This window comes from Amblyomma mixtum, chromosome 3 (genome assembly GCF_055824585.1).
Source record: "Amblyomma mixtum isolate Tamu chromosome 3, ASM5582458v1, whole genome shotgun sequence".
Classification (NCBI taxonomy): Eukaryota; Metazoa; Arthropoda; class Arachnida; order Ixodida; family Ixodidae; genus Amblyomma; species Amblyomma mixtum.
This window is the reverse complement of record NC_143014.1, coordinates 109915358-110058615: the sequence shown is the minus strand read 5'-3', so window position 1 is coordinate 110058615 and position 143258 is coordinate 109915358. Positions and strand designations below refer to the sequence as shown.

At 45.9% G+C, this 143258-nt stretch overlaps 2 protein-coding genes, 1 long non-coding RNA gene and 1 pseudogene across 7 annotated transcripts; all 4 read right to left on the bottom strand.

Annotated features, from left to right (window-relative positions):
• Positions 1 to 7703: 7703 nt before the first annotated feature.
• LOC149351357 (uncharacterized) lies at positions 7704 to 8687 on the bottom strand. The gene is made up of 2 exons (XR_016289496.1): positions 8462 to 8687; positions 7704 to 7847 (listed from the first exon to the last, which is right to left on the bottom strand). It is a non-coding gene; the product is annotated as an uncharacterized LOC149351357 (long non-coding RNA).
• An 18846-nt stretch (positions 8688 to 27533) lies between these two features.
• LOC149351356 (uncharacterized) lies at positions 27534 to 51234 on the bottom strand. Of its 5 annotated transcripts, none has more exons than XM_089580709.1 (4): positions 51137 to 51234; positions 37881 to 38075; positions 30939 to 31073; positions 27534 to 28393 (listed from the first exon to the last, which is right to left on the bottom strand). In XM_089580709.1, exons 2-4 carry the CDS (start codon positions 37935 to 37937, stop codon positions 28256 to 28258), a joined length of 330 nt encoding a protein of 109 aa, XP_089436835.1. In that variant the 5' UTR covers positions 37938 to 38075; positions 51137 to 51234; the 3' UTR covers positions 27534 to 28255. The 5 variants fall into 5 exon arrangements, with proteins under 5 accessions (XP_089436835.1, XP_089436830.1, XP_089436833.1 ...); XM_089580704.1 differs by lacking the exon at positions 51137 to 51234 and adding an exon at positions 38971 to 39512 and having other exon boundaries at positions 37881 to 38090; XM_089580707.1 differs by lacking the exon at positions 51137 to 51234 and adding an exon at positions 38971 to 39512 and having other exon boundaries at positions 31005 to 31073; positions 37881 to 38090.
• A 14629-nt stretch (positions 51235 to 65863) lies between these two features.
• Positions 65864 to 130189, bottom strand: LOC149351354 (uncharacterized). Its single transcript, XM_089580703.1, has 5 exons — positions 130056 to 130189; positions 75291 to 75409; positions 74783 to 74971; positions 72780 to 72890; positions 65864 to 68874 (listed from the first exon to the last, which is right to left on the bottom strand). Exons 2-5 carry the CDS (start codon positions 75357 to 75359, stop codon positions 68737 to 68739), a joined length of 507 nt encoding a protein of 168 aa, XP_089436829.1. The 5' UTR covers positions 75360 to 75409; positions 130056 to 130189; the 3' UTR covers positions 65864 to 68736.
• Positions 117826 to 118308, bottom strand: LOC149351355 (protein GVQW3-like; annotated as a pseudogene).
• Positions 130190 to 143258: the final 13069 nt, after the last annotated feature.

Sequence of the window (143258 nt, the reverse complement as noted above, 5' to 3'; positions counted from 1 at the left end):
AGCGAAACGGCGAGACTGCGGGTAATGTACGTAGCTATCGCTACAAAAACGGCAGTTTGAGGTGGCCAAAATATAGAACCTCGATGTATGCGCCACCGTACAGGGTGGAGACATCGCCTTCATGGCCGCCATCTTGGGGCCAGCGGAGTGACAGCAGGCTGAGATGTATTTTTTGTATATACAACGTGATGCGCAAATAAACGCGCGCCGTAGCATGCTTCCCCCAGCTAAACGAGTGCATTGTTAGAGCTAAAATTTCGCACAGAAATGGCATTTCGTTGGCAGAACTGTTTTATACCAGTTTGTTTGGGGTACTTACCTGATTCGATCAGAAGTTGGATATTCACATAGCGGCGGCGGCGCGCGCCGCCGCCGCAGTAGCTCTGCCCACATTCAGGACCGCTGCGCAGAAAAAGTAGTCTGTTGTTAAAACTTCTCGTGTCACCTAAAAAAGAAGATAACCACAAGAAAAAAAGTTATATGCTCTCGAATTTTGATGCTTGTTTAATAACGTCAAAAACATAGGTCAAAAACTAAAAGCTGATTTCGCTTTCTTTTGTGACTGGCAAGCAGACTAATACAGTACGCCACAAGCCATGGCCCAGTGTTAACATGCTGTTTTCAACTACGCATGAATCACACCGTGGTTTTCGCTTACGACCGCTAAATAATTTATAATTTAATTTTTCTGTATCGCGTGTTTTCAAGAGTATGAATCAAATCGTATAGTGAGGTCGATGGGTTCAGAAACCCACCCAACTCCCACTCTTTACATTCATCAGCTCAATTCTCTTGCAGCGGGGCTTGCCGGCTCTTGGCATGGCGCGCGCCCACTTCGAGAACTTATCCGGGCAAGACGGCGTACGGAAAGGAGAGACTTTTTCCGAACATGATCGCGCTCAGGAACAGAACACCACCTCTGAGTTTTTTTTTCTTTGGCGTAGGCGGCATTTCTTTCAGCACGCAGCAAGGGTATTCATCAAACAGCACACGCAGGAGATCGCACCGAAACACACTATGACGACGGGTCAAACCACGCGCGGTGACAACCTTCACCCTGCCGCCTCCTCCGGAATACTGAGTCGGAGCTCCCGACCGCAGCGCTCGTTTTGGCCCTGGCGGCGAACGCGCAGGGGGCCACCCCTCTCCATGGTGTTGGGTTTGGGATGCCCCCCCCCCCCACCCCCCTCTTGCCTGGGTGGATTAAGGCAGCTCGCGGTCCCCTCCTGCCTAAGTGGATTAAAGCAGCGGACCCTGACCGGCGAAGGCCGAAGATGCGGCGGCGGGCTGGCAAAGACGGCAGCAGCGACAGAAGCAGCGGGACCATGGTGGTAGCGGCGAAGGTCAAAGAGGGGTGCTGTAGCGCCTGTGATTCCTCCCCTCCTGCCTAAGTGAATTAAGGCAGCGAACTTCCAGGACCGTGGGACCATGGTGGCAGCGGCGAAGGTCAAAGACCGCCGAAGGCCGAAGATGCGGCGACGATGGCGGCGTCCCGTGGCCGAGTCGACCCTCGGGTCAACGGACAGAGTGGTGGTGTGCTGAGTGAAAGACAGCAGTGTTTAATTACTGAGACTCTACCCTCTCCCATCAACCGAGCTGCGAGAGAGCCCCACGGCCCAGCGCCGCCCCTGCCGTGGGCGGTATCAACAGTGGACTCTGCCCATGCGATTGGACGTCATTCTTCGGACTATATTCCCCAGACAGGGATCTGGGGAATCCGTGCGTTATTTAACGGGGTGTTGTTTTGAGACTCGAGGGCACTCCTGTTGACTCCCGGAGAAGTCCTCCCTTCTTCACTGAGAATCCCTCTCAGTTACCATTTGTTGTAAATAATGTAAATATTCCTGCATAAACTTCTCCTCTTCCTTGTTATCTCTTCGTAATCCCGTCTCCCACCTTCCTCGTCCCTTCTCCGGCCCGACCACGCTTCCCCGATCCTAATAATGGGCAGCGCGCCGCGTTCTTGACACCTCCCTGTAGCAGGGGTGCGTTTCGCCTCGCAATGTGTGACTACACGGGGAAGAAAATGCATTCGGAACGAACTTTTGTATTGTGCATGCTTCCTCGCGACCGCTTTCGCAAGGTCACGCCGCTGCCCCTGCCAGTTCACGACAGAACTTTCCTCGCAACTACTTAAACTGCGTGCCATCATCATCACCATCATCAGCCTGACTACGCCCACTGCAGGTCAAAGGCCTCTCCCATGTCTCTCCAATTAACCCTGTCCTTCCCCACAAGCTTCTTAATCACATACACCCATTTAAGTTTCTGCCGCCCCCGGCCACACTTCGCATTTCCTTCGCATTACATATGCCCTGCCCAAGCCCATTTTCACGTTTGGTCCCTCACCCACTCCGCCCGCTTCAGTCTCTTAACGTTACACCTACCATTTTTCTTTCCATATGTGGATAGCTGCGTTGTCCTTAACTTGAGGTGAACCCTTATCGTTAGCCTCCAGTCTCTACCCCATAGGTGAGTACAGGTAAGATACGTGTTGTGGACTTTTCTATTGGGATATGGTAAACTGCCATGATCTGAGAGAACCTGTCATATGCCCTCCACCCATTCTTATTCTTCTAGTTTTCATGATCCAGGTCAGCGGTCACTACCTAGCTTGACATATTCCCTTACCACTTCCAGCACCTCGCTACCAGTTGTGAACTGCTGTTCCCTTTCTAGACTATTGAACATTACTTTGGTTTTCTGCATGTTAATCTTTAGACTCATCATTCTGCTCTGTCTGCCTAATTCATTACTCATGTTTTGCAATTCATCGCCTGTGTGAATCAGCAAGGCGATGTCATCATGCAGCTAACCACAGATTATTTAGGTATTCTCCATTAACTCTTTTCCCAACTGTTCCCAATACAGGCCTCGGAACACCTTCTGTAAACAGGAGGCGAATAGCATTGGCGAGATAGTTTCTTCCTGTCTGACACCCTTCCTTACTGGAATTTTATTGCTGACTTTATGGAGAACTATATGGTAGCTGTCTTCCAGTATTTGCACATACACCCAGTTCTGCAATGCCTGCACGACTGCTGAGGTTTCCACTGAGTCAAATGCTTTTTCGTAATCTATGAAGGCGTTGGTTACATTGGAGACATTTCTCTATCACCTGATTGATAGTGTGATTATGGTCTATTGTCGAATATCCTTTACGAAAGCGCCTGCCTGATCATTTGGTTGATTGAAGTCTAAGGTTGCCCTGACTCTAATAGCGATTACCTTAGTAAATATCTTGTAGGCAACGGATAGTAAGTTGATCGGTCTGTAATCTTTCAAGTCCTTGGCGTCCCCTTTCTTATGATATAAGATAATTTTAGCATTCCTCCAAGCTTCTGGTACGCTCGAGGTCATAAGGCATTGAGTACAGGGTGAGTTTTTGTAGCACAATCTCCCCTCAGTCCTTCAACAGATCTGCTGTTACCTGATCCTCACCAGCTGCTTTTCTCCTTTGCATTGCTCCGAAGGCTTTCTTTACTTCGTCTTTCATTGCTGACGGATGACGCATTGCTATGCACTATATTGTATCTCTCATTAAGTTCTGATTACATTGGCTACTGTAAACATTTGTGTAGAACTCAGCTACTTGAACTATCTAATCCATATTGCTAATGACATTGCCCTCCTTGTCCCTTGACGCATACATCTGGTTTTTATACCTATGCCTAGTTTCCTCTTCACCACTTTTAAGCTACCTGCATTATTTCCGTGATATATATACAGACTGTTCCACAATTAAACATGCGCTGTAGAATGCCTCACAGCTAAACTAATGAATTGTTCGAGCTCTAGTTTCATACAGAAATGACATTTGGTCAGCAGAATTCTTTTTTACCACATTTATTCACGGTACTTGCTTGAATCAATAAGAAGTCGGCCATTCACATCGTCTGCGGCGACGATGAAACAAAACAGGCCGCTCTCTCAGCGATTGCATTGGTGGCGCCATCTCATCGGTCGACCGTGGAGATTAGGCAAAGGAGGCGGTTCTTTTGCGGGAGGTTTGAAGACTCTTCAGCAATTGCTTTTTCAATAATCACAGAAAGCTTAGTTAGGCCAAAACTGCTCCAAGTTTGAAGTCTTTCGTGGTAGGGTATCTTTAAGCCTTCTGCAAAACACTCCCCAACCTTTGCCTAATCTCTACGGCCAACAAACGAGGTGCCGCCACCGGTGCAATCGCTGAGAAAGCGACCGGTTTTGTTTCGTCGCTGCCGCAGACGGTGAGAATAGCCACTTTTTCTTATTGATTCAGGCAAGTAACCCAAACGTCAACAATTCTGCCGACTAGATGCCACATCTGTGCGAAATTTAAGCTTGAACAATTTACCGGTTTAGCTGTGATGTGCATTCTATGGAGCGCGCTTAATTGCTGAACATGCTGCATACACTGGAAACGACTTAATTTTCGCGAGGCTTTCGCGTTCTTCGCAAATCACAAACACTTCGTGAATAATTTGAGAAAAGGTAGCTCTTTGCAACCTTTCAACTGTGCTTCGTGAAATTTAGCACTCAGAAAAGACTTGCTAAATTCCTGGATGGCTGACTTCCAGGAAGGTTTTTTGCAACCAAAAATCCTAGTTCACAGACTCCACTTTCACTTCCAACTCTGCCCACGAAAGGAGCTAGCGCAAGGAAGATGCGTCCACCTCGACTGTATGTATTCTTTTTCGAAAAGGAGAGAGGCGAATGCCCCTTAATACCTGAAGCCTGTATGGTAGCCACCAGCTTTAAAGATCGAATGTAAAGGGCAGTTGTGGAAAGAGTACAATATGGTGTATTCTTTTGACAAATACCATGGCTTTACTTGCTTCATGAGTTCGCACCACAGCTTCAAACCCAAAAGGGGAAAGGGCAAGTCACTAAAGATCATCCTGTGGCACTCCACGAATTATACTAAAATGGAGTGCCACTCATTGAGAGTGACACTGAAATTTGCCATGTGTCAAAGATATAGCAGATGTACTTATTCATATATACGCAATGCCTTCACCCACCTATGAATTCAAATGTTACACCTTAAAAACACAGTGTGCTGCTCCTGATGCCAAGGAATTCGATGTAACGCGCGTGATATTGCTACGACGAAGAGGAAGTCGAAGTCGAAGTGGCCTCCCGCGTGAAAGGGTCGCACGAAGAAGAAGAGGTTGATGGTGCTTCCTGCTGGCGTTGGTGCTTCCTGCTGCTCGCCGCTAGGAACTATTCACCTACCGCTTGTAAATAAATGTAAATAGTATTTCCCCGTAACATCTTGGTGGAGGTACGGAGTAAGACGGAACTACGCAGCGGACGCTACCTTCCACCCCCGACGTACCTTTCACGCCGCCGCTACCTTCCACGGCTTACAATGACGGAAGCCGCTCCTCCAAATTCGGCAGCATCAGTGTCCTCGGTGGTCCTCACTCACCCTCGTGATCCTGGACCCTTCTCTGGGGACGACGACGCTGACGTCGAGACCTGGCTTCGCAAGTATGAACGGTGCAGCGCTAACAACCGGTGGGACCAAACTTTCATGCTTGCGAACGTCGTTTTACCTTTACAGGAAGTCGAAAAGATGCTCGCTAAGGACATAATCGAACCGTCGTCCAGTCCTTGGGCCTCTCCAGTCGTCCTTGTTAAAAAGAAAGACGGCAGTTGGCGTTTCTGCGTCGACTACCGCCACCTGAACCGCATCACAAGAGACGTCTACCCACTCCCTAGGATCGATGACGCTCTCGACTGTCTCCACGGATCTCAATACTTTTCTTACATTGACCTTCGTTCCGGTTATTGGCAAATCGCCGTTGACGAGCAAGACCGCGAAAAGACAGCTTTCGTCACACCTGACAGTATTATACCAGTTCAAAGTGATGCCGTTCGGACTTTGTAATGCATCAGCTACTTTCGAACGGATGATGGACTCACTCCTTCGCGGATTTAAGTGGACTACGTGTCTATGCTACCTTGACGATGTTGTTGTCTTCTCGCCCACATTTGACTCGCACCTTGAACGTCTCAGGAGTATCCTGACTGTCTTTCGTACGGCTGGGCTCCAGTTCAACTCGTCCAAGTGCCAATTCGGCCGCCGGCAACTCACCATTCTGGGACATCTCGTCGACGCCTCCGGTGTACGTCCTGATCCAGCTAAAATTGCAGCGGTGCAACAGTTCCCTCGCCCAAATTCTCAGAAAGACGTGCGGAGTTTTCTTGGGCTGTGCTTTCGCCGTTTTATTCAAGATTTTGCCCTTATCGCTCGTCCACTCACTGACCTCCTGAAGACGGACACAGACTTTACCTGGGGCTCTGATCAACAAAATGCGTTTTCCACGCTTGTCCGCCTGCTGACATCATCCCCGATTCTGGCACATTTTGATCCCGCGGCCCCTACTGAACTCCGCACGGACGCCTGTGGCTACGGGATCGGAGCCGTGCTGGCTCAACGCTCCCGGGGCCCACACCACGTGGTTGCGTATGCTAGCCACCTGCTTTCACCTGCCGAGCGAAATTACTTCATTATGGAACGTGAGTGCCTCGCTCTGGTTTGGGCTGTAGCTAAATTCTGGCCATACTTGTTCGGGCGTGTTTTTTCTGTTGTCACGGACCACCACGCCCTATGCTGGCTGTCCTCGCTGATTGCCTGTCTCGGTACCCTGTCGAGCCACCTGCTCTCAGTGACACTGACGATATCCCTTCCCTGTTTGGCATTTCTGATCTACACAACATCGCCGAGGAGCAGCGCAAAGACCCATATTTGCAAACCATCATCGAGGGCCTCAGCTCTGGAAGCTTGAAGCGCTCCCTACAGCTCTTCGTTACTAAAAATGACATTCTAAATCGCCGCAACTTCCGTCCTGACGGGCCCTCACTCCTTCTAGTCATTCCCCAGCAGCTGCGGTCTTCTCTAATTGCAGAACTCCATGACCTGCCTGCAGCTGGCCACCTTGGTGTGGCACGAACTTACGACCGTATACGGCGCCGTTTCTTTTGGCCTGGATTATACCGTACAGTCCGGCATTACGACACCAATTCCGACCTTTGTCAGCGCAGAAAGAAGCCTTCGGCACCACCTCCTGGTCTTCTGCATCCTATAGACGTGCCTGTGGAGCCGTTCCACCGTGTAGGGCTCGATCTCCTCGGACCATTCCCGACCTCGGATTCCGGAAATAGGTGGATCGCAGTAGCCACAGACTATGCCACTCGGTATGCGATCACCCGTGCACCTACGATCTGCGCGACCGATGTCGCTGACTTTCTTTTGCACAGTCTTATATTCTACAACATGGTGCCCCTCGTCAATTACTCACAGACCGCGGACGCTATTTCCTGTCCAGAGTTGTCGACGACATCCTGCGTTCGTGTTCTCAAGCATAAGATTGCCACAGCATACCACCCACAGACAAACGGGCTAACCGAGCGTTTGAATCGAACATTAACAGACACGTTCCAAGTAAACCATAAAACGTCACATATACCCAAGCAACCACCGATATCCTTCGGACGGCCGACAGACGTCTGTTTCGGATGTTCTGTACGTCCGCTGAACATCCGCAAACAGCCGGTAGACGTCCGTCGGCCGTCCGAAAGGTGGCCAAAGGTATACGGTTCGCCCGACGACGGACGTCCAGTTGAGTACGTCCATTGGCGGATCTTTCTCGAATATTCGCATGTATGGTGCATGCGTGCTTTATTCACTCCGCGCGATGCAATAAAACCAAAAACAATTTGATGCATAGCACGCATATTTTATTGTGGTTGATGATACATCAGCAGAGCAATGGGTTATATTAGGAAAATTTCTTAAATGTGACTCTTCAAATGTGGCAAGCTTGGGACACACATCCGTAATCTTCCCACCCACAGGATTTCTGAAATAAAAAAGAACGCGGCAAACATCAGTCATGTGAAACAAATGGCACAATGCAGCAGCCCAAGTTACATTGGAACCAATAGAAGTGCTGCACGTATAACAGACAATGCACTTTAACAAACACCTCAATAAGTATAAGGCAATAACAGCTCTCACTTTTCCACACCACATTTGACAATGTATCTGCTCTTTATTTATTCTCATGGGCCTCATGGGCCTTAGGGCACTAACCTGCGCAGCAGTGTACGCGACTGCGCACAGAAAGCCGCAAAGCTTCCGTTGCGAACCACTGCGAACTACACGTGCTTCCTATGGTCTGCCTTGCGCGCGTTGTCACTCTTTATACAGGCACAGTGAAACTAGCGATGCCTTAAAAATTAACAAGATGCGATAATACTCAGTCCCACAACTTTGAAGAGGAGTGGGAATTAGCCGCGCGAGTTGAGGGCTCCCGCAGCTGTGTGATGTAGGCTCCCGAAAGTGTGAGAACAGCACACACTTGTGGAAGCCATCTCCTCGCGCTTACTGCTCCCACTGTCCTGTGAACGAATGTTATATGAGCATGCTGCATTGTCCTAGAAGCAAGTTCCAAGAAGTGTACTGGATACATACCTTTGTAGGCAATCACACGTGCACTAAGCCTTCTTTAAACCAAGGTCGACGCAGTACGGGATTCCGGTGTTCCAGAAGACCTTCAGGCGCTCCTCGTATCTTTCGAATTGCTTAAGTTACATACTACTTTCGTCCACAGACCGAACAAAGCCACACATTATAATAACAGAGCTATAAAGCTCTGCGCGACAACACTACGCGACAAATAAACAGCGCTACGGAGCTAGCCGTACTGATGGATTGGATTGGACTGACCGCGAACTGACATCTATGATGATGGTGATAGCAGAATGCACGGGATTTTGATTCTTACGAATGGTTTCAATGGCAAGTTTAGCTGTCTCACAACTCCACTAATTTGGAGAAGTTTTACAAATATAAAACTAGTCATTGAGTTCTTGCAAAATTCTGCTACACCTCCTTCTCCTCTTAGATAAATTTAGCTCGTTGGCGGCTCTTGCACTGCAGGTAGGAGTGGAATCGCACCAATTTACAAACATCTTCGCGTCAAACTCTCCAACTGATGCAAATAAAACAGTACGAAAGACGCGAATTTTCTGTGAAATAAAAAACGTCCATACTCATGGCCTGGGAAAATACTCGGCCTTATATCCTTCGGACGTACACCTCTCTCATGCGAATATACAAAAGTGGACACTGTCCGTACGTCCGGCGGATGTACGAATACGGATATCCGAAATAGGATTGTGTTCGTGCGTCCGATGGACGTCCGATCTCGGCAAAGGACGTTCGGATCTAGCTCGTACGTCCGACGGATATCTGTGGTTGCTTGGGTACATCGGCGAGATATTTACGCTGGACATTAGACACCTCCATTAGACATCCATTTTGGTACCGTTTACAATCTACGTACCTACAGCATGAAAATTGGGGTCCAGTTCACGTTGTAAGTATACGTACTGCAGACATCGCGCTCGACATTTATCAGATATTTGTGAACATGTAAGTACGCCCAGTCTACGTAGTCTAGACGTCTATATAAAGAGAATATGACTATACATAGATCAATACCCAGGTGAAAATTTCTAACTGGTTCCAGTCCAACTCTTTTAAGGGACACATTTCCAGTTGTTGCAACTGGAAATTTGTTCCTTAAACCAGTTGCGACTGGAACCAGCTGCAATACGAGATGCAGCTGACACATGTTACAATTCCAGATGGAACGGAGACCTATACTGCATCCCAGCCACTGACTTCCCTGTGGAGTCGTCGGGACGTCCAAGCACTCCAGCTAGCTCAAATACAGTTAAGTAAGCGAGTACATGGCCGTCACGGGAGCCCAAAATACTGCAGATGACTTCCTAGTGCGTCAGTATTTTATTGCGCTCGGCGCTTTCACTGAATCTTCTCGTTGAGCATAATCGTCAGGTTTACAGCTGCGGTGGCATCAATACTCTTCTGCCGAGCCCAAAAGAAAGCATAATTGTTCACTTTTATAGGTGACAAGAGCAAGGGCGTCCGCAGAACTTTTTCCAGGGGGGTGCACCCGATGTCCGGGGATGGGGGAGGCGGTAGGTTTGTAGTTGTTTTCTACTAGGGCATAAATAATGTCCGTAATTCCAAGGGGGGGGCAACCGCCCCCCCTTGCCCCCCCTTCCGGACGCCCATGGACAAGAGAATAGCACAGCAACCACAAGAAACAAACCCAGTAATTTACGCCACTTTTACCGACGCAAGTCTATGAAGCGTCAAAGCTATAGGTTGCCCTTGCAGCACTAAAAGGCAGTCGTGCTGAGCGGAGTGTGCTTGCACACGCACTTCGGCACACCATCCGAACGCATGACCACATTTCGGTAGTAGAGGCCAGTTGCACAGCGAGTTTGGCAAAACAGCCAAACGAGTGAGCGTAAAAATATAACGTGCCGATAAATGCGTTAGAATTTTTTCATTACGAACGCAAAAATAGCATAAAATACACTTCAATGAGTGAACTGAGACTGAGTACGCACCAGGAAAGGTCATGATTCCAGCCGGTGAAAACGACTTGTAGTCCGAATTCGTACTGACGGGTCCACTTCGCCGAGTAGTAAAACCAAGCAAACTGTCTTCCTTCAGCTCCATCAAGGAAAGAACGGTTGAACAATCCCGCCAACAATAATAAGGGAATAATTAATTCTATGTCGAGGTTCTTCAAACACAATTAACGTTCCCACGAAACACGATGAGAAATCGCACACGCCGTGCGCTCTACTACTGCCGCCATGGCTGACCTAGCGTCGTGCGGAATGTGCGAAACTGACACATATTTTGTATCGTCTCTTTTTTGTACTTAGCAAGCTTGCTGTGGCACAAAAAATAAGTTAATAATTTTTAAATTGTAGCATATTACTTTTTTCACAGCTGCAATCGCCATGCGCAGTTTGAGCTATTATTGATAAAATACGATACGGACTACAACGCGATGGCGGCGTAGACAATTCACCGCGCTTTCCCCGCCGCCGCCTGTCCGCGGCACAGAACAGGCATATGGGCAGCGCATGTAGCATGAAGGCAAGATAACATCATTAGGGTAACGGGCTGGATTCAGAGAGAATGCAAGCACAGCAGAGAGGATCAGGGCAGGTGGGCAGATGAGGTTCGGAAGTTTGCTGGGATAAGGGGGCCGCCGCTGGCACAGGGTTAACTGGAGAAATTTTTTGCCTGCAGTGGACATGATTACAGTGTTGACATGATGATAAAAAGCGGGACTCAAGAAGTTTATTCTCAAGAAATATGAGGTCACACATTCAGCTACACAAATGCCTAAGCTTTCCTCAGTTCAACATTCCAATAGTTAGTTATCATTGGTAGCACGATTAGCGGATTTAACACATTTTTGAGAAACAATAACTCCCAAAAATTGAACTGAACCAATTTTTGTACTTTAAATAGTTGGATATGTTGAATAAAACATGCTTAATCAGAAAAAATGGTTATTATATAGTCCTGGCTGCTAAATAACAAAGTTTTTTAGTGTGTCCTCACTTTTCAGTGTGGTTGAGATAGCTTGCAGGGTATAAATTGAATGTAAGAATAGTAATGAAATAACAATGCAAATCCTGACCAAAGTGACTGGTATTTCAAACCAACTGCGTACAGTTGAGTCAGAAACCTGATGCGTGTGCATTCAGATTTGTCTTTACTACTTCCCGTATTTTTCTTCTTTCTAGGATAATGTTGCCGTGAAGCGAGCACGAAAAAACAAAAAAACACAGGCAGCGCTGGTCATGCCTCCAATTTGTAGTCAACAGCGATTTCCAACTTTAAATGCAGTAAGGCAACACGAAATATGGAACGATTGAAAAATATGAAATTCTTAAATTATATATCTCACTTACATACCCAGGACGTGACAAGTAATATCTACAAAGAGTCTAGGTTAAGGCAGATATAATGTCGTGGGTACGTCTCCAGCTTTTCCGCGAAAAATGGTTGGTAGATAAGACGTCTGAGAGATTTTGCTTTGGTACATAGACGTTCAGACTTAATCTGGACATCTACGGGAGGTTTGTGGTTTGCTGGGTTGTCTATGTACGCGTCTCCCCCGACCACAAAGACTGGGATCTCGCCTTGCCCTATGTGACGTTCGCTTACAACACCTCCAGGCATGACACAACTGGTTACTCTCCATTCTATCTCTTATACGGCAGACACGCCGTCCTGCCATTGGACACACTCGTGCCATCCGCTGACCGTTCCGTCACCGCCTTCGCCCGGGACGCCATTGCTCAAGCTGAAGACGCTCGCCAAATCGCCCGAACTCGGCTCCAAGCGTCCCAACAAGCGCAGAAGTCATTGTACGATAATCGCCATCGTCATGTCACCTACGAACCGGGTTCGCTCGTTCTTCTGTGGTCCCCTTCCTGTCGCGTCGGTCTCTCTGAAAAACTTTTGTCTCCCTACCATGGTCCTTATCGTGTTGTGCGTCAGGTCACCGATGTCACGTATGAAGTTGCTCCTCATACACCTGCATTCTCTTCATGTACACCACCCACCGACATTGTTCACGTTATGCGCCTCAAGCCCTACCACGCCGCTCCTCTATCACCGGCCTAACGCCGGGACGGTGCTCATGCCGCCGGCGGTCATGCTACGACGAAGAGGAAGTCGAAGTGGCCTCCCACGTGAAAGGGTCGCACGAAGAAGAAGAGGTTGATGGTGCTTCCTGCTGGCGTTGGTGCTTCCTGCTGCTCGCCGCTAGGAACTATTCACCTACCGCTTGTAAATAAATGTAAATGGCATTTCCCCATAACAATATGATTGTAACGATGCTTCGAGCTGCTTCAACGTTGAAGAAGGCACATCAAAATCTGTCCTGCACAGTACAAGATTGGTGAGCAAATGAGATTTTATTAAAGCCGCAAAAAGTTAGTGCACACAAGGGGAAGGGTGAAGCGCCGTGGAATAATGTTGGTGTACCGGAAGAGCATAATTCCGTGCAACATGTATAAAAAGCAGCATAGGTATTGTGGCTTATACTGCACAGATCATAGCGTTGTCATTCACTTTCCAGTCTTCCTGCTTCATTTTTGCCTCCCATTCATGCCTCATCCCGAGCATAATGAAAACATCGAGCAAGCACACAATGGAACAAAACAACCTGGTGTGCTAGTTTTTGCGCCTGAAGACAGTTCAGTCCCCCAGTATACCTGGCGGACAACACAACTTCAGACACGTGCGCCATAGTAACGGCACGAAAAGCGACTTGCCCCAAGATGGCTACCGCAGAGATGGAGGAGGTGGGGCGCATGCAAAAGGTTGTCACCACCCTGTAAGGCGGCAATAGCATTGAGGCACCCTAGGTGTTTACGGATTGCCACGCCGCACATAGTGATTAATGTAAACTGTGCTCAAGTTGCAAACTTAGACTATTGATGAATGTACAACTGCTTGCCAAAAAAATCAATGAAACAGATGCATTAAAAAAAGAAAGAAACAATGCTTACATGTAGCGCCATCTATGAAGAAGCCCCATAAATTCATCAATCTTGTAGGGTAAATTTTACACAACTGATGGCGCGCATGTTTCCACATCCGAGTACCTAGCTTCGTTTTGGTTTCAGCACAGCAGCCATGTGAGGCAGTACTCGTCCGCGCTTTTACGGACGAAGAAATTCAAAATTGCTTAAGAATTCAGAGTTCAATGATAATGAGAACGAGGAAGGAGCCCACCTAAGTGCCTTGTCGAGTGATGACAGCGATGAAGACCCCCTGCCACCGAAAAATACGCGTAAGAGGAAATCCGACAGGCCATATTGGTGCTGGAAGATTTGATTCAGTAAAACTAATATCTATAAGATTATCCTGAATAAACATGTCTACATGTCCTGCAGAGCATTTTAGTGCGTTACTAGCAAAATACTTCCAGGAAACTGACCTGCAAAAAAAAACCCGGCAGGGTGTGTGCAGCTAGCTGTGAGTAAAAAAACCTGGCAGTGAAAGGGTTAACAAAAATTTATAAATATAACAGTCTGACAGAAACAAAAAAAAAATAAAAGCTTTCTAGAAGACAACAGCGCCATAGGGCAAGAGCTTTTATTTGCCGCTTCGAGATGGTGCTGCCATCCGTAAGCACCCAGAAAGTGGTTACTGAAACTAGTCACTTTTTGAAGCGCCGTTTCACGTCCTTCTCCAGCTGCACAGGGATGTAATACGACCCACAACTATGCAACACAATGACAAAGCCATCCTCGCCCTTGATCTGAAAGGGGCTTTCGACAATGTTAAACACGGAATCATCCTGGCCAACTTGAGCTCTACCGATTGTGGGACTAAGGCCTACGCGTATGTAAGAGATTTCTTGACTAATCGCCAGGCCTTTCTTTGGATTGAGGGCGAGGAATATGGCCCTTACATGATGGGAACACGGGGTACCCCTCAGGGAGCGGTGTTATCACCGCTCCTGTTCAGCATAGCTATGATGCGCCTCCCAAGCCAACTGGCCCGGGTGGAAGGCATTCAACATGCGTTATATGCAGATGGCATTACAATTTGGACCACTGAGGGGAGCCTTGGGGACATGGAGGACCGCCTTCAGCAGGCCGCTTCCATAGTCGATGTGTATGCTATTGACTGTGGGCTCCAATGTGCTCCAGCGAAATCAGCTTCTGCATGTCAGAGCGAACCCAAAGGATAGGACAGCAATTCCCATCTCTCTGTCAGGAGGTCCTATTAGAGAGGTGGAGGAGCACCGTATTCTGGGCCTTTTCATTCACCACGGACTCAAACCGGACTCCACCATTGTGAAACTCAAGAGAGTAGGCGAACAGGTAGGGCGCATGATCCGCCGCGTTTCCAACAAGCGGGGCGGTCTGCGGGGCAGGGACGCGCTTCGGCTCGTCTATGCCTTCGTGACTAGCCGGATCCTCTACGCCGTGCCATATCTCCGCACTACTAAGCAAGACGAGGCCCGAATAGATGCCATCATCCGCAAGGCAACTAAGCGAGCCCTGGATCTCCCGGTGGCTACCTCTAATGCCAAACTCAAGGCATTGGGGGTGCTAAACTCCTACCAAGAGCTGCGGGAGGCCCACCTCATGAACCAATACACGCGGCTCATGCAGACGGCCCCTGAGCGCCGCCTGCTAAACCGCTTACACATCCAACACGACTGCACTCCAGAGGAGGCGGAGCGTATACCAGTACTGTGGCGCCATATGCTCTGGGTCTCCCCGCTCCCCCGTAACATGGACACCGACATACACGAAAACAGACGACAAGCGCGGGCTCGGGCTCTTGAGAGACAACACGGCTCCTGATCTAGTGTATATTATGTAGACAAAGCAGGGCCATCGCCCACGGGATTTTACATGGCCGCTGTCGTTCACCAGGAAATGCACGTTGATGGACTCTCCTTTCGAGCCCCGAATTCAATGCGAGCCGAGGAAGTAGTGATAGCGCTTGCTGCCGCCCACGCCAATTCGAGAATCATTATCACGGACTCCCGAAAAGCATGTGATCATTACTTTGCAGGGGAGATCTTCTCCCTTAGCCTTAGCTGCTTGCATTCTAAGACAGACTGCCACTGATCCAACACCAAAAAGAATCATCTGGGCTCCTGGCCACCAGGGCTTACGAGGTAATGAGGCCGCTGACGCGGCTGCCCGAGCGCTTATTCACCTCCTCATCCCAGCTCTTCTGGCTCGGAGACTAACCAGCCGCTGCTGCGATTCAAGGAAATAATACCGCATTATAGCGACAACCACCGCCTTTTCCCGGCCCCTGCAAAGGGGCTGAGTAAGACGGAGGAGCGAACTTTAAAGCGCCTGCAGACAGGTACTCTATTCTGTCCTGCAATCATAAAACATTACGATCCGAACACGGATGGGCGATGCCCGCACTGTGGGGAGACCTGTGATATCTTCCACATGGTGTGGGCATGTACTCAAAATCCCCACCTCCCCCCTTCCCCTACCCCTTCCAGAGAGGCATGGGAGACTGCCCTCCTCAATTGCTCCTCGCTTGAGTCCGAAAGGGTTGTGGTGAAATGGGCGAGAGACGGGGCCTTGTCATGCGGTGTCCCGGACTAGGGACGCCGACCATGCAGTGGGGCCACTCTGTGGCTCCCAAACTCTATTTCACGAAATAAAAGTTTCACCACCACAACCAGCTGGTATGATCTAAGAGCTCTGCCTAGGCCATACTAAATTCACCAGATAAATTGTGAATTCTGGCGGCACTGCACTACATCCACTAAAGAGAGGCGCAGGAATGCCGGGAAGGCGAGGTTTTTTACTTGGCTTGGCTATTGTTGGGCATAAGATTCGGCTGTGAAATTATGACTCTTCTCGAGGCAAACTTAGAAGAAATGCTGCGAAAGTTCATACCAGACTAACACTGAACTTTCACTTCCGTTAAATCTATCGAAGTGAAAAAAGCAGTATTGATCCGCTCACAGAAGAGAGCATTGCGATGCAGTTGCCAATTTCAAGGTACAGTCTACGCTTTCAGCCTAACACTAGCCAAGCTAAACACGAAACTTCGTTTTCCCAGCATTCCCACGGCGGATGAAATGCTCTTTAAGAAACTCGCATAGACGGAGGTGCCAGCTCTCTAGGCAAAATTTAGAAACTCTATGGGTATAGTGCCTAGAATATACTACGCTATTGGCCACACAGCTCCAAGGGCCCCTCTACAGCAATTTTTTGTTTTGCACTACTTTTTCTCACCCATCATGAACGTCCAACTTGCTTATCTTGCTGAACCAAGGCGTCAATGAGAAATTCGCCATCGGATTAAGAAAAAAAGTGTTTTTGCTAAACTAGTCATTAAAGAGAAATCGAATCTGCTTTTCTATAGTAGAATAAAACTTCATAACAGCAGTTAACAATAAGCCACGGTCCACGGCGTCCTATATTACTCCACTAGCCAATCACAACAGTAAACTAAATCAGCTTAACGTTTAACTGTATTAAACAAGCCAGATATCAAAATTCTAGAGCTTAATTTTTTTCTTGTGATTACTTCTTGTTTAGGGTAAGAAGAAAAGTTTTAATGGACTACTTTTTTGCAGAGCAGGATTTATGTGCAGCAGCCCTGATAGTGGGTGGAGCTTCAGTGCAGACTTGTTGTATCAGACTACAGCTTCAGTGGGCACCACAACAATTTTAGCAACAAGGAAGAGGTATGAGCCACAAGCAGTGAAGAGACCGTTGCCAATATCAAAGTAGCAAAATCGATATAGCATCTTGAAGTGCGGCCCCTATTCTAACTATCGCTAATATCAAAGCAGCTAAAACAAATTTGAGTAACTGAAATGCAGCAACAGAAAGTACAGTACCTATTAATTTTTACAACAAAATGTGGAATGGCATGCAGTATTCAGAAGCAAGACATTTTGTAAACAATTTTATTTGGCAAAACACATGTCTAGTACACATAAAATGCCCACTGCAATTCCTGAGGAAATGCCACTGCACAACAAGCCAGACATCACAATAAGTTTTTAACAATTTTGTTCAACCTGCAGAGGGTTGCGTTAAGATCTTTCTCTTTACGCCTGTGTGCTAGCAAGCACGGATAACATGAACAGAACTCTTGAGACATGTCAATACAAAGCCTGCTCAAAACAGTCATACACTGACAGTGCAAAATGCATGAGACAAGAGCACTTTTACAGACTCATGAGAGCCAGAAACTTTGTTTCTTAAGCAAGCCATTCGAAGAAAAATATTCTGAAGCCACATATAATAGGTGCCTAATGCCATGGTTTGATCTGAAATGCAAGCACCTTACACAGAAAAATTTGAAAAACCGCATACTACACATAACAGGTGGCTTTCTGAGTTGTGTTCCTAGTGTAAGAAATCAAAACATGATGTGAGAACATATACTTTGTTGCCTGTGAGCCATAATGTCATCTATGCTGAAAATAATGCCAAGAAAAACTCTAGAAAACAATAATAATATACTGTTAGCATATACATGCCTGTTTAACTTCAATACCGAAACAAACTGCAGCGGTCTATAAATAAGTAAAAGACAAAAAAAAATCATTACAGCTTTTTTGACTAGAGTACAACATTATTTTACAGCCACACAGAGTGTAGCAGCTAATTTTGAGTATTCTCAAAAATGCACAACGACATGCCATCAACAACTCATGGGAACCTTGCTGTGAAACACCACCACTACTGCCCTGGTGGTGTACAGAGCCTACAGGCAAGTTCACGAACACTCCCCAAGTTGCACCACTGGCTCACCACATAAGTATAATTTTGAGTATTCACAGAAACGTACAAAACACGCTTTTGACAACTCATGGGAACCCTGCTGTGAAGTACCAGAGACATCATTACTGCCCTAGTGGAGTAGAGGACCTGCAGGCAAGTTCACAAATGTTAAAAAACTGGCTGACAACATAGAAAGTGCAGCTCATGACAAAATATTTATTGATACATGAAACATCGCTGATATGAAGTGTGCCAACTGTTAACGGACACAGTGTCATTGTATGCTATTTTGCCGCACATTACCAGCCAGATGAGGAATCAATTATTGCACCAATGTCTACCCTCAGCCAATGCCCCTGAAAAAGCTTTTTTAGAAACAGATGAGTTGATGTAAAACCATGTACTTAATACTGTTTTTAATCATAGTACGGTCCAATAGTTTTGGTATCTAACTCTTTGTGCAACCAAAATGAAAAATTTTGCAGCAGTGTCAGACAAGGTTGCACTTGAAAATAATTACAGTAGGTACTAAGTCTGCATTTTAAAAGTGATGATGCCTGTTTTATAAAATATGCAGCCTAATAATCTCCAAATGAAACATTAGAGAAGACACACTGGACCCTCTTTTTTTTTTACATACAATCAACATTTCTGCAATAAGATGCATTACAAAAAGCAACATAAAATACAGAACAGCAGCCATTTTTACCTTTCCCATGTTTACTTTTATTTTCACATACTACTAGCAGCCTTGCAGAATTACTTATTGCAGCATATGTCCATAACACACTACTGAAGAAACAATGCTAAAACAATGTAGGAAGAGCATACCATCATTAGAATATTAGGCATAATAATGCAAAGCTATTAGGCTACCGAATTTTTTCACCTGGGCTTAGAGGCATGCTGTAATGGGGGGCTCCCTTTCCCCGCTACACTAAACAATGCCACATCCAATGCCAGGCCTACACAGCAAATTTGCCCACAGCTTGTACAGTATGAATGGTAATACCTTGATTTAGCCAGGTTTAGATTTATCTCCACTGCATACCTGTAAGCAAAACCCTTTAATGTAGTTCGAAAGACTAGCATATTAATGCTTTGCAAAATTCACACCATGACAAGTCTAGTTAGAGGAATGTTTTCCTTAGATTGTTCTTCAGCACATTCAACAAGCAGCATGGCTGTGATCCCTCCCACCGAACACATTTTTTTTTTTTTTGTGCCGACAATGCAACAAGCAATAACCTACAAAGCTTCAAAACTCTTTCAAACTACCACGACAAAAATGGGTTAAATGCAATTCTGTTAAGCGTTTTAAGTGCAGCTGCTGGTTGTTGCCTTGATGGCTAACCACAAAGTAATTGGGACAACATGAAAATGAAAATAGAAGTCTCAGAAGTCTTCAGAACATTACAGTAGACAATACAATAGTATTCATTTTTGTATAACACAGACTGGAACTTATCAGCCACACACAGAATCCAAACCACATAATCTAGAGTGCACCAGTTTAACAGTTACTCACAAAGTGTTTGACATTTCTTTGGGACGCTGCTATATAACGTGCTGATGACACTGCATTTGGCAGCAACAAAGCACAATTACTAAAACAAGAAGTCCACAGGCAAAGCAGGCTTTGCAATGCCTGTAAAGTGGTGACCTGGAAAAAAAAAAAAGGAACATGCACGTATTCCATTGCTTTAAACACGCAGTTTTTTCTGTTAGGTCTATGAGCCCACGACTATCAAAAAGACATTCAATGTAAACTCATTTTTCACGTGCTTTATAAAATAAAAGCAGGTATAATGCATTATTCTTATTTAAAGCAAGCCTTGTAGAATCCACCACTAAGGCATACACCAAAGCCTTATTAGAGAAAAACTAATCCCCTCACTACAACTGTTGTTCTACAAAAACGGTATTAATGGCACCAGGGGTTTACAGGGTGCAGCCCCCCACCCCCCCCCCCCGCCAAAAAAAAAAAATTATTTCCCCACGGCATAGAATTTAACGGCCTCCTCTTATGAGTGCAACCAACATCGATCACCTTTTACATGCAAGCTGTGAGGCCATGAATAATGACAATTCAGATTTTTTTTCTTGTGGACCTCACATTGTGCAAACATGGTACCTGCAGTAAATGATAACAGCCATGAAGTTTTAAAGGGTAACCAATGCTTTCTTTGTGCCCATTATTTCATTATCTCTTACCTCGTTGTGGTATGAGATGCGTGATTACACCACATTTAAAATTTCACCACGCTAAACCACACTATCTCATGAGGCTACTGATGTGACACATTATCGCTTGGTGCAAAATTTTCACAACCAAATATAAACTTACATAAAGAGAAATGCAACATTTTTATTTGGCACGAAAGCGCTTAGTACCATGCAAACCTGACACCAAAAGCAAACGACTTTCTCAGTTGTAACTTTACTTGCATCACAAATAATAAAGCTGTTAATATTTTTGCTGCTTATGAAGTAATGAAGTTTCAAAATGAAACATTAAATAACAACAAACAATAGCTGAACTGTCACCTGAGGTGCAAGCAGAGTTCAACATCCCTTTACGGTGCTAATTACCATAGAGTGGAGAGAAAATTTAGAAATTTTCAGATCTAAGTAAGAAGCACTACAAGACATAGCAGAAAAAATTTCCACCTTCCTCTTTCAATAGCTCTGCAATTTTTGTTGAGTCGTCACATCTATGTCATGACTAAGCAATGTTTTCAAGGTCTCAATCATGCTTCTTTTGACTTAATCCTGCCAAATGAAATCATTATGTAAGCAAATCAGCACAATTAAGACACTTTAAAGTATTAAAGGAGTACAGACATTTGTTTGCGTTTTCTTGTTTCAAATGATGTGTTAGGCATTATAGTCTGATACAACTCAAGAATGAAACAGCTTTTCCCCATCAAAGGACCCCTTTCCAGCCAATGGCGTCGGCTGATTCTCGCTAGCATGACAATGCAGGGAGTGGTGCGACAATGCAGGGAGGGGGACTACCCCCTTTCATCTGCCACTCCCTGCATTGTCACACTAGCAGGGTCATAATAATCGGCCGATGCCACTGGCTGGAAGGGGAGGGGGAGGGGGGGGGGGGGGGGGGTCCGCTGAGGGGGAAAAGCCGCTGCGTTCTTGAGTTGTATCCGACCATAGTATACATATATCACCCTGTGGTATTTCCCTACAACCGCTAAATGATATATAATTGAATTTCTTAAGGCTATTTTGGTTTCATCAACTGAACGATGGCTGTGACACGCAAGAAGTGTTTAGGGCACGCAAGGCATGAAAAGAACTGCAATACAATCGCTGATACATAGTGTTAATTCACTACAACATTTAAACCAGCCTGCTTCAAGAACTGGAATAAGAAAAAACAACATATCAGTGATCATACTGCAGTTTTTTCCATGCTTCACATGACTTAAACACTTCTTACATGTCACAGCCATTGTTTGGTTTCATCAAACGAAACTAAAACAGCATGAAAGAAGAAATTAACTCTAAATTATTCAGCAATTGTAGGCTAGTACCACATGGTGATCATGTATTCTACAGTTTTGTGCATCACTACAGAGCAGAACAGAGGCAACTAAAATCATGTGTCTCTAGTTGTTTAATGCTAGTAAAACAAGTAAAAGAAAATGCACACTCTCTGGAATCATACAGGCGCTGCTATAAACATGAAGGAGTCCACTTCAAAAATGATTTTTTGTGCTCACTTAACATGCCTAGCTTGATATGTTTCTACAAGATTTTTTTCAGATTTCAGCACCTTTTCATGCACCCACATTTGTGGCCACTGCGCCTTGTATATGAGGATTTGATTATATTCAGGTCCCATCCACAAATGTGGATGCAGCGCCATTTGGCAGTATGAGAAAAAGTAATCTTGCTTTTACTGCTTTTGGTATATTTTATCAAGCTGCAGCAATAAATTAAGAAACTGTCTGCTATAAATTAAAACACCTCCACAGCAAGTAACGTACGCATACTGAGTTAAATAAAATACAATGCACAAATTTCGAGTCTCAAGTGAGTCAGCGAAGTTCAGTAGACTTCTGATACAAAACAAAGAATAAAATGTGTAAAGTATCTTGTAGACTTATTTCAAAGTATTAACTAAGCTTCAAACTAATTTTAATGAGGTTTGCCTGTACTATAAATCCGTACATTAACGTCAGTAGCTGTAATGAAAATCGAAGAAGGGCTTGCACTGTAGCATCAATTCAGGGCGTCAAGGAAAGCTCAATAAGAGTAGAAATGATTTATAGTACATGTACACAGACATAGCACATATATGAAATTCCATCTTCTTTTCGCGAAAATTAGCTGCAATGGATCACTCTCACACTGTATAGTGTTTAGGTACAAAAACAGCAGCTTCTATTCCACTCTGCTTTAGTGGCAGTAACACCCATGTTAAGCTGACATCACTACTGAATTCTATATTTGAGCGCAATCATGTCCAGAAGAATTGGTGTGCGCACATTTCATTAGATATGGATTAAGCAGAAGGACCAATAAATGCATAGCTTCATAGTATGTACCTTAAGCAATTCAGGAGAAGGCTTTGTGTAGGTGTATATAGTAGCAATGCAGACAGAGACAACAATTAGCACTGCCATCCAACAATGCAAAGACGAATCCAGAAAACTCGGTCAGCACTTTAACATTCACAGGAAATTTCATAACTGATGGTTAATCAATTTTATATAACACATTACAGTATTTATGCATTCAGTGGGCACTCGCTCAGGCAGAAATGAAGTTCCTATTCCAGTCCCCTTCATAAGTTTGCTTAAAATAAGCAAGAATCATGCATAAAACAATGCGCTAAAGCATGCCATATTGCCAAGACTTAAACAACTAATTTGCACTCTGTTGTCATACACTCAGATGCTGCACTCATTGCAAACATTTTGGAGCCCTCACATGCACCAAAGTGCCTAATGGCGCATTATTTTTAGCAGGGGCTATATACCTCAGTGCAGAGTACAGGGCAGGCATGGTGGCTGTGCCAGTAATAACTCAGCCAATCCACTAGTTCATGCCATGGACATGTCCATGGCCTCCCCCTGTAAATTGCTTCCTGCTCTAATGGTCATTCTGCCAATCATCAGAATAGAAGGAGAGCACCCTTGCTGTTTCGACAATGTGAAGCCATGGAATGATCACTGCCGCATCACCAGTCTGCTTTTATGAAATGGAATTTTCCACATCTTCTCCGGACGTCCATCAAACACCATTCTCCTTGCCCACAAGTCTCACCATACACCCCATTCATTCTAGGTTGCCTGTCTATGCACTCAAACTGCTAGTTTTGCTGCCCCCCTTTTTTTTACCTTCTGCACAGCTCCTAGTTGGAATGGCCTTCTGCAAAACTTCACCTCAGCAACCTGCCTGTCAATATTAAAAAAAAACTACAGCAAATTTTTCAAAATGAAAATATTGTTACCCACATCGCATGATGCATCCTCTAAACTGGAGCCTTTAAAAAATAGTGACACGATACATATTGCACATATAACGGATGCTTTCATCAACATGCACTTAACCATTCACAATGTTCCATATAATTATTTGCATGAACACTACACCTAATATAGGTTTTGCGTTCAGGTTTAATAAAATGAAGTAATAATAAAAGCTCGCTAAGGTAGCATGCTTAATGCCATCAAACATATCTGTCAAAGGTAACACTATATCCCAATGGCCCTCACAGGCTATTTTCACAACATAAAATCAAATCTGTATTTATGTATTATTCAATGCTTGTAACGAACGTCCTCTGTTGTCTTTTCTTTCATTCATTGGTTGCATATGCTTGCTTCAGTTGATTGTAGTTTTGTGTAACATCTTCTATTCATATAAAATGTACATCTTCATTTCTTATGTTGACGCCTGGGTACGCTATCTTGTGCACTTATTGCATGGGCCCGAACTAGCAGTTTGCTAAGGGCCCAGATGCTTTTATCACCCTGTCTGTATAACCTTCATTCAAAGTGAATAAACTGAAACTGAAACTGAAATGCCAAACAAATGGCAATTGTCACTGCCATGTGGATGCGCACCACAACCCAGGAGTTAGAAGTTTTAAGCCAGTTCTTGATTTGGCCAAGCAGACATATGCAATATGTACTTCCCTTTATCTGAGGTGCTTTTGCGATGCCTTGAGCATAACGTACAGCCTTTGTAAAAAATATACAGCCCACGGGGTTTGCTTTCAAAGCTGTGGAGTGAGGCTGTACAGCCTTTGTAAAAAGTTTGTAGACCAGGGGGTTTGCTAAGCTGTGTAGCAGGGCTCCTGTAGCATTAGTGGAAGTCCTACCCAATGGAGTGGATAGGACTAGAAATTCTTACCCTCTGGCGATTCGGAACACTGGGGATGCATTACGCGCCACATAATGCGGCTCAGAAGCAAAACCCCTGAGCTCGAGACTTTTGACAAATGGTGTACGTTTAGACAAAAGCTGTACATTCAAATAGCCCTGCATATCACTCAAGAGGTCGATAAGGATGAGAAGCAACCAAAAAATGAGAAGGAATTCAGAATCCAGAATTCATAACCATGTATTATGCCCCACTGCCTAGACCCCGAGGCAGCCTTGTGCAAAGCAGAAAAATGTATATTTAGCAGTAAGTCTACAGACAAAACAAATACTTCCTTACTTCACATAAACAGCCAGTCTTACGTGCACAATCAGAAGATACAGAGAAGAAATGACAGTCACCAAAATCGAGATTAGCTCATGTCACTGCCCTTGACGTCTGCTTATTAGAGACACACACACAGCAACTTCTCATGTCAAATATTAATTTTTGTCAGAGTTTTTCAATTCCGGCAAATTTTTACGGCAAATATGAGAGAGCAAAAAATCGAGACAGAAACAGAACAAGCTGTTCTGGATGGCAGGCTAAGCTCGTGGTTCTCTTCAAAATTTGAGCATAAGAGTTGTGCTCGCGCCAGAATCGGGAGCGTTTCAGAACAGGGTAAACATACCTTTGCAGTTTAAAGAAACCAAAAGAGTGCTGCTGAATAATGAAGCTCCTCCCAGTTACAAAACTTGGTCTCTCTGCCGGAGCAGTCAAGTACATGATTTTGAGTGTAACATCAAAGGACTGTGTACCACAGCGGGGCAAGCCACTTGTGGCGACACCTCTGCAGCTTTTTTGTTTTGATTCTTTTTGTGCTTTTCACATCATTAATCATGCATCACTCCGATGCAACTTGCAAGGAACAGCCAATAAACTTTATAATCTCAATCACAGGGTAAAGAAGCTTACGGAGAGTTGGCATAAGCACTCTTACATCAGGCATTGCCATAAACCAGTTACACTGTTTTCTCTCTTAAAATTTTGGTGAAATTACATATCTGACATCCTTGAGAGGCTGCTTGTCTACCTTTATTTATTTTATATATGCATAACAATTACTTTAAGGTCTTTAAATCAACTTTTCCTTCGAGAAATATTATAAATCATCATTATTGGCACCAGCACTGTTGTGCGCATTTATGCCTGAGCTATTTCAAAAGTAACCACGGAAGGCAAATGCTGCGCGTTAGCCAGGCAGAAAAAGGAAGCACATCAAGATTCCATTCTAGGCATATAACGAGAATGGGGGTGAGTATGAGGAGAAGGACCTCATACATTATGGTACAGTCCTTGTTACAAACCTGAATTTCACAACTTGAGTGAGAGTTTTAGTGTCTGTTTCGTAACAAGAAATGCGTTCAGTACTCTTGAACTCCAAAATCTTTGAACACTGTTAAAGTTGATAAACACTCTTATTCATCTTTAAGCGTGAACCAATAATACATTATATGATCTGGCATCTGAAACGCTAAAATATTCATACAACTCCAATGCCAAGGAGAACATTTTCTCCAATATTGTAAACACATAACAAAATGTCTTTTAGTCTGCATTACCTCACTTTTTAGAATTGTGCTGTTATCCTTCTAACATATAGTAACTGAATACCTGCTTTCAGAGACTGTAAAGTTAGCAAGTGTTTAAAGGGGTCGGCTTCACTTTGTAAAATATGTTATTCAATAATAGCAAGAGAAACGTCATTATGAATAACAACCATAAGTTCAGTACAACTTAATGTAAAGGCACACACATTAAAAAGAAATTAAATAGGATTTCACTCACTCATGTGCACTACAGAATCACCTCAAGAGGTTCTATTTACCTTTTCAGAAGAACTCATAAAACTCAGAAATAAAGAAGACATCAAGCAATGCAAGTGATCCAAGTCAGGCACTGCGTGAACTAGGGTTGTAAACATGCAATAACATGCATGCCATTAACTAACACCTTGACGCTTTTTACTCACTGCACCTCGCTCCAGTACACCTGCTTTTAACGATAGTTTTCCTCAAAAATTGTTATCATAACATTTTCATACATATCTCATTTAAAGATGTTGTTTTTTGTTATGAAAAACGAGCTGCAGCATTACTTTTCTGAAGCAGATTTAACCTTGTCTCTAAGTGTGAGGTGGTACTACGATGTATGAACAACATCAATGACTGGTTCAAAATTATGGGAAGCAGAAACAAAATATTTTAAACTACTTTCTTAAAAAAAAAAAAAGAGCGCATTAAAACTTGTGTACACTGCACTGAAAAATGGCTAGAGGTACTGACCTTCAAGTTATCAGAGCAAATATATGATACATGAAATTTTTTCTCATGTCCTCTTAAGTTGGCATTTTGCGCTAATGGGTTGAGGTGGGTTTGGTTTATGGAGTTTTAACGTCCCAAAGCGACTAAGGCTATGAGAGACGCCGTAGTGGAGGGCTCCGGAAATTTCGACCACCTGGGGTTCTTTAACGTGCACTGACAACGCACAGTACACAGGACTCTAGAATTTCTCCTCCAAAGAAATTCTAGCCGCCGCAGCCGGGATCGAACCCGCGTCTTTCGGGTCAGCGGCTGAGCACCATAACCGCTGAGCCACCGCGGCAGCCTCTAATGGGTTGAGTACACTCACGTCTTTTAATCAAGACATGAGCATACATTTTGTCACCTAGTCACCCAAGAGCCACTTCCAATGTAGTTTGCAAAATCGCAAAGAGGCAATAAGCCAAAGCTATGCCTACAAAATACACATTCAGTTTCTCCAGTTTACCTGTTAACCCTGCAAAGGTCAGTAAATCATGCATGGCAGAAAGAGTACTAATATGTTACAAAAAATGCACTGCTAGAATGGTAACCATTTTATAATTTTATAATTTTATAACCTGCAGCCGCTAGCAAATTATGCATGGTTGGGCACAGTAAAGCTGAGCTGCTAGATAAAGTGGGCACAGCAGCACGGCACAAATTGTACACCTGAATACCAGCAAAAAATGCTGAAATGTGAAACATGAATGCTTCCCATTTGAGTGCAATTTATCACACGAGTGTAGCACAACACCAACAGGTCTTCTGTTATCACAGAAGGAACAGGTTTCAGTGGTATGAAAAAGCAAGCACTACTTTCTCCTAAGAATAAAACTGTTCATTATGGCATTTCCCGAGAGCAAGGCAACTAGTCTTAAGAAAATCTGATGATAAGTTTGGAGCTTAGTGATTACCGAGTAGTACACATTTCCACAGCTAACAAGTTGCCACATGACTATAGCCATACCTCGAAAGAAAGAGTGGCCAAATTTACTGATAAATACATTGAAATATATACTGAATATAGCGTAAACCATGCAAAACATATACAATCTAAGCTCATCTTCAGAATCTTGACCAGAGAGGGCAAACAGTGACGGGTGCAGATGAGGTTGGCGAAAGGGCATCACCTCAAAATTGTTCCAACTTCTAGGCTTGTGCGTGGCCTAGATCCTTTGCACCTATCTTTCACGACTGAATGATGCCACACCTCAACCTTAATATAATCTCAAGCCTGCAGTGATTCTTGTCAATGTTACAGTATCTTTGAACTTGAACCTTTTTGCTATATTAAAGGTCACAGTTGAATGAAAAGATCAGATTTATGCACTAAGCATGGTGACGTACACAGGGCGGGTAAATGCAAGTATGAAGCAGACATCCAGAACAGCAATGTGAATATGTGAAATGAACTCAGTGCTGCAGTGGCATCAACTGGCTGTTATAGGTGACATCATAATGTCCTGACTGGCTGCTGCAGGGGACAAGCATTGCAGAGGTGACTTTGGACGAAGGAAGCGCACAATTCCCAGTGCCAGGCAGGAGCACATGCAGCCCAGGCCAAATATCTGTGGGGAAACAGGCAATCAGTAGGGTCAAAGTAATATTAAACCACTAATGTCCATCTCCTCTGCTATGATGTTCGACCAATCTGTTGTCTTTTTGAAGGTAACCTCGCAGATTTTATTTCAAAACACTGGTACAGCTTACTACTCACTAATATAGTAGATCAAACCACTGATGTCCAATCACAACACTTGAGGATATTCTACATACCCAGTCATGCTCACAGTAGAAAAATACAAAAAGAAAGTATGGCTACACTTATTGAAAATAGTAATGAAATTTCTACAAAACTTTCTGGAAAAGTCCTTTTATGAATGACATACAACCAAGCAAAAAATATTTTGCTCATGATTATGTCACGAGGTCTCTTGGAAGATGCTTTATCTTTGTTTGATAACCGTGGTCCTGGGCTCCTTGACGACAGGTTGGCATAAATCTAACTTTGCGCAACAGGTTTGATTTCCACAGTGTGCGACTGACTGCAGTATATAAAAAAATTAAACGTTGTTTAACTACTGCTGAACCTGGTTAGAGAGCAAAAGCTATGGCATAACGGGCAACTATACGCGGCTTGGCGTCTGTAACATTGAGTGCATTCCGGACACTGGACAGGCAGTGCGTCCACCCTGCCACCCTGGCAGGTGGCAGTTAATGGTTGCTCGCAAGAGTTTTCTCACCCAATGAACGCTGCGGCCTATTGCTGTAGTGCTGCGTGTCTGCCACAACGTTGTCAGCGTTAACGCATGCAGTCTACATCTCTCTCTCACCACCCCACGTACCTCAAAGCGCGATTCAGGTGTCCACTGAGCCAGGGAGCCAGTTATGCGCACTTCCTTTCCTTCAAATCATCGGACTCTAAAACGTGGTCAACGCTGACGGCCTATGGTTTCAGTGCCGCGCTTCTGGCACAGCGTTGCCAATGCCAATGCATGCAGCGCACACCTGTCTCTACAGCCACGTAGCTTAAAGCACGACTGAGGTGTCCACTGTCCCAGGGGGCCAGTTGTGCGCCTTTCCTTTGCTTTCAAAGCTGCCGCAGCTGCCGCTCTTCATCGATCTCGTAGCTTAAAGTGCGACTAAGGTGTCCACTGCCCCAGGGGGACAGTTATGCACCTTTCCTTTCCTTTATCTGAAGGTCAAATGAAGGTAAAATCCGCAAGCACGGTGGCATTGGCTTTGCCTAGTGTAGTGAAGCATCTGCTTCAAAAGTGTTGTTAGTGTTATCAATAAGGATGAGCACAGGATTACCAGTGTAACTGATGTCAGAGCTTCAATTGACATAACACAAGTCATAAGAGGCTGTGAGGCTATTGGACGTCAAGCGTTCACCATCTGTTGATGCGACAGGAAAGCTTTTTTCTATGCAATGAAAAAAAAAAAAAAATCACGACTTCATCCCAACAAACCGAAAACCTCTCGGAGACGTCTAGCTAGACGTCTCTGAGAGGTTTTTGGTTTGCTGGGACGCTGAAGCACTTGCAGTGTAAGTAGCCTGCAAAATCTAACAGTCTTCTCATTGCCTGTGCAGCAATAAAGCATGGTATTAAAATTTTATAGAAATTACAAAGGCTATTCAAATCTTGCTTCCTGATATGAGCTTTTATTAAATGACTGAACTGGAAGATGTTACTTTCAAAACCAAACCTTGGAATGTCCTCTTTCCCAGCAGCACATCACTTCCTAATGTAGACACCACCAACAGAGCAATGTGCTTCTGCCCCCATTGCGCCAGACTCGGCATGCAGTCTAAGAAGAGTGAGGGCAGCTGTTGACAATACTAATGGCACATTCCATTAGTGACCTTTTACTTGGACACAAAGCATGCAGCCTTCAGGCGTCCTTTCTTTTTAGGAAACAGTCAGCATTCGGATGGCACAAGGTCCCGCCTAGCTGCAAAGTGGATGAGGCAACACAGCCATCCTCATTATTGTAACACAGCATGCAGAGAGTAGTGTATCACCATTGGTAGGAACTGCATTCAAAAGAGATGTGCTTCTGGGAAGAGAACGTCAGAAACTTTCACATGAGCTGAACACCTTTCAATTACTACAGACCACAAAAAAGCTACACCCGAGGAAGCAAACCATACTAAACACCCTCATAAATGCAGCACTTAACATGACATCCTAAATTTCATTGCTTTCATGAAGTGCACTTGCTTGCACTATCATGCAAAAGGTATTGCCATCTTATTGCACTACACGTCATAACAATAGATGAAGTCACTGAAAAATCAATGACCAGATAAAAATGGAATAGGTTACAATACTGTTCTGCACATAATGTTACACTAGTATTTAAGTAAAAAAGGGCCCCGCAAATCAAAGGAAGCCATAGAAGTGAAAAGACTCAATACAGAGAAAACAAGCAGATAAAAGAGATACAGATAAAAGAGACATGTGAATGGACACAAAAAGCATGACTGCTTTTTAGGATTTGCATGTGTTCATGTCCTCAATCATCACATACTATAATCTTACAAAAGAAGCTACTACTCTATGCTATCCCACGTCCTTAAGAAGAACAGGAATAGACGTCTCTACTAACCCCAGATACAACAAAAAGGCTGCAGGTCCAGTCAACAATGGTGAAATAAGTTCGTCGATAAAGCACCTTGCTGTGCATCAGCAGAGAAGATGAGACCAGAAACAGCAAGGCCAACACTTCCCACAGCACAGTGTCCTGAAAAATAATTTAACATACATGCTGCAAACATTACACATTCACATATGATTTATGGGGTATAACATCCCAAAGCCACTCAGGCTACTAGGGATGCCGTAGTGGAGGTCTCCGGATAATTTCGGCCACCTGGGGTTCTCTTAACGTGCACTGACATCACACAGCACACGGGCCTCTAGAATTTCGCCTCCATCGAAACTGGACCGCCGCGGCCGGGATCGGACCCGTGTCTTTTGGGTCAGCAGTCGAGCACCATGGCGGCTACACATTCACATATATTGCCAACCGCTGAATATCAAGAATGACCTTTCATCCTTTATCCTTACTGGAATGTAGCAAAACTCAAACCTGAAAAATCACTCAATACCAGCAAAATCTTTACTGCACATTTATTACAATGCATGGTGGTATTCTGAATCTTAGATGTATATTTTAAAAATTTCCCATATACTTTAAGGTGACTTTTTTTTCCTTATTCAAGCCTTCAGTTCTAACATGTACTCATGTGTGCTACAAGTACAGTTGTTAGTCATAAGTCATGCACATACCTTTGACCACCATTTAGGATTATTTACATTATTACGCTATAAATTCTATCAGCTAGTCTAACTGTCCATCTTTAGTGCTCTTTGATATGACACCTATGCTTTGTATTGTGCTACTCAATTCCCAATAGCCCAGTTCCTCACAATTTTTCAGACCACAGAGAACACAAAAAATTTGAAGTTTTTCGAGCCTTTGGCAGGTCAAAAAGACGCAGTGATATCTATACTCCTACTCTGCAATCCATCTAGTCCAAAATAACACTACTTTAATATTCTAAGCATTCAGGACAAATGGATGTCAACAGAGTGGACGAACATATCAGCCCTTCAGCTATCTCACAGATGTTCTGAAGAGTTCGATAGGATTCATCACGAAACTCTTCTTCTGAAACTTTCTGCATACGGTGTCCGGAACAAGGCACTATCTCTTATCACCAGCTATTTAACTGACCGATATCAGTACATTTCTATAGATAATCATCGCTCTACTTATAATAAAATAAAGCATGGTGTACCTCAAGGAAGTATCCTTGGTCCCTTATTATTTAATGTATATATTAATGATTTAGTACAGATTGACTCCGAAACAGAATACGTAATTTACGCTGACGACACTACTTTATTTCTGTCCGGCACCAATGCAAATGATATAGTAGAAAAGGCTAACAGCGTGTTGGGTAAACTTAACTCATGGTCTGAAAAAAATTCCCTACTAATAAACACACGTAAAACAAAGGCAATATTTTTAGAGCTAAAAATGCCAAATGGGCTGTACATACAGATTTAGTATTGGGTGGTAATATGATAGAAATAATTAATGTTGTAAAAACACTTGGCGTTCACTTCAATGAATTTATGTTACGGGACTACCACATCGAGCAAATGGAGAGTAAGCTAGCTCGCGTTGTCGGCATCCTCAGAAGGTTAAAGTGCATGATACCTACTAGGACAAAACTTGTTATTTATCATGCCCTCTTTGACTCTCATGTTAAATATTGTCATTTGGTCTGGGGTACAACGACGCAAACTAATATTCAAAAGGTTTTAACATTACAAAAAAATGCAGTCAGAGCAATTGCGGGTGCTACATACTTAGCACATTTGCAAAATACCGCATTATGGATGCAAGGGTTATTCATCAGTACCGTGTAATTCAGCAGTACAAATCTCAGGTACATAGTGACACCACATTTTTTGCTGACCTTGCGAAAAATACCACTGTTCACAACACACGACACTACGAATATTGGTATGTACCTTGTCCACGCACAAATTACGTTTTTCAAACTCTCAGGTATGTGTTACCGTCTTTCCTCAATAGAACCACTTTCACTAATCTATAGACCTTTGCATCGGGCGAGGGAGTTGTCGAAACTCCTCCTCTCTGGACTGTCGGAAACCGGTTCCACCGCCGTTTCCACCGTGCTAGCGCGAGGTGCTCACGACAGTCCAGTGAACAATATGGCAGCGCCCAGGGAGCCCTTACTGCAAAGGTCTATCCATTCTTTCCGTTTCATATAACGCTGTCAGAAATATGTTCTTACAAAAGAACGAATAATATCCAACTGTATAATAAACAAAGTATCCATGTGCTGTGATTAAACTGTCATTTGCGTGTGTGTAACAGTACATAGACTATTCTGGTGACCTGTTATGAAGATATTGTACATATTTGTTATTTCATGCATTCTCTTGTTATTGTTTCACTGCTGTCTGCCATCGCCGTGCCAAGCCGCTACGGGAGATGGGAGCTTTGTCAAGCCGCGTGCGCGGCTTTTTTTCCTTTCTCCTCAGCCATTGTACATGACTGAAATAAATGCACTGAACTGAAAGTTAACCATAGATGTGTTCACAAATTACTACTAACCAATTCTGCTGTCGTTTGTACTTCATTAAATGAGCCACTGCATATAAGATGTCAACCAACGCATGAGCGAAAAATGTCATCACTGAGAGAGGCTAAATTTCCCCCCCAAAAATGTATGCAATTTATTTATGCTTTGATGATTATTTGTGTAAATTTGTACCTTTTTTTCTCTAAAATGGCTAGTAACACAGCGTTGACATGAGCAGGAAAAAGGCATTCTGAAGTTTTAGATGATGATGATGACGATGAATTTTAATGGCACAAAGGCAGCTTTGGCCAAAGAGTGCCGTGGCACAAGGTATTTTCGTCTACTCTAGGTGGGGTCAGAGACCCATTTCCCAAGCATTTCACCCCAGATAAGCTGAGCCACCAGGCCAAGAGAAAGCTTGTACCCACTGTATAACCGGTCGCTACTAGGTGGCACTAGTGATCGAACCCCGTACTTATTGCATGCGAGACGGGTGCTTAAACCATCAGCCATCACTGTGGTTCATTCTGTAATTTTACCATGCAGGACTGGTGCCCCCACATTCCTGCCCCACATGCCTCTCCATACTAAAGATGCTGATAGTTAACAAGTAAAAACCCATTTTAAGGTAGGGTGAGACTTTGAAGTAATAATAATAAAATATCCTGTAACAGTGGTATAATCAAAGCTACATTAATTAAATTTGGCATGCATAATGCGCACAACAAATAGGCACTAAGAAAAAGGTTGAATTTTCTCCAAAAAGTCATATATAGTATACTGATGTTTTGATTGCTTTTTTCATGAAAATCTGTTCCTTTTTCTCTCAAATGGCTCGTAACACAGCGTTGAAATGAGCAGTGTGGAAAGGCAAATGTTACAGAAGTGGAACTACAATTATAAGCCCACAAGAAAAACTATATTTTCCAAATTTTTCGTCCGCTCTCACTAAGCAAATTCACTCACTAAAAACAAATAAAAAATTATACATAATTAATTTTCTCTCTAGGCCTGAAATTATAGTCCCACTACTGTTATATAAATGTGCACTTGTGCACAGCTTATTCTAACACTGTGTTACTAGCCATTTTGGAGGAAAAGGTACAAACGTGTAAAATGTAAAACTAAAACAAGTAAATTATATTAGTTTGGAGGTAAATTTTAGGCTTTTTTGTAACTACTCCTTCTGTGCATTATATATGCTGTGATTCATTAATGTAGCTTTGATTGTGATATTGCTACAGAACATTTTATTATTACTTCAAATGACATTCATAAGGCGAACACAACCAGAATTATTTCTAAGCTCAGAATATACTCACTATGGAGCGAGTACATGGGAAAAAAACTATTTTTGGTATGTATCATGCGAATACTCTCCACCACTTCTGTAAAATATCATGCCCCATGCAATTAAAAAAGTATTGGTATACCGTGATGGCTGAAGAAAACACACAGGAACAGCACTTGTTATCTCAGTGTATCGCCCTTCTGGTAACTCAGATTCAGCAACACAGCCGTACATCGCAAATAAACCACCCAAGATGATTCTGTAATGCTAACATTTCCTGGCTGGAAAACAAGTATACTGGCTGCAATGTGTTGCCGGATAGGCTGTATCAGACATTTCTCAAATGCAAAGGCTTCCTGACTGAGAAAGAGAGCTGTAAGTGCCTTTTCCCAGTTCATTTTCTGTCGCGTTGCGCAGAACAATGTCTCACTTTTTCTGTAACAGAGTGAGCAAACTCTCGGCATGCACAACCCATGCCTGCAACGCTACTTCATTATCGCAAAGTGCATGAGGCTGTTAATCTGCCTTCCACCTAATGGCAGCCCGCTACTACGGTTCTCGCCTTGCGCAAGGGTGCGTCATAAGACTCAGCTGTTACAGAAACCTCCACTGAATGATGGGCACATTATTATTTGCAATGAGAGAATGGAAACAGATGCAGAACTTAAAGGGCTACAGACACAAAATTTCAAACAAAAAAAGGATTTAATTTGTTTCCTCAGCATGTAAGAATGCAACTAACAAGTTTCAATTGCAGACATTGAGAAGAACATCACTTACTATGATTTTCAATAATTGCTGGCAAGAAGCCTTGAGATTTCCATTCTGATGGAAATCAGCATCGAGCGACATATAATTCGAGCAGCGCAAATTTCGTGAGACTCTGTCTGTCAAAAAATGATCTAGTGGCACGGGCAGGGGCACATTATTTTTAAATCCTTTTCACAAGCCCCAACATATTTTTTGTCAAAAAATGATGACGCAGAACCTTACAAGCTGCTTGCCGGTGTGTAGTGAAGGCGTGAGCCGGCAAACTTCTCGCATCAAGAGATTCCGAGCTCACATAACCACTGATGCTGTAAAGTGTTGAATATCATGTTAAGTAGGAGTCATGAGAAACTGGTAGCAAAAAATGGATTGCAACTAGCTATTCATGCAGTGTTCTGCTGTGTTCATTTTCATGGTTCCTGCACTTGTGGACATCTTCTAAGGCAAAAACACTGACATGCAAAGTTTACACCCTCCAAAGGGATACAGACACCATTCTGGTTGCACATTCTCTCTTTGCGATGATGCGCAAGCAATTCGTCAAACATGAATCGCCATGTGGAATCCACCTACGCTGAGCAAATAATTACAACTGAATTTCTTCTTTCATGTTTCAAATTCAGTTTCAACAGCCAAATGGTGGTGGCTATAATCTCCAAGTTGACTTCTGGTTGTGCAGGGAATAAAGATAACTGCAACATTGTAGCTACTTGTTCATTCATTGTGATTTTGAGCTCTTGGGGCAGACTAACATAAGTTGAAGCAAATGAGAAGCAATAGTTATATTGCAGGTTTTTTATGCCTAACATGGCCTGAAGTCAACTTTGACATCATAGCTACCCCTTGGCTGCAGAAGCCAAATCTAAAAGAGAAGGAATTCAATAATAAATTAATTATCGAGTGCAGGCAAATGATTTATGGTGCTCCATGTAATGGCCAAATAAAAAATTTGGCACCTGTACTTCTTTGACATAAAGCGTCAGATGTGCAAAAATATGAGTATGGCTCCATGTCCTTCACTGAAAATGAGTTTGAAGAGTGTTTAATCCCGTGGAAAATATTCACAGAGTGTTTGTGGAAGTGCATTGCTTTTCTATGCCAGTCATTCAAATACCAATCAGTTTATATCTTTGAGATGTGTAGTAATGTACTTATTGTATTTTAATAATGTGTTACCACCACACAAAAGGCATTACAAGCAAGGACATGAAGCAGGCTAAAGCCTACACACATTTTCCACCAATTCATTACAGGTATCGTAAGTTTATGGACCACTGAACTCCTGAAAAGGAAAGTTCCCTCAGAGTCTATGCATACACCCAACATACGATAGGCACGCTACAATATTTTACACTAATGCATAGGTTGCATGTCCCAATTCAAGCCTGCACACAGTTGCTGCGAGAAAGTTCAGCTTTTATGACTCACATAATTTATAAACTCTTCATACCAGATGGACATGCCTGGCCTGCCTGCGTGGCTTTTTGTTACTGTGACCGTAGAAGTTTTTGGAGCACAGAAGCCAAGAAGAAGCTGAATTTTGTCACTGCCTGGCCATGAGTGGTGCACTGAGCCGTTCGCAGAGCACTCCCTTCAGTTAGTGATTGCATGCCAAAACTGAAAAAAGACTAACAATTTCGTGGCTCCTGTGTTCTGAAAGCTTCTGTAAGCAACTGCACCTACACAGTTCACCCTACTTTCATCACTCCAGCAGTTCCATATGGTGCCGCTATTTCACATCTCCAAAATATTACTAGCAATGTAGGTAAACCTACTGATCTCAACTCATGTAAACCTTTGTCTGTTATGGGACAGAAACCCCGACTTCCAAACGAAAACTGTCAAGAAGGACTTCTTGTCAGAAGCAAAATAATGAGCTCTTGCTCAATGAAGTCAATAGAACTGACTTTACTAAACAAGACGAATTGATTTAAGTCACTCAAACGCTACCAGTTTACTGACTTTCGAAATGAACAGCCACATTTTCAAAACACTGCTTCGATGAAGAGTGAAAATGCTGTAATGATCACTTTGATTTACGTTTTGCATCACTGCAGCTTGCTCTCCACAATTCTCAACCCTAAGGCATATGCAAGTAAATGAATTCCAATCTTCCAAAGCTTCAGCTCCTTGCTGAAACTGGATCTCTCAAATTCCCTCTTGGGTTTGTACACAGTGTGGACACATACAAGTACAAATGCCTCTACAAGTGTGTGTATGCATGCATGCATGTATGTGTATGTTACACATGTATCTCTGTAAATATGACAGTAATAATGTCATCATAATGTCATAATGCAAATATGTCATCAAAGGCTCACTGGATTCATGCAGTTCAACAGCAGCTGCAAGAATGACCAACACTCACAATGAGGGCCCAATTTAGAGGCAGGAGGTGGACAACAGAAGAGTTGTCCACTACCATCAAAACTGCTGCCAGCAGGAAGGCCAGCACACAGACAAACAGGTGCAGACGAACACGTTCCGACCGCGGAAGCTGCAGGACATCATACTCCTTGGTCCCCGCGCTTGCTATGCAGATGAGGCTCAGGAGGGACAGCAACTGCACACACAGTGGCTACTGCATGTTGGTCACTGAATAGGTGGCACACTACTGTCAACAATGCAGTGGTTGAGACTAAAGGTCGTATGGCCACCAAATGTAAACTCCTTATTCACTTGAACCTTTTGCTGAATGCAGCCTCCACCATTTTTTAGCATGCTCTTGCCCTCCAATTGTGTGCAAAAAGAGATTTTTTAGGGTGGTGCTGCCTAAAGATTTAAAAGTAACAAGACCCTGTATGCTTGCAAAAAATACAGGGGCACATTCTTTTTCAGCACCTCTTTGTTGCACAGGCTGTCCCCTAGTAGCGAATTATTTGCAGCCGACCTACCAATATTTCATCTAAAAGCTTGTAACAATTTACCAAGAAGTCAACTTTTCTGTGCTCTCCTGCTGACTTGGTCTTGAAAACTATTCTTCCAAAAAGCTGATCCAGTTCTTATTACGAAATAATTATCTTATCATTTTGCTTGCTGCATGATGGCCTTAGCTTATGTGCCATTAAACCCAACACAACACAACCCAACCAGATTTGCCTGCACAGTCGAGGTCCACTTGGCCAATGCAGATTACAGGGTTACATAAGCTCTCAAGAAAAAAATCCCTTTTACTCCCCACAGCTTTCGAATCTGCCCAAGGTCCGGTCCGTCAAGAACACAACACCGAGAAAAACGGTGCGCCTCACTGAGCGCAATAAGTGTAATACATCAATTTATTGGGTGAACTCGTTGCACGATGCATGACAGAACGAAACACCACTGCATGCCAGTATGTGAAAACAAGTTACGAAACAGAGGAAAAAAACAAAAACAAAAGGAGCATGCTTTGTTCAGCGGATGGAGGCGAGTCAATGAGAGTAACATATGTGTCAAAGGAGCAGCACAAGAAGTCTGACCAGAATGGCGATCCTTAGCGCGCCAACGATGGTGAATGGGTACGACTTGTCATAGAAGAGAACGACGTTCGTCTGGAGAGTATCATCCTGCGTTGTTGTGTCCACAGTTGCTGGCGAGTGGCCACGAAGGGCCTTCGTTTCCTCAGCTGTGCTAGCATCGTCCTCAAGAGCGACGTTTTTCAGACAGGCGTCGTCGACGAAATGCGACAAGCGGCCGTGCGGAGATGAAGTTGTTACGGCACTCGCGTCCACTCGGCTTGATGATGCCGTCGACTTAATCCCTGATGCCGCATCATCGGAATCGCTCATGCTACGTCAAATAGCGACGCCAATAACTTTTCTCGACATAGAGCTCCTCGAGATCACATGTGCCGAGGTCGAGTTAGTACGCTGAGCACCACGGCAACCAACGTTACTAGAGTTCTAGTAACGTTGACACCGAGGAGTGATACCAACCACACGCCCACAACCCCACAACGCCCAGCTTGCTTAAAATGGGACTATTTTAACGGGGGTCGTGAAGATAGCAGTGGGAACATGGAGGAAAGTGGGAACGAGCAGCATCCTAAAATGTGAACTAGAATACTATTCTAGTTCACTATATTAAAATGGAACGAAAAGACGAGCGAATGTCACATTTATATAAATTACTAAAAAGAAAACACATAATTATGGCATTTGTTTATTTTCTATTTTGTTAACGGTCTATGGTAGCAAATTTTTGGTTACGCGTTTTCTTCTTTGTAATAATGCGTAATGCATTATTATACATAGGTAACCAGCAGATATTTGCTTACACCTGCTAAATAATTTATAAAACTCAGGAGAGGCGGTCGCGTCACATTTTTTGAAGCTGGCTCCCCCTGCTCCCCCCTGCGCATGCGCAGCAGGCATTGCAGCAGACGACGCCGGGAGTGTCTTCTCTTACGTGTTTCGGTTTCCGTTTCAGTCACAGAGTTTCAGTGCGTGGAAGCAATGATCTAGTCCCTCCGTTTCCGTGCCAAGCATCGTTTCCGTGCCAAGTCTAAATTATGCACCTATGCCACCTGTTACCATCACAGCAGATGGAATTTTAAAACTCATTGATAATCTAAAGATATCCACTTCCCCTGGACCAGACAACCTCCCTGCTAAGATTTTTAAAGCAACTAAATATTTCACGAGCCAAATCTTGCAACTCATTTTCGCCCAGTCTCTTAACATTAGTCAGATTCCAGACGACTGGAAATTAAACAAAGTTGTACCAGTCTTCAAAGCTGCAGGTCGCTCCGACCCCTCAAATTATCAACCAATTTCACTGACATGTATCTCTTGTAAACTTTTCGAACACATAATATACTCGCATATCGCATCTCACCTTGACCACAACCGTTTCTTCTTTCCCAATCAGCATGGTTTCAGGGCAGGTTTTTCGCGAAATTCAACTGTTTGAACTTACAACTGATCTTCACTTAAATCTAGACTCTTCCTTCCAAACCGATATCATTTATTTAGACTTCGCCAAGGCATTCGATCGCGTCCCTCACCAGCGTCTCTTTTCCAAACTCTCAGCTCTGTCACTGGACCCGCTTGTCTTATCCTGGATCCACTGTTTCTTGGGTGCGTTCCAATACTCCCAAGTAGACGTCTACTTAGACGTCTTGCCGGACAGCGGCCATTTTGAGACTCGTTCCAATTTTCACGAAGCCGTCCAAGAAGACTGCTTCGCCGAAGTCCACATCGATGCAGGCTAACTTCCTGTCTAAAGATGGCGGAGCAGTTGGTGCAGTCAGAGCTGAGTGAGCCGTGCTCTTGGCGGGCACTGGAGCCCGGAGACGCACCATCTTTCAAGTGTCAGTCATTCCGTTAAGTTGATTTTTATAGGAACTGGTGGCAAATAAAGCCGTCTTTGTGGACCTACGATTATATTTGTGAATCGAGCGAAAGGAAATCGTGCGGGTGAGATCGTCTGCTAAGCAGGTGAGATCGTCTGCTGAAGCGGTACCGATGAACGCACCATTATTGCAGAAAAAATAAAATAAAATAAGTACTAGCAAACTGCTAACAGCGCGTTTTTAACTTGTTTTATTAAGTATTTTTAAGAACATAGGAGTGCAACTATTCCCAAATGTTAGTTCAGTTTATCTGCCGCAAGGTGGCGCGTGAAGTAGACACGTTCTAAAGTCACTGTAACACGTTCCAATATGTAGACATGTAGACGGCTTCCTAGATGTCACACTAGACGTCTTGTCGGACGTCTAGAGAATTGGAACGCACCCCTTAACTAACCGCTTGCAATTCACCGTCATCGCCAGTCATGCATCTAAAACTACTAGAGTAATCTCCGGGGTTCCCCAAGGATCGGTTCTTGCTCCATTACTCTTTTTAATCTTCATCAAAGATTTGCCATCTGGTATTTTATCACCTGTCCGTCTCTTTGCGGACGACTGCGTCATTTATCGCCGCATCAACAATAGCAGTGATCAGGAATTACTACAGGATGACCTAAGCCGAATTCAGAAGTGGTGTTCCGACTGGCTAACGCAGCTCAACGTTTCGAAATGTAAGTTCATGCACATCTCACGTAAACGTTCGATTCTTCATTTTTCGTACTCCCTGAACTCCATAGCGCTGTCTCAAACTAATTCATACCTGTACCTCGGCATCGAGATAACAACCAACCTAACCTGGGCTAATCACATCACGAAACTATGTGCTAGTGCTTCCAGAACACTCGGATTCATCAGGAGATCACTTTCCATGTCCACCGCAGCCACCAGACAACTAGCATATGAAACGTACATTCGGACTAAACTAGAATACGCCTCAACAATATGGAATCCTCACCAGACCTACTTGATAGCACTCGAAGCCATCCAGAATCGGGCAGCACGCTTCATCACCTCACAGTATAAATCTCAGCTCAGCATCACAGCGTTCAAATCTCTCGGCATCAAATCATTAGCCTTTCGCAGGAAAATTTTAATTCTTTGTCTTTTTCACAAACTGTAACTTTCCAGCACTTCGAGAAAACCTCCTACGAGTTCCGGTACGATCATCTCGTCGTTAAAGTGCGATAGAAAGCTGGAATAACCTCCCCGAACACATTGTCATTGAGGCTAATCTTTCCAGATTCAGACAGCTCCTAATCGACCATCTCAACGACAAATAATTTTTCCTGCACCCTATGTCAGCTTCCAAGCCCTGCAAACTGACCAGCCTGTTCCACTTCCAAAGTTGTAATCTGTTTTGTTTATATTTCTGCCACACTCTGTCATGACTTGATTATTTGAATTTATTACTCTTGTCTTTTTTCGTCTTCTTCTACCCTTTTTTTCTATTCTATATTTTATATTTTCTATATTTTTCTGTATTTCTACATTCCTTCTATATTTATATTCATGTATGACTGCTAAACACCCCTGTACCACCTCCCTCCGCCCCCCCCCCCCCTTATGTAATGTTCCTAACGGGACCTTTAAGGGTTAATAAATGATGATGATGATGATGATGATAAACCTTTTGGACCTCAATATAAGACGGAAATTATTTCGCCTATCGTTGTTCCACTCGCTCTACTACAACCATTCATCTTTCGCACGCAGGCACATCAGAGCAGCACATCACATCTCGTTCCGACCATGCGCATAAAATTCAAACAATTTTTGCCCACACAAAGAAGAATCAGAATTCCCCATTAGTTATGGCTATAAAGGAGTGGAGTGCTTTACCTGGTAGCATTGTGGCTATTAACGAAACATCATCTTTCCGTTCATCGTTACTAACATTTCTTGAATCAGGCGCAGCATTGCAGTCTGTTTGAACTTTCCGCCTTGTACCTGTGCTTTGCCTTGAACGTGTACGTATTGTTATTTTTTATTTTTTGTTTACTGCACACTGCATTATGCCCATGATGTATAACACAGACCCAATTTGATAAATCACGCTTTGTTCTTTCAATAAAGCTGTGTAGGGGGCTTGTTGGTCGTGCACACTGTGACTGGGGAGTTCTAGTTTCTAGACAAGGGAACAACACCACAAAGGAACACCACAAGACACGAGCGCAAACTTTCAACTGAGTTTATTTTAGACATGACACATCTAATCACGGTACAAGCAATCGTAAATCATGCAAGATACGAACTATCCTCGCTAGATATGAATTTTAGAACTGACCGGCTAAAAACAATCTTCCGTTTTTTGTTAAAACCACGGACGGGTCGCTAACGTACCCGCCACCGTCCTCTACTGAAGCCATGCAAAATGCTTCCCACAATTCCCTTGTGGTCTTGTACTTCGATTTAAGAAGAACCGTCGTTCTGTCCAGAAGAGGTTCGCACTTGTGCACGGCGCAGTGTGCTGCGAGGTTGCCAGGGGCACTGACCAGAGAGTTGTAATTGTGCTCCAGCAACCGCTCATTCAAGCACCTTACTGTCTGGCTGACGTAGGCCATGCTGCAAGACAGTGGTATTTTGTACACGATGCCTTCAACGCATTCCACAAGCATGTTCGTGTGCCCCATGCCACAAGACCATGCTTTGTGCTCGTCTTCATGGCCAGAATTGACTTTTGCACACATGCTTTCGAGTTTCTGAGGCGCGGAAAATACAACGGGTACATCATACTTTTTAACCACTTTTTTTAGCCTGTGCGACAAGGCGTGAATATATGGCAAAACAACAGGTCTCTTATCTCTTCCATTCGCATTTGCAGGCTTTCCCTTAACGAGTGTCTTCAAAACTTATTCCGCCACCGAGACCAGCAACGGGTTTGGGTATCCAGCAGCCTTCGGCAAGACTTTTGTAGCGCATGCTTGAAACAGGCATCAGCTATGTTCCGCTTTATCAGCTTGGAGCGCGCGGAGTCATAAGGAAGCAAGCCCTTTTCGCTCCTTGTTTTGTACTGCCAGCAAACGAGGGGGTCAATTTCAATGGCAGTCGAGAAATTGGAGACAGTTGTCAGAGGGGGCTTCATACGTGAATGAGAGTCCTGGATGAGCTAGCTGGAATTCGATCAGCGTTTTTTCCACCAAATCGTTCATTGCGCATCTCACTTATCAGATAATCATCAATGTACCTGTAGCACACCGTGATGCCAAGCGGTAACAGTGTGTCACGTAGGACACGGTCGCCTCTGGCTAGAAAAATGTTGCACAGCACGGCGCGATATTAGAGGCAATGCATATCCCGTCCTTCTGCAAAAAGAACTCGCCACCAAACTGCACGTAGAGGGAAGAGAGATACAACTCTAACAGTGCAAGGAAGTCCGAAGTGCTAATCCCACTCGCGTTCATAAACTTGACACTTCCATACGTGTCCGAACAATCTTCCCCAGCCTGCAGCACGTGGCCGCGCGGAATGGCGTAAAATAGGTCCTGGACATGTCACTTTTGGGTCGTCCTTGAAGAAGCGCACCACCTCGTCAGAGCTCCGTATCATGAAAGGGTCGTCCAACGGAAGCAAGTTCAAAAGCCTTTGTAAGTAACGGGACTAACTAAGGTAACTAACTAAGGTAACTAACAACTTAGAGTTGGCGGCTTTCGGTTCGTCGATTTTAAGGCAGACGATGGGTTTGCATCATGAGCGGCTGAACAAGGTAAGTAGTGCTGACAATCTTACTACGAGGCAAAAGTTACCGCAATACCGGAATTCTAGAGGCCCATGTACTGTGCGATGTCAGTGCACGTTAAAGAACCCCAGGTGGTCGAAATTTCCGGAGCCCTACACTACGGCGTCTCTCATATCCTGAGTTGCTTTGGGACGTTAAACCCCATAAACCAACCAACCAGCAATACCCAAGTTCTGTGCACAGTTTCAGCGTAAACGAGCCAGCGGTTGAGACGAGAAAAATTTTAAAAGTCTTGACGATAAGTATGCACAATACTGTACTTATCGTGGTGGTTTAGAGTACTGCCATCGGGCCGTTGACGTTGGTGTAACCGAGTGAACGAGTACCGCCGCTCGCTCATAGATGGCGCCAGAGTAGTGCGCGCAGATATTGAGGGGCTTTAGAGCACAGAGGGGCTTTAGCGCGCAGTCGTCCATCACCACTGCATGAGCGGAGGTAGGGTGGCTATAGAGGAGGGGAGGTCTGTCTGCGGCGGCAAGGGGCGCCCCGCGCACCAATGCGCTGCCTCCTCGCAGGCGCGCCACGCTCCGCTCCGTTGGCGGGCGGTGCTGCGAAATGCGCTGCACGGGATAGATTGTCCGCGTCAGCCAAGCCACTCACAGCGTTGTCTTTTAAGTAAAAACCATCTGTGTGAGAATATCCCGTTCCTCTACCTCGTAACTCCCCCCAGTACTGTGACGACCTCGCGAAACACTTGCATCGACCTTTTCTTCGAGAAACAGGCATTGGTATACCATCTCTTTCTCCGACCAAAAAGCCACCTTCATGACCATCAAAGACTGGGAGAGGAGTTGTACTTGAAGAAAGAATGTGTGTGGAAATAAATAGTGCTTTGTAACTGTACATGCATACACATATCTCATATTCTTTAACTCAACATATCGCAGAATTTAAACACCTACAGAACTAAGCACAAATTTCGCATTAGGGAGCATCGTAATCTTCCTTAGATTTTTTGTTTGGTTTGGTTTATTGGGGTTTAACGTCCCAAAGCGACTCAGGCTATGAGAGACGCCGTAGTGAAGGGCTCCGGAAATTCCGACCACCTGGGGTTCTTTAACGTGCACTGACATCGCACAGTACACGGGCCTCTAGAATTTCGCCTTCATCGAAATTCAGCCGCCGCGGCCGGGATCGAACCTGCGTCTTTCGGGTCAGCAGCCGAGCGCCGTAACCACTGAGCCACCGCGGCGGGGCTTAGAATTTTTATAAAGATAAAGGCCTCCGTGAATATTCTTTGGAATGAGAAAAATATTTCTGAAAGTTTTGCTTATCTGGGCGCCACGCTCCAGCTCCATAGCACTAACCTGGAGTCATTCTCATGTATGGGTGTTTTAAATACATACCGCGTTCGAAATGACGCTTCATACTTTCAGAACCTTTTCTGTGGTTATATATTCTTCACGAAGGGACGACATCATAGTTGCACTGCGAAATCAGAAAACTGCTGCGAAAGCTTTTGCTTTCATGTACTGCTATGGGCGCTAAGCCTACTTTTCACCCCAGTCGGAACTGCCTGCTGAGAACTCCCCGCTTTGTTTGTAAACACGGTGTTGGTCTATCGGTCAAGTTGATGTTTCGTCATTTTAATTCCCTACAATGCTAAAGCCAGCCTGTTTCAAGAGCATACTATGCTTCTTTGATCTAATGAATTAGCGGATGTTTTCTTTCAACTTCCAGGAAAAGAGCTGCCGTGCGAGCGTTAGATGACATCACTTTACATCACTTTACATCTTAGCGGAGATCGCGAAGCTTGAAATAAACGAGTCTTGTCACCGCACCCGTCATAGTGAAATGTGTAATGTGCCTACACCACGAGCAAACTACTGCAAAGAATCTTTATCATACACGCTCCCCTCTTTGTTAAATCGGTTGGAGCAAGAGTCGTTCGATCTTTTTTCTAACCCGAATTCTAAGATTAAGTCATTTCTATCGTCTTTATCTATGTTTAATGTGTGGCATGTTTTTAGGCTGTCCTAATTAAGGTTTTTTGATGACTACTGTTTATGTCTATTCGTATTCGTTTTCTAAACTTGCTGTGTGTTGAGTGACTGCTGAAAAGTTGCTAATACTTGTGTGTTCCTTTATTTTCTTTTTTTTCTTGACCTGTCAAACACTTGTGCCACAAAAGTATCTGTATGTCTGCCGATTTGTACGGGGGCAGGACCTGCGTCAAGCCGTTGCCACGGCTTTTTGTCCTGCCTCCTCCTCTGAAAAAGGAAATAAAAGGAATTGAATTGAATTACTGAAGATTGGGCTTGTAGGTCATGGTATGTTAGTATATTTTCTTTGTCTCTTGCACAGAAACTTCCATGTTTATCTTCCGGATTAAAAACAAATGCTGTGCGCTAACTACTGGCCTAATCGAGAGTACATTATTAGTATGGTCTACATTCTTTGAGATTTGCAGGTCTGGGAACACCACGACCGCAGCCATAGAGTTTCTTACGATATTACCTAGAGGGAAAGCTGACGACGCTGCACTTCGCGCTGCGTATCGTGCTGCTTCAGAGAGGAGGCGTCAAATGGCGCGCCCCACGCACAAGAAACTTTGGCGCGAACGTAGTGCGCAAAAGTCATAGTAGCGAAAACGCAACACCAGAGCTCTATGGCAACAGCACACGACCCCAATAAAATGCTTCTTTTTTTCCGAAATGCCATTAAAAAACCCTCTTAAAGTGTTCAAGCAAGATTTTTTAAAAAATAATTTCTTTTAAAAGTGCGCCTGTTAAGCACGAAATATTAGTTTTTGTAGCGTGCAATGCTTGGCCAATAGGAGAGCAAGCCATCTCTTATTTTGCATTTACATGCTTTTCTGTTAGTTTTGCTTTAATTTATACACAGGACATGGACTGTTAGTGCACTCTTGATTATCGAACAATGTCTATTTTTGCATTATTTTTTGGCCAAAAGTTGTAGTTCTGCAGTCGGTAGCTCACCCGCCCATGATGCTTTGAGCGCCCATGGTGGCTGAAGTGGTCTTGAGGAAGCTCCATGCAAACTCCCATGGATGGGGCGCCAGCTTTCCCTCTAGGTAATGGTGATAGTAAGAAACTATGCCTGCAGCTTCCGCTTGCCATCTTGGTTCGCTCGAGCAGGTGCGTCTTTTGCTGGCGTGGTTTCTTGTTATCGGTGAAGCTGTCATTAATCTCATGAGTAGAATTTCAAAATCCAATCTTCAGCTGCTGTGCTGCTTAGACCGCTGATATTTTACCATATGTAGGCCCTTGTTTAGTGAGCGCCAGCAGGCCAGCATGCTTGTACTACTTGTACCGCGTCATCTGCATCGCTTGAAGTTTGGCGCTGAAGATGGTAAGCATCGGCACAGGGAGTGCGTATAAAAGTGGCTCTCTGCCGATGTCGCTTTTATGCGCGGATTTATTCATCGCTTCAAGCGTTTCTCATTATCATCGCTGTTTTATTATTTTTTTTTTATTTTGCGGCGTGCACGCATGCCTTGGTCTTGAGCATAGCCTCAATTATATTTTCCAAGCCTCAAAAGAGGCTCAAAAGCGGCCGTTCAAGCAAAGTCGAGGCTACCAGCGCTCCTTGCGGGTGAAGTGTGAGGTGGTCAGGAGAGGGGCCAGAAGCGGAAAAACTAGGCGCGCCGCGATGAACCAGGCGATGAACGAGGTTTTACGCATTTTTAGGGCGCCGCGATGGCCAGCGCCTCTTCGTGGCGAAGGCCTCATTTATCGTCACACGCGTACTTTTGCCGACCGCCGAGAAGCGACGCTCCCAGCCTTGACAAAAAGTGCGCCGGTCGGCATCCGTTGATCTTGGCGCCGATGGCCAGGCATGTATAAGGCTATGCCTTGAGCAACTTCTTTCACACTGCAAACTATCGTGCGCCCCTGAGTTAGCATTTGCATGCACAGCAGTATAATAACACGTACACGACACACGGCCAACGCACAATGTCATTCCTTTGACCACAGTAGGTCGTGCCTTTAACGATAATGGGCAATTCGGATCTGCGCTTTTCAACGTCAACGTAGCAGAGGCCGGCGCAGTTGCCAGTGCCGATTTTCGCCGTCTTAGCGCGTATAGTCAGATAGAGCTTAAGCCTACAGTGAAGCCCCGCCCAGATTGAGGACTGCCGTACAGAATTCCTCCACAGCAAAAAAGTAGTTCGTTGTTTTAAAAACTTTCTTCTTATATATAAGTAAGTAGCTAACCACTGGATATGAACTTTTATAAGGTCAGGAATTTTGATGATTTTGGCTTGTTTGATCTAGTTCAACAACTGAAAACTTATTTCGTTTACTGTCGTGATTGTACTGCGGATCAATACAGGAAACCGCGGACCACGGCCCACTGTTGCCAGCTTCTGCTTTTTTTGGTTGCATTGCCACATTTTAACACAAATAAGCGGAGGGCGTACGTGTACCAGATATTGCGCTTTTAACTGTTTATATTGACAAGAGAAAAGCAAGCGTATATTTTTTTGCAATATAGCAAGCAATGACGCATTTTTTTTTCAACATTGCCTGTTGCCATGAAAAGCGCTGTTAGTTACAAAATACTGCATCCCGAGGGCCAAACACAGTGGGCAATACAAGAATAGCCAAGGAGATTACAACTGTCAGTAGGTCAAAATTCAACGAATAATTCTCCACAAGAATCTGACATGCGCACGAAGAACATGTAGGCAATAACTGGTAACAGGGATCGCTCGAAAAACAGCATGGGCCGTCAGAAATAAAGATGCATGGCAGAAAAAAAAAACATGCAAAGAACAAGGATACACCAACTCAGATGAGAGAAAACACGCGCTTTTCAAAATCGGCACATCACGCGCGGCAATGAGCTGGAAAACTATTCCACTGAGAGATAGCGCGGGCAAAAGAAGAGTTTTTAAAGAGGTTCGTGCCCGCAAAGTATGGCGTCATGCTGTGGTCATGATGGTGCCTGGTAGGTCGGGTTAAGCGTAGGCACAGGCAGTCGCCGGATTTGAAAATAAACTGACGGTGATAAAGTGAGAAAAGAAATTTTAGCACGGCGAGTGCTTTTCTTTTTTTCAAAGGTGGAATATTGTTTGCGGCCATGAGATCGGACTGTGAAGTATGCCTCTGATAACTATTGAAAATGAAGTGGATATTGCTTTTCTTTGTACCACCTCCAGGGAATGTTCATCTTTTTTTCAAAAATGGATCCCATGATACACTCGCATATTCAAGTTTAGGTCTTATCACGGTGGAAGAACAAGCTAGGTGGCCAGACGAAGGCTGCGCAGGCGGCAAGAAGTTGTGCATACATCACGCTGTCCTCGACAGATGGCGCTACACGCAAAGGGGCCTCAGTTTTCAAACGTATAATATAGACGCTGAGTGATAGCAGATACAGACGCGAAAAATATTGATAATAACGTGCGTATTCAGTACGCAATTTGCAATAGACAGGAATGTTGGGTAAGGCTGAAACTGAAAATTGTTAATTGTTTGCAATGAATAATGCTTATGCTCCGCGAGTTTCGGCATGCCCTGCACCTTGCAGCTTTCGCGCTCGTCGCTGCCAACAGGAGGATACGACACGAGTCGAGCTTCCGCAAGTTCCGCCGACATTTTCTTCACTCGGTTGATGACACTATTTTTCGCTCTTTTCAGAACATAATTTGCTCGACGCAAGACCGCAACTTTGTCCTTGCTTTGGTATGAAGGCAAGAGACGCATAGCAGCAGGCTTAAGCCTACGCTTTCTTCTGTTCTTTTCTGGTGTATCCGCAGGACGTTTTAAAGACATGCACATTTGTGGCATGCTGGAGTAAACAACTATAGAGCATCCTCTGTGGCGCCACTTCTTATTAGTATCAAGGTATGCACACTTTGTTTGAGCATGCGAGTACTCCAAAGCATTAGGTCCACCAGCGCAGATTTTTGTGTTGTACACATGCTCTAACAAAGCTTCGTCATCATCTACAGTTGATAAAGTTCCTTCATATCTCAGATCTGCCATAGAAACTGGCCTGCCCATCATGACAATTTTCACCAGTATATCTTCCTGAATTTCAACAATTTTAGTGGTTACCAAAGAAGGTGCCGGGCTTCGTGTCGGCAGGAATGCATCTGATATTAAAACCCCGACAGGTGTTTAGGTGCCCTCCAGCTGGGAGAAAACGACGCTTCGTACTTCTCCTACGTCAAGCAGATGATACCCCCAAGAACTCGACGGAAGAAACGACCGTGGCAGGTCGACGAATAAGCTTGCGAAAGCGGCGCATGTAGTTTCCAGTGATGAGTATGGACCAACAGGCTGAGGCATTACTTCAGAAGTTTGGTCTTCCGTCACATCCGTGTCGTTGTCGAATACATTCGCGCATGTTTGGCATGAATTCCTTTAACGCCACCGCTGTCTTTACTGCATGAGGCCTCTTCCTGGTTACGGGTAATTGATGATGCAACTAGTTTTTTTCGACGAAGGCAAAGCTAGTCTTTCCGCGGCAAAGCTAGTTTTTCCGCGCACCGCTTTTTTGTTTTCAGTAATTTCGATAGGTACAGCGGGCAACCGGGAAATATTGGCACAACATTACTCGCCAATGAAGCCTTTCGTGGAACACTCACCACGGCATGTCCTTTGTACTGTGCTGTCCATGCCTTAGTGACGAGGTGGGGCTCGATGTGCTTTTCACACACGTGGTCGTTCGCTTGAAGGACGCGATCCTTCCTTGGGATAGCTCGACGCCGAAGATTCAAGCGTTCTTCATCTTTCGGCGCGGAAAAAAAGGGGCAGCTTCTCGGTACAGCCTTTGTATCCCGTCGTGCAACGTGGAACGAAACACTTCTTGCCCATTGTGCTCGAGAAAGCAACTTGCACAAAACTGAAGAAAGATACGCGCCCACACGTGCTGTGATCGGCGCAGGCAGCGCTAACCATCACCGCGCCATCTGTCGGCGAACTGTCAAAGCATGCACGCGAGGTGGGATATTCTTCCACCGTGGGTCTTATACATGTGTTATAAGCTAATAGCTTTATGGGCTGTGGAGCCGACTAATTTGTGGCGGAGAAAGCCAAGTTTCTTGAAAGCGGCAGCGCAGATTGTTTCAATATGACTGGCCCAGCTGAAATGCTTATTTAAGGTTAAGCCTACCCTTTTTCGCGGTTCAGTGTGTAGGTAAACTGCAACGGTTTTCTCTTGTTCGTGACCTGTAGAAGAGAAGTTATACCTGTATTGTTTTCAATAAGCCATTATACGCACCAGTCTGAAACTGCATTAAGACTTGTTTTTGATCATGATGGCTATATATTGGCTTGAAGAGAACGCAGTCATCTGCATATAATCTAATATTTATAGCAGTAATGTCAATGGGCGTGACGATGTCATTGGTGTAGATGAGGAAGAGAACACGACCAAGAACGCTACCTGGGGCCCCCCCGAGGGCACCGACAGAGCTCCAGAAGAGCAGCCCTTTCCTCGAACAAACTGTTGTCGATTTGAAAGATATGAACGCATCCATTTGTTCAGGTTATCAGGAAGGCCTAAGCTTCGGAGCCTAGATATGAGTTTTCTGCGACCAACGTGGTGGACTAAAGAAAGCGTGCATTTTCTGAACCTACATCGCATGGATATCGATTGTAGGAAGCCTGGAAAAAACAACAACGCGGAAGAAACTAAAACACTGAACGCGTAGAGAACTAAGCTGTAATCAGCGCATGGTTCTTTGTTTGCACTGTAGTATACGGCATAGCTCGACCGATCGAGGTTTGTAACTTAAGCGCATTCAGTGCACATGACCACGATTTGCCGGGTAATTAATGAAAGCTGTTCCCTGCGGCCGGACTACAGTCATGAGCGACACCAGTATATAGAAATTCCCCAGGACCACAAACCTCCCGATCTTCAACGGGCTCGCACGCTGCAGACAGGCCGCCTCAAACATTGTAAATCACCCGCACTACGATGCACGAGCCACTGGGCGCGCGATCGGTTACGAGACTGGGTCTTCCCTTCCGCCTTGCCTCGGTGGCTCGACTATTGAGCCCGAGGACACGAGTTCGATCCCGGCTGCGGCGGCCACTTTTCAGCAGAGGCGAAACGCAACGCGCTCATGTACTTTGCGATGTCAGGGTATACAGTAAAGAAACCCGGCCAAAATTATTCTGGAGCCGTCCACTACGGTGTGTCTCATAGCCCATGTCGCTTTGAGACGTTAAACCCCGTATACAATAACACGTACAATACCATCTTCCCTTCCCAGAACCCGGACACTTCGCCTGGTTAACTGAACGACCCAAGATCGGAAGCTAACAGGACCCACGATCAGGAACTGGCAAGACCTCAATAAAAATCAGGTTCTTCTTCTCCAACCTCACTACTTCGAGGTGCTCGTTGATTTGGCCTAGGACGCGTAGCAGACAGTTTTGCAGACGATGGACGGACGACACACGTAGAAACAGGAACTGGACTTCAGAAGAACTTCAACAACAGTACAGAAATAGACACAAAATCAGTAACCGAAGCTTCACACTCAGCTACTAAAGCTGACCAAATACTTATTACTCAGCTACTGAAGCTGACACAATAAGAAGCACTTGAGCTTACGGTTCGCTCTTCACGACTTCTCGAAAGCTGGGGCCTGTCTATTTTCCTCGACGAAGCCTGACCGAGAAACACCGAACATCACGCAACACACTGTTATGTATAATCAGGTCCAAAATTTCCAGAAGCAGGCGGCAGCGCTGAGAACGAAAGTAGGCGCCGCAGGACGCGTATCGCTGTGTGTACCTCCGCTCCCCTTGCCTTCTCGATAGGGCTCGAACCATCTCGAACTGTGTGTGCGCGCGCGCCGCTTCGCCAAGGTCACTGGGAGAGGAGGATCAGAGCCATGAGATGGGACGCTTTCGCGGGCGCTTGCAAGTCGAGAAATTTATATTCCTCTTCTTGCGGCGGGCTCAGTGGTTAGGGCGCTCAACTCAACCCGCGCCCTGGGACCACGCCCGAGGACGCGAGTTCGACCCTGGCCGCGCGCCCGCGTTACGCAAGGCTCCCGTGTTCTGTGCGATGTACTAATGCACATTGAAGAACTCCAGGTGGCCGAAATGAACCGGAACCCTCCACCATGATGTCCGTCATTGCCCATTTCGGTTTGGCTGCTAAACCCCCCTTACCATACCTATATCCTTCTATATCCTTAACGTCATCTTGCTGCAAATTAATGGAACATATTGTCGCAACTAGCATTAATGAATTCTTAGATCGCAACAACATTCTGACAAATTACCAGCATGGTTTTCGCAAAGGGTTTTCCACAGTAACTCAACTACTTTCAGTTATCCATTCATTTGCGGCATCACTTGACAATAACAGCCAGATTGACGCGATCTTTCTAGATTTCAGTAAAGCGTTTGACAAAGTTCCACACCACAGCCTAATTCTAAAACTAAAAACTATTCGACTTCCGCCTATTTTTATTTCCTGGATAAATGATTATTTAACCAACCGGAGTCAACATGTTTCAATAGGTCGGCACCAGTCTGGCTGTCTCCCAGTCACATCAGGTGTGCCACAGGGAAGCGTACTGGGTCCACTACTCTTTCTAATATACATTAACGACATCATCCGTGAAGTTTGCCCTGGCGTACATATTCGATTATATGCTGATGACTGTGTCTTATTTCGCGATGTTAGCATTGAAAACGATCAGAGTGACCTACAAAATACGCTTACTAATATTGTACAGTGGTGCAAGCGCTGGGACATGACACTGAACGCAGATAAAAGCGTTTCTCTTCGCATAACTAACAAGATAAACGCTCTACAATATGCATATAAATTAGAATCATCACCATTGCAACAAGTAGCGTCCGTAAAGTACTTGGGTGTAACACTTACTAATAACCTTTCTTGGAACTCTCACATAGATAACATCTGTTCACTCGCATTCCGTAAGCTCTGTTATATAAGGCATAAACTTCGAAACGCCCCCGCTAACGTTAAGCTCTTAGGTTACAATACTCTAATTAGACCCAAGCTTGAATATGCTTGCATAATTTGGGACCCGTACACTAAGTCTAACATAAGAAAGCTCGAGAACATTCAAAGGAAAGCAATTAGATTCATATATTCAAAATATCTACCCACTGACTCCCCCTCAGACTTGATGCATGCTAACGGTATTGAAGAACTACAGGTAAGAAGACGAAACTTTCGTTTAGATTTTCTTTCATTACTTCTTAACAATAAACTCAGACTTGACCCTTCTGCTTATCTTTCCTCAATGCCAACACGTAATACACGACACTATCACAAAGCTCTTTTAAAACCATATTTTGCCCGGACTAACTCGTTCAAGTTTTCCTTTTTCCCACGCACCATATCCGACTGGAACTCACTAACCGAACCTAATCAACCCTGAAAATCAGACGCGTTCCTCAGCCATCTTTGATATTGCGTATTATGTATTTTTTCTGCTTTGTCTTGCATTGCTGTATTGTTTGTTTTACTACATTATCTTTGCTGTATTGTTGTATTTTTTGTTGCTATAATTTTGCTTTTTGTGCACCTGCCCTTCCTGCTTGGACCTAGCCATGGTCTGCAGTATGTACATAAATAAACATAAATAAAAATAAATACCATACCATACCATACCATACCATACCATACCATACCATACCATACCATACCATACCATACCATACCATACCATACCATACCATACCATACCATACCATACCATACCATACCTATCCCTCCCACGTAATGGCCTCGGGCGTCCGTTCATTCATTCATTCATTCATTCATTCATTCATTCATTCATTCATTCATTCATTCATTCATTCATTCATTCATTCATTCATTCATTCATATTCGCATGCCTTTAAGCATCATGAGAGAGCGCTAGCGCAAGCTAACAGGAACGAAGCGCGGGTAAACGACGACATAGAACTCTTCTGTGTCGTCGTTTACTCTTGCTCTGCCCATGTTCGCTTGCGCGAGCGCTATGTCTCATAATGAAAAGCAACTTACCCATCTTGTCACTGTTACTTTAGGTATACCATTTTCTGCGGTAGACTAAGAGAGAATTACGTAATCGCATTCCGAAATTCAGCTTCTAAAACAAAGTGAGTTCCACGTAACGTGAACTAATGGTTAAAAAAGTGAAATGCACAGGCGTCCACAGAAGGTTTGAAACACAGAAATACAGAAGAAGCTGGATTTTATGGCTGTATAAGCACGCACCCACTAACCACAGGACGTGTTCTGCACTCCTCGTTCGAGATCTGCACAGTGCACCATGTCAGACTAAGGCTCCAGGCAGCGAGGAAATTGACCTCTTTCATGATGTTCGTGTTCTGAAAACTTTTGAGGGCACCTGCATATTTATCGGGATGAAAGCGAAACAGCACTTGTTGAATTTGAGTGAAGCACACCGGAGCGTATATTTTAATCGATGCGGGTCCAACTGAATAGATAAATACTGTAAAATTAAGAGTTTGCAAATTTAAGAGATCTTTAATGACGCTTCGGATCACTTTACGGGAGCCTGACTTTTGCTGATATCGGGGCAAAAGCAGCGCGTTTAAGTACGCCTAACAACGGGGCGTGAGCCATAAGTTTATGTAACACGATTTTGACAATGAGCATTTACTGCTCATTGCTTGAGATTTAGCAGCGCATTCTGTAATTCGCACGCTCAGAATTTGGCTGCATATATATATATATTCCAGGCTGCGCACAAATGCGGTGATAAAACTGAGTGTTTTCGCTAATTTTGTCTTCCGTAATCTTTTGCGTGCGGTTTGTACATGGCTGGAGGGGTTCTGTCATTTCGATTATGCGCTGAAAAGTGCATATGCAACGGTCCCAGGTGAAGACGCGGTGTCGACGCTTTTTATTTCGTGAGCGTACGTGCTTCCCTTAATTTACTCTTGTGGCCCGATGATTCGGTGAAGTCGACGAGAGCACCGGAGGTCCCGTGTCGTTACCCGAAGCCGTATAGTTGGGCTGCAAAAGAGTGCGTGGCTGGGTTGGCGCACACTTTTCGACGACGTCTGAACAGCGCACTAAGGCAGGACAGGAGATTCTCAGAATGAGGACCTTAATGGCTGAAATAAAGATGCCCTTTGTATCATATGGAAAGACCCACAATGGACAGAAAAGCGAATACGTAAACGGCAGCGCACGGGAGCATTCACTATCTCTCAGGAACAGAATCGCCTGTCCGTCTAACTGCTCATTGCGAGAATATAGCAGATGCGCACCAGTGTGCTTGGCGGCATTAAAATATTCGGCCGGAATTAGCGCATTTTGGCTCGAGAGGAGTTGGAAGCTTTTCATATCGAGCTGATGTGCGTTCATTTCAGAATGTATCAGCGATGCTGCCATTCTTCTGCGGGGAAGCGAGTTTGATCTGCTCCAAAGATTACAATGAGCTGCTTGCGTCGTCTGATTAGCTGTAGCTTGTTTTTCGCGCACGTCCTCATGTCAACCGCCGTGTGTATGGCAGAATCACGCTCCTCGGAATAAACTGGCCAGTTGGCAGCGAGCGCCTGTCCCTTCGTTTCCCCGTTCCTATCCTAGTGTTTGCGCTGCCGCACATTTTACGACCGAGTCCTCATCATTCATTGGGCAAAGTGCGCGGAGGTTGTGTGTATCGCACGTGATGTACCCTGGCTTTCTTCTTTTTTTCAATCCTTCAGAGAGGGCACGGGGCTCTCAGCGTCTGCGCGGCGGTTGCCTGGTAAACCGTCTGCAGTGCGCTCTCGCTGGGCCCGCCTCGAGCGCGGCACATAAATAGGGACCGGGGTCGCATTACGCGCCTCGCTGCGGCCTCGCGGAGGACGCGTGGGGCCCGGCGATTTTTCTCAATTTATTTCTCATGCGAGACATAATGGTGAGCCTGCACCCCACGCCGTCTTCTTTTAGTTTTTTTTTTGTCGTGTGGCGTAATGAACAGTTTAATTCAACCGTGCTCAACCCTTAATGATAGGTCGTACCAGCGCCCGTGTGAGGATACACGGGATGCTAATCCCGGGCACTAAATGTACCGCCGGGACCAAAAGTGGTTTATATAGGACGCGCTGTCGCGGGGCTCGCTGCTCTTGCGACGCCTTTCGCCGTTTTCGCCAAGCAGGAGGGCCACGGATAGAAGCGAACAAACTGACATGCGTCTAGATAAATACGGTCAGCTGCTCGGTTGTCTCGACAGCAGACGCTGCCAGGAAGTAAAGCATCGATGCAGTCTTTGAAGGCCCGCGACGTCTGCCGAATGTGAACAATAGTTCTGCACAATTGCTTTAATGCCGGGGCTCTTAGAGGGGCTATGCGGAGGATGTGTAGCCTTTTTGTGACTAATGCGCAGCGAGTGGCAGTGAGCATATTTTATGACGGCTTTGCACAAATGATACAATTTACGGGATAAGAAAAACTTTGCTATCTTCCACCTTGATGCAATGCTTGTAGTGAGGCCAGCTCGTTACTTTAGGCAGGTGACGCTGGTAGTAAATTACAAAAACAAAAAAAAAATTGCCGCACGATTTTGAAGCGAATTGAGTGTGTTGGAAAGGATAGTTTGATAAGGGTCCGAAAGTGCGCAGCGCAAGCGTACACGTACTAGATCAGGCTAGGGAAATGCTACATAAACAAGTAATTTAGCCCGGACCCGGACGTCTAGTTCCGCAGGAGGTCACCGACAGACTTCAACAGCCGGCACTTGGAGCGGCTGAGGGAATCCAAGAGGATCACCATCATCTTACTGACAGTCTTTTCTCTCTCTTTCTAGGCTGAGATGGGACAAGTCGAAGGTTGCATTGAGTAAAGTCTTTTACTTCATTAGCTTCGTCATTTAAGTTAGCTCCCCAAACTTCTAATGTGCGTGGAGGCGGAACTTATTTTGGAGCTGCATACAGGAGCTGCATACTCGCACTGATGAAAAGAAATGAGCGAAGTTTCCTTCACGCTTAAGGACGCTGATCACACCTTGAACGGCTGCAGTAAACGGCTGTAACTTACGCTTCAGTAAAAATGTCGGCACATTTAGTATTGAAGAAGGTTTGTCCGTTGAGATAAACATACAACCAAACAGAATATAATTGCGTTAGGTAGCACGGAAGAGCATCAAAAGGCTGCTTCAAAAAGGCTCCACTCAAGCGACCACCTTCGCACCTGGTGGCTACAGGGCAACCCCGAAAAAAGCTGCGATCTTTAAGCGACTGCTTCACGGTGAGACGATAAATGCTTCGCACACTTTGGCATCCGTGAAGGGGATCTACCTGTAATTATTATTTTTTATGCTGCGCTGTTGCTCACATGTGTTCTCAAAACCAAAGAGCGTAAGTCGCACGATAGTTTAGTCCTTCGTGCCTTTGAAATGAATCAGTAACATTTGATGCGCAGAACTAAGCTAGCCGGCAGCGGTTCGCAATGGGGAAACACACCCATTTTTCTCCTCGATAAGCCCAGCGACACGCACATACATGTATGCGCACGGCACGCGCAGCGGACACCGATCGTCCAAAGGCGTGGACAAGGCAAATAGGCTGCCGCTGGGTTAGATAAGGGAGTAACGAAGGTTAAGTGAGCACAGCTCTTCCACGGGGTAAGTGGAAGAGCTGTGCAATATAAGAACGGAAAGGCGTTAGTTGGTCATAAGATGGCGTGAAAGTCAGCGAAGACTTGAACGTTTTCACATTTTCAAGTTCAGGCGCATTCGCTTGCCTGCAAGAATTTACAAGGCCGAGGTTGACACATCCCGACAACCTGCACACCCCCTCAAGTTATTCTTAGACTGGCGCTGCGAACCATTTAGCACAGAACGTGCTTTCTGCTTCTTTTTCCTTTTCTCTTCTAGGCGCGCGCGCTTGAAAAAAAAAAAAAATGAGGGCATGCGTTTTCGGCGGCGTAGAGAGAAAGCGGCGAAGAAAGCTATAACAGACATCAAAAGAGCCCTGCATGGGTCATTGCTGCAATTTGCGGTGAGGCCGCTGAGCTGAATCGTGCCGACAGCATGGATTTTAAGGAACGTCGTGTCTGGAGGCCGCGAGAAAAATTGCCTCCCGGAGGAAAATAAATGCAAAATAACTGCGCTTCTTTCTCAAGCGCTAAAGACATTTTGCCTGGGTATGCATGACGCGAAGAGCGCTCATAAAACAAAGAAGCAAATAGAGGATGTGGGCAAGGAAACCGCCACGTTTTTGGGAACAAACCGAACGTGGCTAACACCTGCCTGGCTCAGTCCGACTGTACGAGAAACGAGAAGGTGGCTGAGTGTGTGGAAGCCGCAAAATAAACAACACGTGCGCCGTCGCGATGGAGTTAGAACAGCGATTCTAGACAAGCATTTGTTTCTTTATTTTCGCCCCACGCTGCACGTGACTTTCGGGTATTCTTGTCCGCGAAAGTTCGGCCACAACAGTTAGTTTTTTCTTCACTCAAAATGGTAACCTTGCAACATTGCAAGGTTAACTTTATAGAGCACAGATGATGATGATGATGATGTCCACGGCGGGGGATTGGCCAGGGAAAGCTGTATTTTTTTCTTCTCTCTCTTGGCCACGTTTAGCAATAAAATCGAAGTGAAAGAGAAATCTGCGCGGCTTCACCGCAGTGCAGCCGTCATAAACACTTTGCAAACCAGCATTATTCAACGCCTTACAATGCCTCACAACTGAGTACTTTACGTGCGTTGCCCAAAGGAAGCAGGGAACACAAGATTGACACGTGAAGTCGTAGACGGAAATAAATGTAATGCACGCGCTTTTATGCAATCCATCATCGAAGGCGGACTCTCATAGAGCTACCCGGAACCACGGAGTGGCATGCGGTAGATGACAGCAGAGCGCAAATGTCCAGCGCAGCTAGTTATGACGCAGTGCCGATCAGTGTGCTAATAGGTCACACTTCCTTCACTCTTGTTGAGAGTTACCATTTGGTGGGCAGGCGTTGTGGCAGCAGCATGCAAGTCAATCGACTCGGCATGGTGTCGTGTAGAAAAATCACATAGTAATAAATGTCCTGTTTTAATGTGCCCCGCTATTGCCTGTTTAAGGAGGGTTGGCGAGAACTAGGGATATGCTCCTCGACAGCGGCCAACAGCTGCTCCTATGCGCCAGAGAGGCTACATCAGACTCAGCGAGCACCCATATGCTTTCTGAGGTTACTCGCTGAGGTACCACGTGGCCGCTCCTGTGAAGCAATGGGCTAAAAATTCAGGGGGGCACTTTGTTGACCTAAAGTGCGGTGAGGCGAAAGCCTTAAGCGCGGTGTTGCTGCTTGTGTCACTGATGTGTGGTTAAGATATTAATTAAGTACACAATTATTTGTAAACATTAAATGCTGGAGACACTGGAGGGCGTTTGGGAGGCATCCGTCTGATTCGACGCCTTTCTGCAAACACTCTCCTGCGTCCTAGACAAGGAGAACTACATACGCGTTGGCTGGAAGTAGCATCGCCATTAGCACGCTCGGCTGCGGAACAGAAAGATGGTGGTTCGAATCCCATCGTACACAGACATTTTTTTTCTGGTCTAACTAGAAAAAGCGTGACACCTCTGCAGACAACCTTCTGCCGACAACGATGAGGCATTAAATGCTTTCGCCTTAAAATGTCGCACCAGCTCATCTATCCAATGTCAAACTGTTGAACAGCCGTGACGTTTACATTCACACAGAGCGACGGCGAACACGGACAAGGGGGAGACACCACAAAGCGCTGACTTCAACGACTGTTTATTGCGGCGTGCAGAGTATAATAGATATACAGTACAGCGCGCATGCGCAGCAAAGAAAGGAAATGCGAAGAGTCACGCTAAGCCTGGTAGCAGCACCGAACTGCACGAGGACACACCGTTCATCGGTACGAGGAATAAAAAAGAAAGCTAAAAACTAAAAATCAAGATATCAGGAGTCAGAGAACAACAACAACACCACAGTCCGAACCTTCTGCTATGTTGGAATTCTAAGATACGAAGCTCTTTTTCACTCAAAAACACCGACGGTGTGCTGACACAGTCGTCTGCTTCTCTCACCAGCCTCAGCTATCTCTCTGGCTGATTTGTTGACATACGTGCTTATGAAATGTTGTTGTTCTTCCTAAGAAGGGACCACGTTCTTTGCACTGTTCACAGTCACGGCAGTGTATGCCGATATGCCCGATGGCGTTGTTGTTGTGTTCCATGAGCCTCTGCGAGCAGCAATGAACCTTTGTTGAAGTCAGCGCTTTGTGGTGTCTCCCTCTTGTCCGTGTTCGTTGTCGCACTGTGTGAATGTAAGCATGAAATACCAACTCGGCCAGCAACAGGTTTTAAACTCGTGATGTTTTGTACATCAAAGGAATATAATCACTACTGCTTGTGGGCAGAAATTATAGCCTTTGTTTTTTTTTTTCTGCCATTCAGAGCCATTCTCGCTTTTCTGCACGCTGTAGCACGCTTTACTCTACGTGCCCGTCACATCTTCACCAAGTATGCATACCTTCGAGCTCCACCTTTCTCCTTGTTCATTGCGACCCATCCCATTATTGCTGTGACGTGCCTTGTAAAAAGGAAAATCATAATTTTGTTTCCGCAGGGTCGATGTTAGCATTTGTGAGAAGCTGTGCTGTGCGAGATATGTGAGACAGTTAGTGCACCATTTCTTTTCCTCTAAACCTAAACCAAACCAACTCAAAAAGCCTATTTTTAAAAATTGTGGAAAATCTTAGGTGAAACACTCTGTATACCCTTGCGACGACATTTCTCAAGTAGCATACAGATAGCGTCGTCGTCGATTTCCTTCATAAGGTGCTTGATCTTGTCAGCATGGGGCATAGACACGTCGACACGCTTGAGCAAGTCAACCACGTCTTCATTGACGCTGTGCACGTACGCGCAACCGTTGCTCGGCGCCCGGTTTCCGCACAGCGGGGCGACACAAAACTTCCAGAAACGTGGTCTTGAATACCGCCCGGGTTAGAATGTAGGCATCGTGATTTCGAAACCGGAGCTTTGCGTTCGCTGAAATAAAAGATGACGTTGTTGGCCTTCAGGCGGTCGTCTCAGCTGTTATGGCGGCCCACCTGCGCGGACGAGGCGAGCCAAACCTCATCATCCTGCTCGCTGTTCCCACTGAAAACGGCGAGGTCTCGCTGCCATATGGCACCGTATCAGGTGATGGGCTGCGACGGGGCTGTTGGCTGTTGGCCCACCACGTGCAATGGGATTTTGCGGCTGCGGAGCTGCACGGTGAGGATCTCTGAGTCGAATCCCAGCACCATCACACAATCAAGGGTGGTTTATTTGGGCGCTGGAAGCACTGACAGTGGGAACCTAGGCGTAAGTACATCGAGTCGCGGAACGTAGGACCCCGCCCCAAAAAGTGGCTCGAGCTTAAGCGCGTGCAGCCCGACCAGCTTCGTCCTCTTCGACAACTTCTTCAGAAAAATACTAAATGAGGCGAGGAAGGCTCCACTCATCATAGTAGGAGATTTCAACACAGCAAGCCAGATGTGTGGCTACAACTATGAAACTTGAAAGGGAAGATGATTAGCCAACTTACTGATTAGGGAAGCCATCACCGTTCTCACAGACCCAAGTAAGAGAATGTGTCTCGAAAATAGCGTCAGCAGAGACACGTTCCCAGGCCTATCACTGGCGAAGAATGATAGGAGGGCAGAGTGGGAGACCAGTGGATGAAATCTAAGCAGCAATCACTACATTCTAATAAATAGGAGAAAATCCCGCAAACCCAAAACAGCAAGAGGGGAAGCCAAGCTAACGGACTGAAAGGAAACCAGGAAAAACAGGAAGCCGATAGAAGTAGAAGAAATGAAGCTAATGAAGCTGACAATCCACGACACGCTGGATGAAATAATTGAAGCCCACCTAACATCGCAGAAATTCCGCCTAACCAACGGCAGGACAGGCAGAGCAATGTTAGACAGACTCAAACTGCCATACGTCAGCACAATTCAATACTGATATTAAGCCCCCTAAGAGCTGAACAACATCATGCAAGTAAAGCCCATACCAAGGAACATGCACCCGGTACACCACGGAGGAGGAGAGGCCAGAGCTCAAGCAATAGAAAAACCATGCAAGACAGAAAAGCATATACACAGACATGCAGGACCGGTTGGAGGCATCATGACGACAGCAGTCATAGACTTGGACGGCAACCTCAGATATAGCGCATCAATCAGGCGCAAAGACTGAACCCAAGCGGAGGAATTCGCCATTGCGCTCCCAATAACCACACAGAAAAACACAAATATAGTAACGGACTCACAAGAAGTGCACAGGAACTACACCAGAAGCAGAATATGGCAGGCAGCTATTAGGATCCTAAAAGACATCAAGGAAGGTCAAGCAAAGCTACCAGCGCATCAGTCCGTAGAGGGGTACGAAGGCTCACACGCCGCAGCCCGAGCACACGTAGTACCTCGGGCACTGTAGCACACGGAAGAGTACAACTAGTCCAATCTGCTGACGACATACTCAGAAATCCTACGACACTATAGGCTAGGCCGAATGGTATACACGCCACCGGATGACGAAATTTACAAGGAAAGAGAAATAACACTTAAAAGAACAAAGACACATACTCAAGGCCAAGAAGACTTCACGCAATCTACTGAGACGGACCTATACCACATGGTATGGGCCTGTCAAGGTGACACGGAAATAGGAAGGATAGAAGAACCGACGATTCAGAGTTGGGAGGAAGTGCTGCTCGGCTTAGAGCCGAGAGTTTAGCAGGAGGTGACCGAAAGGGCAAGAGCGGCTGAAAGATTCAACGGACTCCCGGAATAGGGGGACTGACAACCAATTTTAGGACCAATTCAAAATGTCGTCGTCTTCTTCACTGCAACTGAAATACATGCATGAAAGCAACGTGCAGTGCACTGGCGATGTTCATATCCGCGCGGAGGCAAAGTCCCTGTCGCGGCAGGGACAGAATACGAGGATCTGATTTTGTGCGTATCGAGCGGTGTTCAGCTCCTTTCCGTTTAATGCGCACAGTTGCAACGTTGCAAGTGGGCGAACCCGCAACACGCGAAAAGACAAAAGCCGAGTTTCGAAGGAACTGTTTTAGAAAGGGGACTATACATGCCGAATTACACGGGCGTGCATGGGTCCGTATATACTGCCTATCTGTTTCTTCACCAGGAGCAATTTTTAATGACGAAATTTCTTACCTCTCGGCGGTCTGCAGCTTCTGTATAAGCCATGGCTGTTGCAGAAGTCCGTCTAATAGTCGGCTTTCGACATCACTACAAGAGAGAAACTCGCCTTTCATTGCTGCGACCACCACTCGGCATTAACCAGTGTAACCGTATCTTCAGTCTCCTCGTGGCGTTGGATGAACGCAGGTGGCAGGTGGCACGTTAAATTTGCCGGCAGTATAGGCGCTTTGCCAGGGTGAGATTTATGGGTGTCTTTTAGATGGGGCGGGCGAATGGGGGGGGGGGGGGGGGGGCTATTTGCGCAATGCATTTGTGGGTTTGTCAGCGCCGAGAAAAAAAAAAGGGGTTTCGCATGTTTTTCACGTAGAAAATTTCTCGCTTAGATAAGCGACCCTGTGAACTGCATAGTTGCGTCCCTTTACCCCTTCCAGCCTACCGTCTTTCACTCACCGTGCGAGGGCGTCGCTGGAAATGTGTGTCAGCGGCAACGGCAGGCTGAAAGGAGCACAGCGGAGACGATGGTCTATTTTCCCCCGTGTATGCACCGTTGAGAAGTTCGCGCGAAGAAAAACATGGAGCGCGCCCGGAAGACGGCGGGTGCGTGAGTTATGGCCCACCGTGGTGCCGGACGTGCTGGCCGCTACCGCAGCGCACGTCCTTTGGCTCTCATCTTAGCAGTACAAAGGACCGGCTGCGGCTTTTCGGAAACGCAGCTCGGTCGTCCGCACCCTCTCTGCTGCCCTCGGTTCAGTGAAGGAAGAACGGTGGCCCAGTGCGGCACGGTTGAGAATAACTTCTTGGGCGCCGTCACATGTGCTTGTATTAACACAGGTATGAAGCGAAAAAAGGAAATGTGAAGGCTTGGTTGTGTTCAGCATTGCTGCTTGAAAAACTCGTCCGCCCGGGCGAAGTGGTTTTGCTCGCGGTACGTGGCTGCAATGTGGGGTTGCGCAATAAAGGGCGCAGAGCTCGCTCCGTACATAGCACGCCGGTAAATACGGTAAGTCTCCTTAAGATTAGGTCACTGCGCACCTGGAGTTGAAATCTCGTGAAAACGCTTTCAATGCTGTAGTAGTACTACCACTAATAACAATAGTATTTAACTTGCACAGACACACTACCCTGTTTTAATCGTACGCTTCTAAATCAGCAATACCATTTGCATGCGGTAGAAAACACGGAAGGCTTACGATGTGGGAATTCTGGTTTATTGCGCTTCTCACAATTTTTACCTCAATACTAATATGATTGTTCTTAGAAAAAAAAAAATCTTTATTCAAGAACAATACCAAATGCGAAGCTGGAGGCAAGGGGAAGACAGTAACGTGTAACAGGGTATAATTACATAATAGACTACGGGTAGTTGATCGGAAGCGTTACTAGAAATAAATGTGCATTAATATGGGAGCCTTAGAAGCAAAAGCTGAACGAAACGACTAAGCAGTTTGGTTACACTGTGCCCTATTACGAGATGATACCATTGGAATATGAGATGTGGCACCGTCATTTCTGTGTAGGCCACGGAAACGGTAACGAAATCGAAAGGGGATATTTTTGCGCATTTTGATTACCAAAGAGAGACCTGAATATACAGTAGCAATAAATAAAAACCGCTAGCGTTATCCTTACACAATGCGTTTTTTATTGCCGGTGCACTGGTTGACTAGAAGGCCTTGTAGATGCATCGAGAATTCACGCAATCATTCTGAACGTTTCATTGCCCACTTCTGCTTGTTCGCGTTGTGCACTCATATTTACTGAAAATATGTTCCTGATTTCGCTTATGCAGGTGTGTACATGTATGCGTTATGACATCTGGTACTCAGTGTTACCCGGTGTTCATGGAGCATACTACTTTGTGGTCGTAGACCACACGCTTTTCTATTGGCCCCGATTGTGATATGCCTTCTAAATTTTCTCAGCATCTTATAGGCAGGGATATGATGATATTGCCCAAGAGCGTTTAGAAAAGAAGGCCAAATATTGATTCACTTGGATTAACGTACAGCAGATTCTGTTACGACATTACAGCTGCTAAAATATCTGGCTTTAGAAAGGTGCGAAAGCAAACTTCAGTACAGTGGCGCAGGTATGGGACCCCAGATGGAAACATGCAAGACGTTGAAACCCATACCAGAGTTTCTGACCAGATTCCCGGCAGTTTCGTTAGCCTACGTTCTCAGTAAATAAAAGATGAATGTGTTCTTTTGTGAGGCCACCCTGGCTATCGGTCGCGTGAATGGCCACCCTTCGCTGGTGGAGGTTTCTCCAAGCCAGAGAGCCGCGCGTGCTCTGGAGCTAAAATATCAAAAGGCAGCAGTGCAGTGAAATGCAAGCGCTAAAAAAAAAAAGAAACTGGCCCCCATTTGAGCCATCCGCTGTAAATAGTTGGCTAAAGAGTCCCAGAGCCATTCGGTGGGCCAGTCAGACAGAGACGTGTGCACTTTTTATGCTGTTTCTTTCCTTACTCGGTGTTCTCCGACCTAACCTGCAGTTTTTAAACAAGCGTTTGTCAATAGTTTTGTAGTCTCTCCTAACCTCTTCTGCGATGTTCTTTTCACTGCACGGTAACGTTAGGGGTTCGGGAGGCTTACCTTTCATGCGCAACTAAAAAAAAAACAATTCTCATACTTCACTCGGACACTGCAAGACTCTCTACTCTGTATCCATTCGGGAGCGCTTACTCCCACCTGCCAGCATCCAGTGGCGAATATTAATCGCATTAGCAATGACCCTGGTCCCCAGACTGTATCTGGTACCTCCATGCGCAATCAAAACGAGCTCCCTTTGAGATTTGCTTGAATTAAGGCGACAGCGCCCTGAATATGCAGCTTGCGATTAGATCCATTGAATGCGTCTCCGTTCATTGTCGGCATTCACTAACGAAGGCATCTTGGGCTCTTGGCAGTCCTTAAAATGATGTATATGTGTTATATTGTGAAAGTGACTATCCACAAAGAGGAGTAAAAGACAAACAGTGGCTGGAACCACGTCAAATTTTAAACATTACGAGAGAAGAGAACAAGCGAGACACAAGTAAAGCCCGTATTAGCGATATGTATTGTATACACAGAGTGTTTTTGAGAATTCACCTCCCCCTCTTACTTCATGAAGCGTATTTAGTTCCCTAGCCTGTCATGCGAAGCGAAGGAGCACAGGGCACCTAATGCTGTGGCTTTGCATAATAGAGCTCTTTCAAGCTTAAACAGATTCATACTGACTAAATTTTGTTTTAGCTTACCTTAAGTTCAGATGTACTGCGCAGTTTGAGCCACTGCAAAGTGACACAACATTCGACTCATCAGCTTAGTTATGAGCTCATTCATTCCGTTAATGTAGAGTTCAGCTGATGTAAGGTGATAAGCTCATGTGAGCCCGTGTTTAGATGAATGAAATCAAGATCGACACGCTATACTTTAAGGCTGCTCGCTACGCTAGCACCGGATATATTTTTTAGCAACAGAGAAATGTCACTGCGTTGAATATCGTCTGCATGCGTGAAATGCTTGTTCTTGCATTCTTGAAATCGCACACGCGCACGCGTGAGGGCAGGCGTGTAAGTGTTATTTACGTGTGCATACTAAAACTCGAACCACGGTTGACTTCGGCTGCTGAGTTGCACGAAGAGAGAGAGAGAGAGAGCAAAAAGAAAACTGTGGCATTATAAGGGCCACAGCCGGTCAACAAAACGTAACAAAACAGACGGACAGGCAGAGGGCAACTTATAAACGACGAGTACTCCCTTCCCAGCGACTTCTCGAGGGGCCGCCAAAGTGGCGGCGTCGACGAGAAACGGGCCATTCGTTAACTCACGCTCGTATGGCGGGCCAGGCGTTTCCCAGACACGAAGCATCTTGAGGGCACGCAACATTTGGCTATCACACTCGTTTCGCGCGCAGCTCCGACACGCGACCGCCAACGCGTTTTCACTCGGGGGAGCCCCTTTCCGCTCGGCAACCGACGATATGCAAGAACAGGCATTCGGCTGGAGTGGTCCTTATTCAATGCGGCGACGTTCCATCCTCAGCAGGTCCGTCGGGCCGCATGCAGCTCAGCCGGCGGGTCTACTTGGGCAGCACCTGCGTGACAGTGGCCGCGTGCAGGCCGGGAGGCGGCAGAGCGGGTAGCCTCTCCTCTTGGAAGAACTTGTACGAGAAGTAGGACGAGACGACGAAGCACATCATGGCGAACATGGCGAACACCTGTTGGTGGGAGAGGATGGTCGGTTACAATTCGATCTCTTCACTTCAAGAAGCGAGCGGGGCGCAACAGGAAACAAGGAGTCGGAAAGGAATAAAAAAAAATCGGCAGAGAGACTTCCCTCACTGTTCACGAGTGGGAATGCGAAAGCATTACTGTACCCAGGTGCATTGTTTACACAAGGTGTTTGTACATGCATTAAAGTTAATTTCTACGAGTTTATGTTTGCGTATTGGTTGCGCACCAGACCGCAAATGTTGGGACCCTCTCGCTGCACGGCGATGAGGTTGGCTGAGTTTGCATGTCGTGGACGCAAGACGTTGACGTTTGGTCGCGGTTTCCGGAAAGCACCCGCTCGGAATTTTAACGAACCCACACGCGCGTATGACACCACCCGGAACACTGTACGACGAACGGTTACATCACAGTTTTGATATGAAAGTCTGGGAAGGCGTACAGTTGCAGGTGCATATGTCGTCGGTTCGAACCCCTGACACAAGCTAGCCTCCAACTTGACTAGCACATGTCAGCTGTATGCGACGAGAAATCGTATGACACCACCCGAAACGCTGCACGACAAGCAGTTGCGTCACGATTTTGGTACGAATGTCGGGAAAGCTAGCGCCACACGCAGATCGGCCAGTGGCGAGTATATATAAACGAACGACATGTATAGGATTGTCTAAAGTGGCGGTGCTCGGCTTGCTGTGTGTGTCATACCGCCGCTTGGTGACGTCAGCCTATTCCTCTTGCCATCGCTGGGATTTTCTGTACCAACACATAAACACACACGCACACGCACACACGCTTTCTTCGCAATGGGACTAGTAATTCTTTCGCATTAAAATATGCATGAACGGCCTTCAGTGTCATTCTACGTCCACACCCTCTGTTGCGTCTTGCCCTCTTCTAGTGCGAGTCAACTAGCCCAAAAAGTACTGCTCTTTTATCGCGTCTTGTGCAGAACATAAGAAAAGGCCAGCTAGCCGAGCAATGTCGATAAGCAACCACTGTGCTCTGCTCATCTGCGGAAGACCCAAGCTCACGATAATAACCGGTACGATGCCCAGCCTGACAGTTGCAGCTACTCTGTCATTTTTAGCCACCGTTCGCTACATGGTCGTGGCGGCCCATGGGGACAAAATAATAACGAAACGGCGCCAGTGCGCTGAGTTTTGCTACAAATTAAAGGAACCAGCCACAGACCACTTTTACAGCGGTTCTTTGAACTCTTTTTCTTGCGCGGTTCATTATTTGGAATACTGTCTACATGCTGCAGAATAATTTAACATAGAAACAGAACGTCTAATATTAAAACGGTGAAATTCTGTCGCAAACAACTTGTTTCTTTATAATCTTTTTTTTCTTACTTGCACTTCTTGCATTGTTTGAGTTCTTGTTCCTGAAAGGTAGCACCACCTGCTATCGCACGCACATATTTTTGGGACTGAAGAATTTTAGTGTTTCATATATTTTGTTTACCTTTTTAATCTGCATTGGAGGGAATGATTAGCGCCATTCAAGCTGTCAGTTATTTGTGTTGGGCATTTTGAGGTAGTTCTGATATGCATACCGAGGAATTGAAATGCGTTATATATGCATCCGTGTACGGGACTGATAGCACTTAAAAAAAAATTTAGAAAACAAAAAATTGTTGGCATTTCAGTTAAAGGAAAGGTATAAAATAAGCAAACAGCTATAAAAAAAATCTTAAGAGGTTGATTCCGCCAAAGGAACTCTGCTTCTGTAACACATTTGCGTTACGAAAGAAAAGACACGAAATCTGGGTAGGGAATAAGTAGAACACGACCAATGAGAAATATCAAACGACGCACAGTTCAAACTGCATACCCGCTATGTACTATCAGCAACAAATGAAACGCGAACAAGACAACTGAATCACGAACAGCAAAATAAGGAGCTGACAGCGGAGTGGCAAAATAGCTTCGTGTTTCTTTCCGCTTTCCTTATATACGCCATGTGGTTGCGCACAACCGTGTGCGCACAAGTCAGAATGACGCCACAGAAGCTTAATACTAGCGGAGGGCAATTTCACTTCCAAGGCGCGAATACTGTCTTTTAGGAGTGTTAATCAACCTTGCTTGTATTTCCTCTACGGGAGATAATATCTTGGTGCTTTTGTGTTCCCACTTCGGTTTTCTTGTTCGCGTTTCGTTCGCTGTTGATAATACATATCACGCATAAGAAAGACACAAAATACACTGCGTTTTCAGGACATGCACATTTGGTGTAGGCAGCGTACTTCAGTACATACACCAGACGTCGGCATTCAGGAAATCCTTCTAATAATTGTGGACAGTATGAGAGCGAAGCATCAAGCTTCAAGAGCGAACAAAACTTTGCTGCTTCCGAGCACGATGTCCAGTGGGCTCGAAAACTTAGGGCGACAAAACGATGAAGCTGTTTCCTTTCATTCGCTTGCAGAGGGCATGGTAAGAGAATGTATGGGACATATATAATCGGCCTGATGTCCGCATAAGCCGCTTGGATCATCTGCGCACAATCGGTATTCAGTGGTGTGCACTACGTTCAGGCGAAAATGACTCAATGGTAATAATTTTTGGCCCCGAGCGCTGGTGCTGAAGGAAGGATGTCATCGGATTCGCCTGTGCTCCAACCTGTACCTCCTTCATCCTTGTTATCGGCGGCTACTCGATTTGCGCAAGAACCAGTCGGCAAAGGACGATGCAAGTATCCTCGGATGGCTCCATAAACTCGGGCATGAAGGTTCTGCTCCTGCCTTCTTTGCTGGCCTTGCAGAGCGGGAAAACGCAAACTGATTACCTGATCAGCCAGTGATAAAAAAGCCGGTCATGAAATAGGGTTCGCTTTTCCACTTCTCTATGAGAGTTGAGGCCAGCCTTCAGCAATAAAAGGTTCACGATGCACACCTCTAATCAGCTCACTTATCAGTATTACCGATTGCGGGGCAATTAAGGAAAAATGCAGCGCAGTTTTAGTGCGCCGGAATTAGAAACGAGGACCTGGACAGTTAACGACTGCTCAGATCCCCTTCCCTGGTGTTCACATTAGTTTTTCTTTCCTTTCTTTACAAGAAATTAGCGAATTTGGTTTTATCTACGTAATGCAGTTCTGGAAATTTCATCTTCCAGTAGATGCTTATGTGAATGAGGGCTGACACAAGTTGTCATGCTTCCTTCATGGCCAGCATAGTCATACTGTATGCGGCCATTAACGTTCCATCGCTCTTGTGTTTACTTCCGTAGCTCTACGTTGTCCACATCATGCCTTTGGCGCACTCAGATGCTCAATTATGGCTTTTTTTTGCACACTACCACGCACCTTTATTATGCATTCCGGTAGGGACACTTCGAGGTGGGGTCAGGGGCCCTACCATGATGTTCTTAGTACTTTATATGTTCTCCGGTGAGTTCTATCTAAACGCATCCTATGTTCTCAGTTAGCTGCGCTCCCTGAAAATAGGCAGTATTGTTTATTATGGCACATACCAGCATGCTTAATCGCGCAGCAATTACTATTGGTCTTGTCTATTCTGGCGTTACGGTTTCGATATTAACAGCGATTGCAAAGTAGCACTCGGCTCTCTAAAAGGTTCCAACTTTGACCCCCGCATAGGCGCAGTGAACCAAGATTTTATCACTGACGTACTGCGTTATGATTTGGGCTAGGTTTCCTTTTTAATCGATCAGTGGTTATCAAGTTTTTTTCAAGTATTTATTTGCCGTAATTCGCAATTTCTTGCGCAGTGGGCACATTTGGCCCCCCTAAAAACCTTACTGGGTTCTCTTCTGAGTTTCTCGATATCTTTTTTTAAAAACCCGAGGCGCCTGCCGACATGCCTGCCACGGCGTTGACGCGATGGCTGCATTTAGGAGACTCTCATGGACACTAAAATGATACTTACCCCGGCCACTTTGGTCGATGCATTGTCATCAGGATCTGGGCAGTAGGCGGTGAATTCGAGCAGGCAAACAATCAGGTAGAACAGGGCGATGAAGCTGTCGCTCACCAAAAGCTGTTGCAAGACAAACAAGACAAAAGTGAGAACTTGGGTCGAATACAATAAAAACGTTCAGAGAAAGCAGTCATGTTATGGGAGCCATTTACATGCATGCATATATCTCAAACTTGAAGGAGTGCTGGGAAGGCAGCTTCAACTGAATGGCGTGTTTAAAAGAAAATTGAACGTTTGCGGACTTAAAGGGAAACAGCATAGGTTTTAGAAATCAACGAGCTTAAGAGGGTCGAATCTGTGAAACTTGCAGGTAAAGCATGCCAAGTCTTTTTGGGTTAGCACTTGAAATAGTAAAGTAATCGCCGATTAAAATCCGGATGCCCTTCAAGCTTCTCCGCAGCGCAACACACCAAGTGGGGGGCGCATGATGACGTCATCGAAGGTATCGGTACATTTCCAACGCACAAACGCCTGCTTTGAAGGAAAAAAACCAACGTCACCGAAGGCGAACCCTGCCGAGAGTTGTTTGGCAGCGTCTAAAGCGTCAGGGCAGGGTGTGGCGGACGACAGCGGTAATTTGAAATCATACCTTCCATGACGTCACGCTAAGTTTCCGTGCGCACCTCCGGTGCATTGAGGAGAAGCGCAAAATTCAATCGTCGATTACGTCATTACTTTAAATGCTGGTGCAAAAACACTTGGCATGCTTTACCTACAGCCTACATAGATTTGAATCCTTGAATATCGCGAAATTCTCAAAAAGTGCTGCAGCTGCCCTTTAAGGATGTTCATCGACCCAAAAAGCGCAGTGAACTTCGACTCGCGATGAAAGAATTATGAGCTGCGTCATTTATGTCTTTGCATAACCGGCGCAAACTTTAAAGAACCAGCGGACTGTGAATGTTTTGGCCCTTCCACAGGCAGCACCGTTAAAATAGTCGAGGGTCCCGAGCGAAGTGTTGTTTCTACTATATAACTATTTGTCCTCACAAACTTTCCGCACTCACCTCAAAAGTACAAGTAATCATGTGTGCCTGCTTATGAGTCTCAGAGGTGTTAGACAGTAATATTAAGGTAGCAAAGAAATCGTCAGACAATGTGGCTATGAGGAGGCTTCGAAAACAAGCTACTTCTATTGTTGAAGTACCAAATCCCTGCCCAAGGTTTTCGTAGGAATCGAAGTTTTCTGTCTTTTATTGTCGTATTTCATTTTCTTCTGCAATAAACCGCTAAGATGAAGTTCTGAACATTTCCAGGTGCTGAGGCGAATAGGTGAGCAGTTTGTGTTTCCTTCTAGAGACGGGAATATCTAATGCGAAGGTAGGACTTTGACATTCATGCACTTGAAAAGAACGCCTTCGAATCCTAGCTGCTGTTCTGGCTGCAAAGCCGAATTTATGAGAAACATTTAAAGGTGGAGGGAATGGCGGTTTTGTCTGAACAGTAAATTTCTGGAGCTTTCTTCACCGGAAAAAATAGGGGCCAATCTGGTCTAATTTCTCGCCCAGGGGGAATGGTCTCCCTTCTCACCTCTTTTATTCCTCGCCGCTTTAAATCCGCCCATGTCTGTCAGTCGGGTTAAGGGCCAGTTATAAAAATTTCGGGACGATGACACACTCACAACGCTAGCTAAAGCCACTTTTTCTTTCTGCTCACAAAGACATTCACCACAGGCACGCCCGAAAAGGTAACAATGGGCGGCAAGCGCAGGCAAGGGAAAATCGAAATTGCTTTAGAGGGACGCCGTCAGAACTTATCTCACTCCCACCTCGTCTATCCCCTAGAAAGAGAGCCTTGCGTACAAGTGCAACATCATATACACAGAGGCTGCAAGGAAGTCCAAGGGTACACAACAGGTCACCTGCGAGACGCATTTACAGCCGACCAGGGTGGGCTAACTGCGATCGAGCTTCTGAAGAACTGCAAGTTTTATGCGTTCAATGGGTTCTTACGGCGAGCGGGACGTTGAAGCATCTGGCGAGGGCCTCCTGGGCCCGCAGCACAAACACCATGATGACAAAGAAGGCGAACAGGAACGACGTGATGACCACGAACAGGCTGAACTCGTAGCGGTGAATGTAGGCGTAGTAGCACTCGCCACTGATGGACTCGATACAGATGAGCCCGCACAGGCCCAGGGTCTGCGAAAGATGGGATAACGCCCTGCTCCCGAACGGTTGTGGTAGCGGCCGCAGAATCTTCGATAAATGCGTTCCAGCCCCTATTGTCCCAACAACTGGCTCTATAATAGGGCACCTCACCTCCCATTCAACTGAAAACATAACCATGAAAAAACTACAAACTGCACTTGTAGTGATAAAAGACAATGCTGAAGCCGTTAATGAGTGCACTTCTTGAGCTCGGGCTCTCTACGTGGAGAAGATTTTCTGCGGAAGAAGAGTCACTACCGTGTGCCGCAGCTTCAGACGGCCGCCTCGGTGGACGTAAACCGGTACTCACTATCTCAGCTATCCTCAGGAGTCCGTTGGCGGTAGCCATGAAGCCGCGGTCGGCGCCTATGGTCGGCATGGTGGACTCCACTTTGGAATGCCGTCCGCCCGGCTACAGCAGGCCCCCGTCTGCGCACAAAAGGTTGGCGTTGCCTCTTTTAAGTTTGTTACGAAAGCTCGTATTAGAGGTAAGTTAGGACTACAGTTTGGACTTTCTTGCTGTACCGCGATCGCTCAGTTTTTTTTAGGCGTAAGCCTTACTTGCTCCATTGAGCAGAAAGCCGTCTGTCTGTCTCTGCGTGTGCGTGCGTGTTTGTGTGTGTGTGTGCGCGCGCGTGTTTGTGTGTGCGTGCGTGCGTGTGTGTGTATGTGATAACACTCGATGGTATCAATAAGAGATGGCGTCCTCATGCAACCTGGCAGGTGGTGGTTAAATTAATGATTCGTCGCGTGAGGTTGCCCGGGACAACCTGGATCGTGCAAGTCCCACCGGTGGCAGCACCTGCCATCCCAGGGCAGTGGCGTACCACTTGACGCGTATGCTATGCATTCCATGCGTAAAAGGCGTCACGCAGTCTCGGCTCGTATTCTCGGAAAGGAAGGGGTACGAACAATACTCATGCCTATTGCCACCCTCGAACGTCTCCTGCCCCGCCTGAAAGACCGTCATCCTAAAGAAAAGGCCCAAGGTGTTGTGCACAAAATGCCCTGCTCTGAGTGTCCGGCGTTGTACGTTGGGGAAACAAAAGATTTCACGCAAAGGAGGAAGCAGCATTAAGCTGATGCCAGAGTGAGCGATGCGCAGTGGCCGAGCACTACGAGGCATGTGACCACAGGATAGACTTTGACGAAGCTCTTGTGCTGGAGACAAGTACAAACCCGCGCACAAGGCTGCTGCTTCAGCCATGCCATGGAACGTTCAACAAACGCTGGGAAATATTAATCGCGCCTTTGGAACCGCTCTCTCTTCCTAGATCCACAGTCTAAGTTCAGTGACTTGGTGGTCAACAACTATATGAGAGTTTAAAAGCAAAGCTGCAACTCACCCGCAGTCATACCTTGACGAAGAAACCGAGTGAGGTTTCGAAACGTTTTGTTTGCTTACAAGAGCTTGGTTGGCGTTCATTTCTCAATGTTGCATCCCGAACGAGACAGACTTCTGTCGAACGTTTTCATTTTAATTGTGTGGCTGTGTTTAGTGACGAGGTAGGCACGGGAGGAAAAACAAGATGCCGCATATGAAAGTGTCGACGCTTGCTTGCTTGGATGCGTCGAACCAAAACTTGCTCAGTACTCCCCAGGAGGTCTGGCCGCGCCAGTGCTGAAGAGACCGACTCATGCCTGAGCTCCTATAAAGCTTCTGCAGGGGCTCTGTGAGCATGGCAGGTGCGTGACATGCGGAAAAGCATCTCGCAGAGCCACCACGACCTCCGACACAACAGTGGGCACTTCTCAATAGCCTGTCCGCTCGCGAATAATCGTGCCGCGGGTGGGTCACGCGACGATTAGCACATACGCTTGTAGTTTGTCCCCTTGCGTGAAAAAAGAGGAGACACGCTGATGCAGCCACACGCTGACGCTTTCTGTCCGTCTCATCGCGGGGTCACTCTCCGTGGACTGATCGCTGTGAACACTTCACGCAAAGCTCCACACACAAAGAAACCGGTGCTGCCGCAAAGTAATTAAGTTAGAATCGCGAGTAGGAGCCTTTACCTCATGTTTCTTGTTTTAACAGAGGCGCTTTTGGCAACGGTGACACGCATCTCATACGCGAGAGAATAGAAGGAACCGTGTCGTGGTTCAGCTCAGCCGTGCCCTTTTGACGGAAAACCCTAGAGATCGCATTAGGTGCAAGCTCTGCATGCAGCCGCTCTGAAGATATTGCTTAGGACAGACTACGCTTGCTTTGGTCGGCTTGAAATTCTGCCTTTTCACAGCAGCGACCCTCTGCGCTGCGAGCTTTTAATCTCGCGGGCAACGGTGGAAGCCGACACAGTCGCGGCCGTAGTTGTTCGTGCACCATATTAAACGTTGGTTGGCCGCAGGTGTTCGTGCATCAGAACGCAGAGCAGTACCTAGTGTTTAATCTGGTGCTCAAAATCATCTGACAAGTTTTGTACGTCCGCAACGCACGCAACACGAGGAACAATACACGAAGCACGAGAAACAACGCTCGCTGAAAGCTCGCTCGTGTGGCTCGAAGTATGCCCGGCTCCTCAATGTGACGTCGTGTTGGCAGAGATGGGCGAGGTTTCCCTCTCCACTGTTCTCTCCTGTGCTGGCGCGGGACGCGGGAGATTTGAGCACCGCGCTTTCTATTGGTGACTGCGCCACTGTTTTAACCAAAATCGAAAAAAAAAAATCTTCACAGAGGTGATCAACAACGAGTCTACTCCAGAACCTTAGAATGTTAGCAGATTCGAAAACCACCTACATATCCCTTTAAGTGTCTCTGCCTACTTTTTTTTTTAAAACTATCAGAGCCAACTTGCAAGCAGTCCACAAGCGACACACTCGCAGACTTATCGCAATTAGGGTTCATCTCGTCTTGCCTCTTTGAAATTTTTAGTAGTTTATTTTTAACACATCGGTAATTGGTAGCATTTTACGGCTAAAATGCACTCCACAAGGTCTCAATTCTGCGCTGTTCTTCAAGAGGCCCGTGTGCTGTGCGATGTCAGTGCACGTTAAACAACCCCAGGTGGTCGAAATTTCCGGAGCCCTTCACTACGGCGTCTCTCATAGCCCGAGTAGCTTTGGGACATTAAACACCCATAAACCTAAATCTAAACCTTATGGCAGAAAAGGTAGCGTGGAATGGGCGTAATCCGTCCAAACACTGATAAGGAAAGCAAGTGGCGAGGGTGAAGGGCATCATGAAGGGCAAAACCATGCCTGTACTGACGCGTCCCAGTTGATAACTTGCTCACAACTCTTCACTAGCGTGCGGCGTGACCATCAGCGGGAGCACCGCAGTATCGAGGCGTATTATCTCTGCATGTTTCGTTTAGTGGGACGAGGGTACCATGGGATAGTTTAACAGCGCTTTGTGCAACTTAAAAATTCGGACGCCGAAACATATGGCAAATATGGAGCAGAAAGAAAAAGTACAGGCTTCATGATTACCTCAGATATTAGGCTTGTGCGAATAATGATTTTTTGGTTCGAAGAAAGCAGCCCTTTTTTTCGAGCAATTTCTACCATATTTAGAATACTTTTGGCACACAAGGTCATCAAACGATAAAAAAAGAAGAGAAAGAGTGCACTGAAGCTTTGTCGCACTCACTAAAGCTATGCCGGCCTTTTGGTTTATGGTTTATGGTGGTTTAACGTCCCAAAGCGACTCAGGCCATGGGCGCCGTAGTGAAGGGCTCTGGAAATTTGGACCACCTGAGGTTCTTTAACGTGCACTGACATCGCACAGTACACGGGACTCTAGAATTTCGCCTCCATCGAAATTCGAACGCCGCGGCCGGGATGAAACCCGCGTCTCTCGGGTCAGCAGCCGAATGCCATAACCAGTGAGCCACCGCGGCCGGGATCGAACCCGCGTCTTTCGGGTCAGCAGCCAAGTGCCATAACCAGTGAGCCACCGCGGCGGCTAACGGTCCGCTACAAAGCTATAGTTGCAATCAAGTTCCTAAAAAGAACTTTAAGAAATTAGTTAACCAGCTTAGTAAACATGATTAACTTTCTTTTCTGATGTCCGTCAACACAAGTGTTACTACGCTGCAGAAACCATTTTTATACCTCAAAAACCCTATTTTTAAAAAAGCGGTGGGGTTCCTTGAAGCATCTATAGTATGTGTTAAGCTTTCAATCAAAAGCCATTTGTTTTACGCAGCGTCTCCGCATGTTAAGTGTATTGCGACGCGTTTTACTATAGAGCGCAAACTGCAAATGCCATATTGAGGGCGGCTCGGCATTACCTTGGGTGGTAGTTTTTGTTTTTTTGGCCGAGGTCGATGGCAGGGAGAAAACCACCGAAACTGACCACTGAAAAGTACGTACGATTTCCTGTCCTTCTTGCAGCTACCTTGGCTGGCAACGAGTTAAGGGCACTCAGCTTCTCCAACACAGCGGAGCGGCAAGCCTTGTCGCTGGTATCGCGCTTGTGCGGGGCGCCTGGAGACGGGGCGCGCCTCTTCGGAAGCCAACCGGCCGCGTGAAGAGCAGAACGATACTGCCATCACTCATAGCACGTCGCAGCCGCACGAAATGAACATGGTTTCAGTGTTCCCATTTCTGAGGTACATGTGGGAGGTGGTGGCCAATTGAGTATTACGCCAGGAGGTGGCAAAGTCGTCTTTTGATGGCCAAGCACTTTTTCCTGTCACGCAGTGAGCGTTTGTAGGGTGCCAGAGATAACCAGGTCCAACGATAAGGTTGCGAAATTTTTCTCAGGCAAGGCGATCTCGGATGGCGCAATGCAAGGCCGGGTATTGCACATCACGTTCCAAGAAAGGCGTTCATTATCCATTTATTTATTGCTCCCAGCATACAAAAATATCACTAAGCTCGGGCGTTTAACTTCCTTTCATTGTCTTTGACATGTTCACAATAACAAGAACAAAACAACAACAAAAGAACAAACAAATAGTCACAGCGACTCCACGGTTTGCGTTCATGGCATAAATGTATACATTAGAGGCGGGTATGGTGGTCTTTCCCCTTCCAGGCTTACATTTAGAACTTTGTTGTAAACGCCTTCTTTAATACCACCCCTGTTAGCTTAGAACAGTATCTGTCGCATGCCACGCGGTCTCAGCCGCAGGCAAACAAGCAAGTGCGCCTTCACATGATCACACTGGATATCACTCGCAGTACGAAGTTGAAAACATTGCGCGAAAATTTCGCAACGAAGTGCCCCAATAATTTCTACCTGAAGAGACCACGGAGACATATATCATCTAATTTGCATAGCGGCCGCTTCTTGCCTTGCAGAACTCCTAAAATGCCGCGTTATGGCCGCGCCGCGGCTTGCGCCTGGAACCGACGGGAGTTAGTGGCCACACGAGGGAGCACCGCCTGAAGCGCCGCAGCGGTATCCCTAGTGGGATAACACTCTGTAGAAACCTGTAAACAGTTGTAGACATGAGCGTTCGTGTGCTTGGTGCCTATGCGCTGTGCCAGGTTTGGCGCCAAGGTGATATCCTATTTTCATTGTAGAACTGCCCTTATTTCTAATTTCATGTGAGCTTCTTTCATGGTGGCTTTTATTAGCGAGTTACCGGCGCCGGCTCACGCTGGGCATGTATGAAGGTAGCAACTACGGAGTACCAAAACTGTGTGCACGCTAATGCGTCTCAGCACAAAGCCTTTTAAGCCTTTGTGTCGTGTTCCCACAGTTCTCTCTCATGTTAGCGCTGTTTTTCTCCGGAACGCTCACTGAGGCTCTTCAAATTGCGGCTTGAAAGGGAAATTGTGCGACCCTTATTTTCTGGAACATGCGAAAGGGCGCTTTCGCCCCTTTTTACGCGACAGCGTTAAGCTCCCGTTCAGTGGAGAAACCTTCGTAGATGTTGGCGTGTCGAGAAAATGCCGATTCATCGACAGGGTCGCGACGTCACACGTCGAGTTGTGGTTTGAAATTTATTAAAACTTCAGTTAAATTGTGGTTATGAGGTTGTAGCATGACTCAAATGTCATTATGACATGTAAAGATGTAAAGTTAATTAACTACGCTGAAAAGAAAATTGAGAAAAATTAGTTGGGAATCGAACCCATGACCTTGGGTTGTGAGTCAGACACGCTACGCCTAGACCACTGAGGCACTTTTTTCTTTTACAGCATGGAAACAATTTCGCTGACCTGTCAAATTCCTTAAATACACGAGTAGAATTACACAATGCGGCGCACATTTCCATCCCTTCCTACTCGTACACATCACTCCACCCGCACATCAAAATCAAAATTGCGGGAGACATATACATGCGTGAAGAACCGTCGACCATTCAGGAGGATGATCCTGCGCAGCATAAACTCCCTGCAACAAGGCGCACTGTTTTCTGAACAGAGACTTATTTGACTGAGGTGGTTCGGCATGGTGGTCGATCATGTGGCCATTGAGGAACGTTCGTTAAACTTGGTTAAAGGGAGAGCTTGTGTGTCTTGTGGTGTACCACGTGGTTTAGTATGCCTACTGATGTGTGCTAATGAGTGTGTGTAATGTGAAAGAGGTACTAATAAAGAAAGAAAGTAGCAAAAAACTATTAAACCTGTTGCGTCATACCCTTTAGGCGGAGCTTAAATGTCCCCCTAATTTTTTTTCTCTTTTTCTGTGCAGAATGTAGTGAACTCTGTTTTCAAACAACTCCAATGTTTGTTTTGGCGCAGCAATGGGGAACGTGGCGTTGTATCAAACCTTGCTCTGATAAAGGTGCTCTTTTCTAAAGCCCTGTAAGAGACAGTGTTTGCGGGGATGCCAAGACCTATACACCCTTTTCCATCCACAAGGACGCATAGGCTCCACGCGGACACAGATAAAGGCGAACGAAAGAGTGACGCAAGTCCTGTGCATATACTCCCGCATGCGACTGCTATCAGGTGAAACTCACGAGGCACGCGCTTTCTCTTATCTGCCCAGCTGGACTGCGACGGCGCTACCGTTTAGTGCGTCACTCTTACACGCTCTCTACAAACTCCTAACATTCAATGAGAGGAGCTGGGAAGTGGTCCTGATCGCCGAATAAGCAGGCGCACTCCCACGCCTATGGGGACGAAAGTCCATCTCGGGAGAGGATCGCTGCGTGCGCATCAGGAAACGGCGGCTACGAATCAGTTGCTTAGTTGCCAACAAACACTCAGCCCAACGGGTTGATTGCATGCCCGGTGTGTTGCACGCGCCAAAGCAAACCAGTTGCAACAAAAGGGAAGAGTGGACAATGTCTTTGGGCGACGCTGTGCGCGTTTTCGCTCAGCTTTGTCCACACGACGTTATCGAAGCGAATGTATATACCCACAGAGTGCGCTAACATGGCCTCCTATTTATGGCGCAGACGTTAATTTTTGCTGCAGCGGCGAAACACGGGCATCGAGCAGCACATCAAGGTCTACGGGACGTCGTTTGCTACACGGTCGCCATTTAGAGGTCGATGGATGAAAGAACACGCAGGAACCAGTCGTGATCTGTGGATTTTCCGAAGGATACAGCTAATCACTGAGACATGGACGGCGCGCGAAGGTCGTTCACTTATCAGTTATTTACCGAGCGGACAGCGGCTGTCCCTCAAGTGGGGTCGCTTCACTTTTTCTATCTAGACTGTTTGCTACCTTCGCATTTTGTCAAAACAGTTCCCATCTTTTTTGACGAAAGTGCATTGTGATATCCACTTCTGAAAGCTGGTGTTTTAATTTTGTGTCCTTTAACCTTTCCTTTTTCTTCTCTCATTGATCCCTGTCGTTCCCTTTTAAGGGAGCAGCCCGGCATATGTCGGTGAGCTCCACCGTCAAACTTTCATCATCCATCAAACTTTCCGTACCTGTCTCTCTTTCTCTTTCTCTGTACAGGAATATGTAGTCATCCTGAGACTTTCTCGTTAATGGGCTCACTTATATCGCGTTTGGCGCAAGTGGAACGTATCGTAAACTCTTGCTCGCCTTTCACGATTTCGTCGTTGACTAATGATGCTATGCTTGAAACTTGCTGCGGATGCGTGCCTTCGATCGTTTCCGAAGGTTCGCGAACTTCGAAAGCGTGATCGGCGGCGACAACTAACGCGGCTTGGAACCGGCTAACGGTGGAGTTTGAATAGCATATGCCTGTTTTTGCGTCGTGCCAGCCAGTGTCAGACCATGCAGGGGCCAAATTTTCGAACCTCTTGTGTGTGCTTTGGAATTGGTACCTGTCACTTTACTAATCCATTCAAATAGCTATTTCACCTCTTCCAATGGATGTTGTATTATGTCAGTGTTAAGCCTTGTCTTGCAAATAGCTTAACGAGGGTCTCGGTTCTGCTGTTTTGACGTCATCTAGTGGCGGAAAACAGCGCTTACACGAGCCAGAGAAGAGTGGGTGCAAGCGCTTTTTCGCCACAAGCCCCAAGCACCAGCCAGCCCCATTTTCACCTTGTTATTGATGTCATAGTTAGCATAAAAGGGTTCTCGTAAAGTTGTTTCCCTTGCCGTCCGCTCTCATTCTGCTTGGCACTTGCGGTATGACAAAACAACTCACATGCGCCGCTATGGTCTGGGGATGGCGCCGGCAGAGACCCTCAAGGTTACGATACACGAAACGCAAATGTCCTCAAAAGCAGAGGATGAGACTGCCGCCTCCGCAGATCAGTTCGTAGAGCACTGAACGCGACATGTGGAGGTCGTGGGTTCGAATCCCACCACCGGCATGTGGTTCGTCTTTTACTTTAAATGAAATTATCTCCCGCAACTAATTTCTCACTCCAATCAACACCACCATAAAAGAAAGCACCATTCCGCTTTTCTTTCATAGTTCAATGACTGCTGGTTTATTTCAGATAAATTACCCAAGCGAGAAACGGAAGAAAAGCAAAATATTGTGGTGTGCAATTGATATCGTTCATCTATGAGACGGTACAAGTTCTATCCACGTAAAATGAAACGTAGTTCTTGAAAGCGCTTGCTGGGGGATACTACAGATAGGACGTATACATTATTACCTAAAACTGAACGCGAACGAGACCGTTACATATATGAATGAGGCTCTAACAGAATCAAAATCAGGGAGTATACTGGCGTCCTGTTTTTCTTGTATGCATTGCACAGATATGTCCATCGCTGAAAAAGGTATCAATAATAAAAAAAAGACATGACGCCGAGCATCGTTCTTGCTATTCATTACTTTTTTTTTTGCCCGCGTTTAATTGTTACCCTGTACAAGGCCACTCGTGCTTGGACAAAATTTGGACAAAATTAGAGCTTCGAGACATTCCTTGAGAACACAGTTTTCGTCCTCGGGAAATGAAACGGCGTTCTTTAAGGCCACTGGCGTGCCTGTTTGGCCGTGGGTGCGCGCCACAGTGACCTCTTCAATGCTAGCCTTTACCGAGTGAGCCGATAATGGTATCAGAGGTGACCGGCCGTCCCGCAAGGATGACAGGCAACCAAAACACGTCCTAACACGTGAGTTTGCGTCAATAAAAACAAAAAAATAGAGGCAGTGGGAAAACTTTTTGTCGTGAGGGTTTTTTTTTTGTTGTTGTCACAAAAATAAGTTGCCAAAAATACATTTTACTTTGCATTTGGACAAATTTGCGTGTCTCACGCTATTCATACGTGAATCCAAGCGTTTGATGAGAAATTTGCCCACTATGACGTCCTTCATTCAGCGCCTCTCGGTTCAAAGTTTGGCACTATGTTTATATATGCTTCGGCACTTGCCCAAGGTTTTGCTTTTTATCCCTCGCTTTCACCTTAATATCTTGCCCCTCCTTCACACTCGCCTCATAAAAAATAGAATAAAATGTACAAACTCCCACATCCTCATCCTCCATTTTATCAGTTTTAACGTTGAAAATATGTTTTCATACTGCCAACAAGTGTCGGCATAGCTGAGTGCTCAACGCACCATTTGAGGGAGAGACTTTTGAACTGATCACAAGCGAAGCTTTTATTGTTCGATAATAGCTCAAACGGAGATTCTTTTTATTTTGAAAGCTTTTAAAAAATGTCGCTGATGGTCACTGTCTTCCCTAAGTGTTTGTTGGGCTCGGTGGACGCAAGATAACAAAAATGGTGGTGACAGTTGCGAAGTTAATTGGACAAAATTTGCTAATGAATTTTATATTTTATTCACATTATGCTGCATGTTGCAATTGCAGTTTTGAAACCTGTGTTGAATTGAGACTAACCAAATTTACAGAACTTGTCAAAGTGCATTAGATATAGCAATTTCCTGCTTTTCAGCTCCTAATTCCGAAACTGGGCGCTCAGCGGGCGCCGGAAGTGGGTATAGGTGAGAAAAAGGAGGGAACAGATCAATAATTATCTGAAAGCCTATTGAACTTCGGCGATTTCTGTAAATTCGATTAGTCTCTAATCAATGCATTCTTCAAAACTGCAAATCAACATTCTGCACAAAGTGAATAATTAAAAACCAAATTAGCAAATTTGGACTAATCAGAAAATTTTCGTGACCCCAGTCACGTTAACTTGTGTCCGCAGGACCCAACCCCCCCCCCCCCCCCTCTGAGTGAAGACAACATTTACGTGAGCAGCAGCGTCATTTTTTGTGAAGCTGTAAAGATTACAAAGAATCGCCCGGTATTATGAGAGTGGAAGCGAATCTGACCATATCGCTTGGTTCTATGTGTCTGGAACTACTTCATGCAACGCTCCTGCGTACATTGACATTAGTGCAATTCTAGAACCTACAAACTGGCTACCGCGATAGCTTTGCTGCTGTTTCTGAGGAAATCAATCTCCTTTTGCCACTGTAACAGCGGCAGTAGCAGTAATAGTAGCGGTTTATTATTGTAAAAATAGATACAATATGCGGCCAGCCGCGGCAATTGCTGTCTAATATCTTAAGCATCCGAGGTGCAGCTAGCGGAAATAAACAATGAGAGGATAGCAAGGACAAGTACAGAGGGGAGCGATAACGAGAATGGTAGCGAGAGAAGAAGAAAAAATATTGAGCGCTGCCACCGCCGGTGCTTCCTTCCAGCAGAAAACTGCGTGTACAAGAAGGAACTGCAAAACACTCGATAGACCCAAGTGGCCCACCCTGTGAAATCTTCGTGGTCACTTCCTGGCGAGGAAACACTCTGTCCACCCGGTTATGAGGATGTGGGCCCCTATCAGGCAGTTGTCGGAAATGCTTTCCTTGCCCATACCGGGAAGCATCCCGTACAGCGAACATAAACCTGAAATGTTTTTTTGATGAATCACGCTGCTTAGCGTTGGCAGCAAGAACTCTCAGCGCACGTGCGTTTCGTCAGGGCTCAAACACATGCGCCGTTGAGGACATGAAGCAAGCAGTCGCAATTTCACTAGTTTGAGACTTCCTGTCTCATCCTCAACCCGCGCACGTTGCCCTTGCTCAGCCTCGCCTCACCACCTTTTCCCGCCCTCACACTCTTCCTTTGATGGGTCCTTTGATGGGAAAAAGCCGCTTTGTTCTTAAGTTGTATCCGACTATATTCCACTTCAATAAGTGCGATGACATTGCTAATTAACGCTGTGTATATGAGGGCCCCCACCTTGCCACACGAGGCGGCTGCTGTGATGACGGTGAAAAGCGTTTATTTAGCTATATTTACAGAGAGGTGCTCAATGAGAGGCATTCATACTGGTGAACAGCGCAAAAAGGCGGGACAACGACAAGACAAGCGCTGTTGCTTTACTCAATGAGAGGCCTTTAGTCGGCCTCACCCCTTACAATACAAGGCGGAGTCCCTCATTCAGGGATCCCATTGGTCTTGACCGCTGCGCAGGTGCGCTGACGAAGGGGTGATGGGGGGGGGGGGGGGTGGAGAATGATTTCGCTGCCATGCCTAAACCATGTGGAAGGTGTCGGCCAACTCCCCGCAGAATGAGCAGCGGCCATCAAAAGAGGGCAAGACAACTTCGCAATAATCATGCTATCTTGCTGGAAACGTAGTACAGCGTTCCTGCTTGTTGACAGATAATTCCTAGAATTCTTCCGATAGGTAATCAAACATCATGCTCAGGTAACGTTAGGATCAAACAATGAACTGCATATCTGTCCTCTTGCTTAAGTTCACCTTGCCTGACATCACGCGTTGCAGAGATAAGGACGCCTTCCATGCATTGCCACTTAGCCGCCCATCCCGTAGAGTTTCTCAATATTACACAGAGGGAAAGGTGGCACTGCGGTAGTTCATCCACCATGGAGAGGCGCTGGAATACCGGAAAGATGACTTTTCGTATTTGGCTTGGCTATTGTTGGGCACAAAACGTGGATTCGGCCTCACCAGTAAGGCTTGTCGAGGCAAACCTTGCAGAAGTGCTGTAAAGGTTTGCATACCAGCCTAAAATTTGCGTTAAATTTAGTGAAGCGAAAAGCGCTCTATTAAAATAATTTGAGCTGCGCACCGAGGAAAGCGTCGCGCCGCAGCTACCGATTTAGAGATGGGATCCACGTTTTCGGCCCAACACTAGCCAAGTCAAATAAGAAATCTCGTCTTCCCGGCATTCCCGCGGTGGATGAAGTGCTATTTCGGAAACTTGTACAGACGGTAAGGCTAGCGTTCCCTCTAGGTAATATTGAGAAACTTTATGGTCCAGCCTACCTGCATTCGAGTGTGCAGCATGGGAAACAGAAGACTGCACTAAATGCAACACCACTGCTGCCAAGCGGCGGCTGGCGGTCACCACGTAGTGCATCTTCGTATTGCCGCTCTGCATGTCGGTTGTGTCTGCAGTCGCATAGGAATGATGCAAGCGTTGGGAAGACTGTCACCACCACTCCATTAACGCGGCAAAGTCTCCCGTTCAGCGCAAAACCAGGCAGTGTGCGAGAAAATGCGAATTGGCCGAAAATGTAATTACGCCGCAAATGGAGCGGCGGATTTGAAGAGCGACTAATACATTCCATAAATTGTGAATATAAAGTTCCAACATGAATCAAACTTCTTTATGACATGCAAGAATGTAAAGTGAATTAAATGCACTTAAAAGAAAATTGGCGTGGCCGTTGCCCGTTGATCCCGACTCAGCCACGCTAACCCTAGGCCACCGAGGCACGTTCATTCGATTCGGTGGAGGTCTTGTGTTGTCTGACAGATCCATCTCTGCGATGTGATATACGAGGGGGGACCCAAAAAAAAAAACGGACTGAGAGCACGCTGCCATTCGTAGACGTAGTAGAGAGTTCTACCGCTAGATGGGGTTAGTAGAAACATTCACGAAACAGCTGTGCAGACGACATAAGTTTGTTGGTAAACATTTGAGCGTAGTGGTGTGTTTCGCTTGCAGTTATTTTGTTCCGCCTGCGAAGTCTTTATGGCAAATTTAAAAGATCAAAGAATGTGTTTGAAGTTTTGTTTACTGCTTGAAAAATCGGCAACAGAAGTTTACCAAATGTTGGAACAGGCTTTTAAAGAGGATGCTATGAGCCGCACACAAGTTTTCGAGGGGTTTGGGCGCTTCAAACATGGTGAGATGAGTGTCGAAGACCATCCTCGTTCTGGGCGTCCTTCACCGTCTCGAAACGGTAAAAACGTTGAAAACATCCGTCAAAAAATGAACGAAGATCGTTGTTTCATGATCAACCAAATTTCAGAAGAGACAGGTGTGAGTTGGAGCTCGTGTCAGCGAATTTTGACTGAGCAGTTGCAAATGAGACGTGTTCCCGCTAAATTTGTTCCTCGCATTCTCGCACAGGATCATAAGAACATTCGATTGAATTTGAGCCGGGAGTTAAAAAAAGAGATTGAAAGTAATCCACACTTCTTGACCAAAGTCATTACAGGTGATTAGAGTTGGTGTTACGGGTATGACCCAGAAACTAAGCAAACGTCAAGCGAGTGGAAGTCTCCCCACTCTCCGAGACCAAAAAAAGCAAGACAGTTGAAGTCGAATGTGAAGACAATGATCATTGTCTTTTTTGATGTTCGCGGAATTGTGCACCAAGAATTTGTTCCCCCTGGCCAGACTGTTAACCAGCACTTTTATTTGGAAGTTTTAAGACGTCTGCGAGAGGATGTGCGGAGGAAAAGCCCGGAACTCTGGCGATCAGGTGACTGGTTCCTTCATGACAACAACGCCCCCGCACACACGGCCTTACGAGTGACCCACTATTTGGCCTCTCGGAGGTGGACTGTCGTTCCCCACCCTCCATATTCACCAGACCTAGCGCCGTGCGACTTTTTTCTCTTTCCGAGGATGAAGAAAAGTCTAAAAGGGAAGCATTTTGGTGATGTGGAGGCCGTACAAACAGCTTCGCAAAGGGCACTGGACGATATCAAAGTTGAAGAGTTCCAGAGATGCTTCAAACAGTGGGAAAAAAGACTTGACAAGCGCATCGCATTCCATGCAGAGTACTTTGAAGGTGGCTGAAGGAATTTTGTGCAAGAGTTTATAAATAAAGTTTTTATACAAAAAATCCGGTTTTTTTTTGGGTCCCCCCTCGTACAAAGAGGACCCCAGGCCGCTGAAGGGAGTCGTTAACGCTATCGTGTCATACCCTTAAGGCGGAGCTTAAGTGTTCCCCGAATTTTCTTTTTGCTTTTGTGTGCGTGTTTGCTCTCACTCGTAACAATTGTTTTACTTGGCATCTTTTTCCGCGCCGATGGCAAACGCCCTCAAACGCTGACTACCGCATCGTTCATCCCTTCCCAAAACAGTGTCCTCTTGGAACTTGGAACAGTGTTATATATTCATCAGTTCTAGATGATGGGTGGGGAATGGTGGGGGGGGGGGGGGGGGGGCGCTGCCACACTTCTACCTGTTCTTGCGACACCAGTGCTCGACTTATATTCGGGAGCGGCCACACAGCGTTGCCCACGGCGCATTTCTAGTTGCTTCAGCCGCGAGGAGAGCGCCCATTCGGGCGTCCGTACGCCAGGCGCGGCGCGCGCGGGCGGACGCGGCGGCACAATCCATCGCACGAGCGGCGGTTTGTCGTAGCGCGTGCGAGGCTGTTATCGGGGGGATTCCTACGAGCGCGATAGCGAGGCACACACGCGTAGCTCTATACGAACCGGAGACCTGCGTATTCGTAGATCGTCTCGTCGAGTGGGTGGATTGTAGCGAGGTCGGCTCCCTCTCCGTGTATTCAATCTATGGGTTCCGATAGGCTTGAAAAATGGCGGCTTGCATAAAGGAAGTTGTACAACCACGAAGCTTCGAGGTTTTTGAGTCATCAGGTTTCCATGGGAGAAGGTGGTGGCGGTGTGGGTGCAAGGCTGGAGGAAACATGATTGCGTTTTATATTTCACCTGTGGATGACTATTTATCTGCACGGCAGGAAATAGTAGTAACAATAATAACTGTGCAGAAAATTTCAGTAGTATTTGCCTCTTGCGAGAACATTCCAAAAAGAAAGCAGCGAACCTGGAGGGAAATAACCGGAATCGTCGCAAAACCCTTTCTACAATAAGTTTTTTTTTGCTTTTGCTATTTTTACACACAAAAGGTGTGTCAGGAAGGAATTTGTAAGCCTAAACTATATTTAGGCGGCGTCATCTACGCCAGCCATCATTCGTGATAACTATGAATCAAAGCGGGGACAGCTAGAATACCGAGAGTTATGAGTATATTTCAATAGCGGCTTAGCAAGGCCGTGATATGCACTGAAATCAGCGTCTTGGGCAGTAGTGGCATTGCCATAACGGGAGAACATTTCTAAAAGACGAAACGCCTTGAGGCGATGACTTGAGAGCCACACTCAATGGCGATGAGGAAAACAGTGGTTTTAATGACGACAGTGATGGGTAGCGAGATCGCCGGAAGATTCAACGGCGCGTAAAAAATGCAATGTTTGTAGCCGCCGCGGTGGCTCAGTGGCTATGGTGATCGGCTGCTGACCCAAAAGACGCGGGTTCGATTCCGGCCGCGGCGGCTAGAATTTCTTTGGAGGAGAAATTCTAGAGGCCCGTGTACTGTGCGATGTCAGTGCACGTTAAAGAACCCCAGGTGGTCGAAATTTCCGGAGCCCTCCACTACGGCGTCTCTCATAGCCTTAGTCGCTTTGGGACGTTAAACCCCATAAACCAAACCAAACCAATGTTTGTACCTAACAGTTTCACCATGCATAGCTGCACAGCTGCAACAATGTATACACCCAGCAGATGTAGAGGTTTACTCCTCACCGCCACCGAATGCCGCTCAATGCCTGCCCCTGTATGACCGATTCTAGGGACGCCCTTCATTGGTGCCTAGTTAAACAGAAACTTTCAATTTGGTTTATACTAGAAATTCGCCGTGTTTCATGGCAGCAGTAGGTTATTCTCCCCAACATATGAACAGAAGTAAGTGGATCATCGAATTAAAAAAAAATAAAAGAAACAACAAAACAATACCCATTGCATCGGGGTGGCGCATATTTCGGTTTAAGTTTTAATTTCAGTGAAGTGTTCATTCGTACTGTTAGCTTCGTGTAATGCAAGCAGTTGCTGTCATATCTGAATTTTCGCCTAACTTCTGAACCATCGATGCTGCTTGCTGTGCCTGGCGGAACATGAACATTCGTCCAGTCTAACATTGCTGCACAAAGTCGATGCAACGTATCAGTGTCATGTGCACCCAAGCATCTCATGCTTAATTCTTTTCACAACCTTCGGGTATGGCCACAGTTCTATAAGCAAGAAACCTGAAGCACGGTTCTTCAAGAGCACCACACTGCCCCGCTCGCGTTTTCTTGTTGCATAGGATGGAATGCGGTAAAACGATTGCACAGTACGCATGAGCTTTCGCACAGTCGGAAAACCATGCATACTGAATTTCCAGCGCGAAGCTGATGTTGCAGGGTCGTAATCTTTAACATTTTTACTTCGTCCCTCCTCTCTATCGTCGAAAAAATCATAGGCAATAAACGAATATACGCGCTCAACTAATAAGCTTGCATTCACTTACATATATACAGAATATATATTTCGCGGATCCCCAGATTTCGCGGATATATTTCGCGCTTGATTCATGAATATTGTGCGGCGTATTGTGGTCTCTTTTAGTCTCTCTGCATTAATTTTAAGCTGCTTCAAGATGTTTAAGTTAATATAAACAAGAATTTATACTTGTTTATACTTCCTTTGAGGGCATAATGTTGGAACCACCTGCAGAATTCTGGTCACTTTGTTAACACTGATGTTTTTTAAAACTGCTCTAATATGGCCTGCTGGGCCATATTATTTTCTCGGGCCTAGGTTCACTGCGCGCCGTCGGCGCCTTACCCACGCTGCCACTCAGCTTCAAGAAAACGCGCGAATTTTCAGATTCATCCAAGTCGATTCATGCAGAACAGGTAAGTGGCATTCTCGCTACAATTATTATGGCGTGCCCAGCTTATCTGGCACAGAACGTGCGGATGAGAGGTGGATTTTATCAGCCACTCCTGAACCGGACAGAACTGGTCGGGAACTGCCGGTGACTTACTTAAAGGTTTATCGCATGCGCCCGAGATAACAGAGCTGATGCGCTTTGCAATTTACCCTTTCTACAACGAGGTGAGGCGCAATCAAGTCTTGACGAGATAGGAGGAAGCAATAAAGGTGACGTCGACAAAGAGGGAGAGGGGAGAGCTGAAACGCATGAAAGTGTATCGTTGGGTGAAAGGCACACGCTATTAAGGGACAAATTTTCTTTTGCTGTACTTTGCTGCTGAGACTCCAGTAGCGGAACGTAGATGAAACAAAATTTTGAGCTCCTGGCGGCAAAGGAATTTTAGAAATAAAGTTACGCCAGAGTTCATACAACCTTGCGGTAATTAAAAAAAAGCCAGCTGTTATATTGTTGCATGCATGTAAGCCACTGGTTAAGCTGCATGACTATTAAGCTACTGATCGTTGTGAGGTCCCTATGTCTCTACCATTGAAGTTCAGGTAAACAATGAGGTGTTGTTCAGCAAAAGGCAAACTCACTTGCTTTTAGGGCTTCGCATCGAGCATGAAGAATAAAAAGAGAAAAATGCAGGCATAAAAGGGATGTCAGATAAGCAAATTGGTAAGCAAATAAGCAATTTGGTTGAGGTATGCTGACGTGTCGCTGGCGACCGTGGAAAGGTTTGCGTGTATATAATTACCGGTCATTGCGCAACAGCTCGTAATGTGGACTAAAACACTTTTGCGCAGGATGGCAGTGTTCTCTAGACTGAATAGAAAGTCGATGCCTATGAGGCGCCTGAGAAAACTGTCGATGTGCCAATAATTGCAACTTTTAGGCTGCTGCGGCCAATTTTTACACAGTTTCAGATTCATTTTATCCTAGTGGTATAACGAGGTTAGACGGTGACACAAACGTCGTGTATGCGTCGACGATAATCGAGTCGTTGGTGATGCGGTTGCCGGGGAACGAGAACACTTTCAGTGCATAGCCATTGCAGTTACAAAGACAGAAACGAGCCTTGTGGATGCAATGCAGTGACGACATTGACTGCGATACTCATGTACTGTGTTTCGAGTGGCGGAAAGGGCGTTTATTTTGAATTATAGAATTTAGGAGTCTTACCTGGTATTCTTTCGTTCATATTATCGTTCGACTGCAGGTAGGTATAAAAGCAGTTCGAAAATAATAAGCAGTAGTTAAATCGAGCTGCCTGTTTGTCTCACCAATACGTAGTGACATTTTATTTAGCGATAAATGGTTTTATAGTAAACAATCTTCGCCTACAGCCCGTGATGTAGTGATCGCAGAAAGCGCTTGTTCTTAGTCTGCGGTAAACCAACTCAACTTTTTCTCACATAAAATTTTTCATTTATGTGGAAACATGTAACCACGTCTATGAACATTATTTGCTTTTTTTTTTTTTTAAACGGTGAGCTTCGTTTATCTCGTTCACACCGCGGCCTTTACGGCGTGCGGGGAAGGACATCCCGCCCAAGCTCTCCAGATGCGACTGGATTGTTCCCGACGTACAGCAATCACGCACGGACGAGTTCAAAATATTCGGGGCTGTTCGCCGGGGCTGTTCACCCTGCTTGCGTTCGAGTACAGCAAAAGAAACCGAAGGCGGCATAATGACAGCGACACTTCTCCCCGAAACGCACCTTTAAGATAATAATAGGACACGGGAGTCACTGCTCTTAGCGCCGAATGCAGTAGGTCGCTCCCTTTATTTTTTATCGCTGGGGCGTTTCTCTCGGCAAAAACGGCCTCAAAGGCAACATGCAAGCGCCGCGAGCACTGATTTGTCGGCAACTCTCTCTTCTGTAGCGCTGACAGGTGCGATTGCCCTCACTACTATCACTTCTTTTTCTTCTTCGCATTTTTCTTTTGATGCCGACGGCAAGCATCGCCAACCGCTGAATGGCGCTCGGTGCAGCAGCTCTCAGAACTGTGCCCTCTTCCAACTTTAATAGGTGCATTCATCAATTTTTAAGGAGCATGAGTGCTTGTGCTAGCATGGGCGGACGACAGGCACTACACGTTCAGATCGTTATCTCGAAAGTTCAGAGTCATGATTGTATAGAGCACGGCAGAGAGACATGACCGGACTGATCCAGACGACCGCTAACCGCGCGTGTTGCTATCGGCGCCCCCGAGCTGCATTACACCGTAGGAGAGCTCGAGTTACACAAAATAAGCAGCTTGCTGCCGAAGCCTCCGACCGATTTCCTGCCCGCTTGTCATCGTCGCCACATGACAAATGTTGTTTATTTCGCGAACTGTCAGGCAGGGCACTCAAAGAAAGAGACGTTATCTCGCTGTGAGTGCCAGAGAGAGCTCTCTTGCATCAAAACAAAGTTGTCGACCAATTACAACGAGAAAAGAAAATGCCTCATGAGGATAGTGCCAGACACGGAACAAAGTATGTAGCCTGTTGAGTGGGTAGACGCGCGAGGTGCAGACAGTAGCACCCTGAATGTATGCAGAAAGCTTTAACCGCAGCCCTGCGTTAACCTATAGGTTCGCGGAAGCGCGTTCTCTTTGAGGGCACACCCAATAACAACCTCGAATTATTACAACCAATTTCGCACTTCGAAAGGGCAGTTCTTAAGATACAGTGCGATGGACATTTAAGAGCTTTCGAAGGAGGAAAGAGGGGGGGGGGGGTTCTACCATGACTCGGGGGTCGCCCTATGCACTGAAGAGAAGGCAACCTCAGAGAAATGATTATATAGGTGATGCCTGTCCGGTGTGCCGCGTCAGGGCAGAAGGTAGCGCTTTAGTATGGGCTTCAGAAAACTAAGAGGCGTGCGCAGAGCGTATTGAGCAAGATAAAAAAACAAATAGGCGACACGGCCTCTGTATATCTCGGTAAATGTCTAGCATCTATAAACCGTAACACAAAGCCAGTCTGTGTTAATCGATCACTTTCACTGCAGGACAGGATGACCTCTGTGCATTCTCTGTATATTCTGGTTAGATTTTATCAGGTTTAACGCTCCAAAACGACTCAGGCTATGATGGACGCCGTTTTGGAGGGTTCCGGATAATTTCGACCACCTGGGGTTTTATAGTTCCTGGTGCCTTTATCAGTGCGCCCTCTTTCTTACTGTGCGGTAACAAATCTCAGTCGTTTTCTACAAATTGTTTGTACCTTCTGGTTTATTTTATACCTGACAGGAACCGATGCGTGAACGGACGCAATGACTGAGCAATGTTCTTTGTTTACAAACAGAAAGACAAACCTTTGAGTGCGCTATTTTTATAAATTTCAGGTCTAATGATTTTGATCTGTTGTCGCTTAAAATAACAAAAAGAATATTTGGAATAAAAAGCACAAAACTGTTATCTGCTCTAATTATAAGTGGCCGAAGTTAAGAAAAATGAAAACGCTCCGCAAAGGTTAACCGTAAAATTACGTCATTAGCTCGTTCTTTGCACTGTCCTATCGGCTCTTGTGCCTGTGCGTGCATTTGTATGCATGCGTATGCACGTGTGTGTATTTAGCGGGGGTGGGTGCAAGTGCGAGTACGCGTTTTATGTTTTGTTGAGAAGCGCACGTATGCGCCGGGAAAGCTCTATGACGTCTGTTTGACAACAAAGGGCTCGTATGAAAGGGACTGGGCATTTCGGGCGACAACCATATGATTGATACGAAATGAAACTGCCGAAGCATGTGACCTGATTACATCGCGAAACGCCTCCCACTCGCACGAGGCGCGATTAGCGAAGTGCAATCGGACGCGATAGCAGCTCTATCAGGTTCCAAGAAACAGAATTACGGGCTATCGATAGCGGTTAACGCGGCTCTCGTCATACGATGAACTGCGTGCGAAAAGCTTCTCGTTATCTTCGATGAGCTCAGCAGGCACCGTCGTGCGCCTCCTCGTGAGTGTTCGCAAGAATCAATTATGGTGGAATAAGACCAATAAAATAATAGAAAAAGCCGGGCAACCTTCTTTTCATTAAAATTATGCGTCGAAATGACAGAAGCTCATTGATACCAACAGTGTGATTTGTGTCAAAATTCGTGAAAGGGACGCTGGTGGTCTTAGTGACGGCGTGATGATACAGGTCGGGGTGGTTTCCTCAATGACGCGCTGATCTCTGCCCCTTTCGGCCGCACGCTAGGCTGGCGTGTAAGAACACCGAAAAGTTTCGCCGTCCGTACTATCGGTCACGCAAGTTTACGAGATGCAGGTGTACGAGGAAAAGAAAATATTTCGAAGCAGTTGAGCTGGTAACATTACCGAGCGGCTGAGTCATGAGACTGCCCAACAACATTTTTTTTTTCTGTGGGAACACGCATCCCGTGAAGTTTTGTGGCCGACAGTACGTTCCGTCTCGTCGCGCGTCGCTTGTACCAGCTTTCGTGTGATTAAGGTGTTATTGTGCTCACAATCTACGCTGTTTTCAGCTGAGGTCACGTATTTCGTGTCATGCTACTCTGGAAGTCAAATCCGCTCTCCAAAAGAAATATCTTCAAACCAGATTATAGCTATACTAAACAAATTATAGCACCCTCTTTTGAACTCGTTTACTCGGAGAGGAATTGAGTGCTTGCTCGGACATGTGGTTGAAGTTTCAGAGACGCCTCAAAGAATTTGGCCGACGTAATAAAAGACAACGTTGCGAGCGGCAGAGGGCTTCTGGCATACTTCTGCGGGCGAACCAACTCCCTCAGTTTTACTATTTTTTTACTTTTTATGGCTAGTGTTCAAGGCTGTCGCCGCACGCTTCCTCCGCAGTTCTTTTTTTGTTCCTTCATGCGGGTTTGTAGGCATGAGCCAGAACAGAAGGCGCTGCGGAAAGCGTTGTGCAGACGACGCGACGCCAAGGCTACGCCCAACCTTCTCCCGTCAGTCAGAACGATGCACCAATGGAGTGCCTTTAGCGAAAGTAACCCCCCATGACGTCAACGGGGTTCAGAGTAGTGGGGCGGGCCGCTTTTGTTGAAGGAAAGAACGAGCGGGCTTTGATTTGAATTTTCGCAGCTTTTCGGGGCGCGCATGGCTCTAGTATTTTGCAGATGTTATCTTCGATGCCTCATCTATGCAGTGGGCTTGTTTTTCAAAAATGTCCGGACCCTGGGCAGTGGCCCTTTAACGGATATACATAAACTTGTAAGCCTTGCTCGCTTGGAGACATTACTTTCACATTCACTATTCTCTTGTTAACCAGCAGTTACAACGAAACCACAAAACACCACGTAATGAGGCATAAGGGGGGGTAGGAACTGGAAGATTGATGAATGAAGAACTATTTAGTTTTAGTTACAGGGAATAATTGGTTGCCGAGAAAGAAAGGAATGAAGACAGAACGGAAGAGACAAAGAAAGAAAGGGAGGAAAAGAAAGAGGGTAGAATGGAAGGGAAAGAAGAAGAAAAAAGATAAAGTACGGAAGGAAAGGGGGCGGTGGGGTACAGTAACTGCTGGTGAGAGCAAATCAGAGATATGCCTGTCGTTAAATCCAATAAATTCAGCAAGTAATAGCATGCCACAGGAAAGCCCAAGTAGCGCACCGCACAGCTGGGTTTCCCGAGGAGATAACGTGGCGAGAAACAGCGCACCCTGCAGATGAAAGAAGCAGTAAACACTCCTTGCTGAGTTCATGGGCCTTCACACAGTCGTCTCCTGGAGAGAAACTGGAGAATATTCTTCGCGATGAGCTCCGACGGACTAAACGATTTTATGAGCTGGCTATATCGACGGACTCAACTATTTTGTGAGCTGGCAGCTATAGCGTAGGGCATATGTTGACAAGGTTATTAGAAGTGTGAAGCTAAGAGAGTCGGCTCAAGCGGAAGCGAAGTTCACTGCGTCTGTGTGGATATGATCTGCTAACCCATGTCTTGTCTAATTGTCCCAAGCGCGCAAACGCTTGCAGTATACATAAAAACGAACAGACTTTGTCTGCTACTTATCAAGCGGAACTTTTTTCTTTTCACTTCTACTAACGCGCAAATTATCTTCACTTAGAGGCATATCGGGAGCTTATCCGTCAGGCAATACACGAAACCAGAACTGGTATTACGCAGGTGTGACTTTGCGTCATCACTTAGAGCAATAAAGGAAACGCGTTACTTTTCTGGCCGGTCCGAAACATTGAGAAGGGCGCTTAGAAGAGGGCAACGTCCAAGGTTAAATAACTTGGCAGCTAGCCTAATGGGATTGCAGACAAAGAGTCAGCTCGTGTGGACGGCCCAACGTATGCAGTATCAGCACATCAGTGGATAGCTCGAGTGTAGCATAGGAGTGATAAGTCGAGACTTCTGAGGATATATATTTCCAAAGGCTTCGAGGACTTGTGGGTAAGGACGTTGATATTCACTAACGTTTTAACAAAAGCTGTTTGGAAGACGCTATCACGTTGCTTCAGGCCGAGAAAAGTCTCAGAATGAAGGCCTTAATTAGATTGTAAATGGAGCAGCATGGATAACTCAACTCGTGGTTAGTTCAGTGCTATTGGCAACGTTCTAATTCGTTGATATGAATGCCGGGCCTGATATGTACATTTGTTATAACGCAGTCATCGTTCTTCTGGTGCACAAAGTACAGTTATTACAGCATTTGCAAATGAAGAAGCAAAGAAGTGAAAGGAACAGCGAGCAAAACAACATAATAAAAACATTGGAGCCGCTCCTCCCCACTGATGAAAAGAGGTGAAGCATTCAATAGACACTAAGACGTACAAGCGACGTTTTTGCCGGCCCAAGAAATCTTAATTCGTCGCCACTTAGTTGCATGAGTTCATTGTTATATGAAAGAGATATGATAGTGAAAGCGTTTAATTGAAGCGAAAAACGAGCTACTCTTAAATCATGCTGTTGAAGGTTGGGATAACCAGACAAGATATTATTTTCGTTGCGGCAGTAGTGTAATATAGCAGTTATGTTTTGTAAACTGTAGTGAGAATTAGTGGTCGTGTGCACTGTTTCCTTCCATTTGGGATGGTAAATCGTCGCTTGTTTTACGCTCATAGCTGTTGCAGCTAACAAGAACACTGCAGTCCTTAAAATGTAGTCTTGTGAGTCTTTGTCTTTTGGGCTTTCGTATTTACTCAGGGATTAATAATGGCCTTGAATTCAACAAATATGAGTGTAAGTCATTGCTCTATACAGGTCTCTCTATCATGTCTCTCTCTGTTTCTCTGTTTGTCTCTCTCTATGCAGGTTAAATACGACAGTAACCCCACGCATGCTGGCGTGAAATGAGGTGAAGTGATATTCGCTCACACTGTTGTGATTCGGTGCAGTTGCAGGAAATAGCTACTCGTAAGGCATGAAGTAAAAGCCTTTTTGAATCACTCAAGAAAATGGGCAGGATGAGCCAAGATTACTCTCTGGACGCAGCTAAGTCTGTACACGATTTTAGTTTCGGCGTCTGGGCGCCATCATATTACTTTGCTGGTAGCACCTCATATGAACCCAACCTAAATTTCCGCACCGGCGCTTTTCGATGTCATCATAGGCTGTGCGGACGGTGTTGGTGCAGCGTATAGTGCACGGCGCTTGTGAACGCTGCCCGGCCGCGTGAGGTTTTGCAGTGTTCCTGAACTGAGAATACGGCTGGTTTAGTGTAAGTGAGCCAACAAACCACATCATCCGAGTAAGAGTCGTCAATGCTGCATGGCAAAAGCGGTTGCAAGCAGCAGTAGCGGCTAGTGCGACACAGAAGGCGGGCGCTCGGCACACTACCGAGATGTCTGCTCTATCATTTGTGGAGCGCATATTTGTTATTAATAGTAACTGTAACTGTGACTGTGACTGTGACTGTGACTGTAGCTGTAGCTGTAGCTGTAGCTGTAGCTGTAGCTGTAGCTGTAACTGTAACTGTAGCTGTAGCTGTAGCTGTAGCTGTAGCTGTGCACAGAAGTGCACAGCGAAGGAACCGCATGCGCAACTACCGATCGAGCGATGCAGGTGTATATCGGCTCGCCGCAGTACACCTGCATCACGTACTGATCATCGTACAATGCGGGCTGTTTCATGCATATATCTCCCGATGGCGCTGTCCTGACTTAAATGTGATCTGCCTTCATATCGCATGAAAGAATTTGAAGTTAAGCAGGTCACGTTACATGCACTTCGTTCACTGTTGCTTATGAGGCTTGTAGCCCCGTACCGGTGGACGTAAAACCATGCATCCTGGGCTATGCCATATCATTGGGCTGCTGATTCGCCTCATCCATCTCTGGATATTGAATGTGCGCTGACGGATATTTGTGCATCTCTTCCTGATCGAAGTCTGTGTTCGCGCTAAGCGGCAGCCGCAGGAAGTCTCCCATTTAGCGGACGCTACTTAGCAATTAGCATTGTGATTGGGTACTGAAGTCAGGTCCCGGACGTTAGAGTGCACCGTGGAAACGATCACTAGCGCCGATATGTCGCTTGTGTTGCCTTGTCTATAACGTTATCGCTACGTTCAGTTTACGATCCTCTCTATTTTTTTTTTTACAAATCGGTAATCATACATATATTCGCTGGAAGCCGTCGAATTGGTGGATAGCGTCAAAGAGCGGCCAGAAATTTGCAGTGCCGATATTGCTATACGGCAACTCACAAAGCGAGTTTGCGTTTGCGGTCCTGCTCACAATGCGTTAGTCTTGGTGCGGCACCGCGATCATACCACTGATAGTCAGGTCAAATTTAGCACAAAGCGGAGGTAAATTTCACATCGCTCTTACCTCACCTAAGCAATTTCACAGTAACGAAAACAATATGTTAAACAGTGTGCGATGCGATAGAAATAGAAAAGCAACTTGGCCCGCGCTTGCTTCTCAGGGTCAAATAATACGGGTACGGATTTTTTTTTTCCGTGCGCCTGCCATCCACGAAATGGGATGAACACATGAGAGAGTTCTTTCTTTTACGCAAGATGCCTAATGACAATTTAATTCTCGGTCGGCAGGAAAGAAGTGTAGACGAAACATGTCGCAACCGCATCGGGACTGTCGTTGCATGCTTCCCGCACGCGCTCTGGGCGATCCGCTTCCGATTTCTTTGATTACATAGGCAGTCCACGATCAAGCAGTGCTGTCCCAACCTTGCCACCAAGAACGTCGTTGATAAAGGGATACAAATGGTTTAAACGGCAAAAGACTGACCAAAAAGGCTGCTCTGCAATGCGTAAAGCACGCGACTGCACAGCCCATTCGAGAATGGCAACAATAAGACCAGCATGCAACGAGAATGGCTGTTGACGCACAATGCATGGGGTTAGAGAGTATTAAGGCGGAAGCCTTTAATGTCTCATCGTTGTAAGCAGGAGTTGTCGACAGAAAATGTCACGCTTTTCCATTGGTGGAAACGGTCGTGACGTCACAGTGCGCGAATTTCAAACGGGGCCGATTGTACTTTGGCTAGTAACCATGCGACCAATTGAAGGGGTCGTACAGTGATGCTCCAAGTAAGTGGGACTGAGCTTAGTTAACTGCTTAATTACCCAATTAGCCTAATTAGTTCTACTAGTCAGGCCATATAAATAAATAAAGCCGATTAAGAAATTGGTCGAGCTCAGGAATCGAACCCCGGTCTTCGGCGTGAGAGACGAGCGTGCTATCCACTCCGCCATGCCAGCTCGATGGTTTGGAATGAACAAAGGCGCGTCTAGTGAATACGATGTCTTCGCTCACTCTCGTCCTCTTCCATTCCCTTCCGGCGAGGTTTAGGTGTCCACCGACAAATGAGAGACAGATACATTTCCTTTCCTCAAAAACCAATTTACCGACGAGCGAGGCGTACAACCGAATGGGCGATGGCGTTCTATGGACTCCTTGGCAGCGTTGCAAGACGCTGTCGCGTTCCACTCTTAGGAGCGAAGCTTAACATCTTAACCACACATCAGTGACCACACTTTAGGTCAAAAAAGTGCCCCCCTGAATTTTGTAAGACAGTTACTGCGTAATTGCCTTTCTTCAAATACAATTTTCATTTTCTTCATTACGGCTCATCTTTATCTATCTTCTTTCACTCCCACTTCCTCCCTTCCTCTACGGTGCGGTTCAGGTGTCCACCGAGATGACAGAGAATTACTGCGCCATTTCCTTTCCTCAAAAAGCATTGCGTTCAAAGGGCAAGGCATCGCGCCGAACGGGTGGTGGCGTTCCGTGGACTCCCTGGCAGCGCTACAACACGCTGTCGCGTCCCACTCCTAAAGGCGAAGCTGAAGCGTCATTAATTAGCAGTTAATTAGTATTCAGACATTAATCAGTAATTAACCATTAATTAGTGAGTTGTCATCACTTAATAATTAGTACTCAATTATATGTGACGCCACCAGTGCCACAGAAACAGCGAAGGTGGTGCGGAAAACGCTTCCGCCTCTACCCACTTTAGACAGTCAAAGTGCCCCCTGAATTTTTTTCCTCCTCCCCCGCTTGCTTTCAGTAAAATGTTCTATAGGCTCGGTAGAAATGCCGACATTGAAAGTCATGCGCTGCCTGTGTTACCTGGTTTATTGGGTTATTTACAAAGCGAGGAAAGAGAATATGCGCGAAAAGAAAGCGTGACGGTGGTTGAAACGCTATTTTACGTGCTCTGGTTGTGGTAAAACGTTCATTTATTGTTAATATAGCCGTTCATAGCGGGCGAAGTCCTCAATCCAGGTCCCCGAAGCCTGACGCGATCCGGCGCGCCCACTAGATCAGCGATTGCTGGTTGCTCGGGTCGGAGTCGGATGAAGGTAGGGAGATGCGTGTTTCGTTTCCTGGTGGGTTCGGGTACTCCCAGACAGAGTGATAGAGTGCTGAGTTTAGTTTGTTGCACTGCGGACAGCATTCGGGGTATTGAGTGGGGAAGAAGAGGTGCTTGTGAAAAATGTTAGGATACTTGAGAATCTGGAGTTCGAGCCAAACGCAGGCGTCGGCTCTATTGCGGGTTTTGTGACGTGGTCGAAGTGTTCTTCGTTGTGTTTTCTAGCACTCGGCTATGTTCGTGTAAGTGAGCTGTTCTGAGCTTGGAGACCCCGCATGGTGCGCTATATCGGGCTGAAGAACTCCCCCCCCCAAGTAATGGCGCTTGCATAATGCGCTTGAATAAAGAAATTGTAATGGCGCATTCAAGGTGGTTAGAGCTAGTAAAACACAACGCCGTGGTTAATCAAACAGCTCTAGGTAACCACTTAAAATACAGGAGGGTTGTTGGTTCATATGATGCAGTTTTTCTAAGCAAAAATTAACAGGGCTAAACTTTACGTCAACTGCGCCAACTCTTAATCACAACAACAGTAGGCCAGATGTCCAGATAGACAGATACGAGCGTTTTCTTATCGCCTTGGCACCAAAAAAACAGCGACCCTGTTTATCCGGAGCATGGAATGTTATGGCAACAAATGAAAGCCCGCAATCACAACGCCAATCACTCGAGGTCACTCACTACACCAGACAGAATTTCTACGTCATACGGCGCCGTTTGGATAAGTCTATCGGTTCTTTGTTCGCCCTATTCTGACGTGGCCATTCATGTGAAACGCGTTTTGTGTGGGCATAGCGCGTATCTCATCGAAGTCCAGAGCGATGACGAGGCCACCACAGCGCGTTTAGCAGCAGCGCAGAAATCACGAGCCGCTGTGAGCATGAAGTCAATCGTCACCTGTTATTGACGCTACCCAAGTGAAAGCAGAAAGAACGAAGTAGAAAGAAAAGCAGCATCTAGAGGCTTCACTCTTACCGCTCTAAAACGCCGTTCGACGGTGCAGAAAGCGCGCTTACAACACCGGCCTGCGCTTTTCTGCTGCTTTGCTGTCCGTTTGAACGATTGAGTGTGCCGAGTCACCACAATTACTGTTTTCTGTCGCGACACGATAAATGTTTGGAAACAAAAACCTGTGCTCAATGGTTTTTAATGCGAAAGCTTTATGTCCCATTAGCACAAAAGCCGGCGTCCACCGTCCGCCGTCAATGGCACGAAATTCGGAGGATGTCTCAAAACCGGTGTACGATGTCACAACGCGCAAGCGAACATATATAGTTATGAATGATGAAAGTCATGACCCCTAGTCACAGAAAGGACTCATGACTTATAGTCTTTCTGCAACGTATCATGACTCAGCATTTACAAGTAACGCAATGAAATGTTTATATAGTGTGTAAAAGTATGCATAGCCATGACATGTTGTCATAGTCATGACTCAAAATCTTTCTGCAACGTAGAATGACTCTACTTCGCAAGTAACGTAAGGTAGGGTATATAAGTTTGTACAAGGTACGTATAGTAATGCCTCGTAGCTATAGTCATGACTTATTGTCATTCTGCAACCTAGCATGACTCAGCACTGCAATGCTTTCGCATACTCACACGTAAGAAGTTTTAAGAGTCTCGGCCAAATTTTACTGGAGTTTGAAGCAGTAATCTGCCTGTGATATGCTCGGAAAAGTATTGAGGAATGAAGTAGCCATGGGGAGTGTTACTAAAGGCCGATTCACACGACGGTTCATTCGCCCGCGGCCCGCGCATCACGTGTTCATGCGTCAGCACATTGAGAGGCGCGCTGACCAGGCAGCGGGCCGACAGCGCGCCTCTCAATGTGGTGACGCATCAACACATAGCGCGGTCCGCGGGCGAACGGACCGTCGTGTGAACCGGCCTTAAAAGGTGCCCTCCGAGCGAAGTGAGTCGCGACTTTCAACTGTGGCAAATGCTCTGATACCGATACGCCATAGCCACAGAGATGATTGATGATGCCTGTGCAGTGTCTTTTTTTATGCGTATGCAAATGCGTTATCCTGCGTAGCACGAATATTTCAGATAAATCCGCTCAGTTTCCACTGCCACGACAAGCAAGAGAAAGAGAGAGAGAGCTCATCGACTCATCTTTGAAAGCGAATGGCTGGTCTAGCAACAATTTTATGCGTGGAACCAGCAATAGTGAAGCGCCAGAGTAACAACTGAAACATGTCGCAATACTAGGTGAAAAAATTGAAATGAAACGTCTCCATGAGGTAGATCCATTGCTGTGCTGTTTCATGAAGTCAGTTTGGAATGATACCCCACTGTGCTTTTGTACTGTCGTGGCATCTAAAGGATTGGAGCTACTCAAACTGCTTAAAAGCGGCTTTGTCCGCAATATTCTCATGTATAGCAGATAAAAAAATAAATTCCATTTCAGATATTCTGTGGCGGTCACTCAGAAGACCGGGGTCGAACCCCTCTGCTTTAGCAGCCATGCTTGTTATGTTTTTCCACACACAATTCAAAGCTAGATTTCAAAGCTTGATGCCTTCCCTTCTGTTGCTTCCTAGAGGGTTTGTACACTGAGCCCCGCCGTGGTGGCTCAGTGGTTACGGCGCTCGGCTGCTGACCCGAAAGACGCCGGTTCGATCCCGGCCGCGGCGGCCGAATTTCGATGAAGGCGAAATTCTAGAGGCCCGTGTGCTGTGCGATGTCAGTGCACGTTAAAGAACCCCAGGTGGTCAAAATATCTGGAGCCCTTCCCTACGGCATCCCTCATAGCCTGAGCTGCTTTGGGACGTTAAACCCCAATAAACCAAACCAGATCAGTGCCGAATAGCGAAATAACCAATTAGGTCTGGACTACCACGAGGGGTGAAGGCTTTGGATCACACAGCGACAGAAGACATCACGCAACCCCTCCCCACATACACGAAAAACAGGTAGTGTGTTTATTATTATTATTTTTGTACAAGCTATAATTATGTAAGTCGCGACGTTATACTTCAGTGGTAGCGTTTCTAATCTTTTTCGACTTGCAGAGAGCGTGCCAAGAGGACCGCACGATTTGCGGCGTCCGAGGCCGATTCGGGGCCGCATTCCTGAGGCCGTTGCCATGGCGCGCCACCACGTATACGTGCGGCCGCAGTCGCTATCGGTGCGCGTGTACGGCTGCAATCTCCCGTTCCATTGACGCTTCGCATGCTTCCTTTACAGCGCGGAAAAAACTGCGAGGACGCTGGAATGTTTTCGGCGGCTAAACAAAGCGAAGTGAAGCAATGAACGGAATCGCTGTAAGGGCCTTGAGACATTAGCGGAATGTTTCGCATCATTCACATAAGATTAGCACATTCTCCGGGGAGTGTTGACCGGGCTCCTTGCAGTAGGCTGTGTTAGGGCGTATGCTCTAGCGTAGGTCACTTTTCGACAACTACAAAGTGCGCAGAGCGGAAGGCATCAGACGCGCTGCCGGCAGCTGTTTTCATCGCGTGCGCTCTGCACTCAAATATGTCACAGTACTATAGATCCAGTATTACATCCAGCATTGACGACACGCATCTATTGGATAGCTGCCTTCTGGACGTCATACTGGACGCAGTATCTTTTTTTTTTATTTTTCAAGAAGTGTTGAATGGCCTTAAACGGTCTTTTTATTTTTACTCCGCCTAACTTTCACTAAACGTAGCAAACTCGGCTATATTCCATCGCAATGGATTGCAAATACTCTTGGTGCACGCAAGAGGTCAAGCAGCAACTGGCGGCCCCTGTGGCCGATCTATCCGAAAATCGCAAGGACGGAATCACGGCGGGAGAGTGGTGCTCTGGATGCATATATCTTACGAGCTTTCAGACTGGCATGGAGAGATTTCTTGGGAGAAAATAAAATGCCAACTTTGCATTTTCTTGTTCTCTGCCATGGCCACCAACTACAGCCGCGTTTGCCTGAACAGTGTGTATACATAGCTGCGGTCTGTAGGGTGCGCAAAAATCAATGTCAACGCATTTTCCCTATATGCTCTGGCAGATGGTAGTCGTGGTAGACGAGGGATACAGGAGCGAAACGGGCTCGCACTGTGCGCTGTCGCGCGCAGTATAGAAGCGATCTTGTCGAAAAGAAGGACGGATGAATCACAAGGGCCCAATCTCGCAACCCGCTGTTGTGCTCGCCATCGGCCCGGGCCGGGCATCTGCTGTACCGTCCCGCCCTCCTCCCGATGCGCTGCGCAAACTGAGGTGCATGCATGCTGCACGCCGCGGCGGCTGCAGGCGGAAGCGGCCGGTGTCAGGACACGGATGAACTAAAGGAAGCGCCCGACGCGTGTTGTTTCAGCGGAAGATATTTATAGGCCAAGCCAAACAATGGGGACTCGCTGGCACCCCGGAAGCTTAAGCTGCGCGTGGTTCGCGCGCGGTTGTTCAGCTATCCTTGGCGGTTATTTATTTCTCCCGGCCCCGGGGCCGATCTGCTCACTTCATTTCGTCGGCGCATCAAGGCCTCGGGAGCGGCCCAAGCGCATAACGGCTCGCCGAAGAAAGGACCGGCACTGCTGATCATGTCGAGGAGTGGTCGAAGCATATACTGCTGCTGACAGGCTTCCCGGGCTGGGGAAACAGTTGGACCCTTAGCGACACGGATGCACTGTTATGCACATATATGGCCGCAGAACTACGATTTTTTTGGCATAAGACCGGTGGGAACTGTTTTAACCTCCGTCGTAGCGCTCAGCCTGGCTTTAGGCAAGAAAGGAAAGATAAGTACGACTATACTCTCCAAATGTAAGGCCTAGGCGGGGGGGGGGGGGGGGGGGGGGGGGGGGCAGGTCTCTCCAATACGAAATGGAACAAAGTTTGAGCACTCAGTTAATGATTGCTTCATAATTATGCCTGGCAAGCACACTTTTTTTTCTGTCTCTTTTGGCGCATAATATCCATACGACATTTTCAACTTTGGCAGATAACCAAAAATAAAGTCTTTATATGAAAACTGGTCGTTCCCTTTCATATATAAGGGACCTGCACGTACACCCGCCGTCAAGAGTATACAGCCCAAGGGGCTCAATTGTGAGGCCTTCAGCGTGCCTCGTAATGCATCCTCAGCGACCGTAATCTCTCGCACGATAAATGGCTTCGAGTGCTCAATTCCACCAAGCTTTGCATTACTAAATGCTCCAGGGAGCCCTGCTAATCAGCCTAAACACAAACCCCTTCGGCTGTATACTTTTGACGGGGGCTGTACATTTTAATTCTAACAATAGCACTGGACATATAAACTACGCTTCTTTGACAGGGACGCTTCCGTGTTTCCGCAGGAACAGTTCTGTACACGCAACTCAGAAGCATTTTAGCGTGTTTTGTTTTGTGCCGTCCTTGTTAAAGCATCGGGCACGAAAGTGTGCTAATGAGCACCCCCTGTTATAAAGAATTTCGAGGGAAATATGCGGTACTTTTGAAGATTCGTCGTACCGGGAACTTAAGTAGATCTTTATTCATAGCTAGTCGCGCCTATTAGAGAGATATTGTTCACCACGAAAAGCAGACATGCGTTAATAGTTTGAAATTTTTTGCGAGTCAGGCTTTCTGTGCTACATGCGTTTTTAGTATAGGGCCTCGTTGGCTGCAGTCCATTCGTTTGTTCGTTATTAGAAGCCGTCTAGCAGCGCGCAGCAGATAATAAAAGCGAAATTAGACATGTACAGCCGGCGGTTTTTAGGGCCAGTGCTCACCTGGCTTGTGTTTCTCTGCGGCTCTACTTCTGCGCAGTCAAGTGCTCCCCCTAATATCTGGCAGCTATGGCAAGACATTGCTTTGTTTCCAGGGCAGTGCGCCTCCTGACATTGTACTTAAGTTTGACGTCGACTGTTCAAGAAGGCATCCCAAAGCCCCTTTCTTGTCCTTCAGTGATAAAGCGCTCTGTTGGGCTAGCTGGTCGGTCGACACTTGAGACATCTTAACTAGGGCAAAAAGGCACGAACACAAGGGAGGTGTGCCATGGGTGCATCGGGACTGGTATCACAGAACAGGACAAACTGGATACGGATTACGGACACAAGGCAGGTGTCCTGCATGCGTCCTGTCCTCTGATACCGGTCTGGACACACACAAAACACCTCCCTTGTGTTCGTGTCTTCTTGCGCTCGCTGAGATGTTTACGTGGTGTCCTCGCATGGTAACAGCGAACGTGAAGGAGAGGAATTCCGTTTGCTCCTCCTGCAGCATTTCGTAAGACTCTCTCAAACTTATTGGTCCCGCCGCGGTGGCTCAGTGGTTAGGGCACTCCGTTTCTGAGCCGGAGGTTCAACCCCGGCCGCGGCGACCGCGTTTCGATGGGGGCGAAACGAGGAAGGTGCCCTGTGTACTGTGCAATGCCAGCGTACGTTAAAAAAACCCTAGGTGGCTTAAATTAATCAGGAGCCCTACACTACGACGTCCTTTAAAGCCTATGTGTCACTTCGGGGCGTTAAAACCCGCAATTGAACTGAATTAAATTCACTCAAACGCATTCAAGACGTTATGGTACGGCATTGGTACGTAACCTTCGCACAGGTTTGCAACATGTGCACCCATGTGTCGCTTCGGGACGTTAAACCCCGCCATTGAATTGAATTAAATTCACTCAAACGCATTGAAGACGTTATGGTACGGCATTGTTATGTAACCTTGGCACATGTTTGCAACATGTGCGCCCGCATGGGGCTCGGAGTGCTGCGTTTCGTTTGACAGTACTCAATCTCACAACTACTTCGCAGTGGAGCGGAAGCTACGAACGTGAGGCGATCGCTTCCAGAAGTTTACGAGTGGCTTGCGGGCAGCACTGGCTTGCGGGCAGCACTGGCTTCTACTGGCTTCCACAGCACTGCAAGGAATCTTGAGATGCAGCATGCGTGCGGCACACATGTATCATCATTGCCAAAAGTAACCAGGCAGGGGTTTGCTACTCAGCCCTGCAGTGAAACCTTTACGGCACCCATGGAGATGAAACGGTCTCGTAAGGTGAGGTCTTTCTTACTTTACACAGGCTTAGGGCGTAAGGGGTGCCATGAGCGCTCCGCTACTCGGCTAGGAAACAGACCCCGTTGCTTGGCTACTTTCACTCTCTGCCACGTGGCGACATGTAGGTCAGCGCCCTCTACTCCAAATGAACTTTGCCATCGCAGGAGAGTAAATTAGCGCGATCAGGGAGACGAGGAAGACTACAGAATGCTTTTTACGGTGGCAAAAGTGCAGCGCAAGCGGCCTGAAGTCTGCCTCTGCTCCCGCCTCAGTAGCGCGCGGTCCATTCGTTTCTTCCCAGCGACGGGTCTTATCTTGGTAGTCCCATGCCAAACGAATATTTTGCCATCTCGATCACCGCGCATCCGGTGAGATAGTGGTGGGAAACGTCAGCGTGCTTTGTGGGTAACCTTTCAAAAACTTGATCTATCACTATTGTTCTATGGAATTCCTGGTGACCAGTATCTCCAATTTGCGGAAATACCTAACAAAAGAGCACATTTTTATTTATTTATATATTTCTTTCCTGCATTGCTCCGTAGGACATTACTGCAGGGTGGTTACATATTTAACTACACATGAACATATTGTTTCCATTCATGGTTTGGTTTGGTTTGATTTATGGTAGTTTAACTCAGGCTATGAGGTACTCCGTAGTGATCACCTATTTCGATCATCTAGGGCTCTTTAACGTGCACTGACATCGCACAGTATACGGAACACTAGAATTTCGCTTCCATCGAAATTCGACCGTCGCGGCCGGGACCGAACCCGCGTCTTTCGGGTCAACATCCGAGCGTCAGAACCACTCAATCACTACGGTGGCTTTTCAGTTCATGGAAAAAAGTGTCATTTGATGTGGTACCTACAATGCTGGATGGCAGACTGTTCTGGAACGAGTGATGCGGCAGGGAAAGACGTGGATGAAAGAAATAAAACAGGCACAAGCCCTTGTGTGTGGTTTTTCCTTTTTTTCGTCCACATCTTTCCCTTCCTTCTAGAGCATGTCGCACAAACTTGCCCAAACCTTTACGCTTTACTGTTCTCGTCTCGAATAACTTTAACAACAACAAAAAAAGAATAACGCAAGACGTCACCCGTACAAGAAAATTTCCTGATCTTCAAGCAGTGGTCCAGCCGCTTCAGTATATAATAGGGTGCCTGGATACATTTTTCGCGTTTCATCCCTGTTTTAGAATAATAAATATCGTGCAAACACTTTTAATCTCAGATATGCTGTGTGATCCTTTAGTTCTTGCAATTTCAAGTTATATTTGCTTTCTGTCATGTGACGTTGCCGGCTATAGTTTCCAAGAGAGAATTTATGTGCCCTATTTTAAATTTTTTTATAATTTACCAGGCCTACACTCAGGGCCAAAACTCATGCAGCGACAATCTTGTCCAAGAAGACATTGATCGGTCTTTTTATTTTTTGTGTGTTCGCAGGCATGCGCGGAATTCTTAGTTTCATTGTTTTTGCACATTTTCGTGACAGCGAGTTCAGTGCCTATGACATGAGTCAATGCTAGCGGCGGCGTTATCTAAGACACCACGTCGGTCGAGGTATAGAGCAGCAGCACATAAAAAAATATAAATGCGGGGTTTACCGTCCGGAGTTGACACATGAGCTATGAGGGACGCCGTAGTGGAGGGCTGCGGATTAATTCAGACCATCAGAGATTTTTTAACGTGCGCTGACAGCTCACCGTACGCTGGGAAATCTTTTGTGCTTCGCTTAATCAGAATGCGGCCGCCGCGGACACAATACTGTCCCATGATCTTGGGATCAGCGGGTGAACGCCAAAGCGAACAGCAGTGGTGGCCTAGTAGTTTGAGCATCCGCCCCGCATACGGGAGTTGCGGGGTTCGATCCCCAGTGCCGCAGGGCTCCCACCGGTGATACAATAGGCACAAGCTTTCACCTGGCCTGGTGCTCAGCTTCTTTAGGGTGAAATGTTTGAGAAATGGGTCTTTGATCCCACCTTACGTACGCGAAAATATCTTGTGCCATGGCACTTTTTGGCCAAGGCTGCCCTTGGGCTATTGAAATCCACCACCATCGTCTTCATCATCATCACCGTAAGTCAAAGCCACTGAGAAACCTCGGGACCGTAAGCGATATCTCGGCGTAGCGAATACCCACGTACTCAGAAGACCGAGCTGTGCGTGCTCACAAAACGAACGTGAAGTTCTACTTCGATTCGCACACCAGGATGACCTTCTTATCATTTTCCATACAGTGGAGTGTGGTCAGCTCGAGCCCATGGACATGGGCCGGCCACCGCGAAATGACGGCCTGTTGCGAAATGACTGAATAATGTGCGTAATAGTGTACAGCCTCGCGAAAATGCGCTTATCTTACAAAAATGGCGGTTTGTGCTCGAATTAAGAAGCTATGGACTTTGCCAAATAGCAATTCAGCTTTCTTGGGCACCACTTTTAATCATGAGACAACTGTGGAATATTGTAAGATAGTGTTAAGAACATATTGATGGGAATGGCCTAACCTTCCAAATGCGTCGCAAAATCTTGCTTTCAAAGTTTGTCCTGCGATCGCGTCGAGTAGTTAAGATGGCCATAGAAAACCAATGAGGTGGGTTTTGACTATAAATAGCAAAAACTACAGGAATATCGAGGAAAGACCTGTGGATATAGTGATAACTATGGTGCAACCTTACCATATATGAAAAAATTGCGTTCATAAGCAACTTCTCGTTAAATTAAAATGCGCTTGTCTAAAATTTCGGGGTATGAGCTTAAAGAGAACAAATTGATACCTAAATGTACATTTTTGTTTGGCTCTATAACAAATTGACCACCGCGTTTCAATTGAAACTCAGTTTACCCAACTCAAACATCCTGGTACGAAAACGCAACCAAAACATTATAAAATTATTTGTTTTCTAGATAAAGAGTAAAAAATCACCTGTCCTCCATGAATTCTAACCTTTCCTAAACATCATGCATACACTCCAACGTTATGCTTTTCAGGTTCCACAAAATCAACTGCGCAACTTTAGATGAAATGTTGAAATGACATTTTATAGCCAGAAGACCAAATGTTAGAGCAAACACCTTTTGCCAGCACTCTGGAAGGAGCAAGTAACAACAAGGTCTTATAGACATCATTGCAACGCAGCATAAACATGTACCATTCATAAATTTACCTGCCTTGATCCTATGTGCTTATGCTTATAGTATACTGATTAAGGAGGGTGTACCGTTCAGTATTAGCGGGTGAGTTGTTAGCCATAGAGTTTGAAAAGAATGTCGGCGCTATTGATGCAATCTATGGGTGGCCCAAACCATGAAGTATAACTGCAGTTATGTTAATTAAAATGAATCCTTACTGTCGGAACTGCGAAAAAACAATATTAGCAGTTCTCGAAATCGATGCTTGTCATATAAACTTCTACCTGACTGAAACATTTTTTTTTAAGTTCCGGCAATGATTTATGCTTCGAGTTGATGTAAATATTGCTCTGACGTCCGAACACCACTGATACAAAATTTTATTGAGCGTTGCAGGAGAGTTAAGCTCTGGGAAAATTATTTCCAGCAAAATTAACGGAGATTCAATTGACTCGTAGGCGATTGGCTTTCTCTTCACACAAGTTCACCAACGATACTCAAATGACTTGTAGGCAATTGGCATCTCAGTGAACGAGCTAAATAAAATTTGAGTTGTAATTGAAACGTTACAGACAAGGACTCAATAAGCAGTTAATTAAAACTCAGTGTTTGTTTTTATAAGTATTGAGTGCACAAAAGTTTTTCTCAGAGACCCTGGAATCATACCTATGAAGAGAATTTACAGAATGAGCATCAACAGCCCTCTAAGTACTTTTTTAAAACAACTCATCTCTCGCTGCCGCAGATTCCGGCGAAAGAAAATGAGGATCAAAGGAGGTTAGAGTGTAATTCATCCGCTATTTTCACCTATTTTCCGCTATTTTCACCAAAAACAAATTTGCTTCCGGAATAACACCACTCGGAAGACCCCTGCTGATTCCGAAGGTGTATCGGCAGTACGCCTCACAAGCAAGGTCGTTACCAAAGAATTTTCCGCAAACAAGCAACGAGCGCGGCGGTATTAAATGTATGACATTTGGTTTTCCGAGTTTCCATCAACTCTAACCCTCCTCCCTCTCCCCCTCTGCTAGCGCATTGAGGAGAGAAGACCCGCTTGGCAAGACCGCTTGAGGAAGCTTTTTCCCAGACCAGTAATGTTCAATCTGGGAAACTTTCTCTTTATCAGGGAGTTTTAGCGATGAAATTTGTCGAAAATAGATTTTTACGCAGTTTTAGAGAATTTTAAGAACCTCAATTGTCTCACTTCTTTCCAAATTGACGGAGTTTTCAAGCTGCTGCAGGGAAAAAGGGCCTGAAATTGGGAATTCTGGGTCTAACTGCAATAATTTTCGGTTATGGCATGGAACCTCGCTGGCCCAGTCCTCTGCCACAAGCGGTGGCGCTGGTTCCGGCGTCGACGCGGAGTAGCGCAGGCATTGGCGTCACATGCCGGCCGGCGTCCATGCCGCGTCATAAGGTGCATCGACACGCCGCGGTGGCTCAGTGGCTTTGACGTTCAGCTGCTGACCCCAAGCTCGTGGGATCGAATCTTCCACTGTCATTATTGTCTGACGGGTCGATTATGAATGTTTGTTAGATTTGTTTTTATGGTGATAACACGTCCGCCTACAAGCAAAACTCTGGCTACGACTTGTGTGTCAATTACTCGTAAATTGAGTGCTCGTGGCGACAAAAATAACAAGGCACACCTAACTTTCGACAGCACAGGAATACCTTATTACATCACAAAAAAGAACGGCGACACATTCATAAAAAACAATATTCGCAAAAAAAATTCCGTTCTGAAAAAAAAAGAAAAGTTAATAGAAGTCCACCGAATTTTCAAAAAATCGACACCGAAAAAGCAGCCCCTACTTATAGCCCAAGCGTCGCTTCGGAACGTTAAAACCCACTCACCAATATCAGTCATAAGGCGCGTGGAAAAGTCGCCATAAGAAAAGAAAAAGCCCTGAGTTCGATGTATTAGCGCTACTTTCCACATAGGTCCGCACCACTTCGCTGACATGTTCACGACGGCGTGTTCTGCTCGATCTGTGTATTAAGCCGCTAAGCTCGAGAAGTGGTTCATGGCCCCTTAAAAAGACGAGGATAAGACAACGCTCCACCGGTAGGAAGCTAACCTATGGATTGTCTCGCTCTCCGCCGGTAGCACGCTGTCCAAAGGAACAGCGACCGCACTCTATTCGTGGGAAGACCCTCGCAACACAGGAGTACGGTGCATCCCCTTCTGATGGAGAGGGAAACGGCTTATTGTTAAGGGTAGAATGTGCTGAGTGGTGATTTTTGAACGGGGCTACAGTGGCTGCGGCAGCTATCTACGCGCAGTCCTCGGCCTTAGGGCTTTATCCAGCCTCGTTGCACAACTGTCATGGTAGAAGACACGAGGATCGAGGTCTATGTTAGCACTTTGGCTTATGAAAGTAATTTCAGCGACAACACCCTGTACTGTTTTCTGGTGCATCTCTGCGCTAAAATGCAATGAGAAAATAATTATTATCCCCTTAGTTTCGCTCTTCCCCTCAAAGCTGATATCCGTGTGGGCTCCCCTCCGCATGAGTGGCTCTCTACCGGGTTTCTTCAAGTGTTTTGGTCGACAGGTAATGCTGTTCGTTCTACCGTATTGTTGGTTCATGGAAGACGAATGAAGACTATATTAATAAGAAACGAAGTCAGCTGTAAAGTACGCCCGCTCACACTTCGACTTCATTCGTCGAAACACTTAGTGCACGTGGCATTCTGACGACTTGCTTTCAGTGGCAATCCAGCTGCCTGGAACGTTCCTCGTCAGCGGGCAAAGGCCGGCCCATGCAGATAGGGTGCCGATACCGTGTTTTCGATAAGACCCCATTAGGCGCCTCGCGCTCTGCCCCGCTCCTTTTGTTCAGATGTTCCAGAAATTTGTTATTCGCTTCCTGGTGCGAGCTCAGTATTGCTTTTATTTGCATATATACAGCGTAACATACATGTTTTACATGTCTGGCTGCCACATGTCCGCGTAGCGTCGTGAAATCCGGACGTGGCGTCAGCCATTTCAGGGACCGAAATCTCACAGGCCAATACAGAAGAGTGAACGATACGATGGCAAAATCTCCTGCAAGTCATCGACCGTTTTGAGATGAACAGCGCGTGCTCAGACGGGGCGAAAGGGAAGACGCACAAACAAGGACGCTGACTTTCAACTAAAATTATTTTATTGCTTGGGCCGTGGAAATAAATAGGTGAGGCCACAGACAACAAAATGAAAAGCATGACGACGAATCACACTCGCTCAAACACGTAATCAATCTGAAGAAGATAACAACAGTTTCGCCTCTTGCCAACAGCTAAAAATCCAAATTCTGCTGTCGATATTGCCAAAAAAGGACTTCCAACGCGTGCGTTCTTTGACCAAGCGATTTCTGTGGCTGCAATAGTTTCGTGCGTTCGCTCATTTCTGTGTTTTCTTAACAATTCTTCTTTGCTTGAAGTATGGCTGGTAAGTTTCACGTTCACAGTCTATGCAGTGTATGCCGAGGTGCCTTTTACCGCGTTGTACACATTGTTGTGGCATTCCCTCAGACTTTTGTCGAGGCATCTTCCCGTCTGACCCACGTATTGCTTGCCGCATGATATCTGGATGGTGTAGGCACACCTTCCCGACATGCCAAAAAGCTATTATCGTGCTTCCTGGCACGCTTTTGCGCAACAAATTCGGCGTTAACTTGTCAGTAAATCCTGCCTAGCTTTACGGGAGCCGAGAAAACAGCTCCAACGTCTGCTCGATCGCCTATCTTTTTGAATCTGTGTAATAGGGAACCACAGTTGTCTTTTTTCTTTACTGGCTCATCCTTTTTCTTCTTTTCGTTTTTTATGAACCTTCCAAGGATTGACTCGGATACAGAGACAAGCTGCTGCTCCCGTTCTTGTGTGTATCCTTTCATCCCCTCCTGGCGTTTTGTGGAGTCTGACAATTACTGAGTGCACGAGGTGGTCACGTGATCGGCTGCAGCCACACCACTCAACCCACAGACGAGCCAGTGAAGGCCGCGCTGCAAAAAACCAAAATAAAATAAAAATTGAGGAAACGGCCAAAACGCGGCCAAAATCGCTTCCTTCCTGTGTCACGCCGGTAGTTGGCGCGCAAACTGACCCAGGCTTTCTCTCCTTCCCGATGCGCTACCACTGTACGAGGTCTGTTAGAAAAGTATCCGACCTTTGGCCGAAGAAAACAAAATGGCATAACTGGAGCGTTGCAAACCTAGCCACCTTCAAAGTAGTCTACTTGGGACTCCACACACGTCTCCCAGCGGTGCTGCCATTGTTGGATGTATTCCGAAAAGGCCCCTTTCGGAATGGAGTTTAGCTCAGCTGTCGTTGCAGCGATAATGTCTTCTCTTGTCTGAAATCGCGCTCCTTTCAATGGCCTCTGGATTTTGGGAACCAGCCAGAAATCGCAGGGGGCCATATCAGGAGAGTAAGGAGTCTGTTGAACTACAGGAGTCTGGTTTTTCGCCAAAGAAGTCAGAATCAAGTGCGAGGAATGTGCAGGAGCACTGTCGTGATGGATGCGTCACTTTCCTGTTGACCTCAACTCCGGTTTCTTGTGCCGCACAGCATCACGTAAGCGACGGAGGACATCCCTGTAGTACTCTTTGGTCATTGTTTGACCCTGTGGGGTGCGTACTCGTAGTGTGCCACATAGAGGGAGTCAAAGAAAGCAGTAAGCATCACTTTCACATTGCTGCGCACTCTGCGGGCCTTCTTTGGTCTTGGTGACGTGGAATGCTTCCACTGTGACGACTGGGATTTGGTTTCCGGGTAGTACCCGTACACTCAAGACTCGTCACCAGTGATTATGGTGTTAATGAAGTCGGGGTGACTGTTTGTGGAATCCGGCATGTCCTGGGAGACTTCAACACGAAGCTGCTTTTGCTCCACCGTGAGCAGTTTCGGCATGAATTTCGCAGCAACTCTCTCCATAGCCAAATCTTCAGTGATAATAGAATGTGCAGAAAAATTGCTCATGCCCACCTCTTCCGCAATTTCTTGGATAGTCACACGATGGTCCCGCATCACCACAGCGTTCACTTCGGCAATGACCTGGTCATTTCGGCATGTTGATGACCGATCGGAGCGTGGCTCGCTCTCCACCGATGTGCGGTCATCTTTAAACCAATTGTACCACTGCTTAATCTGTGTGCTGCACATAGCATCGTCACCGAAAGCAGTCTGAATATTCCGAATGGTTTCCACTTGGATGTCGCCCAGTTTATGGCAAAATTTGATGCAGTAGCGCTGCTCCTGTCACTTCGCCATTTTCCTTGCAATAAAAAACCGACGAGAGCACTGCGCACTGCCTCAGTCAAACGCTGCGTCTCAGCGATTGACGGTATCGGCAGGCGGGAAAAAATTCGTGCATGCGCACGAAGGTTCAAGGTCGGCTGATGCAAGCGCGCTTGTTTCATATCCGTCAGGTATTTCATATCCGTCAAAAAAAAAAAAAATAAAGTCGGATACTTTTCTAACAGACCTCGTATGCATACTCTCTCGTGAAGGCTTATTTTCAGTCGCTAATCTCGCTCGAAATCCATACAAAACGCACGTGTGTACCAATGGACCTTCAACGCAAGAAAATATTGGGACACCGTTTTCATTTACAGCCAGCGTTGTGTCATTGCTGCTGAATGTGTTAATTGCACAACTTTCTAGGACTATGGGCTCAAGAGCATGTCGAGAAATTTCAAGCACCTCCGGACATAACAACAACAAAAAAAGCGGAGAGACTGCATATGATACGTACGATGATTACAGCAGTAACTGGCCTTTTGGCATAATAACTCTTTCGGTAAATGCCATGCTTTGGCGACTGTTGAGCATGTGGCTATGGGGTGAGGAAAGGCGCGGTAATTGTTTCGCGAAGTGCAGAATATAATAAAGTGGTTATGAGGAAACGAAAGTTGGGTTTTTGAGGATAGGAAATGGCACAGTAACTGTCTCACATCTCGGCGGGCACCCGAACTGTGCCGAAAAGGAAGGGAGGAAGGTGAGAGTGAAAGAAGAAAGAGAGAAAGAGGTGCCGTAGATGAGGGCTCCGGATTAATTTCGACAACCTGGGTATCTTTAACGTGCGAGCCGCCGCGGTGGCTCAGTGGTTATGGCGCTCGGCTGCTGACTCGAAAGACGCGGTTTCGATCCCGGCCGCGGCTGTCGAAGTTCGATTGAGGCGAACTTCTAGAGGCCCGTGTACTCTGCGATGTCAGTGCACGTTAAAGAACCCCTGGTGGTCGAAATTTTCGGAGCCGTTCGCTACGGCGTCCCTCATAGCTTGAGCCGCTTTGGGACGTTAAACTCCCATATACCAAATCATCTTTAACGTGCAATGGCATTGCACCGCACACGGGTGCCTTTTTGCGTTCCGCCGCCATCAAAACGCGGCCGCAGAGGCCGGGTTCGAACCCGGGGACTCAGCGGGTTCGAACCCGCTGAGCCACCGCTGCGGGTCCGGGCATTTCGAGCTCGGTCGCGCTGAGCGTTGCGAGCAGGAGGAGGGTATGATGAGAGGAAAGACACTGAACTGACGCGCGAAGCCCCCCGGCTCTCTTAGATCTGTGTTTTTCTGAGTGTCTACTCGGATTGCTACGGTTTTTGGATGAACAGGGCGCCGCGATGCACCCTTTTCAACGCACCTGCTTAGAGTGATCACATTTATTTGTGCTGCGCAGGGCTGTGGTGTGGTCGCGAAGTTCCTAAATGTTAACCTGGACTAATATTTCGAAGCCCGGCAGTAGCACTTTACGGTATTCCCAGCAATGCTGGCACCTGTAACAGTATTGCAGTGATCTGAAATTGTGGGGAACAAAATGGCGCAGTTATTGTCACGCAATTGCGCGCCTAACGCGAAATCTCAAGAGTATAGTCCAAACAACTGTTGCTCTAAAACAGTCCACAGACACAGAATCTATGAAAGGATGACCTGAAAAACGACTTAACAGAGAGCGTTTCACCTGCTAATTCCGAGGTCGTTGGTGAAGGACAACATAGTTTTAACGTACCGTTGCTTGTGGCAAATCACAGGTGACATCCACAACCACTGTACGAGATGGTGTTGCGGTCGCGCATTTTTTGATAGTTGAAGTGGTGTGCGCATAGTTTTGGGCATTTCAAGCATGATATTCGCATTCAAAGGAAGAAAGAAAGAAAACGAACTGGAATTGTCAACTCATTTTTTTTTGGTGAAAAACACTTCAGTTCCCTTTCAATATTTGTGTTCGTGTCTTTCGAATTCACACATATCCTCCGACGCTAACCGTACTCATGCGCGCAAGAGTACGGAAATACACTTGCCAAAGACTCTCCTGAATGTCCCCCGGCTGAACCTTCCCCTCTGACAAGCAGTTCACTGACAACACGCTGTGAGAAAGAGAGATTGTGGCTGGGCGCAGACATCTTGGGCCGTTCTTCTTCCTGTGCCGCCCAATGCACGCGTTACATTTCTAATCAACGCGGTTATGCGCAGCACCTGTGGAATTTCTGCGTAACTGCCCACCGCTTTCTAGCTGCCTGCGTGCACCGCCTCGATCGAAGAGTTCGCATACGCTCAAACTAAAAGCAGTAGTTTGCTATGAAACCGCGCACAACTGTAAAGTCCCGCGATCCCCAGTACCACACTGACACTTAGTCAGGCATTCGTTGCCTTTTTGTCAGCCTCCTCGACAGACCTTCTATATTTCTGTCCAAATAAACATTCATTCATATCCGGCGACAATCAAGCCAACTTTGTTGCGCAGCTCAAAACCTCACAATCACAGCGAGCTGTGTACACGGCCCCAAAGCAAAGTCCGGCGACACCTGAGCGTTCAGGCGTTGGTTGCTCCTCTGCCAAGAATAGCGACCCACTTTTGATTTCACGTGGACTTCGTCCAACGCCAACCTAATTTTGTGAATGAGCCCTGCCGCGCGACCGCTCGGTGCAAACGTGTTGCGTGCTTCCGCGTCGAAAGTAGGCCCGCAGCAAGGCTCAAACAAGTGGCCTGAAGCTGTGACGTCACTTTCAAAATGGTTTGGCTGATAGTGGCTTCCCGAGGCAACTATCAGCCAAACCACTTACCCAGGTCCGAAAGGTATCTCGCAGCTCCCGATCGCTCGGCGAAAGCGGTCAGCAGACAAGCGTCGTTTGTATACACAAAAGAGCCCCATTGACGCCCAGGGCGACACAAAAGGTGCTTCAAAAGGGCGAGCAAAGAGAGCGCGAGCCGCAGGGGGTGTATCTGCGGCAATTAGAACCGACTTGGTCGCGCGGGACAATGAACCCGGAGAAGGTTCTCACGGGGTACTGCGTTTAGGGTCATCGGGCAAACTCTATATAATTTGACGAAAATAAAGGAAGAATCTGTGAACAAGCCAAGTTTATTGGCCGGGGTTTCTGGCATCCGTTCGCGCGTTTTTTTCTCTCGTTCGTTTCTCGGCTGAGCTTGATTTGCGATTACTCAATTTTTTCTTGCATTCATAGATGGCGCCACTAATGCAGTGAAGAAAGAATGAAAGTTGGAGTATTCCTGGCCCTCGAGTGGTGTATTGTTTAGCTTGTGGCCGATAAGACCGCCGTGCATGGAGGTGGCGAGGCCGCAGTATTCAGGGACTGAGTAGCGAGAGCGACTTGCCACTTCAAGTCAGCGAGATATCGTACAGGCTAACGCGGCCGCGTGCAAACATCCTTTGTGTTTCTTTTTTTTTTTTTTACGAGCCGTGTGTACGGGAGGCGTTTCACAGCTCAGGTTAAACTCTACTCTGAGCTCCACGCCGCTCACAGCAAGAATGATTGCCAGCAAGATTTCTCTAAAACCGAGAGTGGCTTTCTGAGCTCAACTTCACCTGTCCTGAGCCTTTAACTAAAAGCTAAACGCCTAGTAATATTTGGTGTTAATGCTGCCAGTTGTTAGGCACGTTAAGAGCGGAATAACCTGGAAGATATTCATGCCTTAGAATGTCCAGTTCCAACCATGCAGTGCCCGCCGCACAAGCTAACTTTTTCCAGGTAAATAGAGAGAAGTAGGCTGCTAATGGAAATAAGCCTCACGATACTTACACGAATCTTGCACCAGTGCTCACCTGGATCGGTGCACTCAAGAGCATTGGCAAGCAGGCAAAGAAAAAAAAAACAACAACTGAGAACGGACGACATCCTCTTTGATCGGTTTTATCTGCTTGTTTCGAGTGTCGCATCCTGTTAGGAAGAGGCGTAAGCGTCCTTGGTCATATTGTTGTCAGAAGGAGGATGAAACAGCTAGACGAGCGGAAACGAAAGGAGCCTACCGAGCGGATTAGTTCCCAACAGCGAAACACGAGCTCGACGGAATGAGAAATTACTTGCGCAACTCGAGGCTAGCCAATACGACGCGTACAACGCTACACCACTGAGTGTCACTCTAACGGGCTCTGAAGCCCCATTTCGTTCATCGAGCGGTTTTCGCCCCTGAGACATTTTCTTCGGCATCGTTAGCGTGCTGGAAGCTGCTAGGACACGCATGATGTAACGGGGAAAATTCGCATCCGGAGTCGTATAAACAAATGCGCCAACGTGCTGAACATCTTCGTTTTCATGCGCTGGTGGGCTTCTTCTCCAATCCTCTCGGGTATGAAAAGAGACTAATGGAGGCGTTTTATTTCAGTGACCCAGTGGTTGTCACGAAATATGCTGAGCGATTGAAAGAAACGCAGCACAGGGCCAGGAATAGGGTGCATTGATGGCCAGCGCCGCTTTCAGGGGGAGGACACCGCTCTCGAAGGAGGCATGTTGGGTCCCACTCTCCTGTTCGGCTACACTGGGAGCAATGCGGCGGCGGGCTGTTTCGCACAGAAAACTGCCCCTACCGCGTGAAATTCCGCAAATTTGGTGTCTTTCCAAGACGGTAAGGTACCATAGATTGTTTAAAAATCGAATCAAAGTTAATTACGCAAAAATATATATTCTTTCGCAGCTAATCTGCCGAGAAACTCGGCCCCTTGCGAACAGTTACATTCTCACAACGGGCGTTGAACACTACAGAAAGTAGATTGAGGTTGAAAGTAACCTCGCCCGCTCCACTAAAGTACCGCGGGTAATTGTGGAATCTGTTGACCCGGATGCTTTTCATTTCATTACTTTGCAAACAAACAGGATTATTTATTTCGAGCTGCATTTTCATATTCGCCAAAGAATGCCATTCAAAGAGCTCCTCGTTCGCCGCGAAGTGCGAGAAGTTTACGGGGATGAAACGTTGCGTTGAAAAAATGAAAATTGCCCGCGTCTGCGCGGTATACAAGGGAGGCGACAAGAACGTTTTCGGGAACTACCGTCCTATTTCCGTACTTCCGATGTTTTCAAAGATAGCGGAGCACGTAATCAACAGTAAATTGGGTAGCTTCTTACACAGCAAGGGCGTCATCAAACCGCAGCAGTACGGGTTCCAGAAAAGTAAATCAGTAGAGTCTGCTTTGTTAAACATAAAAGAAAAAATCATTTCGAACATTGAAAATAAACTTTACACAGTAGGCATATTCTTAGATTTCAAGAAGGCCTTTGACTCCATAAAGCATGACATTCTTTTCTATAAACTGGAAAGATACGGTGTTCGTGGAACTTCGCTACGTTTAATCAAGAGTTATTTGCAGAATCGACTCCAGTACGTTGGGTTTGGTAACGTTAAATCAAGTTTGCAAGTTATAAAATATGGTGTGCCACAGGGTTCGATTTTAGGACCATTACTGTTCCTTCTCTATATAAACGATATTGTAATGATACCGCAGACACCTAACATTATCTTGTACGCAGATGACACAAATGTATTTTTCAGTGGTCCCGATCTTGTGGAAGTAATGGATACGGCAAATGAGTGGCTTTGTAATCTGTCGACATGGTTATCCTCAAACAAACTAGCGCTTAATGTAGAAAAAACCAATTATATAATATTCCGAGCAAGGAATAAGTTAATTCACAATAATATAAAGTTAACATTTCAGGGCCATCAAATTAATAGAGTGGATGTACATAAGTTCCTAGGCGTATACTTCCATGAACATCTAAGCTGGACACATCACGTATCAAAACTGCGGATAAACGTTTCAAAAACGCTTGGCCTCCTCAACAGGTTAAGGTTTATTTTGCCAGCTTGGTTTAAACAGAAACTCTATTACGCAATGATTTTCTCCCGCCTATACTACTGCATACTAGTTTGGGGCAGCACTGGTAAGGGTAACTTAGAAAAACTGTACGGCCTGCAAAAGAAGTGTATTAGATATATAGCAAATAAATCGCGATATGAACATGCATTCCCTTTGTTTTTAAAATATAAAGTATTACCCATTACTTATGTGTTCCAACAGAGTCTGGCAAACTACCTGTATTTAAAAATAAAATCACACGGACAAAATTTCGTTACGAGATATAGAAGACCAGACTGTGGTCATATGTTAAGAAAGGAAAAATACGTGAAACAACGCGCTAGAACAACCTACGGTGAGGAGTCAATAGATTATCAGCTACCGTTATTACTGAACACGTTTCCAGAACTGCATTCCATCGCAAGTGATTCTAAAACACGCTATTCTTTTAAAAAACGAGTGAAAGAAGCACTACTGCTAAAGGTTGCAGATTGTTATCAAATGTCGCGATAATATTTTCATTTTATCGTGACCTCAAAAGAAAAACCTGAAATAAAAAACAAAAAAGGCAACCAATATGAACTGGCGCATATCGAATGTTAACTCAGAACCAGGACTGGCCTTCAATCGTTGTTGGCGAGTTATACCCTCATAACGTTTTCAAACTGACGTTACCCGAGACGTCACCAAAGAATGTGTGAAACTGTTTTGTGCTGTTAGCTTTTTCTTGTCGATACTCTGTTCTTGCTTTCATTACTTATGTATATTTCCTTCTTTTGTTTTTATTGTCTTGTTGGCTTTTTCTTGTCGATGCTCTGTTTTTGCTTTTATTACTTATGTTTATTTCTTTTTGTTTTGAATTGAAAAAGACTGCGCATGTGACTTCTCTAGTGTACAAGGTCTCCTTCAGCAAATACTGGCACTGTTCGCCGCACAGCGTGCGTGAAGGTCACGAGGCCCCGTCAGGCGCCATATGGACGCCTTTTGCCTCGTGAACCTCAGCAGATATAAAAACAAAAATCCCCAAGTATATGTACCCCAATTCTGCTGAAATAAATTTCACTTCACTTCAAGTTGCGCATTATGACTCCGCCCCAAGCAAACATTGATCTGGAATGCAAGCATTTCGCTCGCCTTGCCTCGCATACTTTTGAGTTCTGTTGGTTTACAGCCGTCTCACCTCACCTGTGATTCCCACTTTTTTCTCCGCACGCTTTTTCGAGCAAAGCGAAATAGCCGCTGTCATTTTCTAGAGTAAGCAGAACCCCCGGGAACACAACAGTCCCTCATAGCTTCATCTCCGACAGCTGCATCACGCTCACAACACGAGCTCACTTCAAGCGAAGAAGCGTGACCCAATTTTGAACTTGCGTGTACATTCGCCTCGTTCCGCATGCTTCGAGCGTTCCTCGCTGCCTTTCTTCTCCCGATTGGAGACGCATCATTGTGCAGCAGTCTCAGTATACATCGAACCATGCTTTCAGAAGTCGCATGTTTTGTCCAGACCAATAGCACGTGCGCCGATGACGTAGGCCGGTAAAGCTGTAATCGTCCTGCAGTTGATTGCGCCAAAGGGAGGCGAGGATTAAAACTTGCCAGGCCACATCCAAATTTGCAGAGCGCTTCCTACTGAACCTGTCGACAAAGACGTTTCGCAGTAAGGCATCCATATCATTTAGGCGCGCTCTCGCTGGTAAACGAGTATGTGAGCTCTCGTCAAGCATTTTGTTCGATTTATTTATCTTTATGGCCTGAAAACATTCAACCCCCCCCCCCCCTTCCGCAAAGAAGTCGCGAATGCGTGACGCCAACGACAGGAGCCTTTTTTCTCCACTACAAAGAAAAAAGGGCTCGTTTCGTTGGTGTCAGGCAGCCACATCAGTAAAATTCCTCATGCGTGTTTCTGGGCAGGCATTTTCTAGAGTTGACGTTTTTTTGCCGCTCTTGATGTCAGCTGCGGGAATGATAGCTTGTCTGTCTTGCTGACTCGTCCGTGTTTTTCTGCGTGCTTTGCGTCAAATGCGGTTTTCCAGCTAGCCCAGACCCATACCTTAATGAGAGATCTATTGCCCTGCCCGATGACAATCGAGTGAGGCGACAAGCCAACGTCTTTTGGAAACAGGAGCAGACGTGGTTCCGCAGAAGCGAGAAAGGCGGCCCGCGTTGCTCCGACTCCTCTTTTTTTTTTTTTAGTTTAGCTTGGCAGGGATAATGGGATTCAAACGAAGTGGTCATCAGAGGGTGATTTTGTGAGGTTACTTTGTGAATGGGTCGCTTTTGATGATTTTTTTCATCAAGTTTTGAAAAGAGAAAATAAATGTTTGGTTGGTTTGGTTGGTTGGTTTGCTTGACAAAATAAATGTGTCAGTTAAATCTGTCCTCGAATAAGGCTACTTAGCAACTATGAATCAGCAAAACGTCTTCTCATCGAATCATCAATCTACATGTAGTCAACACCGTTCAGAGGAAAACTCAACCGAATAAGCAGTTGAGAAAGTTTGGCCAATACGTTTCATGCATGTCACAGCTGTACACCTCAGAGCAGTGTGGCGACGGACCGTTTGGAAGAGAAATTTGCCGTATACTGCGTGGAATTCTCCACATATGGTCCAGTAATAAGATGAAAAGAACCCAAAGAATGTCGAAAAAGCGGGTGTTAACTACGCAGAAATAGTTATACTTGGCAGGTCATCATCCGCGCTGCTGGCATACCCGAGAAAATTAGGGCCTTGTGAAAAGTACTTACGTTCGAACTACAAATGCAACATAATTCGACTGAATTCGGTGACCATGACACTCTAAATTGCAACTACGAAGGAACACCAAATAACCGCTGTCCTTTTTCAGTGCAGCCAGTGACTGGGAAACACAGCAGTCCGTCATTACTTTTCGGTAGCCGTGCGGTTAGAGCGACTGCACCATGCGTAATACACACTCAAAAGTGCCAGAATATTATTGCTACGAGCGAAACAACTATATACTGCATATTTCCAGTTCAGACGCATTATTACAGCCGCCACGCAACCGCATACCAACCACGCCACACGCATAGCGCACTGTACGCCAGCGGCGCGTGGGACCCAACATGCCGGGGAAACGGCGGCGCGGGGTGGTACAAAGGGAGTCCCCAACCTGAAAGCTGAGGCGCGCGGACATCACGGCAACCTAGCCAGGAAGAGTGCTACACGACCCCTTGAGAGCAAGTTAGGTAGCAATGCCAGAAAGTCCGCGAACGCGGTGACTCTTTCTGCGCTTTTTGCGCGTGCCGAATCGAGAGCACGAATTGGTTAAGAGCTCGAAGCTCGCTACCAGAAGCAAAGAAGGGCATAAGTTTGGCGGCACACGGTACTGTGCGCAACTTGAGGTGGTCAGCAGAAAGCTTCTGGCGAGCGCTAAGTTGACCACCATTTGACTTTGGTGAAGTTTTGCTCAGTTTCTGTTCAGTAGTTGTTCTCTTTTTGTAAGAGCATGTTATAAAGCCATTTTGATCTCATTCGGTGTCAGAGAGCGCGAGACAAAGTGATGTTTCGGTGAAGCTCGTAACAGAGCGAGAAAAATGGGGCTTCGTTAGCAGACGCGGCCGGTAATAGAGTTTGGTGGTTTAGATAGTGATGAAAACAGAAAAATTCGCTTCTTAATTAAAAGTGATTTCAATGATTAGCCTTGCGTTTACTTGGTCTGCCGGCGGCGCAGCATCAAAGGCACGTAGATCTGCATGCCCAACGTTTTCATTCAATTAAACGAGAAAACATATTATCCTGTCAAACACCCCAAGCACTGTAAACACGCATTTCTGGAAAATTAGTTGGAGGTATGTTTCTTTTTCAAAACTACGAGACACTGCGTGCCATAGATGGGTAGAAATAATTGTGCATATCAACTGAGAAATCAGTTCGGTCAAACACTTGTAACCGTGAGTGACATTCCATGGCTCCTCACTGAACATATTGCAGGTAGCATTATCATCCATACGAGGTACTTCAAGTGCAAGGCAGAAAACAGTAAGGAAATGACAGCACATAAGATATGCAAATGCCTCTTATTACAAGCCATACAAGCCACTGGGCAGACCGTTTCGATTTTTTTACTCGAAATACTGGCAACCATACTTTCGCGCTGCTAATTTCGCAGTGATCCGTCCTGCACTTTCTAGTACAATGAACAAACATGACCGACACAGCACAGACGATGCTTAATGTAGTTAGTCCAGCTACGCTTAATTGCAAATGACACGGTGCATACTGGAGAACAATATAGAGAAAGGAGGATCTATAATTATCGACTTTTTAAACGAGCCAAACGTTTTCCAATTATTTATAACGCTGGCCCTTGCATGCTGCTTATAAGCACTGCCGTTTCAGTGGCGAAGGAAGGCAGGATCGACCACTTACAGGAAGCTTCAAAATTTTAATACATCTCAGTAATGCAGCATTAGAGTGAGCAAGGCGTGATGATGCGAATACAACATACTTTGATTGCAGCTTTGTTTGCTAATATTATTGTCCTGAGGTAAGCTTGCAACAACTGACCACAACTGAGTGCCTTTTCCCCTCTTTCTAATAACAACGGCACCAGCTGTTGCTTTCCTTCTGGCTGGTTATAATTTGTAAATATGGTAATGATAATTATTAACGGTAGTATGAATTAACAATGCTGGCAGATTACTAATAGAGAGCCCGCGGGCAGCTTAATTCGATCATTTATAGCCAGTCTGCACATATTCCAAAGGTATTCATTTGCCCACTTTGCGGTAGACGAAGATTCCTGCAGATATATTAATGTTGTAGATGTGTTGCTTAATATATTTAAAAGAAGTTAAACAAACATGCCAAGTGATATGACACAATGCTAATCTCTTTTAGTTAATTAACACCATATTCAATAAATGTCAACTCCGGCATAAGTATATTTATGTTCGGTTCTTTTCAAGAAAAAATAACACGAAGCTCTCTTGCCTAGTGCCGTACAAGAGCAAAGATAACATTTTTTAACATTCTGAAGTTACGGATGCTCTTTTTAACGCGATATTCATATGCTGTTATATGGTCAGATAACCGATAGAAGCTTAAATAATCGAGACACTATTGATACTGGGGTAGATGGGGCACACACGCATTTGTGGCAAAACACTTCACTGCATGCATGACTGCCGATAAAAGTTGCATGTAAACACAGCATACCCATCATTACTAGCATAAAAAAATTAGTCGAAAAACTGTAAAGAAGAACAAACATGACCAGATAAGTCACCGGACAAAGTGCGCTGGGCATGTGTATATAATGCTGAATGGCACTTTCGCCACTACAAGGCTATTGCAAGAATTCGTACAGCAAAACCTCTGAATAATATTTTAATCCATGCCTCGAGCCTCGGTATAAGCTAACTTTGGAAAGCCGCAGGAATATCAAGTACGCTCTGCTTTCTGAGCGGTATTCAACATCTTCCATTTTGTAAATTTCAGCACTAGCAAAAATTCAACAGAAGCAACGATGTTAAAGCAAACAATGATCAAATCGTATTCCCCTCCAGGCTTCTGGCTGAAATGCATGTACTTCGCTACACGCCCGTCCTCTCGAGTCAGTGAGGCCGCCTCGACCGAGAGGTCGAACGCGTCCGCCTGTAGAGGGGCCCTCCGTGACAGTAGCGAAAAGCACGAGCTGCGCGTCTCCTGCAGCGACCACGACACACTACTGCTAACTCGCTGCCCGTTGTGGACCTTCACCGCGGGGCTGGTCACGAAGAAGATGCGCCGTCCTCTCGCAACGACTAGGCGCGTAGGAGCCCATCGGAACCGCCGAGGCGGCGTGCCCGCTGTCCCTTCCCAAAGGCATCGGCGCTAGGAGGTGGGCGCAGGCGCGAGCATCGGAGTGAGGGCGTGCATGCGAGTCCAGCGGCGGCAAGGGGTGACCCCTGCGGCCCTTACCCGGTCCTTGGGATAGCGCCCTTCGGTCGCAGGCCAGTCGAAGCGGACCCGGTGCGAGCGGCGTGCGCGACTGCGGCCCCGCGGCTCTTTTCGCTTGGCCCGGATCCCAGAGAGCGGGCTTTATTTTGGGCCGCCCCCTCTCCCCTGGAAATACTTCCGCGGCTGAGCCCCGAGCGCGCCGACAATCGCGTCGGCGACGCCGCCGCCGGTCCTTGGCGCGAGCCGCGGCCATTCTCCGGGCCCCGAAAAAGACCGCTCGCGGTGCGTGCTTGCTCGACGCCGCAGCCGAACACGTGCGCCGGCACGGACCACGCTTGCCCGAGCATGAGGCGGCGGCGATGGAGTGACGCCCGCACGTGGCGCCGGGGTCCGCGCACTGAGGAGCAGCGTCGCGCTTTCTTCAAATACGAACGCATCCGCCCTAAGTAATGGTGATTTAGCACATTTAGAGCAGGCTAGGCCAGATAACCCTCGAAGCCACGCAATGTATACGTATAGCCACTGTCTATTCCTCGGTAGAATGCGGGGGGCATCGTGTTTCTCTCTGTACTGTAAATATAGCCTCAACACGTGACTTCTTGCCAATTCTAAGATAGCAACACGTACAGAAATTAAGATGCAGCAGAGAGGAATGAAACTGAAGCTGTGATAGGTACATATCGAAGTATGTGGTTACACGGCAACTCACGTGAACTTTTTCATTATTCGCGTTTATACTTCCTGAACCCTTTACGGCATATTCTCTACAACCTCCGGATGATCGTGACTTTCGGAGTAGTTTCACCATCTGCACAACAGGCAGCACCAGCGAAATATGTGTAACCATGTATACTTGGTGTAATTGCGTATAACCACGCATCAAAGTGCGCGATTTGAAGTACTTTGGCCACTTGTACAAGAAGCAGCACCACCGATGTATACATATAACCAAGAACCTCGAGTAAGCACGTGCAACCACCTATCGAGGTGCGTGTAAAAAAAGGTGCGATCAGCTACAGGCCTTAGGAGAGATACCGTAAAGGGTTCAGGAATTATGAACGCCAGCATGGAAAAAGTTCGCTTCAGTTGCACTGGAGAGCACGCAACGTCAGGTGAAACTCCAGAACGGACGAGGAGCGCCTGTCATTTTACAATAGAAGACTCTCGAACATAATGAGATGGACAGGAATTTCGATTGTTGAGTTATCTTCTAGGAAGAAAAAAGCTTTACACATATGTTGAAGTTGCGAACATTGAGATTGTATAGTAAGAAGAAATAGAGATTAACAAAGAGGGTAACAAAGAGCTCGCCACACGTGGTTAAAGAAACCAGTTCCATTTTGTTATATGAAAAACAAAATAAAGGATCAGATCTCAACATTCTGTGATTGTTTCAAAGCTCAGAAAAAAAAGAGAAAAGGGAAATTCTAGCTCAAAAAAATTTGAAAAAGGTTCCTTGCGGTCACTGCTTTTATTGAGTGTCGTAGCTGGACGTATTTTTTTTTTTCGGAATTTCTTTTACTTTGTAATGATTGTTGGCGGACAGGAGGAGGAAGAGAGAGAGATTCAGTGCGTGACTAGTTAATCATTTCTAACGTTTTCCCTGCACGGGGGAGGAAACATTTGCACGCTGAGAAAATGGAATTCAGTACACAGCTTATAGAACAACGTGCATGAGCTGTATGCCTAAGCTTCAGACGTAATACATTTAAAACGAAAGGTTTAAAAGAAATTTACGCTAATGCGAATGCTGCGTTTCGTGGTGGCCTTTTCTTTTCCTTACCATATTTTTCAGGCGGCACGTTATGAAGTCATTAGGGCTAGAAACAGAGAAGGGGCGGAGGAGGGCCATGGTAATTTTCACGGTGCTGCGACCCTTAACCACCCCCAGTCTAAGCCTTTGCTTTCATTTGTATTCAAAGACGCCTCGAGCTTCCCGAATTGAAATGCAAACCGACAAGATCGGGACATTCTTAAGACAGCAGTCCAATGCGCAATAGGACATACTACCTAAAAATACGGACAAAGGAAGGCAACTACCCACAAGTACACGCTAGTTAACTGCACAAATGGATATGCCTGCACCGATGCGAAGCTCAGTTCATTTGTCTGCCTGGAGGTGGTTGTGCGTCACGATGCATAGTTCATTATATGAAGCTGCTTAAAATTCTGTGCCACAGTCTAGCCGATCTGTATTGCCCCATGCTAGCCCCTATGTAAATGTAGTCTCCGTGGCGAGAGCGACATGTTTCAGGCGCCACTTACCACTGCACCGAGGAAAGTTGGTGGAAACGTGTTTAGCGTTATGTAACCCTTGCTAAGCATTTTCCCCGGCTTGAGCAGTCGGGGCGCAAAGGCTTTCGCGAAGCAACGGATGAAGGCACTTGAAGGCGATGCAGTCTTCAAACCCCGTCGCTCCGTCCGATCGCGTCTGCGGCCGCAGCTTGCTTCAATCCAGCAAGCTGTGGACGCAGAAGCTTCTTGAGAAAACAAACGGGCCGAAGACTGTTTGTATATTGATGCCAAGCTAACTTACCTCATGCAACATGTTTTTCCTGTGCTCATGTTTACGCAGGCGCGCACAAGCGCAATAAGGAATGTCTGCGTAGTGAACCTCCATACGGGTTATTTTTTTATGCTCAGATATTGAAGAGAGCAGAGTTTTGTAACAGAGTTTTGTGTATATCTTTGAGGACACAAGAAACACGACGCATTTATTTATTATTTGTTCATTTATATCACGACACTGCCAGTTCCCATAAGAATATTTGCAGTGAAGGAATGTACAGTACAGTACACGGGGGCCACTATGAAGCAATCACAGCCAGAAAGGCGAAAGTCAGACGCAGCGTGGAGAGGGGTACGCCAGAGTGTACAGGATCAATCAGACTTAGAGGGAACACGACTCCGCATGGCCACGTGCCTGCTGAGTGCCATTGCATCTAACCCGCGCATGAATCAATGCACAGTGGGGCACGAGAAGAGGGACCTCGACGTGGTGCTTCGTGTCATCCGCTCCTTTTTACCGGTTTTCCACCAGCTTGGTCGCAATAGTGTTCCACGTGTGCGCAGCCACACGGAGCCGTGTTCCATCTAAGTGTAATTGACCCTGTACACTGCGGAGACAGTGTGAGTAGCGGACAGCAAAAACGAATCGAAGACGATGGGTTAAAAACGCGAAGACAGGATTCAGCTCAAGAAACGCGGATATAAGTGCTGACGCTGGTGTTAGAAATTGAACCTGAAATAGAACGCTTTTAAGAAGGCAAGAAAAAAAGGCGTCAAGGCGGATGTTGCAATCAAGGGAAGGACTAGTGTGAAGAGCGCAAGATGAGCGCCTCAGGATGTCATTGACGTATTCTTTGCCCGTTTCGGTGTTAGGCTGCGTATCTACTTTGCTGCAGACAGTGACAGTACGTAGTGCTTGAAAACGAGGGCTCAACTTTTGAACTAAAACCACTGAAAGAAATAAATTTAGAGATCGATTTCAAACAAGGCTCTGGCATCACCGACATTACCGGGGTCGTATCACATTGCTCGCATGGGCGGAAATGAGTCACGGTGTCAGAGAAAGGCCATTTACATGTAGATGGTTTTTCTCTGAAAAATTTGTGGAGATGTAATTAATCGCAAGAGAGCACGCACAATCCAGTTTCCTCCTCACAAATTGAGAGCGAAATCGTAGGAACACAACGAAAGGACTGAAACCAGTACGGCCGCCGCGGTGGCTCAGTGGCTATGGTGCTCGGCTGCTGTCCCGAAAGACGCGGGTTCGATCCCGGCTGCGGCGGTTAAATTTCTTTGGAGGAGAAATTCGAGGCCCGTGTACTGTGCGATGTCAGTGCACGTTAAAGAACCCCAGGTGGTCGAAATTTCCGGAGCCCTCCACTACGGCGTCTCTCATAGCCTTAGTCGCTTTGGGACGTTAAACCAACAAACAAACAAACAAACAAACAAACAAACAAACAAACAAACAAACAAACAAACAAACAAACAAACAAACAAACAAACAAACAAACAAACAAACAAACAAACAAACAAACAAACAAACAAACAAACAAACAAACAAACAAACAAACAAACAAACAAACAAACAAACAAACAAACAAACAAACAAACAAACAAACAAACAAACAAACAAACAAACAAACAAACAAACAAACAAACAAACAAACAAACAAACAAACAAACAAACAAACAAACAAACAAACAAACAAACAAACAAACAAACAAACAAACAAACAAACAAACAAACAAACAAACAAACAAACAAACAAACAAACAAACAAACAAACAAACAAACAAACAAACAAACAAACAAACAAACAAACAAACAAACAAACAAACAAACAAACAAACAAACAAACAAACAAACAAACAAACAAACAAACAAACAAACAAACAAACAAACAAACAAACAAACAAACAAACAAACAAACAAACAAACAAACAAACAAACAAACAAACAAACAAACAAACAAACAAACAAACAAACAAACAAACAAACAAACAAACAAACAAACAAACAAACAAACAAACAAACAAACAAACAAACAAACAAACAAACAAACAAACAAACAAACAAACAAACAAACAAACAAACAAACAAACAAACAAACAAACAAACAAACAAACAAACAAACAAACAAACAAACAAACAAACAAACAAACAAACAAACAAACAAACAAACAAACAAACAAACAAACAAACAAACAAACAAACAAACAAACAAACAAACAAACAAACAAACAAACAAACAAACAAACAAACAAACAAACAAACAAACAAACAAACAAACAAACAAACAAACAAACAAACAAACAAACAAACAAACAAACAAACAAACAAACAAACAAACAAACAAACAAACAAACAAACAAACAAACAAACAAACAAACAAACAAACAAACAAACAAACAAACAAACAAACAAACAAACAAACAAACAAACAAACAAACAAACAAACAAACAAACAAACAAACAAACAAACAAACAAACAAACAAACAAACAAACAAACAAACAAACAAACAAACAAACAAACAAACAAACAAACAAACAAACAAACAAACAAACAAACAAACAAACAAACAAACAAACAAACAAACAAACAAACAAACAAACAAACAAACAAACAAACAAACAAACAAACAAACAAACAAACAAACAAACAAACAAACAAACAAACAAACAAACAAACAAACAAACAAACAAACAAACAAACCAGTACGGCAGTGGCCTCCTCGATTGTGCTCTAAGCCCATCAGCTCGAAGTAGAGTGCGCAGAAAAGGATAAGGAGAGAACACAGAGATAGGGGGAAGGGAAGAACTGCCGACTTTATACGTAGGGGAAGCTAGACTAGGTGTATTTAACTTCGTTCAAGCCAGTTGGAGCATTTTTTGTTTCAAAGAAGCAGTGAGAAAAAGAGGAAAATGGAAAAGTACCGAGGTGAGGAAAAAAAGGAGGGAACTGACCTTCGATATGCTGCAGAAGCATGCAGTAAAAATAGTAACGACAGTCGAAACGTAAGTAACTGTCTCAGCATGCGCGCATTTATTTGGCCGTAGGGCAAGATAAATAAGGGAGTGCGTTATCTGATGCTCTAAGCAGGCGTCTTTGAAAAGTGATTTGCTTTGCTCTCGATGGCGTTATCAGCCCGCCAACTTGAGAGTGTGGTTGTTTCGGCTCCCTTTCGCCATGCACGCCCCGTTCAGTCACTGACCGCGGCCGGGAAGTATGGTGCGCGAGGCCATGTGCTTTGTGCGTGTTCGGAGAGTTAATCTGCGGTGAATTCCGCCTCCTCTTTGCCGCTGAAGAAATGGAAACGTTTCGAGCTGCGAGTGCGTAGTAATGTTCTAGCGGCTTGCCAAATGGCTGTCTCGAAAATATTACTTTTCCATTGCCTTCGATGAGAATGGTCCAGCGTCATGGCAGGCTACCATGATCTTGAGGCTCATGCGCCCAATATCGGTTGGTGAGGAGAATTCACAGGCGTGGCTCCTTCGGTTCAGGGGACATTACCCCTCATGTAATGTCCCCTGTGGACCCTTGAGGAAACAATAAATAAAAGAATCGTCCATAGTTAAAAACCTATCACTCAGCACACTTCAAAAGCGGGCCTTCTCTATAATAGTCGATTTCTTTGTTATTTCTTTTTCGAGGCAACAGGTCCCAATACTGTTGGTACGTGATTTGTATACTCAACGAAGTTACCGATGCTTCAAGGGCCCTTATGTACAGACCCTCTGCTTTAACCCCGTACTGCCCAGTGGCGTGAATTCTCGACATTTTGTTTTAGTGCGAAAGCTCTAATCCGCACTTTTTTCCTTCAGAAGTAATCCGGACGTTCAGATCCTAGCAAAATAGTCCCTTGCGTGTATGCGATGAGTATGTCCGAGAAGCCTGAGCGCTCCGTACAGCGTCACTGCCGGCTCATCGTCGTCTTCTGCGTAGCCCTAATCCGGAAATTCTTACTCGAGCAAAATCGTTTTTGTGTGTACGCTAAAAAAAGACAGCAAATTGAATCAGTCATCACGTGTGTGCCTCAGTGGAGTCATTCATGCATGTGAAATCAGTAAAGACAGTCTTTGCCCCCCCCCCCCCCCAAAAAAAAAAAAAAAAGCCCGTGCTTTCGCACTGCATCGAATGTTCCAAACGTTATCTGTTAATTATTTTGCACGCCGAGTACTCATTACTGCACGGAGCTTGGATCCATGGCTTGATGTCAACATGTTCTCAGAAACCAGCAATTTCCGGTCGAAATGTTTGGCGTGAGTGCTAACAAGCTCTGTGCAGAAAAAGAAGGAGCGAATGCACTGCTTCCAGCTAACGTCCAACGAATCCCCCTCTCTCATTAGCTGACAATTGTTGCACGGAAAACAGAGGGACATTTGTTGTATAAAAACTTGTTTACTCTCTCTGGATCGTCAAGATGGACCGAGGCGTTCGATTTGGTGTTTCACACAAGTCGGTCTAACTGCACAAAATCGACCACATCCTTACTGGTGCTAAATGGCGACACCCCGATTTCTTGAAAAAAAATTATGTTGCCCTGTGAATGTGTTAATTAGTTAGCTTAATGTTGGAGTAATAGCCTTTGTCGTTGATTATTTCAGAATTTTGGCATTGAAAAATGAATTTGGTTCTAGGAGCACCTTTTTTCGGTTCCACAAACGCAGAGATGACGCAGTCATGCACCAAACTACAGCGCATGCTTTCCGGGCTCGAAAGATAACACAAGAGTAATGACGTTTTGAAGAAACTGCGAAACGTAGAATCTTGCCTTCATGTTCAAGTTTCTTAATAATCTTCGCATGTACAAATTTCTTCGGAGGTCCCAAAGTTAGTTGGATTTCGTAGGTTAGTTCCCAAAAGCCTCTTGGTTGGCTGCAGATCTCTGGGGCCTTGCAACCATGACTGGAGCCACTTTTAGTTGGAGACATCAACGATGCTTTTGATGAAAAGTACTTAAAGAATGCTGGACTCTAACGTAATAAGCAAAGCTAATGCTCTCTTTTCTGATAATAAATGCCATGAACTAAGTGCCGCACATAGGCGCCCATGTGCTGTTGTTTCGCAAACGGCGGCAGTTTCTATTTCCTGTTCCTGCTTTATCTGGTTGTTTGCATATGTGCGGGCAATATTCTGATAAGGGGTTTATGAATTATTTCGTCATTTCACATATATTTAGGGTTGTTTGTTTTCGGGTAAAACCCGATTTTACCCGATTTTTGCACCCCGAACTTGTTCCTAAAATATCGGGTAAAACCCGATATTTTCCCGATTTCTGAAATAATTGTGCCCACGGAATTGCTGTGCCTCTAGTCTCAGACAAAGAAGTAAAACCAGTTGACATTGTGGAAGCTGGGAGCCGTACTCGATCCGTTCTAGAAGTGGCTGCTGAGTCAGTCGTTTGATGACTACCGACCTCTCTTTATTTCCGTGATGGACGATGTAGGCTCGCTTCGCGAGGAGTTTAACCACTACTTGCTGGAAGCAAGCCCCACAAATGAAGGTGTTGAGGTGATGGGCTATTGGAACGACGCAACTGTGCGTTACCCCAGGCTAGCAAATGCAGCGTTGTCACTGTTGTGCCTAGCTAATGGCAGCTGTGACGTTGAGCGAACGTTCTCTCAGCTATGGTACCTGCAGAGATCAGACAGGTCCCGGGTGGAAACCGAGATGTTGCACATGCAGATGATTATGTATGTTAACAAGGACGTGTAGAACGTCGATGACCAGCCCTCGTGAAAATATTTATTTTCTCAAAACTGACCGTTGCCTCTCACTGCGAGTAATAATTAATTACCAAAGAAACGCCAAATTTTGCAATAATTTCTTGAAAGCAGCCCAAAATATAGCCCTAATTGTTACCCACCGGTTAGAGCAAATGGAATAAATTATTAGTTTTGAAATTTAACCCGATAAAACCCGAATTTCGGAGATTTTCCACAAAAAACCCGATTTCTCCCCTATTATCAAGCCGAAAAATAACGCCCGATTTTTACCCCCGAATTTGGAAAAATATAAAACCCAAAAACGAATAACCCTACATATATTCCTGCAGCTGTGCAATTCTTCGAGAACTTGAGAAACTTACGTTCATTGCTTGCCTTTTACCGATAGTGCCCATCATCATTAACGATATCATTTCTAATATTTAGCAACTTTCGATAAATGCCCTAATGATAATGAGCAGTATATAGAGCTACAAGTGACAGGAATATGAATACCTCCTCGTAACGCGAAGACAAATATGGTTTCATTCGTTGCATTATTATTGCGCAAAATAATTTGTCAGACACCTTGGGTTTAAAATGGTTGGAAGAGCTGCTTTTGTAGCGAAAACAGAATACTACCACAAAATCTTTTCGCTAATATTCAACAGTTCAGACTTCGTTTCCTTTTCTCGTTTCACTCGTTTACTAATATTGCTTTCGTGAGACGATGCTGATCGATATATACAGCGTCCTGTCAGTGCCCCTGACCCTTTCACGGTAACAATCGCAGGCACCTGGCCGAATACTTAAGCCACATTCGGCGAAATCATGCCTTACCCTCTTCGTCGGCCGCTCTTTTCCATCTTTCTCTCAGTCCTCTCCCTCAATGAGCCTGTCACGCTGGACGCCCGCTTTGTACGGATTGATGAGTCAACGTGCGTGAATGCGCGTGACCCATGTCTACTCCACAACCATCCCCCTCCACCTTACACCTCCACACCCACGCCCCATGAGTGGTTACTGCGCAGGGCTACTCTACAGCTTTCAGCAAGAGGTGTTTACAAAAGCGTATACCCGTGGCGCTAACGCGAGGGTAGTGGCATAAACCGCACAGACATCCCACGCCCACTGCTACTAAACACTCCCCCTGGCATCAGGATTCCGTACCTCCCCAGCCGTAGCGGAAGTTGGCATTACCACGAGGGTGTTTTTTTTTTTTGTGACGGACTGGCTTTTTTTAGGTGTCAATAAAAAAAAATACAGAACATTGAAATTCGGGAGTACCGCCTCCACGTATTATTCGCGAGTTTGTGTCATATTTTATCACGCTTTAAATGATCTCGCCGCCGCGTGAATGTGACCGGTGTGGCTGATGGTATCTTCCCCATAAATTTGCTCCACATCCGCGTAGCTCGTCATTCTTGCGCCGCTCTGCGCTTCCCCCGCAAATATTCCTCAACAATGGCAGCCCATGGACGTCAGCGGCGGCACGTAGGCGCCGTCCGGGTGCCGCCGGCACGGCGGAGGGCAGGCTCTCGCGGAGCGCCGTGTTGCCATCGCCTCAGAGACGCCCCGGTCGAGCGAGAGGACATCGACACTTACTGCGGCCCAAGGAACAATGGGCAGGACATTGCACGCGGCGATCGCCAGTCTGCACCGCTTATCAGCTCCCGGCCGGTCGCCGGCGCGCATTTAAAAGATTGTTGTTTTCGGCCAGCGTGTGGGGCTCGGCTCGGCACTCGATCGTCGCACAGTCTTCGTCTCGCCTAGGGCAATTGGGTTGACCTGTGGCCTAAAACTGTTTTGTGACAGAGAGCTGTGCGAAATCGCGGTGGGAAATGTGTCACTGTACCTGTTTACCACCAAACTTCCGCAGAATTGGTGATAATGAACAAAGACTGAGGCAGATAAGGGAATAAATCAAATCGAACATGTTTTTTTTTTACATCAAACGTTTAGGTCAGTAGGTTGTGTACTTTCTCGGAATTTGTATGCGTTTTAAAGGGCTACGGTCATCGCTTTTGTCAAGCCATAAAAGGAGAAGGAAAAGTGTCGAAAATTATGACATATCGTGAAGATTGTTCAAGAGATATATCAACGTTACCTATTATTTGGAGCGGTTTCGCTTGGTTTATTGGGGTATAACGTCCCAAAGTAACTCAGGCTATGAGAGACGCCGTAGTGAAGAGCTCTGGAAATTTTGACCACCTGGGGTTCTTTAACGTGCACTGACATCGCACAGTACACGGGCCTCTAGAATTTCGCCTCCATCGAAATTCAGCCGCCGCGGCCCGGATCGAACCCGCGTCTTTCAGGACAGCAGCCGAGCGCCGCAACCACTTAGCCACCGCGGCGGGGCTTATTTGGAGCGGCCGCAACTGTTGCAACGGATGTATATTTCGTAGTTACATGCAATAATAACTTTATTCGCATCACGAATACATGATACCGGAGGCCTGCGGAGAAAGCTGTCATACTGGCAGCTTGACGAGGCCGCAGGCCCCCGCACTGGCAACTTCACGTAGCGTTCAGCATATTATATCAAATATATACAAGCTGTGCCAGGGAAGGCTAAGTAATTTTCAAAAATAGGCCTTTTGGGATGGAAATATGCCTTTTGCAGCATAGTGTTACCAGTGTTGGTGGACACCAGAAAACCGGTAAAACCGGTCAATCGTTTTAAGTAGTTTCGATGGAGGCGGAACGCAAAAGGCGCCTGTGTGCTGTGCGATGTCAGTGCACGTTAAAGATCCCCAGGTGGTCGAAATTATTCAGGAGCACTCCACTACGGCACCTCTTTCTCCCTTCCCTTACGGCGCGGTTCAGGTGTCCGCCGAGATATGTGCGACAGATACTGCGCCATTTTCTTTCCTCAAAAACCAATTTGCCAATTTACTTTTTAGGTAGTAAGCTGGTTAACTAATTTTTAATAATTAACTTTTTGACTATTGGACTTATGCGCCTAGTTGCAATTAGAGAATTGTAGCCATTCGTTAGTAATAGCCATATCAGTTTTTGAATTTCGAAAACGCGATTATCCTGGGCGCTGTTGCTCGACAAAATTTGGCTACATCGTGCCAAAATTAATGCCCTTTCGAAAAGCGTGCAGGCAAAGCAACCTTTCCAGTGCACGTAACTAGTGAAAAAAGCCAAACTTTTGTCGAGCCTCAGCGCCAAGGGTAATTGCGTTTTCTGAATTCTAAAAACTTATAAGGCTATTAATAACGACCGGCTACAAACCTTTATTTGCAACTAGGCGGCTAACTCTGATAGTTATAAAGTTAATTATTAAAATTTACCTAACCAGCTTACTACTTAAAACGACTCACTGGTGTTCTGGTGTCCGCCAGCACTGCTAATGCTATGCGGGAAAAACCGTATTTTTACCTCAAAAAACCTATTTTTGAGAATTACTTGAATTCTTCCCTGAAACACCTGGTACATAGAAACCGCACTGATGCATGTGCGAGGGTCATCCTGAAAGAACGCATCCTCACGGGACTAAACATATGTGACCATACTATATCTAGATGTGACCATGGCCTAGCAACGCGATGGAGTTCTGGTTAAAAGTGCTGAGAAGTGCATTTCTGTGTTTGTGAATATTTTTTGTCTTGCGCGAGAACTGATTCTTGCTGCAGCTCTAGCGCATGCATAAAATGGTAGAGAAAGTACTGGCACGTAAGTTTTTTTTTCTTTAGACTGTAACTTAAATTGTGGTGAAGGCTCAAGTGTAACTGTGTTTCATTATTAACGTGGCGTTTCGCGAACGTCTTTAGTTAAGACGCCGCAGGCATTTTTAGAGGCGTTCAACAAATTTCGTTCCTATTGTATCATACCTGACAGAACGCAGCCAGCAAGTGCTTCTCGCCGTGGGCGGCGGGAAATCTCACTCTCTGCGTGTTATCCAGGCGGCCACATGATTCGAGTCAGAATTTTATGATGACGCTGATTTTATCGGAGTCGGACAATGACATATATTTCCCTTTTTTTGGCACTTATTTAAGAGAAGTTTTGTTTTTGAAGATAAGTGTTTTTTTTTTTCTCCGCTGCCCAAGATAAAAAAATATGCATCAGTGGCCAACATAAAGCGCCTGCCGCATCGATGAGTTCTTAAACGCATATCACGATTTGGTTACATCGCCGAACTAACTATGTAATTGTGGACAGCGTGTAACGAAAGGACATCGTGGGTTTCGAATTTCATCGCGGATAGCTGCTTGTATGCCGCATTTTACGCACTCCCGTAGCAAGAGTTTACGAACGCTTGTGTTCGTATATCAACTAATACTTTATTTGCAAGCGTGAATGGCAGCAAGCTTCTCTTATGTTTGATTGCGTTTCAAAAGTTACCGTTCGCAAAGCCGTCGGCGATCTAGTTGCATCTAGCATTGTGCTTTGTTGCTCATCAGAAAGATGCCGTGGTGGCTCAGGTTATGGTGCTCGGCTACTGACCCGAAAGACGCGAGCTCGATCCCGGCCGCGGCGGTTGCATTTCGATAGAGGCGAAATGCTAGAGGCCCGTGCGATGTCAGTGCACCGCAGAGAGTCTCAAGTGGTCGAAATTATCAAAAGCCCCCCCCCCCCCCCCCCCCCTTCCTCTTACGGCGTCCTAAAATCCTAAGCCGCTTTGGGATCTTAAATCCCATAAATAATTAATCATCAGCGCCACCACGAACAAGCTGAAACTAAAGGCAACCGAGAAGAGCGTAGTACGCTTAAAGACACTTCGCAATGCGATGGCGTGAGCGAGGTGACTGACATGAGAGGAAAATGCGCATAGAATTGCCACAATTCACTTCTGTTGTTTGCGCTGCGCTGATAGACATTTCGTGACCTTAAATGCGACGACGTGTGACATTTAAGCGTCATTGCACGCATAAAACCTTTCCGAATGAGCAAAAATTGTGCTTAGCACGCTCAGCTCGTCGAACAGGAAACAGCCGAACTCCAAAACAATACCGCTGTACCTCTGTTTTCTTTTTTCTTTTTGCGAGCGCGGCAG

Excerpts from the sequence above, each read along its gene's own strand:
- LOC149351354 (XM_089580703.1), bottom strand. The coding sequence starts at position 75,359 with ATGCCGACCATAGGCGCCGACCGCGGCTTCATGGCTACCGCCAACGGA. Across the intron at positions 72,891-74,782 it reads GCTTCAACGTCCCGCTCGCC|CTTTTGGTGAGCGACAGCTT; the intron begins GTAAGAACCCAT and ends GTCTTGCAACAG. Across the intron at positions 68,875-72,779 it reads CATCGACCAAAGTGGCCGGG|GTGTTCGCCATGTTCGCCAT; the intron begins GTAAGTATCATT and ends TCCCACCAACAG.
- LOC149351356 (XM_089580704.1), bottom strand. The coding sequence starts at position 39,279 with ATGAGCGATTCCGATGATGCGGCATCAGGGATTAAGTCGACGGCATCA. Across the intron at positions 38,091-38,970 it reads CGCTAAGGATCGCCATTCTG|CCACTGTGTGTGCAGTTGCT; the intron begins GTCAGACTTCTT and ends AACATGCAGTAG. Across the intron at positions 28,394-30,938 it reads GCCTTTTTGTTGTATCTGGG|ATATTTGGCCTGGGCTGCAT; the intron begins GTTAGTAGAGAC and ends GTTTCCCCACAG.